The following is a 130,068-nucleotide window of genomic DNA, read 5'->3' on the forward strand; positions in this document are numbered from 1 at the left end:
CTCCTTCAAAAAACAATAATGTCTTACCTGGTTCCCGTAACTCCATATAATATTGCGGATTGGTGGCATACTTGTCGACTTCGTTCCTGCAACCACCGGCAGAATAACCCTTGATCCATTTGCCTTTGATTTTAGATAGAAACCAACTAAAATGAGAAAAAACATTACTGAGAAAATTTACCCATAATGGAATAATGTCACCCACAATGCAATAAATTACCCACAATACAATTATTTACCCACGATGCAATAATATCACTCATAAGGCAACAGTCTTCACCCACAATGTATTAATAAAAAGCATATTGCAAAGGCGATGCATAAGTTTTTTACAGATATGCGACAGAAAAATGTATGTGGGCTTTTCATTTTCGGAGGAGACTAGCTAGAATTGAACAAAAAATTTAAATCAAAGTATATTACTGGCGTGAAATGCACCGATGTAATTCTACGTATTGCTTATTAGTGATCGCCCGTATCTTTCCTCAGATATGTCTTCTTTACCACTTTACCCGTAGAGAAATGGCGGGCACGGGATTGGAGCATCATTTTTTGAGTCACAATGTCAACACTATTAGGTCGCAGGGATTCTCAAACTTTTTGTGTACTGCAGTCCGTGAGAGGGTTAAATATTATTTACGGAGTCCAACAATAAATTTATTAAATGAAAATTATAAATATGGACTTCTAGATAATGTCATATATGAGTTACCACCTTGTTGCCACATTTCTACGCTACCGTTTACAAAGTTCAATATTGCTGTTATTGCTATTTGGGACAATAACAAAATTAGCCAAGTCAGTATTTTAATAAGTAAACGAATAGCTCACGGAGCCGCGTGCATCCGTATAGAGCACTTTGAGAACATGTGTTCTACGCCAGGGATACGCAACTATTTTTATCGAAGGTCCGCAAACAAAACTTCAAAATTATTTGGGTCCGGTCTTTCCAGAAATGATATTTCGGCATCCTTAAACGAGCACTTCCTCGACCGACTAATGATTAGTAGCAAATTAAAATTGTTTATTATGGTGTTATATTTCTTTTCGTATATATTCAAAACTATGAAAGTCATTTTATAATAGGAAATTCAAAAAGTGGGGCTAATGATCCAAAATAAATAGTTAGGTGCGGTCCAAATCCAATACTCGAAAGGTCCGGATTCGGACCGCGGTCCGCCAGTTGAGTAGCCCTGTTCTACGCCATATGAAACTCTATTAACCCCAGAAAGTAAATCTGATGCACTATTAAAAGTAACGAATAATGAGCTTTATTTCCATTTGTAATTTTTCGTTTAGAAATCTATATAAAAACCGAATTTCAAAATTGCCAATTTTATACGAATTATTGTCGAATTATACGGATATAGCAGTGCGTTCTACTAATAAGAAAGATGACGTAGTATAGCGACACCTAGGCCCGGGTCGTGTGGGCCGTTGATCAACGTTCCCTCTAATAGTTTGCTTAGTTGCGCGGAATAAAAGTTAACGTGAGCTCAAAAAAAAAAGGTCTGCGCGGAAAATTTAGAAAAAATAGAAAACAACACAACATTTTAAACATTGTAGTACTTGTTGTGCGTGGCAGAACGAAAGTACTGCGCGGGGATTTTCGGCCATCTGCGCGGTCGCGTAGCTGCGCAGCTTAGAGGGAACGTTGCCGTTGATTGGTCGCCCGATTTGATTTTTTGGGCGTATAGAGCTAGACACTTGGAATTCTTGGATGACGCGCACTTCGACGACCGACCCAAGCAAGCTGCTACCTCAATCAAATCTCGACGAGTTAAGTTATATTACCGTTTTGTATTGATTTTAACACTGTCGTTTTTAGCTTAAGATTATATCACACAACCTAGCAATCTACTCGTTATTATTATACAATGTGGAACAGACAATTAAAAGAAAGCCAGGTGCTCCCGAAGTATGTGAACCAAGAACGTAGTATGTGTACCAGGTTCAAATACTACGGGAGTCACTTGGCTAGTCCCCGAATTCGTAATGGAACTAAAATAATGAAAATTGGAATAAAATTATGGCCTAGCCCTAACCTGGTACACATACTACGTTCCGGTGTCTGCCATCTTGGTTCACATACATCGGGAGTACCGAAAGTCCAGTCTCGAAACAGGGAAATACTACGTACCCTACACTGGCACACTTCTAAAGTACAGAATATAGGCAAAGATACATATTAAAATACAAGAAAGCACGCATAGTGCACTAACAACAGATTACTAGAGGAGTCTCTAACCTGTCTCCGGTAGCAGCACCATCGCTGTCAAAATCCGGTCCCATCGTGCAGATTGTACAGTCAGCGAAATACTTTTTGAAATCGTAGAAATCCATCAACCATTCTCCATTGTCCTTGTCTGCATATCCGATCCGGTCTTTTGTGACTCGGTCCACCTCATCCCATAGATAAGACCTGGATAGAATTAAGTGTTGAAATGTAAAACAATATTCGAAACTTTTTTGACGCTTCAGAAGTATGTGTACCAATAGGGAGGTAACTTATTTTGTTCGCCTACTTTACATCAAGTTGTGTATAAAAAGAATTAAACTCTTGGGCAGGGCGTATATTCACTTGTCTAACACAAAAGTCCCTGAACTTGTAATAGAACTAAAATAGGGGAAAACGGAAAAAATTGTGCTCTAGTCCTAACCTGGTACACATACTACGAGAGTACAGGAATATGTTTGATTTATTTGAAAATACACAATGCAGCATACCCATCACTCCAGGCTTGGTTCCATTCCACATCGTTTCCCCAAGGATTGCGAATTCTCACCAACTTGACTTTTTTTCCTCGGAACGGAATCTAGAAAGAAAAAAAATAGAGGAATATTATCTATGGTGCAACTTACTGCCTGAATTGCATGGTAATAATACAAGAGATAACCAGAAATAAATAAATAAACTGAAAACCCGAAATCAAACGACATCTCTACATATACGAAATCAGGAGGGTCTGTGTGGCCATATCCGACCCACCCTCTCCACACCCCAATTTTTCTGGGAATTGCAATCAATCAATCAATCATTTATTTGTCGTCACAAAAACATCAAATGCGCAAAAAATTATCACAGGAAATAAATATGATAATAATGATATTTGTGCGACAGGAGTCGCGAGGGACCTTATTACGTCTTCAAGAAGCGACACCTAAAGCGCTGTTACTGGTTCAGTGTAAAAAAAATAACTACATTTGCTACAAACATTGACTATGCAACAGTCGTTATGGTGAACATATTTTGAATTATTGAAAAAATTCGCAGCAAACGCAACTTCACTAAAATCATATAATAATAGAAGAAAAGAAGAAAAACAACCCAAGTATAAGTTTATAAAAAAGGCATATTTGCAATTTTGCGGCATTTGCAGTGAGACATGAATTTTTACATCTTATTGAATATGATTTACTGAAAACTGACTTCTTCTGGGAGACAAATTTACAACCTAGAGTCGCCGAAGTATGGCCGAGATTACCATGGCAACCAATTGAGTCGTAATTTCGATCTCTGGTCTGCAGAACACTACGAAGAAACTCGCGGAACAGCAGTATTCCGCGGAACACAGTTTGAGAAACGCTGTTCTAATCGATTCGCTATCGGAGCTCCCGAAGTATGTGCACCAAGATGGCGCACAACCTGAACAAAATATGTGTACCAGGTTAAGGTTGTCAGGTCGTGCGCCATCTTGGTGCACATACTTCGGGAGCGCCTCGCTATCACACTATTACTTCACATAAAAAAATATGGTCACATTTACCCTTGTCGCTCCTGTGATGGTGTAGGCATGAGCGCTGACGAGTCCCCTGGAATCCTCACGCTCGGCGGAGCCTTTGATAGAGCAGCATGCAAATGAGTTGTTCTGGAATGCCCTGAAAGATATAGAAAACGTTTGAGATATAAAATCAAATGGTTCGATTCAGATTGGATGGCGTCGAATGTGTCCGTATAATAGAGAATGAATGTGGCATTCAATCATGTTATATTCTAGCTAGGCGTACTCGAACTTGTGGTGACTTGAGGAGGCTGAATATTATATACGGAACTCCACAATGAATGACCCCCCTTTTTAGTATGCGAACCAAGATGACAGACACCGGACTATAATATGTGTACCAGGTTAGGGTTAAGTCATAATTTTATTCCAATTTTCCCTATTTTAGTTCTATTACGAGTCAGGGGAGCAGCCAAGTGACTCCCGTAGTATTTGTACTTGAAATTATTGCCTAATCTTTCCTGGTACACATACTACGTTCCGTTGTCCGCCATCTTGGTTCACATACTACGGGAGCACCCAATGAATTTATAAGAGTAAAAAACACATTGTTGTTCATTGGAACTTATAGATTTGATAGATAGAACTTATAGATATATAGACTTATAGATCGTATTTGAACTACCGACTTGTTGCCACATTTCCACACTACTATTGTCGAATGCCGTTATTGCTTTTTCGGACAGTTACAAAATTAACCAAGTCAGTATTTTAATAAGTGAACGAATAACTCGCGGAGCCCCACTGCTTTAGGCCATCGCATTGCTCATTTCCATTGATTTGTCAAAATACACTGGACCTACTTGACTAAGCTTCTGAATAAATGTCCAGGTGTTTTATCTCCCAAATCAAACGATACAGCCATTCCTCCAGTTAGGTCTTCAAGTCCGTCTTGACTAAATCCGCCTTCAATCGCCTCGTAAGAACCATGAAGTCTGTAAAAAAAGAAAATTATACAATTATACTCAGGCTGAGGTGCCGGAATAGATTTACAAATACAACTGACTACAAACTTCAAGCCAATCGAAAAAATGAATGGCTCTTCAAAAATGTATGTGCCAATATGGAGGTAACTAATTTTGTTTGTCTTCTTTACATCAAGTTGTATAAAGGAACTGAAACCTAAAGGCAGGGTGTATATTCACTTGGCTAACACAGAAATTCCCCGAACTCGTAATAGAACTAAAATAAAGAAAATCGGAATAAAATTATGGTCTAACCCTAGCCTAGTACACACACTACGGGAGTACCAAATGAATACAGTTTGACCAAAAATTTCGACTCTCACTCAACTCCAACTCGGAAATAGCGCGCAACATTGCTTTGAAAAAATTTTTAGACAATGAAAATGTCTGTTTTGGAGTAAAATTTCAAGAAAAAATTCATCTCCTACTTGTCAACCGTGGCAAGATAAGTGGTGAATAGGCTAAGTACAAGTGGGACAAGTGTGGCACGACATTTTAAAAGAAATTCTGATCAAATACTTACTTTGCATAAGCCTTCTCTAGCAACGACAGCCAAAACTCGTCTTTCGAGCTTGACCTGCCAAACGCCAGTCGGTTCTGAATTACTGGTAAACGATCGTCAACTATGACCTCAACCCAGGAACCAAATCTCCAAAACCGGAAGTGAAACATTCCTACGTAATCGTCGCCAGTCATCGCTTGGTTAGTTGGTACGACCTGAAAGACAAAGAAGATTTTGTAATTTTTTGGTGTGCGCGATGGCCGTGTTACCTATGTTTGCATTGTCTATCCACTGTGTGGTATGCGCAGAAGAAATTAAATCCTATGGCGTAAAGCAGGGGTGGCCAACACTGGTGTCACGTGAATTTAAATTTACTCCAAGTACTATACATATACTATAAAATTAAATAGAACATAAACAATACAAAGTTTTAAATTCATTATAAGATGCGCCCCCAGAACAGAGCTTATTGGCAGCAGTGGAATTTTGTGTATGCGTGTATGTAGTTATCTGTCTATTCAGCATTCATTGGTTTATGGTTAACAACTTTATTACCGAACAGTCGATCGCGACCGAAAAAGGGTTGGCCACCCCTGGGTAACGGTCCCAAACTTCCTCAAGGAAAAAAATCAATGAACATTTATAATAAATACAATATGTAATATATTCAATCCTATATTAGTTATGTTCAACACAATTCTGTTGATTTTCGGGGCACACTTAGCAAATCCTATTTGGGAACGGATGTAGCGAGTACATAAGGATAGTTACTGTGCGTTTCAATATTTTCAACTCATATTGTTAACAGTGCATGTTATTTGCCTGAAACAAGGTCGTTGCTCTAATTCGTTTCCTTTATGACATATTTCCCTCGCTCAGTGTTGCTCGTATTCATCGTTTTTTTGTTAGTTAGAAATTTGGTTTCATCACATATACTTGCGTTAAGGTTTTAAGTGTTTTCCGTTATCTGTTATTTGGGTGACCGTACATTGGAACCCATGTGTATATCCGCGGGTTCAATCTATATGCGGGCGCTAAAATCCATAGGTTAGGGTTAGTATGGGTTCAAATATCCGCAAAACAAAAAAAATTCCAAAATATATGCAGGTGCAATTGTCGTGGGTTCAAATGTACGGGAACCGGTATTTGGATTCGATTGTGCATATTTACAACATACGAACATTTGGCGTTACACGCAGATAGGACCAAATATTTCCTATAGCATATAATGTATGTATAAAAAGGTTACGCCACGCCTTACCGAGGGCATTTTAAATTGAGCGAACAATACTGAATAAGAAATATTGTAACTTCTCACTTATCGCTGATTTAGATTCAGATCCAGATATTTTATTTCTATCAAGCAAGAATCAATACAAAAATTATTGGCAATCATAAAAAAATGTAATTATACACATAGGAAATTAATACAAATGAGAGATTCATGGCAATTGATGAAGGGTCGCGAAAGACTGTGACAGTCAGCGGGTCAGCGACACCTGTTGGCTGAAGTTTTAGAGGGAATGACGATAAAATTATACGAATTTAATCACTCAAAATTAGAAGAAAAACAAATCACAAAATATCACCAGAGTAATAGTAAACCCGTCCTCATGGTATTCAACTGTGCGTTCATGAATCGTAACAGAAAATGCCTATTAATATGAATAAGCAAAAATAGGATGAAGCTCGTTGTCGGTAGCGACCCAAGCTCGTGGTTATAGCCTACTGAGGCATGTTGGATGGAAATCGTAAGAACTATTTTATTATATGGAATATTATATATTTTATTACCACGCAAAACCGCTTGTTGAATGACCTAGTTGTGGCGGTATAAATAACTGCTCGGCTGAAACCTTGTTCCTGGTGAAGATGCAAGTAAAACATCTTTCGCGATAGCTAGCTTAGCGCTTACAACGAAATTTGTTAGCAATACCAGAAAAGATTCTTTCAAAAAAATAGTGTCTGTTGTCCAAAGCCTTCTTTCAGGCGAGAGACACTTACCCTGTGCATATACTTGGGTTTCCTAGAAATCGCCGCAACAGACGAAAGCCACCAGCAGTTGCCCAGGGATCCTTGTATGATGTCATCGCTGGTTATGCCGTCTTTGAGGAGATGAGGATTCTCTGTCAAGTCCTAAAAGTGAAAGAATAATGAGTTATTTTGGGTGAGTTGAATAGAGTTGCCATTTTTATTTCGAGAGAGCAGAACACTAGACAGTGTACTATTAAGTCTTTCGCGGTGGGGCAATAAAAGATTTTCATATTAGGCTCACGGTTTGGCGCCTCGGTGATTTGGCACATCGTGTTAGGAATACGCTCGCCACGTCATCTCTGATCACCATGAGTGAGCTATCAGGTTCGAATCCCGTGAAATGTGCGAGAGAATTGCTGGACTCCTCGCCACCGTAACCGGTGGTCAATTACGGCTTTTCCACCATCAAGTCAAACTAATAACTGACTAACTAAGCCCATACCCGACTTGGACTGGTAACAGGACAAAAGGCCAAGGTTCGCCATATGATTGAGCCGTCTTATCGGCTTTCCTTTCTCCCCGGGATAAATATATGAAACCTATCTTATGCTATTTTATCCCGATGAGAGAAAAGCTGATAGGTGCGTATAAAGTGTGTAGATCAGTAGATGGGATATAAAATTTATTCTAGGAAAAAGAAAATTAGGTTTAAATACACGAGGAAAAAAAGTGGGGAGAGACGAAATGCGGTTTCGTGGTTACCATATTTATGCCGACCAAGCATAATCAATTACTATTCGATTACTACTTGACAAAATTTTTTAATGTGACGTGGCATACCACGAATATATGACGTCATATAAACACAGAAAAGTTACGTAATACTACATTTACAGAAGTAGGGGGCATGAAATTTAAAAAATAAAATTACGCCACTAGTGTTAACGGTATCAATGTCTCACTTACATAAGGCCTTTTCCATTCAGTTATTCTTTTCCATTTTGACGATCCTCGTTGGCTGAAATACAACGATTCTTTTTCAGCGGGAAAATTCGTGTCGCGGAAGACATATTGCTTTCCTTCGTCTCGACTCTTTTTCAGTATTGTGTCGCGGAACTCTTCGTAGTTCTGCACAAATATAATTTTTTGTTAATCCGGGCGCAAATAAAATGGTTTATTTATCACACAAAACGACGGGTTCCTCTGAAATATGCGTACCAAGATGGCGGACACCGGAATGTAGTATGTGTATCAGGTTAGGGTTAGGGCATAATTTTATTGCATTTTCTCTATTTTAGTTATATTACGAGTTCGGGGACTAGCCAAGTGATTTGTGCCCAAAAGTAGGGCCTACGTTCAAGTGTCCGCCATCTTGGTACGCATACTTCAGGAGAACCCAACGACGTCAACGACCCAACGTTTAATATCTCTAGTTGTGAAGCGAAAGCGTGATAATTTTGGCAGGCTACATACATATTTTAAAAACCTGATTTTTTCCCCACCCAGTATCTCGCTGCGTCTAAGTGAAACTTGTACAGCGACCCGACCGCAGTGCAATACACTATAACAGGGCTACTCAACTATTTTAACCGAAGATCCACATACAAAACTTCAAAATTATTTGGGTCCGATGTTTCCTGAAATTATATTTCGGCAACCGTAAACGCGCACTTCCTCGACCGGATAATGATACATGATAATCAAGATTGTTTATCCTTCATTTCACATATATTCAAAACAATAGAGGTCATTTTGTAAAATGAAACTTTAAATGTGGGGCTAATGATTCAAAATGAAGAATTAGGTGCGGTCCGAATCAAATACTCAAAAGGTCCGGATTCGGACCACGGTCCGCCAGTTGAGTAGCCCTGCACTATAATATACCTGGGAATAAACAAATAGAGCAGTGATTCTTAACCAGGAGTCCGTGGCCCTCAAAGTGGGTCACAAAGCAGTTAGAGGGAGGCCACAAAGCCAAGCGCAAAACTTAATTTACTTCTCACTTCACAAGAAAATTGCTCGTTCTTCCTAGTTACATTTTTTGATAAGATTATTTAATGGGGTGTTTCCATTTGTTGAGCGTGAATTATTTGAACATAATGGGATTTGGAATCCATCAAATAAAATAACACTACAAATACCACGGGAATGATAAACAGCGTGCTAAAGGTGCTCCCGAAGTATGTGAACCAAGATGACGCACAACCTGAACATAGTATGTGTACCAGGTTAGGGTTATCAGGTTGTGCGCCATCTTGATGCACATACTTCGGGAGATCCGAGCTAAAACCCCCCCGAACGGTAGGCACGAGCCATAACTATTGACGATCAGTTTGAGCCCAGCATTGTACCCCCCCCCCCCCCTCCAACTGTTAGGTGGTCTTCTTTGGCGGCAACGGGCCCCCGGTTAGCAATCGCCAGACTAGAGCCTCCGCTACAAACTTATCGTGGTCACTCCCATCTTGAATTTATCGTCATCTAAGGGTTGATCCAAGTTTTCAATGATATTAGGGTCCGTTCTTTCCTCTGGCGGAGGTGGCGCCACAACCGGTTTTTCGTGAAAATCAAGCCCGCCATCTGGTATTGGCTCTTCCGGTTCCGGTCTCGGCCGGGGTCGTGGGGCAGGTCTGACGTCATCCTCTTCGGAAGAACTAATATTACCCATAATGCAATCTAGTATAATCTAGTATAATATGGAACTGAAAAATTAAAAAGGATATTTGAATTTACAACTTTGCTGAGAAAGTATGCATCGAAGTATTGTAACTGCTACGCAAACATGATTAGATCTAATGCTTTAATTCTGACATGAGCAAACTACGGCTCGCGGGTCAAATCAGGACCGTTGCGTAATTCAATCTGGCCGGCCTGATGCTGCCACAGCCAAACAAAAAATTTTAGTTTTGGCACGAGACTTATCGTTTTCTACTTTTGTGACGCTGTATATAAAATTTTGTTTATAAAATGTAACTTCTTACGTCACAAACCTTCCCACTCCTGCTCTAACTGCTAGCTACCTGCACTATATATACCTCTATACACAGACATAAAAGTACTGCTTGTTCTAAGTGCAACTTAGAATTAGATAGTGTTCCGGAAACATCAAACGAAGCCGATTAGAGTTGTAACATATGTTTAATGTGCTATGTCCGGAAATCGTCTAACGTTATTACTCTGTGTATGGTTACCAGTTTACCGTGGTCACAATGGAGTGATGAATTGGATACGGGTGGCGACTCGAGAAAACTAAATTTTAACCACAAAAACTTTGTCCCGTAGAAAACGACATAAACTGCCTATTAAGAATGCTTTGTCTTTTTGACGCTTTTTCAGTTTCTGTCGAAAATTTCGATTTCCTCCATTGGACGTCTGAAATTCCCGTCCCGAAAAATTTGAAATTATTGCTTCGGCTCTGACTCCAGACTGCGCCTTCGCAGCTCCTGTACACAATGCTAACTACCGTCAGCTATTAAGCCATCTCTCTATGCTTCCGTTTCACCGTGGTCGCAATGGTGCGATGACTTAGGTCTACTCTACTTCCCATTTTATGATATACCAAATAGCCCAACATAATCACTCTGTGTCCTGGTTTCCGGTTTACCGAAACCACGCAACCTTTTTTCTAATTGACCACGCCTCTATGTAATGTAACAGTACCATCTGCTACTAAGCCATCTACCTCTATGTTTACGTGCTTTATATATATACAAAGACATAAAAGCACCGCTCACCGTAAGTGACCTCGTATATCAATTTAGATAGTGTTCATAAAACATAAATCGATGCCGATTGGTTGTAACGAATGTTTACTGTGCTATGTCTGGAAGCAGCCTAGCGTAATTACTCTGCGCCACGGTTACCGGTTTACCGTGTGCGCAATGGTTCATTAAATTGAATCAACTTTAGTTCCCAACCACAAGAAATCGCAAGCGCCGACATACGGTAATTACTCAGTATTCTGATTATCGGGTTACCGTACTCACAACATCAGAGGAACAGGAACATCAGTCGATTCCGATTGAAGTCGTACCGTATGTTTACTGTGCTATGTCCGGAAGTCGTCCAACGTAATTACTCTGTGTCTGGTTACCGTTTTACCGTGCCCAGTAAATTAATCGGGTTAACTTCAACTCACAACTAAAACAAATTGCCAATATAAATACTCTGTGCTCTGGATACCGTTTTACCGTGGTCGCAATGGTGTGACGACTTAGGTCAACTCGAGTTCCCATTTTATAATATACCAAATCGCCTAACATAATTACTCTGTTCCCTGATTACCGGTTTATCGTGGTTCTCAATGGTGTAATAAATTGGTTTGATTTCGAATACCACCATTGAAAGACTGGAATGTCGACCCCGACAAATTCGCAATTCCTATCGTACTTCGGCTCTGAACTCGACTCCATACCCCTGCATTTAAACAAATCAGTCCTTTCCCTGGTTATTGTTTACCGCGCCAGAAATAGTGTTTTAAAGTGGGTTCGAGTTATCTATTGAGAGTGCTTAATCAAGTTAATATATTCTGGTTTTCGTCGGGAATTTTGACCTTGAATTCCACCATTAGAAATCGAAAATTCCTATTATACTTTGGCTACAATTTCAGACTTCACATCCTTACATATAACGCTACCATCTGGTTCTGAGTCGTCGTTCTATGTTCACGTACTATATATATCCCTACATAAACATAAAAGTACCGCTCTCCATGAATGCGTATATCAATTTAGATAGTGTTCCGAGGACATCAATCGATGCCGAATAGTTGTAACGTATGTTTACTGTGCTATGTCCGGAAGTCGTCTAACGTAATTACTCTGTGTTTGGTTACCGGATTACCGTGGTGTAAAAAATTTAAGAAAACCTAATTTTGACCTACGCGAGCCTTTGTCAATAATTGAGTATTGAGAATGCTTTGCCAGTCAAGGCCTTTTTTCTGACTTCAAACCCCACATTCTTGGACGTTCCAGAAGTGTGTGTACCAATATGGAGGCAACTAATTTTGTTGGTCTACTTTACATCAAGTTGTGTAAAGGGACTGAAACAATGGACAAGGGGTATATTCACTTGGCTAACACAGACAGTCCCCGAACTCGTAATTGAACTAAAATAAGGAAAATCGGAACAAAATTATGGCCCAACCCTAACCTGTTACACAGATTACGGAGGTACCCACCCTCGTGTGTAACGCTACCACTCCACTGCTAGTAAGCCATTGCTCTCTGATTGCGTGCTATAGCCTACCTATATATAGCCATTTATATTGAATATAAAATTACCGTTACTCCGAACAACACAATCCTTGCATGAAAAGACTAATTAATTTTATTTTACTAGGGCTAGTACCTTTACGATATATTTCACGCGTATCTCCTTTTAATTACCACTTGTCGGTGTTAACACTTTTATGTACCATTTCATATTAATTTAATGACCCCTATCGCCGAAATTTATTTGAAATCTCAAACGAAGTGAATTAACTAAATATTAAATACCTAGAAGTATAATGAACTGCTTAAAGCGAAGGCTGAACAATGTCAATATATGCCTCACTAATGAGTACAAACCTTTCATTCGTGCTAAGTGTTATTAGTGCGCTCGCCACCGCGCACCTCTGATTACCCTGCGTGGGTCCTAGGTTCGAATCCCTTTAAAATAACTATATGCCAGAGGATTGCTGGACTCCTGGCCGCCATAGGATGATTAACGTAGACGCTGGTCGGTTACAGCTTCCTCTACCATCAAAGTCATGCATCTGAAAGGGGGAATAAATAAGGAAGTCCTATCCTATCCAGTTTGTCGCACGATCCCTTGTCACATCTCTTGGCTATTATTAAGTGTAGGCTGCGTCGCGTTGCAAGAATTCCGTCGTGCTATCGTGCCAAGAAATGTTCAATAAGTAATAGGCCTGCATGGACTGAGGTAATATTTTCAATGTCTATAAAACGCTTTTAACACAAGTGCATCGTTCTATTTACGACATTCTATATCCTTGCAATAGAAAGCAATTAATTTAATTGCCACCTGTTGATTTTAAAACTTTTATGTTTTGTTCCGAAAACGCATTTGATGGCCACGATCGGCCGACTTTCATCTGACCTAAAGACGGAGAGTTGGTGGATATCCTAAAGCTTTCCGGGAAACTTCTATAGCGAGAGTACATTGCTGAGATTAAGGGGCGTACCCCCCCCCCCCCCCCCCTCCCTTTCAAAATTGCTGGCTACGCTCCTGCGAGAGTATACTAACAAAAACATTTTTCCGTGGCATTTCGGCATATACAGTTCAACTACTTTGAATAGCAATACATGCAAAATTGGTAAAAAGTTCTGCAAACGAAAACTATTTAAAACTAGATCTAAACGCCAAAGGTAACGATCATAGTATTGTAACCTGGCCTGAGGTAAACATAACAAACATATCACGAATGTAGCGGCGGGGCGATGACAGAATATAACCGAGTTCTATCTGACGCTAGACCAGGGCTGTGCAAAATTTATTGTCGGCGGGCCATGTAGCCAACTCCAGTCATCTATTCTAGCTGGACCACACACAAAAACTAGCGGGGAAGGCAATAGAAGATGATGCGGCTATCGCTTAGTCTTGCAGTAGTAAAGGTACTGGACAAAATGGCGCAAGATTTAACGCAACGACAAAAGCAAAAATCATATGTATTCCTATCCACTTGAGCGCCTTTTCAAACATAAAATGTCCAGTTAGAATTTCATGCTTAATGGGGAAACACCTGAGTGTTTACAAATGACCACACTGACTAAAGGCACGACCCTGAACTTGACTGAAGCGGTGAAGATAGCGGTAATAGTGTCGTAACCGAGCCCGAGGTAAACAAATCAAAGCACATATATCACAAATGTAGTGGTGGGGCGATAACAGGCTAAAATTTGTTTTAAACTTACACTGAAGCCAGCAAATATCAGCTAACACGAAGCGCGAAATGTTCTCATTCCTGCAATTAGCAAATTAATTCCTACCCGTAGCCGTTAGCACGTCCCTTTGCGAGTTACGACCACTTCAGAATCAAATTCAAATGAAAGTGGCCTCTTATACCTTTCTAAACTTCAAGTGTGTTCTAAAAACAAAACGATATCGATTTCTTTTGGTTTCAATATCTTGCTCGTATAAATTACGTCAGGGCTACTCAACTAGCGGCCGCCGTCCGAATCCGGGCATTTCGGGTATTCGATTCGGACCGCACCTAATGCTTTATTTTGGATCATTAGCCCCTCTTTTGAAGTTTCCCTTCATAAAATTACTTTTATAGATTTAAATATATACCAAAAGAACTATAACGCCATAAAAAACAATCTTGATTAGCTAATAATCATTAGTCGGCCGACGAAGTGCGTAAGTGCGTTTGTTTCGGCTCCACAATAGCAATAGCGGGCGAAAAAAATATCTGATAGATAGATAGACAGGATTTACATATTTATCCCGGGGGAGAGGAAAGCCGATAAGACGGCTTATCCATATGGCGAACCACGGCCTTTCGTCCGGTTACCATTCCAAGTCGGGTATGGGATTAGTTTTTTACTGTATTTTTTTTTTTTTTCGGAAGCATGGACTGACTTGGTGGTGGAGGAAGCCGTAACCGACCAGCGGTTACGTGAACCACCCAACGACGGCGAGGAGTCCAGCAATCCTCTCGCACATAACCATCCCTGCATGGGATTCGAACCTGCGAACCCACGCAGAGTAATTAGAGGTGCGGTGGCGAGCGTATTCCTAACGCTTAGCCCGTTGAGCCACACCGCCGCGCCGCACACTGATGAAAACAGGCAAAGAATGGGTAATATCCTGGGATATTTTTACATAGCCCCAGCCACTGATGTTAAAATGTGAAATTTGAGAAAAAGAAACGGCGCCATGTTTTAACATAACAAATTAGTAATCATGTTGGTTGGTTTAGGAATGATTTGAAAATTTGAATTTCCAGCGCCGTATTCCTAACCTTAACCCGAACTGGATAATTAATAATTTTCCTATTTTGCGCGTTGGCGGGGGTGTTTTTTGGGCGGGGGCTTTGTACAAAATATTCCTATCTTAACATAGAGGAAATCAAGATAAACAGATCACAAAAGTAACGGGTAAGATAACAGGACCAAAAACTCTATGTTAGAATATAAATACAACGCGAGACCAAATTTTTCAAGACACTGAAACCGGTACTCTCGTGTGTGTATCAGGTTAGGGTTAGGACATAATTTTATTCCGATTTTCCTTATTTTAGTTCTATTACGAGTTCGGTGACTGTCTGTGTTAGTCAAGTAAACAATCCCCTGTCCATAGGCTTCAGTCCCTTTACACAACTTGATGTAAAGTAGGCGAACAAAATTAGTTACCTCCAAATTGATACACATACTGAACCTGAAACCCGCGATTACCAGATAGCGCGAGGCGCAACCTCGTTATTACAATTAACAAATTGATTACGTCCTTCAGGCGTTTGTCCCTCGCGATTCACGGCCACTTCAGAATCAAATTTCAAACGAAAGTGGTCCCTTTAGCTCTTTCTAAACTTCAAGTGTGTTCTAAAAACAGAGCGACATCGATTTTATTGTTTCAATCTCTCGCCCGTATAGATTGCCTCATCCATTATGGCCCAGGGGTCGGCAACCTACGGCCCGCGCGCTGGATCCGGCCCGCGGAGTAATATAATCCGGCCCGCGACGCTTCACTGAATTATGATAGCAAAACAGCTGTTTTGACGATTATATTCTTTACGTAACAGATTTATTTGTGATTTATTGTGAGACATGTGTAGACTAAACTATATTATAATCTAACAAGTATAATATTCACAATAACTCGTTTGACGAGCAAATAATTTTATTATAATTAGACAAATGACAAGTAAACGCAGAAAAGTTGATGCTGTGCGTGAGTGTTGACGGAACGTAGGATATAAGGCGTCAGACAATTTGCCAGTACTAGCAAATATTAGAGATAGATGCAAAATCTTCTTTTCATCTAAAAATTAATTCGCCTCGTAGGCGAAACAAGTTTCCAACGAAAGTGGCCTCTCAAGGTTTTCTAAACTCCAAGTGTATTCTGAAAACAAAACAATATCTTGCCCGTATGGATTACGTCATCCATTACGCGATCAATAAATTGAGGGAACGTAAGATACTCAGCGTCAGACAATTACCAAGACATAAAAAAAAACTATCGGACCAAACCAAGCGTACGCGGAATAATACAATAGGATCATAAATTTGCTGTGACATCATTTGCTTTGGCACCAGTGCTGGAAAATATCAAAGCGAGATTCAAATTATCTTTCCAAACTTCAAGTGTGTTCCAAAAACAAAGCGACATCGCTTTTCTTTGTTTTAATATCTCGCCCGTATAGATTGCGCCATCCATTACGCAATCATTAAATTGAGAGAATGTGAGATACTCGCCGTCAGACAATTACATCTATCATCTATCTAACACTGATCCTCTAATCAGGGAAGCAACCTAGACATAAAAACGTATCGGACCTAACCAAACGCACGCAGAATCATACAATAGGATCATAATTTTGCTCTGACATCGATTGCTTTGGCACTAGTTCTTGCAAATATCAAAGCGATTGGAGACCCCTTCAGAATCAAATTTCAAACGAAATTGGCTTCTCTCATGGCTTTCTAAACTCCAAGTGTATTCTAAAAACAAAACTTTATCGATTTTCTCTTTGTTGCGATGCCCCGTCTGTACAAATTACGTCATCGATTGCGCGATCGTTAAATTGACGGAACGTAAGATATGACGCACCAGACAGTTACGCTAAAAAATCAGTAAAAATTGATAGAAAGATAAACAACGTGACAAAACGAAATAAAATAGAAGCCAGATAACAGGATATTACCTATTTTTATGACATTATTGCCGGCAAATGTCAACACAAGACGAAAACACCTTATTGCAATAATCACAATCAACAAACTAGAGCTGCGTGCAGCTTTAACAGGCTTCCCGCGTAAAAAAAAAATTGCAAAATTTGCATTTTATTGCTAGCTGAGAACTTCTGCACATTTGAGGTGAATTTCAAGTTTGTAGGACCAATTTGAAAAAATAATAATAATAAATAAATAATAATAATAATAAAACACAGGAATACAATAGGTTCCCTGCTGACAAGCACCGGGAAGCCTAATTAATCCCGACCCGTTGGCGTTAGCACGTCCCTCGCGATTCAAGGCCACTTCAGGATCAAATTCAAACGAAATTGGCTTCCTATACCTTCATAAGCTTCAAGTGAATCCTAAAAACAGAGCGATATTGATTTTCTTTGTTGCGATACCCCGTCTGTACAGATTACGCCATCGAATGCGCGAGCGGTAAATAGACGTAACGTAAGATATGACGCGCTTACGATGAACGTAAGATAGTATTTGCCAGTGCAGGCAAATATCAAAGCGAGATGCAAAACCCTCGTTGCAACTAACAAATTAATTTCGTCTTCCAGGCGTTAGCCCGTTCCTTTGCGAGTCGCGACCACTTCAGCAACAAATTCAAACAAGTGATTTCATATGCAATTATAAACTCTAGGGATAGTATTTATCTGACGAAAACAAACAAAAACTGCGTAATATTCTGTCATTGCGTCACCACTGTAGTTACGATATAGGATAATTTAAGCTAGGTGATTTCCCGCATTCTCTCTACATCTTATCAGATAATTCATAGTAAGATAAACAACATAAAAAAGATTGAAATAAAATAAAAGCCAGACACGATATTACCAATTTTGAAGACATTATTGCCGAAAACCACTTATTGCAAAAATTTCGGACAACCAATTTTCTCGGCCCGTGGGCGTTAATACGTCCCATTGCGTCCCATTGCACTTCAGAATCAAATTTCAAACGAAAGTGACATCTTATGGCTTTCTAAACTCCAATTGTTTTATAAAAAAATAAGGGATGCGGAATTCTCTTCTTTGCGATATATTTTCCGCATAAATTACGTCATCGATGACGCCATGGTGAAATAGAACGGAACGTAATATAAGCTGCGACAGACATTTACTAAATTATTTTCGCTCTATAATCGGCATAACGGGCGACAAATTATCTGAAGAAAACAAACAAAGACTAGATAATATCCTGTCATTTCGCAACCACTAAAAGTTATGCTATAGAATAAGTTAGATAAGGTTATGTTCCACATTCTCTGCACATCTTATCAGATAATTGAATCGATAGTAAGATAAACAACATAGAAAAATCAAAATAAAATAGAAGCTGATAAGCGCATATTACCAATTTTCAAGACGTTATTGCCGGCAAATATCAAAACAAGACGAAAACTCCTCATTGCAATAATTACAGTCAAGTAAGTTAGTAAGTGTAAGTAAGTGTTTATTTCGATTTTCCAATACAACAAAACAATACATGGCAAAACAAATAAATGTACGGAAAATCAGGAAAGTCAACAAATAATCCCGACCCATTGCGTTAACACGTCCTTTTACGGCCTCATCAAAACCAAATTTAAACGAAAGTGGCCTCTTCTGCCGTTCTAAACTTCAAGTGCAAGCGATATCGATTCTCTTGTTGCAATGTTTCGTCCGCATAGGTTACGTCATCGATTACGCGATATCATCAATAGACGGAACGTATGATACGCTGCACCAGGCAATTACGCTTATTTATTTTCACTCAATAATCAGCATAACGGGCGACAAACTATCTGATAAGAACAAACAAAAACTGGTAATATCTTGTCATTGCGTCACCACTAAAAGTTAGGGTAGGTGATTTCCTACATTCCCTTAACATCTCATCAGATAATTGATAGTAAGATAAACAACATAAAAAAGAACGAAATAAAATAGAAGCCAGATAATCGGATTTTATTGCCGAAAATATCAACACGAGACGAAGACCCCTTATTAAAATAATTGCAACTAACAAATAATCCTGTAGGCGTTATCAAGTCCCTTTACGATTTAAGACCACTTCAAAATCAAATTTCAGACGAAATTGACTTCTCGTACCTTACTAAACTTCAAGTGTATTCTAAAAACAGAGCGATAACGATTTTCTTTGTTGCGATTCCCCGTCTGTACAGATTACGTCATCGATTGCGCGATCGTTAAACTGACGGAACATAAGATATGACGCAACAGACGGTTACGCTAAAAAAATCAGTTAAAATTGATAGGAAGATGAACAACGTAAAAAACGAAATAAAATAGAAGATAACAGGGTATTAACTACTTTTTTAAGAAATATTGCTGGCAAATATCAACACGAGACGAAAGCCCCTTATTCCAATAATTACAAAATATAATTATAACAAATTAATCCCGACCCATATACGTTAGTAGGCCTCTTCACGGCTTCATCAAAATCGAATTCCAAACGAAAGTGGCCTCTTCAGCCGTTCTGAACTCCAAGTGCAAGCGATATCGATTCTTTTTGTCGCGATGTTTCGTCCGCATAGGTTACGTCATCGATTACGCGGTAGTGAATAGACGAAACATATGACACGCTGCACCAGGCAATTGCGTTTATTAAATTTCACTACATCATCAGCCAAAAAGGCGAAATAAATAATCATTCTTAATAATTCTAATAAAAGTTAAAGGTGCCACTGAGATTGTACATTGAGCCTTGCTTCCGCCTGAAAATCCGATATTGACGAATCGTAACGATATATCCTACGACACGCATCTACTTTACGTTACAGAATAAATTCTAATTCATAAATAATTTAAGAAGTCTTATCCAAAGCGTCACTTCTAGACAAAACAACAGCTGTAAAGCCTTCCATATTTAAACTGCTAACCTTGACTCAATTCAGTCTCAAAGAAGCGGGAGTATAGGACTCGTGCCAAAATAAATATTAATTGACAGAGGAGTAAAGAGAGTAAAAGTATAATATGCTGCGACCTGTGGTGGTATTCATTTTTTTTTGTCAACCGGTTTCATCACAAAAGTCATATTTTTCAGACGGTTTTGTTACAAAAAGTCATTGACAGTAACCAGTAATGCTAACCGGTTCGCTGATCTCATAAAATTCTGTGAGATGGCTCTATAGAACCGGTGCGAACTAGCTGAATCCCACTACTGGCTACGACCTAGTTCAAAGTGAACTCGTGTAAATATGAAAACGAAAATGCTTGCGGATGAGTCACAGCGTTTAATTTTGATTACACTATGGTGTAGACCAGACATGGGCAAAGTATGGCCCAAAGTATCCGGCCCGTTGGGTGATTCAATCTGGCCCGCCTGATGCTGCCACAACCAAGCTGAAACCAAATTTAGATGTTTTAACTGAAAATAGCTCATGGAATTTGTTGAGGTTGCGATTAAATTTACTTTTGGCACGAGGTTTATTGTTTTCCGCGGTTGCTTTTGTAACACTGTAAATATTGTTCATAAAATTTAAATTTTTACGTCACACTTACATGGCCCGCCAGTCTAGGTGGGCAAGATTTTTGGCCCCCGGTCTAAAAACCTTGCCCACCCCTGGTGTAGATTGTGATGTAGAGCGCGATCATAATAAAAAATTAGGTTTGCGCTAGTGGTGGGTAGAGTCGTGGGCTTCTACTCCGGATTATGGACAATCCGGACTCCGGATTCCGGTTTTAAATAATTTTGACTCCAAAATGATTTTGACTTCTTGATATATCACTTAAAGTCTGAAACTTAGACAAATTCAAAATAAGCGGCGGATTTGATCTCAATACATGTCTTAATTGCCACATTGGATAGGATTTGCATATTTATTCCGGGAAGAAGAAACCGATAAGATGTTTTAATTAGCGAACCACGTCCCCTCGCCCGGTTACCAGTCAACACCGGGTATGTGAATAGTTAGCCATTTTTTTTTTTTTTAGATGCACGGTATGGGGAGCCGCGATCGACCAGCGGCCTAAGGCGGCGGGGAGTCCAGCAATCCTCTCGCACATAATCATCCCCGCATTAGAAACAAACCTACGCAGGGTAATCACAGTTGCGGTGGCGAGCGTATTCCTAACGCTTTGCTCCATGCGCCACACCGCCGAGCCGGCATAGTATATTGCAAAATGCATAATGGAAATAATATACGCGTTTACGCTTCCCCTACAGAAATATTCCCCCAAAAATGGCGATGGGGACTTTCATATTTGTCATGGGATAAACAAGAGAATGAAAGTTTCGATTTCCTGGTTTACACTGAGTGCGTGTGACCTTGTTCTTGACAAAAAGTCTTAATAATATAAAGACGTCAGCTATTATACGCAAATATGCACTTGAACGGAACTTATATAAACATCACATATATTGGCATTTGTTCGTGACCACAATTAACGCCCCGACTGTTTCGCGGTAACACTTCTACTCTATATAAAACCAACCACAGAATTTCTAAAAGTATAAAAATCATTCTACGAAAATCGCTTTTGTTAGAAATATTTGGAAATTGAGAAAAAAAATCCGTATTCCTTTTAAATTAGATATTTTCGTTGTAAACTCATAGCTCGATGCCACACAACTAATAATTATCTTTCCTCTATGCCAGCGGTTCCCAAACCGCAGTCCGCGGGCCAATCACAGCCCGCGTATTGATTTGATATGGCCGCTGAATTTTATATTTTTTCTTTTTTACGTTCTAGATCCCGCCAATTTTTACGTCAGTATCACAGTTTAAGCACATGTATATTCCTAACAATTCAATCATACCAGTATTTTAGTTATACCGGTGCTGGCATTGGTTCCTTGGGGGGCCAAATATCCTGGCCCGCAAATATCCTCCCGCTTCTAATTTTGGTCTCCGGTCAATCAACTTTGGGAACTACTGCAGTCTGGTGCACCCGTATAATGCAAGGTTGCTATTCTGATTGATACAGAAGTCTTGCTACACTAACAAATAATCTTAGATTCGTGTAATGTTAGAATGCTATGACAAGAAAAAATATACCTAATACATAGATTCAAGTTTCAAATTATTGTTTATGTAAACTGAATTCAAGGATGTAGTAGCAAAACAAGAATGCAATTGACATTTCCGGATATAACATACCTTATCAAGATACTATGAAAAACAAGTAACAATAACTACAATTTCTAAGTGCTTCACGATTCTAGCTCTGACATGTGCAAACTACGGCCCGCGAAGCAGGAGTAAAGATGACTTTTCTATGTATTCAAGATTCGTGCCGCAGACAAATTTATCTACGTAACTGAGATACATACAACGCAAGAATGTAGTAGCAAGAATGCAAATGCTTACTCGAAAGTGTCTCACTTTTCTTACCGCAAGAATTCAATGGACATAACAGCGATAAAACACACCTGAATCATTGCACGAGCAAAACCTCGATAAAACCAACATTGAACGAAATCTTTTGTTATCATACTATTAATAAACAAGTAACATTAACTACAATTCCTAAGTGATCAAAGACTCACTAGCGAAAATGTATTTCCGAAGCCTAAGATTCACATAATACAAGGAAGATATAGCAAGCTGGCTGTTGTGATTCAATAATCTTGCTACTCTCTAACAATTCTTGTATTACTAAAGAACGTACAGTAAACAACTTATCCTTCATCCATGATTGTGCGCTGGTAACCTGGTGGAGTGGGAGTAAAGATGACTATTCTGGGTATTTAAGATTCGTGCTACAGGCTACCTACACACCGACACAAATTTATTTATGTAATATGACATACTTTATCAACTGAATCATTGAACGAGCAAAACCTCGATAAAACAAACATCGAACGAAAGCTTTTGTTATCATACTGTTAATAAACAAGTAACATTAACTACAAATTATAAGATATTCTACAGTCTTACTGCACCCAGAATGAAGATATTCTAAGTCAATGGTTCGTCATTCATGAATGTTCGCTCAAAACACGACTATAAAATTGCAATTGAAGATCTGTTTTTTTTGATAAATAGACAAATATTGGAATAGCCTAAAAAACTCTTTTGTGGCCAAAATTCAACAAAAATGAGATTGCGGCCGTTTTATTTCATATACAAAGTTATGTTTGCTTTTAGACCATTATATCAAACGGTCATCATTCCATTTATAATCGGAAACTATTTTACATTCTGAATAATCGAAATTTCATTTATATAGGCTCACTTACGGTGAATTATTTTCCGGGTTTCCTTTCCGGGTTCGTGATTAAGTTGCTGACCAATCCTTCAACTATATATAGGTGACGTTGACAGGAATATTAATTAAAGGGCGGGTCATGAAATTTCTAATTGTCGAGTTTGACCGTAACAACTAGCGGACCGGGCCGGTGCCCGAAAACGAGGGTTTCCAAGACTTTTTTGGGTCTAAAAAGCGTTTCAATTGCTGTGAATGACACAAAACATATTTTTTTCCACATTTTAAAATTTTTTCGTTACAATGATAGATGTTCCGACGCGGAACCGCCAAATGGTGCGCAACTTTTAATTTTGATGAAGTCATTCTACACAAAAAACGATCCCTTAGAGCAGGGGTCGGCAACCTTTCGTCGCTCGCGGGCCAAAATTAAGGGTTGCAACTTGCAAGTCATTGGCGGGCCGCACATATTTCTAGAAAGTTGAAAACCGAACGGATGATAAAAATCAAGCAGTGATACATCTCTCGAATATAATATACTTTTATTTCTTCATTGCATTGCATTCCTATACAGAAATATTTAAAATAAATAATAACCTTACAGAAAAATACAATCTTCAACCACTGATAATTTTAAAGCAATTGGTCCAATGCTTGATGAGGAAAAACGATTTTTTCATAAGAACAAGTAGAATAATAACAACTACATAATAACAAAATGATCCATATGTCCACGACATGTCGAATATAAAACGGCCAACAATTTTTGAAACCCCATATCACAACTGAAGCCGCCATAGCAAATTCTTACAGCGTTCCACTGAGGAAGTAAACGGGCGTGCGAAAGACGGAACCTTATGCCAAATCAAAAAATGATCTCGATCATTTTAGAGACTAACAACCGTTTATATATAGTTCATATTAGAGCTGACGTGCGAAGCAACCCATTATAAAATGTGGCAACGTATATTTTATTCCAAAAATATAGAAACGGAAGACGCTTCGCCAGCTGGAGAAGTAATTGTCTTGTTGGCGGTGAGGTATATTCAAATGGCATTTGAATACTATTTATTGAACTCTTTTGTGGAATATCGTGATGTCTTAAGCGTAATCGGCATTTTTATCCATAAAAATGAGCAAAAAATATTGAGGGGGCCAAGGACGTGAATGTACCTAATAATCTTAAATATTAGAAAATGAAGTTTTGACATTTATTTGGAATAGGCCATTCAGGTGGCAGTCAGGAATACCCATTTCCCCCTTTTTGAATATTCCAGTATGTAAAAACGTACTTGCCATTTTAGCTCAGAAACTCTCTCTCTTAGATTAAAAAATAACTCATAATACAGTGCTACATACGTAGAAAAACATGAATTTGAAATCAAAAATACTGCGGAAACTGCTTCCTCAGAGACTTACTCGAAGAGATAGCAAGAAAACTTTAATTTAAAGTATGGGAACATATATTTTCTTCAAAAAAAAAAACAGGGAAATAAAGTACGCCTATACCAGCTGGCAAAGTAATTGCGTATATGAGTGGGAATATTCAAAAGCAATTACAAAATATATGTTTAACATCTCTTCCTGAATATTATAAAATACTGAAGTAACTACTTATACGGAGCATTATTCAAAGAGATAGCGAGAATACTTGAATATAATAGATGAGAACGCACTTATTATTCTAAAAATCAGGATATTAAGGACGATATTCCACCTGTCAAAATACCTGTCTTATATTTGGGTGGGTAATGTTTAAATAGCAATTAGGGGGACTGTCTATTAGCCCCTCACCCTAAATATTATAATATTTATACCCTATACGCGTCATTGCTATTATCATCTATAAACGCTCTCGGTGGACACACCTAAACTTGTAATTACCTTCCACGTGCGTGTAGAAAACATGAAGTTGAACCAACAATATTCTCGAGAATGTATAAATTTAATATATGGGAACGCACTCACTATTCAGAGAATCAGGAAACTAAGAACGCCACGTCAGCTGTCAAATAGTGTTAGTTGTATGGGGATATTCATATGGTGGTTGGGAAGTATATACTGTATATTAAGAACTTCTTCCTAAATACAGTGCTATCTGACATTTTTCATCTATTTTCACTCATAAACGCTGACTGTTGGGACAAATATCTCGTAATTTATTTTTTCGGCTTTCTATTGATAGCGAAACATGGGCTCACATCAAAAATATGGCAGGGCTGGTTGTGCAGAGCCTTACTCAGAGAGTACATGTGTAAAACATCTCATTTAAAGTATGAGGACGTATATTTCATTCTTAAAATAAGGAAATGAGATGGGTTACGACAGCTGGAAAAGTAATTGCCTAATCACTCCTCTTCACAAATATTTTGAAGTTGCAATTTGCCACTCCATTCATAAATTTACTCTGTGGACAGCAATAGTAAGTCTAAGATCCCCGATACACGCTGCGCGTCGATAAATGAAAATCAGAATCAAATCCATTGTGGGAATATATGTACAGGACATACATTTTGACACATTCATACAAGTTTACTTAAAGCAAGGACCCGTCATGACCTTCTACTGCGAGTGGAAAGGGTACTGATATAAAGCAATTTGGCGGCATTTAAAGTAACACATAAATTTATACGCCTTTACCAACACTATTTTGCTCTATTCTTGAACGATTTACTGAAAACTGACTTTTCCTGGCTTGCTATCAATAATCCTTTCACCAAATAAACCAAACGAGATAGATGCGCGCTTGTATTCCTTGGATAACTTCGACAGCGAAGTAAGTATGTAGAGAGATTCTGATATTGTTTGATAACAGTGGCTACTTGCTCGGAGCAGAATGCATTAGTGAGCGTCGTATTACAACATTATACAGAAAAATACTCTCACCAATTTTGGACTGGCTACGCTCTTGGCATTATGCGAACAATACAATTGCTAATATAATCATTTGTGCAGTAACTACACTGACATACTGACTTTAAATACTGTTAAAGTAGACAACGGCGAGTCTCAAAGATTCAAACGCAGCAATTATAGCTTGTCTAACGGCTTGAGAGTAACGCTATAAGCCACCTCATAAAATACATTTTTCACTCTTTTTCCTTCAATGAAGTCGGACCGCACTATGCGATTCAACCAGTGCAAACAACCTATTGTGGTAATACATGTACGGGCATACATTTCGACTTATACAAGTTTACCTATAACAAGGTATAAACCACCTCATAAAAAAATACAATTTGGATCTTTCTCCTTCGATAAATTCGAACCACAGCCGCACTATGCTTTCCAGCCAAAGCAAACAACCACGTTGTCCGCGATCCTTCATTTCTGTCACCGAAAGAATATCATCCTACACTTCTTTAATGTTTTTGCCGGCTATACTCGCCGTGCTTTATTTGTTTAATTACTAACTCAAATATTTACCACGACTCTATCTCTAGAGTAATTGCAGGGGCGTTGCCAGAATTAACAGCGACGATATGGCTCGAAGAATAGACATTGACAAGATAATATATGGGCTTGTAGTAAATGTGCACCTAATACCTTTACTATGAATGATTCGCTCGGAACATGGCTCTGGAAAAGCAGTCACCAATAGTAAGAAGATGTTATTTCCTACGTAAACTTTTCATCGATTGATGACTGCCCAAATTCAAAAGCAAAAATGTACCTATAATGACATATTTAGTCCCAGCGCGACGAAAACAGACCGTCTGGCCTATTCAACATCATGCTTAATCAACGCAGTCCATATTCTGGCAAGAAGTTGCTATATTTTTGATACCACTCCTTGGCAACCAGCGGGGAATTAACGCCAATTAGTTAATTCCATAAAGGTCAGAAACGAATATCTGGTCAGCTATTCTCATACCATAGAAATAACATAGATCACCCATAACATAGACTAGTAATTTGAAGAGGAACCGTGGTTCGCTAAGTCCTTGAAATGTCTAATAGCTTTCCTCTCCCAGAATTGAATAACAAAATCCTATCTAATGTCTTTGGTATCTTAAACTGAGAGCAATGAGTTTTAGACATATAACCACCTTTCACCCTCGTCAAATATTAACTCCGCCATTGTTTTAGTCCAGGGTCTCTTGCTAAAAGCCTGGCCAAATATGCATTAGTAAGAACAACATATACTCTGGTCTAGACGTCTGAAAAATTGGTTTTCGTCCAGCAAAAATCCTGAAACGGGGCAAAATCGAAATCTAACAAAGCGTCGGTCCAGTGTGTTCCCCATTAGCCCGACCAAACAGGGAGGGATTCGTAAAATCCTGGCCAAATATGCATTAGCAAAACAAAAAAAACATCTGCACTGGTCTAGACGTCTGGGTAGTAGATAGCCAAAAAGTCAATGGCAAAGAAAAATGTTTTTCACCCAACAAAAACCCTGAAACGGAGCTAAATCTAAATCTGAAAAACAAAGCGTCGTTTCGGGGTGTTACATGTTAGCACGACCAGGCAATGAGGGATTCGAGTATGGTGCAGAATCTACATTGCAGATGACCTTCTGACATCCTATAGCATGCGTTTATCCTTTTTTTTTTATCATTTATATATCTACCTTATGCTGATTATAAAGTCAAAATAATCTTACTTACTAAATCAGTGGCTAACAAACTGACATACCCGTCTTTCATCCTCGTCAAATATTAACCCCACAATTATTTCTGCCCAGGGTCGCTCGCTAAAAGCCTGGCCAAGTATGCATTAACATATACTCTAGTCTAGACGTCTAGGTAAGTAGATAGCCAACAAGACAATGGCAAAGAAAAAAGGGTTTCGCCCAACAAAAATTACGAAACGGGGCAAAATCGAAATCTGACAAAGCGTGGTCCGGGTTGTTAGCCATTAGCACGATCAGACAGAGATTCGGGTATGATGTAGTTCACATCCTTAATATTTCTCCGTGTTTTATCATTTCTGTACCGATTTTATACTGATTATGGACTTACTTACTTATCGCACCTTGCTTCAAATCTGTTGGTTGCACTGACTTTTTCACTGAAGAGAACTATTCCAAATACTACTCGTCATACTGGATCTTTTGCGAAAAGCCGCCAGAAAAAACCCGCCAACGCTTAAATTAGGAAAATTAGTAATTATACAGGTAAGGTTAGTAATGCAGATTGCGCTGAAAATTCAAATTTTTAAATCATTCCTAACCCCAACTGTATAACGAGAATATCGGTCAGAGACTGAAGACTTATCGATCGAAAATTAGGGGATCCCCAAAACAGCGCTCTTACTTCATAGTGACACCTTGTGTCCCATCACTAATTAATTAATAACTCGCTAATTATACGACATAATAGGCCCAAAATCAATAGGCTTCTGTTCCGAGATAAGATGAATGCACATGCAAAATCTGGAGCAGATTCATTCGCTTTCGTGAGATATCGCGTGCATCTAACAGGCAGATAGACAAATACCTATCAACATACTTACCGATTAAAATCGATAAGTAATTACTAATTTGGTATTTCAAAACGTGGCGGGTATGTTTCCCAAAACTCGAATTGGGGAGTGGGCTTTGTACAAAAGATCGGGGAAAGAACGAGTAAACGACAAGCTACCGCAATTCGTATTATATGCTCTTACACAGCACTAGTCAACAACACAATGAACCATCCCTTACAAACTATAGGCCACTGAGAAAGTAGATACGAACCATCTCTGTACAAAAGATTCGTCATATTTTCCAATATCGAAAGAAACAAACCTTTTCATTCATACTTCCACAACGAAAAGGACGAGCTGACATGAATGAAAATCCCTAAGGATTTCCGAACGCTTTATACACACACACGATACAATGAGGACGTTTAAAATTTTCACGCTGAGTTCGATATACAGTCTGAACTATACAGTCCAAATTTGAGGTTGATTATTTTGGGATAAAAGAATGGCTATTTTGGTAGGCACAATTCAGAAATACTCAAGCCATTACATGGCATCACACAGAACAAGGCTCTATTACATTTTAAAAAGACCAGAATATTTCCCAATTCCATATTGCCTGCCTGATAAGGTGGTGGGCATAGGATTCAAAATCGAAATTTTTAAAAATCGTACTTTATTGAATTTCGGATTAAACGAGGTTAAAACGAACCTAAAGAAGCTAGACCCCGCTATTATATAACACAGCATTATCGCTAAAATATTCTGTTCTTTTAACTGCTACTTGCACTTTAAGATGTAACACCATCTTGTCCAGCTTTCTAATATCGGATATCTAACCGGATGAGAGTTAGTGTCCTGCTAAGCTTAGGCCATTGTGTTGTCATATTGTAACCACGTAGGCGTAAAATCCCCATTGTTACGACAAGCGTGCTTAGGTTGCCACTTTTGCTAAATAGTCAACGTGAGGACGACAAGAAACTGCTTAGGTTAGGAGTTAAATTCGTTCGAAAGTAAAAGGGATTTTTGGAATTTTCAAACTGCTTCAACTGCAGTACTGAGCTGAATAAGTTCGTTAGTTCAAATTTCTTGTCAACTGCTTTTTATTAGCATCTCTCTCGCTCTTAGTGTGTCGGCATTTGCTTGCAATTTTTCTGTCGGTTTAATTTCGTTTCTTAGCCGAGGGGTCACAAATTTGATTCGAGTAATCTCGCCTGAAAAGTAGTTTCCTACATTTCAATGGCCGCCCTGGCCAGGGATGAGTGTTCTTGACTTTTTAAGTGAGAGTGCGTGGCCTTTGGTCGATTTATTTTGAAAAAGATGTATATAGTACAAAGTAACCAAGGTAAATGATTTTAAAGATCATTCAAGCAGACAACCAAATGCATACATACAACACAACTAAAACAATATAACGTACTTCACCTGAAACGGAACTGTTGGCCGAGCGTTCTGCTGACTGGCCGCTACTCAATGCATAAGATATCGAAATGAAAGTCACTATCATATGTCAATTGATGACAGATTTACAGGGTGTCCATAAAGTCTATAATATGGTTTCAATAAATTCCATTTGCAATTTAAAAAAAATTAGGACTTTATGAACACCCTATATAACCAGATCAATTAACTATTGGGCAAAATAGGCACGTGCTTAGGGCACCACAGAAATTTCCATAGACAATTTTTTAATGGTGCCTCGGTGTTTATTAAAACAATTCGAGTGGTCAGTCGAAGAAATCGAAATAAAAGTCACATTATATATCAATTGATGAAATATTTATAACGGTACAAGCTAACAGCTCGTCGAAAGCATATTCTTAAGGCATCATGCGTAGGCCTATATGTGGAACCGATTCATTACAAGGTGACCTTTAACCCCTTGCTATAAGCCAGGGGTGGGCAAGGTTTCCGGACCGCGGGACAAAAATTTTGCCCATCTGGACATGAGGATTTACGGTGTTACAAAAGTGGGAAACGATAAGCCTCATGCTCACAACTCAATCCGATCGCAATCCAAACAAATTCCTTGAGCTCATTTTTGCTAAAACATCAAATTTGTTTTAGTTTGGTTGTGACAGTATCAGGCGGGCCAGATTAAATCACCCAACGGGCCGGATTTGGCCCGCGGGCCATAGTTTGCCCATGCTATAAGCAAAGCTAAGTAATTACTGGTGCGTCAGAAGCTGCTTTCAAAGAAGTAGAAATTTCCGATTCGTCATTGTTTGCCGAATTTTGGTCATGATATCATTGCCGGAATGGCGAGCATGGGAATTTGCATCCGAGATTTCAAATTTTGTGACGCTAACGTATAGTAAGGTCAGGCGCACTAAATACAATTAACTAGTAGTGAGTGCATCTAGCTCAGGGCTACTCAACTGGCGGACCGCGGTCCGAATCCGGACCTTTCGGGTATTCGATTCGGACCGCACCTAGTTCTTTATTTTGGATCATTAGCCCCACTTTTAAAGTTTTCTTTTATAAAATCACTTTTATAGATTTAAATATATATACGAAAAGAACTATAACGCCATAATAAACAATCTTGATTAGCTAATAATCATTAGTCGGCCGAGGAAGTGCGTGTTTAACTATGCCGAAATATAATTTCTGGAAAGACCGGACCCAAATATTTTTGAAGTTTTGTATGCGGACCTTCGGTAAAAATAGTTGAGTAGCCCTGATCTAGCCCGATTTCGAAGTTGTATGAATCAGGGGATTTGAAAATTTAAGCCAACCTCTCCCCTGACTTATGTCTTGAATATGACAATATTGAAACATCGTCTTAAACTTTGCATTCTAAAACAACAACTGTCTGCACGAATTAAGTCATACTTGAATTTACACAAATGAAACTGTGTCGCTGAGAGTTTCTGCAGCAATTTTGCACATTATTTCCGGTACACGATGCTCTCGTGACCTTGTCTTGAAGGTCAACGATTACGTTGCGCGACCCTGTCTTGGAGGTCAACAATTCCCTAGTATAAACATAGTATGTGTACCAGTCCAGGGTTAGCAGGTTGTGCGCCATTTTGGTACGAATACTACAGGAGCGCCAATTACCGAACTGATGGTTTCTTTGATTTTACAGCAATTAAGATGATATAACAGGGTAGTACGCAGTATCATATGTAAGTAAAATGATGCCCATGGCGAAAGAAATGAGCCCAACTGATTGTTGACTGACAATTTTCAAGGACTGTTGTTGAATTGAGTTGAGATACTTGAACGTTAACATTTGAGTAAAAATACGAGTTTCACTTTTAAATTATTTCATTGAACATTTTACGATTAAAACTGTTTCCCATTTTGCGCTCAATTCAAACGACGCCCATGGCTGCTATACCCGAGATACGCCGTAAAACCACGACCCATCAAGCGTGAACAGTCAGAACAATACCTTTCTAACGAAAAGGGTACAAATCCTTCATTTTTAGCTCCATTAGCTAAGACAAGTTGTGCTTGTCTTACTATAAATAGGCTAATAACCACACGACATAATTGCCTGTATAGCATTTGAAACAATGGCAATGGCTTCATCGCTTGCTTTTTAATCGCGCATTTTTACTATCAGTATTCCGCGTAGCAACAACTCGCTACCTCATGTGCCTGTACCTACATTCAAAACGCGTATCGTTGGTTATTCAGCAATCATACATTACTTAATCATTGCAATGATGAAATGCGTTTCCGTAAACATCAAAAACGCCATCTTAACTATATCTTTTACCTTCCTATAAATTACACATGTTTTACTATGAATAAGTTAATTGGTAACAATTCCTAGCTTCACTTCGTATGTATAGGCTTTTAGAGCGTCGTCGAAGCTTATCTTACAAATTATGCATTTACTTAATCATCGCCACGATGAAATGTGTTTCCGTAAACATCAAAAACGCCATCTTAATTATATCGTTTACCTTCTACCAATTACACATGTTTTACTATGAATAAGTAAGTTAATTGGTAACAATTAAAGGCTATACTTTGTATGTATACAAGTTGTGCATGTCTTACTATAAATAAGGTTATGACCCCACGCTATACTTGCCTGCATAAGAAATTCGAAAAAAACAGGGTGGTCGCTAGAAAAGCAAAAAATTTGAAAGTCAAATCAGATCACGAATAAAATGATTAGGTATAGATTGAATTGGAACGATATCCCACAAGTTACTTTAAAACGCTACATAGCTTCTATGAGTGGAATATAACATAAGCCTTTAAAAAACTTTGTAGAAGTTATACTTTGTAAAATGCATAGCTGTTTGACAAATTTCCCGTTTTTCTAGCGACCCTTCGTTGTATATTGCTTGTTTCATAGTCATGCATGTTTTACCATAAGCACCATGTAACCAAGTATTCGCTATACTTCATATGTATAAACGTCGGCACAGCTCAATTAGTTATGCGTCTTACTATGAATAAGAATATTAACTATCACTTGCTACACGTCGTATGCCCATATAGACATTCAAAACGTTGGGTGATATGGCTTGCTTTTCACCGAATGTAAATTTACTTATTATGAATAAACATTTACCTGGTAACAAGCACATTCCATACTTCATATGCCCTAGTTATATCGTCTATTGATCTGTTCGTTATACAATCATCTCATACGACATTCTTCAAGTCTGATAGCGATCGCTCGTCACCGCCATAAGTACATATTATGTGGCAATAAACCTTTGCCTAACTTAGCCGCACAAAACCATGAATATATTGCCACGAGAATTACTAACAATATCGGTCAATTACTAAATCAGTCTGTCAGTGCTATTGGAAGTAGACATATATATAAGTACAGAACGTAACAATGCCGTCATTATATTTTTTATTCGGTATACACTCATATAGCATTCTTCTTACTGATAGCGCATGTTTTACTAAAGAACACATCGCCATTCGTACACATTATGTGGCACTAAACCATTTGCCTCACTAGCCCTTACAAAGTCTAGAATATGAAGATACGAGACTTACTAACAATATTGAAACAGGCTTATTCAGTATACACTCCTATAGCATTCTTCTTACTGATAACGCATGTTTCACTTAAGAAGGCACAGTCTTACGCAGTGGTGGGATTCAAATTTTTTGTCAGCCGGTTTCTTCACAAAAGTCATATTTTTCAGCCGGTTCTGTTACGAGCAGAACATTGACAGTAACCATTAATGCTAACCGGTTCGCTGATGTCATAAAATTCCGTGAGACGGTTTTATAGAACCGATGCGAACCGCCTGAATCCCACCGCAGTGTATATGTACATATTATGTGGCACTAAACCAACTAGTCTTTACAAAGCCCAAAGTACTGCTACGATGCTAATAATATTGTAAACATACAAACAGACGTTGCCTGTCGAGTTGTTCGGCAATTTCTATCGCAAGACTTCAGTAACGAAGCGTTGCGGTTTTCATATTTGGGATCTGGTTTATTGATCGAACGCTGTTAAAAATGAGAAGTGAATAGAATGGAATTTCAAAGTTTTGTATAATTTTTTACAGTGATGAATTCTGAAGGAAAGGATAGAGTTAGGATTGAATATACCAATATGGAGGTAACTAATTTTGTTCGTCTACTTTACATCGAGTTGTGTAAAGGGGCGGAAACCTATGGGCAGGGAGTATATTCACTTGGCCAACACAGACAGTCTCCGAACTCGTAATGGAACTAAAATGAGGAACATCGGAATAAAATTATGGCTTAACCCAAACCTGGTACACATACTACGAGAGTACCCATAACATTTAATGAAAAACGTTATGATTTTTATGAGGATGGGAACGCCCTAAACTAGACTCTCGTCGTTTCATATATATGCAGGTCGGATTACGATACCAGCACTTACCCAGTGTTCAGACAAGGGGCAGTGTTTCACCACACGGTGTCATAAGTAAAGCGATTCTATCCATGAGAGTATTCAGGATCTCAACCAAATAGTCATTAAAATAAAACGTGATGTCATTTGACAAAAAGTGACGTCATAACATAAAAATGTGAAATCATTAATACCGTGAACCAGGAAACATATCCAAATCCACCCGTACTTGGGAGGAACCGAAGCTGACTACCGAGCCGCGATACCTAAGGTTCTAATATCTAATTAAAAAGATCGGGAAGTCTAGTTTCGGGACTGCTGTTTTTTGTCGAGAATATAGTTTTTATATTGTATTGAAAATTTGGGTCAGAATTTAGATACTTATACGGTGTCGGTGACATACTTGGCTATTTTCATAACGCTTTGAAACACCACCATCTTATCTAAATATCACTCAGCAATACGTGATAAAAAAATGCGCGTGCAGGTTTCTAAAATATCACGACAAGAAATATCGAGTAATTTACAAGCCGCTGCATTCCGCACTTTATGTACTTACACTATTCAACAACCTACTTAACAAGCATTCCTTATTGACCCTAGATCACTAAGATGTAGTTGCCAACCTTGGGCATTATTTTGATAATAAATGAAGCACAACCGGTGTAATTTTTAATTTATTATCAACATGAGTTGACCTGGTGGCAATCATGCACTTGGGCATTATTATCAGCCCTCTCTTGGGGCCTACTCACGCTAGAACAGTGGTTCTCAGCCTTTTTAATCTCGTGGCGCACTTTCGTTGCACAAAAAATGCTGTGACCCATTAAAACTACTTTTAGCAAAGATAGTAATTTTCACTACAATAATTAAAATAAAAATTACCATTCATTAGCAAAAAACAGCATTATCATACATTCCTAATACAATCTAATTTATCAATAAGTCTAGCGATTTTTGATAGATTTGTGGCCCGCCTGGAAATGATTCTGAGGGCCATGGCCCACTGGTTGAAAACCTGTGCGCTAGAACGTCTTAATTCCTAACTAAGTAACGTAATCGAATACATGCATGTGCCAATATATCTGGCCTACTTTCATATTCCCTCAGGGCGTAATTACACGCGGTAAATATAATTTAATTGCCGTTCTTTCATTTAGGAATGTCGAGTAGGGACGCCTTACATTTACGAGCAAGGGCGGTCATTAACACTGTTGCAAAAAGCGAAAATATTAATATATTTCGAGGTAATTGTAAAAAAGGGTAACCCACCAAAGATCTCTGGCCCTAACTTCAGACTCCGTGCCCGCAGTTATGCTCATGGCGTACTAACCTGGGTAAACAAGGCCAGGAAGGTTCCGGATGGCCAATATTTTACCGAGTATATCGGTCGGAGACCGAAGACTTATCGATCGAAACTGCGGTTTCGATTCATGACTCTATAGTGACACCGCGTGTCCCATCACTAATTAATTAATAACTCGCTAATTATACGACATAATTCGCCCAAAATCAATAGACTTCTGGTCCAAGATATGAAGAATGCACATGTATCACGCGTGCATCTAACAGACAGACAGACATACAGGCAGACAGACAAATACCTATCAACATACTTACCGATCTAAATATCGATAAGTAAAAGAATAGCTCGTGGAGTCCATGGGTTTCTGTAATGGAGTCCTGGGGCTTCATATGGAGAACTCCGAGAACCTACGGTCTATGGCACTATCTGGACAGTGAATGCCACTAAACTCAAAATTGGAACCTCACCATATATCTTACTATATAGAAATTATTGCTGATTCTTAAATGCTACCTCGACAGTAACCAGACATTTATCGCTTGCTCCTGGTACTCGACACTCGAGTAATTTCAAGAGCCCTCAACAAATGCTAATTTGTTACTGCTTGCTCTAGGCTCGGCAATGTGGCGCTTCGTGTCAATCGTTAGGAAAACCCGTACGCTCGCCACCGCGCCTCTGATTTCCTGCTTGCGTAGGTTCGAATCCCACGGGAGATAATTATATGTAAAAAGGATTGCTGGACTTCTCTTCCACGTAGTGTGGTTCACGTAATCTCTTGTCGGTTACGGCTTCATACACCATCAAGTCCATGCATCTGAAATCAAATAACTGGCTTATTAATCCTATACTGACATGGACTGGTAACCGGACGAGAGGCCATGGTTTGTCATATCATTAAGCCGTCTTAACGGCTTTCCTCTCCCCGGAATTCCTATCATGAAAAAATATAGTCCTCGTGTTTCTGGTATATTTTCTCATGTGCTTCACCACCTTCACTCAAAAAAAGCCTATAAACGAGCACATATGAAGCTTCTATTCATTCAATAATACATTTCAATATCAGGTGATATTTTAATAATTTTTACATAATTATGTCGTCACACTGCAAAAGTAAAAATTTGCTAAAAAAAAAACTAGAAACCTAAAATACCCAAAAAAGCAAAATTGCTAGTCGAGAACAATGAACGAAAAAATATTGATTTGTGACGTCATAATACTGCGATAAAGTTTCTGAAAGTAGCAGAAATTTTTTCGAATTTTATCGTAAAAATGAATTGTAATAAGGATGGATGCGCACATTGGCGGAATTGTGATTCCATAAGTCAGAAGCATTGCACGAAAAGTTGGAAGAATTTGGTGAGATTGTGGAGAGCCCAGAAGCTGTGTGATGTCGTGATTGTGGTGCAGGGTAAGGAGAGAGATTTTATTCACAAAGCGTCCTATATATTCATTCGATTGGGACTCTGGACCTGACATGATCAAACTGCGGCCCGCGAGCCAAGTTCAGTCTGTTTGATAATTCAATCTGGCCCGCCTAATGCTGCCACAACCAAATTTTGATGTTTTAGCTATAAAAATAGGTCAAGGAATTTGTTGAGATTGCAATTGAAACTTAGTTTCAGCACGAGTTTCCACTTTCGCTTTTTTAACACTGTAAATATTTTTTATAAAATGAAACTATTTATGCCACACTTACATGACCTGCCAGTCTAGACGGGGAAAATTGTTGGCCCCTGCTTAAAATCCGTGCCTATCTCTGCACTAGATCAGAGGTACACTGTTTCTGTGACTCATGGAACCCTACGTGACTCGTAACATACATGTCTTTGAATGCATTTATTTTCTTATTGGGCACGTTTAGTGGCCATAACGATCGTTTCAAAATTTTGTTGTTATTGTTATCTGTCTCCGTCTGGTTGTGGTTAAAGATAAAAAATTTTTTCCAGAAGGCTATTACTTTTCTTTCCCGCTATGACGTCATCAAAATTATTGCCACTGGGTGGCGCTACGTGTCCATATATTTGAGCATAGCTCTCTTGTTTGTTATGGCACCATCGACTTTCAGTAGGACATTCTGTGTTTGAGGAATTATAGTCTTTCCAACATTTGTAACTGGGATTTGTTACGAATATATAAGTGCGGAAGTGTAACATAAAATGTATCAACGCCTCTTGGCAAACCTTTTCCTTTCGTTACAGATTGACATTTCTGCCTTTTAGTTACGTTTCAAGCAGAAACGCATAGATTAACGTACACGTTTTTGAATGGCTCGGGGTCAGCGACGGCCGTAATTTTTCACAAATTTGCAATTACACAACTGTGAATTTCTCTACTTGAAACCTGTATTCCTTTTCAGACAAACGATTCCCGTGTCATGGTATCGTTCCAGCATCTACAAGTCCGTTCTTCAGGAACGCTTTTCTCCGAAAAAGCAAAATGTCGGCCACTGACTCCATGCTTTGTGAGAAAGAAGTGATTGTAGATTTCATGACGAAAGAGATTTTTTCTCAGGTTCGATTAATCTGTTTCAATTTTATCGCGTCTGAATTTGCGTTGAAATGCCATTTTTTATTTCATACTGCATGTGTCAGATTTAGGCACACAGATGTTCCATGTCATACGCGTTTATTGTAAAACGGTTGACTGTAAATAAAATGAAATGATCAATAAACAATCACAAGATGAGGGCCGAACGAAAATGCATAACCAGAGAGTTAATAGAAAATAAACTTAAATTTGATAACGCTCCAAAGGCCTAAATCGACAAGAAACTGACAGGTAACGTGAACGATCACGTTATTAGAATATAATAGCAACTAAATTTAGAAAGCAGTTATGAAATGAAAGCAGAATGAAATATAAAAATACATGAACAATTAAAGCAATAAATGACGACGATGGTCATATGGGGCCCCGGTTACGATACCCTCACCACAGTTCTACCTAACGAGACCAAATGCCAGCCACACGCTAAGTCAGTAAGGCGGATAATGCGAAACCACACCACTAACATCATAACAAGATTAAACAAGAACGTCCTACGACGCGTAAAGTCGAGATGCAAGAGCCACGCGTGACACGTCGGATGCAGTAAAGCCCGCGAAACTCGCGTCAAAACAGAAAAGCAATTATCGATAAAAATTAGCCGGTCGGAACACAAGGAAGAACAGCGTTCAAAATATAATCAACTGAAAAGAAACTTCTATCGCCGACTGCATGTACAAAAAGTTTTCTCTGTATAGTGGAAAATAAACTAGGCTACTAATTACTGATATACTAGACTGTGGCAACCTTCCTGCACGGCGGACTGGTAAATCCATATCCATGGCCTGCTAACGGCAAGCACGGGCACAAATAAACATGGGGTAGAATTTCAGGTGCTCCCGAAGTATTCGTACCAAGGTGTCGCACAACCTGATCATAGTATGTGTACCAGGTTGGGGTTATTCAGGTTGTGCATCATCTTGGTACGAATACTTAAGGAGCGCCGAATTTTCTAAACCCCGAGTTACGAGTTGATTCACTGAATTATCCAATGATCCAGCGATTAGTTTACCACACTACTCTGTATCATACAGTTTGAGTTGTTGGGAAATTTCTTTTGCATTTATGTGTTATCCGTTTTGGAAATGGCCTATTTTGTCAAAATCAACGTAGGCCAAAAACATGAAATATGACAATTTCAAACTCTAGCAGCATGTCTTTCCAATTAAGAGGGCGAGATTTTCTTATTGATAATTATTATAGTATATACACTCTGCATCTTACGCAAAGCTATAGCGGGGAAAGTGGAAAATAAGCTGACAACTTACTCGAATGTATACTATCGGAGCTACGGTGTGGCTCAACGGGCTAAGCGTTAGGAATACGCTCGCCACCGCACCTCTAATTACTCTGCGCGGGTTCGCAGGTTCGAATCCCATGCAGGGATGTTTATGTGCGAGAGGATTGCTGGACTCCTCACCGTCGTTGGGTGGTTCACGTAACCGCTGGTCGATTACGGCTTCCTCCACCACCAAGTCCATGCCTCCGAAAACAAACAATATAACTAATCCCATACCCGACTTGGAATGGTAACCGGACGAGAGGCCGAGGTTCGCCATATCGATAAGCCGTCTTATCGGTTTTCCTCTCCCCCGGGATAAATATGTAAATCCTAATCTTGATTCCAATGTTCCTAAGCAAATCACCAATTTCATTTAGATGACTCGGGTCATCACGAGCCTTTGATAAATAACCAACTCTCGTCAAGTCATTTACTCGTGTCTACCTAAAATTGTCAATAAGAATATAAAATAAAATAAAATAAAATAAAAAAGAATATAAAAGCATCCGCAGTATCGAAAGAAATAACAAAATTGTTACCAATCTTATTCAGCCAGCAATGAGGACATTGAGCTTATTGTGTCGCAACGAGATACGTCAAATTTGAAATCGGTCTATCGCTGACCTATATATACAACACAACGGCCCTTCAATAAAATAGCCGTACCCAAAGCGTATATATATTATAAGCGAGGCAACGCTCAGACAATGGACGCCATCTTGTGCCTATTGTTCTCGGCAATTTAACACGGCGCCTTATGAAAAGTTCCAACACAATTATTGGAACATACCTATTATTTTCACTAATATTTGAGGTAGAAAAATTTTGAAGTTTGCGTTTTGAAGTAGAATCTTAGCCGTACATGCTTATATCGTTTCATGTTGGCCAAATTACATTTATAGTACATTAAATTGTCTTTGAAGACAAGTATACCGGTTCCGAGTTGCTTCCGAAGTAAATTGGCCATTCTGATCGTCATAATTAACCATTTGACAATGGCGTTCCTTATGACGTCACAGATGAAAAGTTGTATTTATTCGTCGAAATTACCGGCCGAGCCAACTTTGCCTCAATGGCCGTTTCTATTTTCTGGTTAACATTTTTCGTCTGCCAAGCTCCATAATGCCCTACTGCTCAGCTCCAAGCTGCGCTAGAAGAACAAATGACATTGTAGGATTGTTGCGGAGACATTTTACAGCCTCAAATTGGCGTATCACTATAAAATCTTTGAAAAAATGACCAAAAATGGTTCTACGCTGTGTTTGTGGTCAAATTTAACGCATTAGATAGTTTTTTATTCCTGATTCCTTTATATATTTAGATAGCATATATCTTAAAGTTCAAAATCCACCCTTCGGTTTCATTCTAGCCCTTATAACAGCGGACTTATTCGATTCGGTACAACAACACGACAAAATTTTTCCATAAGACCCCATTGTTTCGCGTTTCCCAAATATGGCACAAGATGGCGTCCATGAACTTGTTTAACATTAGGCAAGTTGGTTGCCGGCCGTTGGCCGTACCATACCTTTAAATCAGTCTGGCCCTCAGATAGCACTTTTATGAAACGAATTTCATATTACGGTATTGAATTGATTTCATTGAGAATGGTCGACTTTCATGTCTCAAAAGTAACCAGCTCAAAAGGTCCAAATTTATAGCTCGAACAAATATACAAAGTGACGCTATGGAAGCATTTGTTCCGCTCTTGCCAAAACTTCGAATAAGGTTCAAAACATTAGACCGGGGGTGCAAATATTTTTTGGCATTTAAGACGTCATAACCGCGTATTTGACCCATGCGAGGCGCAGTCTGCCCAATTATGAAGTATGTAGGACTACTTGGAAGTATAATATTCGCATTTCAAACAGATTTTTCTTTTCGGTGAACCTATTCTTGAGCAGATATATTGCAGCAAGTTGCATAATGGTTGCACAATTTTGAAAAAAATTTCCCCATCTTCTTGTTCCCAAAAGTATAAAAAAATGTAAAATATTTTAATGAATTTATTCTAAAAAAGTTTGACAAGCATAGCCGCCAAATCCTGTATTTTGAGTTGTTTTTTTGGGGCTCCCGAAGTATGCGAACCAAGATGGCGGACATCGGAATGTAATATGTGTACTAGGTTAGGGTTAGGCCATAATTTTAGGTATAAATACTACGGGAGGCTCTTGGCTAGTCTTCGAACTGATAATAGGACTAAAATAAGGAAAATTGGAATAAAATTATCGCCTAACCCTAAACCATGTTACGTTCCGATGTCCGCCATCTTGGTTCGCATACTTCGGGAGCACCGTTTTTTTTATAGGATTTTGTATGTGGACGGCCGCATTATTTTTTAACGACGGCCGCAGGTTGTGCATCGTTGCATTAGACATAGCAATACTATATGTACAATTTTGCCCTGAGACCAGGGGCGCAGCAAGAAATTTTCAAAGGAGGTTTTTATTAGTCTTGTGTGTCTAAAAAGCATTTAAGCTGCGGAAAATTGCTATCTATGATATAGAAAAAAGATTTTATTTTTTTTTACATTTCAAAAGGGGGGGGGGGGGGGGGGGGGTAGACCCGCAAAACCATCCCCCTGGCTACGCCACTGCCTGAGACGTAGAATTAGGGCAAAAAACGATGCGATACTCTCCTATCGGGCGATTTATTCTTGAGATGTTGTCCTGAAATATAAAAAACAAGAGAGCTGTGCTCAAATATATGAACACGTAGAGCCACATAATTTTGATGACGTCATAGCGGGAAAATAGTGATAGCCTCCAGGAGACATTTTTTATCTTTAACCACTGAAAATTTCAAAACAATTGGCCCAGTAAACAAAGAGGAAAGTGATTTCTTCAAAACATGTCAAAGAACGACAAGACTAACAACGAGAATATCGGTCGGAGACCGAAGACTTATCGATAGAAAGTTAGGGGATCCCCAAAACAGCGCTCTTACTCTACAGTGACACCTTGTGTCCCATCACTAATTAATTGGTAACACGCTAATTATATATGAAATAAATCGCCCAAAATCAATAGGCTTCTGGTACGAGATATGATGAATGCACATGCAAAATCTGCAGCAGATCCAATCTGCTTTCGTGAGATATCGCGTGCATCTAACAGACATACAGACAGACAAATACCTATCAACATACTTACCGATTAAAATCGATACGTAACAACAAAACGATCGCTATGTCCATTACGTGTCCAAAAACACGTTTGGATACTCTCAATTCAGGCGTTAGGCTTCGGAAAATTACACATGCCGGTGCCTCCACATTAAATGGCGATGAAATTTTGGCACTCCAGAAGTATGTGCACCAAGATGGCTCACAACCTGAAGTAGTATATGTGCCAAGTTAGGGTTCAGGCTGTGCGCCATCTTGGTAAACATACTCCGGCAACACCGAAAATTTTTTTTCACAGGTCCTGAACTTCATGTACACAGCCGATGTCGACGTTAAATCAGACAGGGTGAGATCCCTAATCCTGGCGGCGGCAAAACTTGAGATGCAGGGAATGGTGAACGCAATCATGAGAAATATACTAGATTGGGAGATTGAGCAGGAAAACCTCGGTAAAAAAACACAACAGAGTGGATCGTTTTGCTTATTGTTAATGAGAATTTTCAGTGTATAAATATGAAAGAAGCCGCTAGGAGGCCATTACTTTTATTGGACACGAAATGGACCAATAAGTCATTTTGTTATTTTGTTGTTGATGATCATTATGTTGTCAGAATTCCATTCTTTTTGTGGAAAAATAGCTTTTCTCATTAACTACTGTACAATTGCTTTGAATTTTCATTGGTTAAATATGGTATTTTTCGCTAGAAGGCTATTTTATTTATTTTAAAACTTCCTGTGGGCTTTATGAGATTTGTTCTTTGTTTGCGATTACGTCCTCAAAAATAGCGCACCTCGTGGGGATTACGTTAGTCATGAAGTTTGCGGTACGTTTTGGATTTCGTGTCCACATATTCGAGCATCGCTCTCTTACAAATACAAATGTTTGTGCAGAATAAATTTAAAATGAATTTAAAAATAATGGATTTAACCTGTGGCTGCTTTTTTAGAGTCGGGTGTGGTAACTCTGCAAAAATAGCAGCTTATACTTGTAACCATAGTATTAAAATTGCAGTTTTTTGTAATCAATTAATGTCTCAATATTAGGCTGCAAAAGCCTATTTAAAATAAATTTAAAGATGTTTCTCTTAACCCAGATGCTCACCAAGATGCTCACTAATTATACGACATAATTCATTCAAAATCAATAGGCTTCTGGTCCGTGATATGATGAATGCACATGCTAATTTGGAGCAGATTCAACCTCGCCTTCTTGAGATATCGCGTTCATCTATTCTAATGACAAACAAACAAACATATAGACAGACAACTACCTATCAACATACTTACCGATCTTAAGATCGATAAGTAATAAACTTTGAGCAAACGTTCAGCATATCGTATATAGAAATAAGGATGCGTGGAAAAATTGTCGTTTTGCATATGGTTTTCTAGCAAAATTTACCAGCCCATAAAAAGCAATTGATAATTATAGCATTCATATTGGAGGATTTCTGAAATATTACCACGTACAATCAAAATTCTATTGACGGCCGGACATAAATTATTCAATGCAGCAATGGAAATAGATCCAGGCTTGTGAAACTCATGAACTTGTCAGAACTCATCAAACTATGGGCACGCCCTCTCGCCACGCCTTCTTTGGGCTCGAAAAGCCATTATCACGCCACATTCTGCTTCGTTGATTTTTTTTATAATCAATGACTACTCCTTGCTTAAATAAATGAAAGTGAACCTATCTATGTATTATGTTGACCTTTCAATATATTTAGGCAAGGCTATCGAAAAGCACACCATGCATCACAAGAAATCTCCAGCCGGTGCCGCTTGTCGAAGATTGGGGCCAGGAGATGCCGGCGATTCAGAATCGGACATAATGGTAAGCATTAGTAGTGCTGGGTAGATATCTAAGCTTGTCCATGGGAATGGGATTCCCATGGGATAGCACAACTTTGTATTTCCCATGGGACACGAAAACCGTATGATTTTTGGGGAAATGATGGTGAACATTTCATTATGGACTTCTTATTCATATATTTTAGCATATCTCTCTTCTCATCTATAAAGAGCAAAATACATTCAGCCTTAACAATATACTTCGTGAAGGGGCTGATGGACACACGTATAACAGTTATGAATATAAAGTTAACGAAGTCCGTAAATTTTGTTGTTTTGTATGTCTTTCCGTACACGTAGTCCTATTTAGTAGACGCTAAACCTAAATTTAACTATTTTTATTGAATTGTATTTCAATGGGAATCCCATGGGATGGGACAGAAAAAATGTCCCGTGGACAAGCCTGTAGATATCTTAAAACCCCATGTCGGGGAAACGGGTCATCCGAGTCTCGAGTGAATCATTGAGTTGAGTCTCACTGGCGTCATTCTTTTAGATCAGTGTTTCCCAACCCGAGTCCGCGGTCTCAAATGGATCCGCAGAGCGTTCGAATGAGTCCGCGACGACCAAATTGAAAAGTTATGAAGTAGTATATTTAATGTAGGTCACTAACCTTTTCAGTATCGCGAAATTCATTGCGGGGCAAAAACGTTTTTACCAGGCTTAAAGTACCAGCCAAGTTACGATTTACGTTAGTATTTACATAAAACATGAAGGGCAAGTTTATTCACATAATAATAATCGAGTCAATAATTACCGATTACTGTGGGCTGGGCAAAATATTCGAACAGCAAACTATTAGAATACCTGGTAACATGTGAATTGGACACAGCACATCAATCGCGCTGAATCAAACAATTGGATTGCACAACGGACTCGCAGATTTCTGACAAAAACACGAGTTTACACGTACTTTTCGCTTCCGTTAAAATTGAGTGTTATATTTGTGTTTTTTATCTATTTGCTTCCTGTAACATCATTGCTACATTTTTAAATGATCATATTGTGCGCCAATATCGCATGAATTCCACATATTTTCAGTGGGCCATTTGGTAAAATTCGAATCACCAATACAAATAACAAAAATGTAACATTTCAAAATTTTTCGAGCGGATATATATTAATTTGAATATAAAATACCATTAGGTGAGTTCTATCAGATTTCAATGGATACGCAGTAACAACATTTCGGAGGATTTGTTTCAAAGCAAGAAAAAACATAGACTCGATAGAAATTGTTTATTGCTCCTTCACACAGAGTTCGGTTTTACAGTTAACGCACGTTGAGTCCGCAAAGATTTTCCCTGGTGTAAAAATAGTCCGCGACCAAAAAAGGTTGGGAAACACTGTTTTAGATCATGAGTATGCAACCTTCAATACAGGAGGGCCAGACACGAATAACTGGGTGAAACCGCAGTCGAACCTTTTTCTAACATGGGCTTTCTAGCAGTTGCAGACGCAAAAATATTGGATATTGATCTTGCAGCAAGCGTTGTTCGTTTCGCACAAGGTAGCTGTTATGGCATTGTAAACGCACGCATTAGATTAAACAAAATCAAAAACTCGTTTCGCGCGCAAAACAACATTAAAAATTGACACATTTTCTTTGGGGGCCGTTGCACACCCCTGTTTTAGAAGGTTCAAGGGGGCTCCCGAAGTATGCGAACCAAGATGGCGGACATCGGATATGTGTACTAGGTTAGGGTTAGGCCATAATTTTAGCTATAAATACTACGAGAGGCTCTTGGCTAGTCTTCGAACTGATAATAGGACTAAAATAAGGAAAATTGGAAAAAAATTATCGCCTAACCCTAACCTGTTACCCATGTTACGATCCGATGTCGGCCATTTTGGTTCGCATACTTCGGGAGCACCGATTCAAGTCCCCTTGCGTATTTGATAACGGCACAGACCTCCCCAAAATTGATCCTCGGGAGAATTTTAATTGATATTAGAGTCAGAGCCAGTTTTAGGGAAGATATTTCGACATTTTATTTACGATTAGTAATAAAACATTTCAAATATTTGTATTATTATTGTTTAACTCAAATTGTACGAAAGCCAGACTGCAAGTTGTGCGTGACACTAGTTATTTATTTATCAAATTTTTAACAAAATAGGGAAACAGGAATTTTATGTAAAGTGAGAAGAGAATAAAGGTATTTCAGCCCGAATTTTGCTTTCTTTCTGAATTAACTTTTCCCAGAATTATATTAAAGTTTGGCTGACCATTGCCATGTTTATACAATTGACCGTAATTTGTTCATTTTTAAAATACTAATATCTCTCAAACTAAATTTCAGGACGCGCCTATACCAGGCAAAGGGCTTCAATATCCGAGTGAAAAGTTAACGGTTTGCGGGCTGATGGATGAGTTGAGATTACAGGGAGATCTGGCAACCCTGGCTTTTGCTCAAACCTTTGCAGCAAGGAACTTCTCAAAGATCAGTTCAACGCAAGCATTCTTGTGAGACAATTTTTTGAAAAGCATTCCGTAGAAATTTGCTAAAGTTCTTGTTTCTTGTTTGTGAACTAGCTATTGTGTTTGTTATAACCGTGTTGGCTCCGAAGGTTAGGTTTCTTGGTTTTAAGCCCAGGGCAGTAGTTCTAAACCGCCCGTAAAAACCGCCCGCACCCGCAAGGTGGGCCACCACGCAGTCAGCGGGGAACCATAATAATAGGCCCAAAACTGGTTTAAAAAAAAACTGTTTTTTCCCGTGATTCCCTTTCCCTCAAGAAAAATTCTCCGCTCTTCTTAGTTTTATTGCTTGATAAAATTATTTCTCTTTAAATGAATTGTTTGAAAATAATCGAATTTGGAGTCTACCAATCAAAATAACACTATAAATACCACTGGAATGTTAAACAGTCTATACCAGGGGTGGGCAAGGCAATTTTGCCCACCTAGACTGGCGGGCCATGTAAGTGTGACGTAAAAAGGTAAATTTTATGAACAATATTTACAGCGTTACGAAGCAAAGGTGGAAAACAATATGCTTCGTGCCAAAACTAAATTCAACTGCAATCTCAACAAATTTCTTGAGCTATTTTTAGCTAAAACATCGAAATTTGATTTCAGTTTATTTGTGGCAGCATTATGCGGGCCAGATTGAATTTCCCAACGGGCCGGATTTGGCCCGCGAGTCGTACTTTGCCCATGTCTGGTCTATACCATGGCACGGATATCGAGTAAAAATCCCTAAACACTTCCGAATCGAGTCACTCACTTCATTCAGATCAGGGCTACTGAATTGGGCTATCGCGGAATGGCTTCTCCGTGTAAAAAAAAATTCTTCGTTCAGATCGGCTTCAGTCCACACAGTCGCCTCTCTTCTTGAAGACGACAGACTTAACATGGAAGAGTTCTTGGTTTTCCAGGCTCTTAGTCGATGGCTTGAGGCAGAACAAATGCATTTGGTTCACGGGCCATATTTGCTGTCAAAGGTAAAAAAGTAAATTTTTATTGTTGCGTGACTTTGTCAAAGTTTGAGGCAGAACTAATGTATTATGTTCACGTATTCGCTGTCAATGATGAAAAAGTAAATTTTCATTGTTGCGTGACTTTCTCAAAGTTGAAGGCAGAAAAGAGCATTTAGTTCACGGGCCTTATTTGCTGTCTAAGGTAAGAAGGTAAATTGTTATTGTTGCGTGACTTTGTCAAAGTTTGAGGCAGAAAAAATGCATTTAGTTCACGTGCCTTATTTGCTTTTTAAGGTAAGAAAGTAAATTGTTATTGTTGCGTGACTTTGTCAAAGTTAGAGGCAGAACAAATGCATTTAGTTCACGTGCCTTATTTGCTGTTTAAGGTAAGAAAGTAAATTGTTATTGTTGCGTGACTTTGTCAAAGTTTGAGGCAGAACAAATGCATTTAGTTCACGTGCGTTATTCGCTGTCAAAGGTGAGGAAGTAAATTGTTATTGTTGCGTGACTTTGTCAAAGTTTGAGGCAGAACAAATGCATTTAGTTCAAGGGCCTTATTTGCTGTCCAAGGTGTAGAAGTAAATTCTCTATGTTGCGAGATTTTGTCAATGATAGAGGCAGAACAAATGCGTTTAGTTCGCGGGCTTTATTTGCTGTCAAAAGTGAGGGATTGTAAATTTAGGTCCCTGTTATAGGCGTGGCGTCGCAATTTGACATGTTTTTACTAGAGTCATATTTATAAAATCCTTGTAGTCGGGAATTGAAATTTTACATCCTCCAAAATAAGAGTTGGAATTTCAGATTTTAATGTAAGTACTCCCACAGAAACTCATAAAATTAAGTCAACTAATCGTAGTTCAAAAACTTCGGACCTGCGATCCGAGTCGACATTTATTAAAACTCGGAATCATAGGTTATCATATTAAACAACGCATTTGCGGTCTTTCATCGCAAACAAGGCTTTGTAAAAGCGCCACTAACATGTGTCTTCTTTTCAAAATTTTTGTAAGTCTTGTGTCCCGATATTAAATTCCATGTTTTGATGTTTATTCTAATTAATTGGAGCACGTTCATATGACATTCGGTACAATTCTGTTGATATTTACCTGTAATTTCAATGACACCGCGGTGGCCACATCAGGTATGTGACCATTACTTTTTTGTTAAATACTCTAATTCACCTACAACTGCTAGCACCCACCGAGAAAAACCCACTGATACTAATTTTTTTGTTTCGAAAATACGAGCGCAATATTCCACCCAAAACCCTTTAGCTTTTAATATTAAAAGAGCACACTTTTATATGACATTCGATATAATTATTCTAACATTTGGTTGAAATTTTACCGGCATTGCAGTCACCATATTGATCATGTGACTTTCGTCTCTATATATTTGAGCATTATCCTCTAAATCTGACATGGGAAAAATACGGTCCGCGTGCCAAATCGGGCCCGATGGATAATTCAATCTGGCCCGCCTGGTGCTGCCACAGCCTAGCTAAATTGTGATGTTTTACCTAGAAAATAGCTCAACGAATATGTTGTGATTGCGGTTAAATTCAGTTTTGACACGAGGCTTATTTATTTTTCCACTTTTGCTTTTGTAACACTGTAAATAAAATTCTGTTCGTAAAATGTAACTTTCTACGTCAAACTTACATGGCCCGTCATTCTAAGTGGGCACAATTTTTGTCCCTGGTCCAAAAACCATGCCCACCTCTGCTCTAAATCGTCTCGTTCTACCTAGATTCGCCTGCAACTACTAACACCCACCGAGCTCGCCGATCACGTTGAAACGAAAGATTATCTGATGCGGAAGAAGAAATCCCGCGTTCTGATTTTAGAAGCTTTTCGATTCCATTGTCTGAAACGATCAGCTGAAATGAACGGAATTGACCCTCCACCTCCGAGAGGCCAAAGAAAGCGAGTCGGGGTCTTAAGGTCAGTGTTGGGACATAGCGTAGCCCATGCATTTTATCTAGCATTATTCAGAGCAAAAGGCACAATTATGCGTCGTATTACGTCGTCCCCCCAACTTTGGGCTGAATACCCACTTAGTTGAGGAGGCCTCCCCTAACTGATGTGGGGCCCTGTGTAAAGCAAATTACCTGGGGCATGGTCTGAGTAAACATACGGACAATTAACTTGTTATTTCTTAATAGAAAATAGATTCATTTTTACAGGTAACTGCTTTTCAACTGATTACACAATTGAGATTAATGTAACTTTTCTTTGCGAGTCTGTAGTGTACAGAATAAATATACATATGAATATAATGGCTCGGCGGTGTGGCCCATCTTGCTAAGCGGTATAAATACGCTCGCCACCGCATCTCTGATTACCCTTCGTGGGTTCGCAGGTTCGAATCCCATGCGAGGATGATCATGTGCGGGTGAATTGCTGAACTCCTCGTCTCCGTAGGGTGGTTCACGTAACCGCTGTTTGGTTACGGCTTCCTCTACCATTAAGTACATGCTTCCGAAACCAAATAACTGGCTAATTAATCCCATACCCGACCTGGACTGGTAACCGGACGAGAGACCGTGGTTCGCCATATGTTTAAGTCGTCTTATCGGCTTTTCTCTCCCCCGGGACAAATATGTAAATCCTATCCTATCCAATGCGCCCGATTTGGGTTAAGATACGGATAGTAACTTGATCCAAAATGAATTACATTTCCACACATTACATAATCACATTTTATTGCCTCTTAACTAAGTACACAATTAAGATCAAAGTAATTTCTCTTTGCGAGTGTACACTATAAACACATGATTATAGTTTATAGCAGCGAAATTTAATGCTCTTTCTCTAAAATCAGTGTGGGATGGCGGGGCGCATAGGTTGTGGAGGGCTAAGGTCGGCCCGGGGAGGGGAGACTCGAAGACATTGAATCAAGTCGTTATTTATTATAGACTAAGCGTGACGAGTCATCTAAATGCAGTGATTCGGACTCGAGTCGACTCCAGGATAGGGTGAACCGTGATTCGACTTCTCGTAAATGACTCGTTTCTTGCAGTCCAGGAATCTCTACCTACAAACTCAGCTAAAGCGATTTATAATCTCTTTTTTCGCTTGTCAAATCAGGCCAGATGATTCCGACGCCGATGATTGGACAGTTGGTGAGGATGGGCAACTATATAAAGACGAAGCGTCTCCATACTGCCCCGTGCGGCCTTGTTCGTGTTGCCCTAACTATATACTGGCATCAGGAGGTGAAAAATATTCTTTTGCAAGATTCCGTTTCCAAACGTGCTGTCATTTATAGTCAAAAACGTTTAATTTAGAGCCCAAAAGGCTAGGGTTGTGTAATCGGAATTTGCACCCGACTCCAACATAACAAAAAGCAACTCCGACTCCAAAAATCTCGGCTCCAACTTCAGTCTGGATTTTTTTTTTTCTACACAATCTTCAACCATTGAAAATTTCAAATCAATTGGTTCGGTAGTTAATGACAAAAGCGATTTTTTTCACAATATGAAAAGCAATACTAACAAGGCGATCAACATCAACATAATGACAAAACAGTCCATATGTCCATTTCGTGTCCTAAAACGGGATTGGTTGTTAGTAGCCTACCTCTCTCTGAAAATCGAAACGTGTCTCATAGCAGGCATTGACACAAAATCGAAAATCGGAACACTGTAAATAAATTTCTGTTCATAAAATATAACTTTGTACGTCACACTTACATGGCCCGCCAGTCCAAGTGGACAAATTTTCGGCTCCTGTGCAAACACCTTGCCCACCCCTGTGCTAAAGACTTTATTCGAAAAATCTGCGATATGCTTGTAGTAATATTTTCTCAACATCAAATATTTTTTTGCAAACAGGTATCGACACAAAATCGAAAAGTGCTTCGGATGGCGTCTACAAATACGAGGAGCGAGAGAACAGTTGGTCCAGGTTTGCTCGGCTGCAACAACCAAGGAACCACCACGCAGCTGTATATTGTAAAGGATATTTATATATTCTAGGTAACGTACCCTTTGCTGCATAAAAATCAACGCTGGTTGCTGTAGTACAGCGTTTCCCAAACTGTGTTCCACGGAACACTAGTGTTCCGCGAGTGTCTTCGAAGTGTTCCGTGGATAAGGAATCAAAAATACGTCTAAAATGGTCGCCATGGGGATTTAAGGAACGTGAATTGTCGCCTAACTGACCGTTCAATATTGCAACGAAAATATCGGTCGGAGGCCGAAGACTTATCGATCTTAGATCGGTAATTAACTCGCTAATTATACGACATAATTAACCCAAAATCTATAGGCTTCTGGTCCGAGGTAAGATGCATGCACATGCAAAATTTGGAGCAGATTCAACCACGCGTTCGTGAGATATCGCGTTCATCTAACAGACAAACATACAAACAGACAGACAGACAAACAGACAAATACCTATCAACATACTTACCGATCTTAAGATCGATAAGTAACTAGGGTGGGGTAGTGGCATTTTGTTAACCGTCGGCCTAGCTTTTTGACTTTTAAGTTCGTCATCAGGTTTACAACAATCCTTTTGGTTTTGCTATAGGCAAACAGGTAGGTGTATAGAATAAAGACAAAAGGTCAACTCTTCTTCCTCCATCTCTGCCTGGTTTTACTTTGAAATTCTGAAAAAAATCACTCATTTCCGCTAAATTCTATTCAGTAGATAGCCTATCTTCATTAGATGTAACATTAGAGGCAAACACTACGTAATGGAAAGTAAACGACATAGAATGGTAAAATGAATGGATTGATTCATATACACAACATATGAATTAAGAAACAATAAAACATTTGTATATAATAAATGCAATATGTAAAATATTCAATCCTATTCAGGTATGTTTAACACAATGTTATTAGTTTTCGCGGCGCATTTGGCAACCTGCCGCGAGAACCCATTGGGAACCGCTACATTACCCCGTTTTTCTTTATAAATTTGACTCTTACATTCTTTGGTGTTCCGCGAGGCGAGATAAAAAGCGTACGTGTTCCGTGGCCGAAAAAGTTTGGGAAACGCCGCCGTAGTATATAAGTATTTTTTAAAGGCGTTTACTTTCACTTCTAACGAGGCTTTATACACGCAGTTACAGACTAAGTAAGGTTATAGTATGTTTCCCAGATTTTCATTCCAGGGAGGAGTGGGTGGTCCAAATTTCGCTATTGTTTGAAATTTTAGCGGTATAGAGGAGGATGCGTGTGTGAAGGTTGTCATGAGATTTGGAGCCGAGGTCTTCAAAGTGTGACACAAACTTAGTTATGTCCAACAGTCGAAACACTCATTAAAACTGTAATTTCCGAAGAAAAAAAAAACTAAATAGTCATTATTCTGACAAATCATTGACAACAGAAATTTAAAGAAAGACGCCAAAGATTTGGGTTTTTTCGTAATTCGGAAGTGTAAAGAAAATCCGTTTTATTTCATCACTTTAGGCCAGTGGTTCTCAACCTTTTTTCTTTCGTGGCCCATTTTCGTTGCCCAAAAAATCTCGTGGCCCATTAACTTTTTATTGCAAGGTAGAAAATACAACAAAAATCAAAATCTTTCTGCGAAAATGGACGCTTTCCCATTTATCAATTAGAATAAAAATGACCATTCAGTAGCAGAAAACAGCATCATCAATCGTTGGTACTACAATTAAAATTAAAGATAGCGATACGAATAAAACTATCAATTTTTAATAGTTCTGTGGCCCACCTCAAAATCTGTCCATGGCCCAGCAGTGGGCCATGGCCCACTGGTTGAGAACCAGTGCTTTAGGCTATCTATTCTCGCGATAGACGCAGACACATTCCTCTGCTCCTTCAGTAATTTATTGTTTCACCATACCAAAGTACACTTTATGAATAAACAATACAAAAAACAAGCAAAATAGTACTTCAGTGCAAAGGGAGCTGCGAAACACCATTACTTGTTACAGAGCAGCGACACACGTGATTTAAGTCTATAACCGATTGGCCAAGCGGGCCAGATCCGTCACATTCTAATCAGAAGTTGAAAAACAAAGTTAGGTCCAGTGCTTATACCGTCATCGCAAAATAGTTCGATTTAGAACAGTGGTTTCCAAAAGGTGGGGTGTAGACGATTTTTTGAGGGGCATGGAGCTAATTAAAAATATTTGTTGGATTTGATCTTCCCGCCTTATTTTGGATATTTACATTTCTTTAATTCTGGGTTTTTACGTTTCATACACGTAATTCCATTGTGTTTCTTGGATAAAACACACTTTCGCCTTACTATCTGTTATTACTTATCGATCTTAAGATCGGTAAGCATGTTGATAAGTATTTGTCTGTTTGTTTGTTTGTTTGTCTGTTAGATACACGCGATATCTAACAAAAGCGAGGTTGCTCCAAATTTTACATGTGCATTCATCATAGTTCGGAACATGAGCCTATCGATTTTGGATGGATTATGTCGTATAATTAGCGAGTTATTAATTAATTAGTGATGAAACACACGGTGTCACTATGGAGTAAGACCACTGTTTTGGGGGATCTCCTAACCTCCGATCGATAAGTCTTCGGTTTCCAACCGAATTCTAGTTTGTAGCTTATTATCAGCTAGTTATTGGACACGAAGTGGACATAACGATCGTTTCAAAATTTTGTTGTTATTGTTATTTGTCTCCGTCTCCATTTTTAAAAAATTGCTTTTCTCTTCGAATACCGGACCAATTGCTTTGAAATTTTCAGTGGTTGAAGATAAAATTTTTCTCCAGAAGGCTATTACTTTTTTTTCTCGCTATGACGTCATCAAAATTATTGCCATTGGGTGACGCTACGTGTCCATATATTTGAGCATAGCTCTCTTGTTTTTTAAGAGTGGCGCGAGACTTGATAAATTTTAGAAAGAGGGCGCTGCTTCAAAAGTTTAGACAACCACTGATTTAGAATATCTTGAATCAACTCACATGTATTTCAACTTTTCTTCGCCACTAATCACTCTTTTTTATTTGCCAGGCGGATCAGACCCATCTCTGACCGGCCCAGGAGCTGAAGTATGTCCTGTTGCCAGTTGTTACAGACTCGGCCTTGAATCGTTGAAATGGAGTAAGATTGATTCTATGTCAACGCCAAGGATGTCACTCCAGGTAAATGCAGTAGCTATGGTAACGTGACGTCATAGGGCATTATTCTTGTTATTGTGAGGGCCATTCTGCATGACTAATAAAAGTCACACAAAGTCAAAATATCTAACCCCTTTGTTTTAACCTCCTCGTGTTGGTTCAACCTGCTTCAGAAGTAAATTTGATTTTCTATGCCTGCGCCCCCTGATGCGTAATGAATGTTATTATGCTCTCACTACAGAAACCATAGTTTTAGTGGTTATGCATAAAAAACGAACAATGTTGAGGCAATATCTGAAGTTATAAAGTACTCATCGCAATCATTTTTATATATCTACAATTCTGTATTAAAATTCATTCTTACAAAGCCTTTTTCGCCGCGTGAATCATTTCAGATAATAGATATGCAACGTAGAAGTGAAATAATAAAGAAAATAAATTTATTTTTAAAACATAAAACCGGTGATCCACTAAAATAGACCGTAATAAATATTTTAATATAGCCTACTACAGCAGGGCTACCCAACTGGCGAACCTCAGTCCGAGTCCGTGATCTTCAATTCAAACCGCAATCTATTCTTGATTGAGTAGTTGGTTATTCAAAGATTGCTCAATTTTCTATAACCGTGGAGATAGCAGTTTTATTTGCCAACAAAATTGTAGAATAGCAACAGTATGCCTACTGTAGGGCTACTTGACTGGCGGTCCAAATCCCGACCTTCGATTATTCAATTCGGACCGCATTTGCTTCTTGTATTGAAAGCATTAGCATTGTTTTTATTTTCTAGTTCAGTGGTTCTTAATCTTTGTGAGCCTGCCGAACCCCTGCGCTATTCTGCAAGCTCCCGCCGAACCCCATTGAACTAAACGGTTGAAATTAGAAGCCAAACCGTAACGTTATAAAGCGGAAGCTAATTCTTGCAAGGTTATAGAATATGAACATTGTGATGAAACCTTAGATATCAATAACCATGTGGGAATAACCATTGTTTTGTCACAATGGCGTTGGCGGCAGAATGAGCAGATGGTTTTTGTTGTATAAGTTATGCGGGTGAACCGGCGAAAACTGATAAAAAATAACTTTGAAAATCCGAAAGATGATAATATACCCCATAAACGTTGGTAGTTCAAGCAATTTGTTCTCAAACTTTAAACTGCGCTGAAATGCGAATAAAATCGTTTGCCAATTGTTTTATTTTACAGAAATAGAGATAGGATTAATTCGGCGCCATATCGAGGTTGTCCTGAATGGATCATAATAATTTCGGATAAAGCTCGGCGATAAACTATTCCTTGTCGCAAATTTATCACCTAGTGAAATTCAAACACGCTATGATTTTGCATTCATTCATGTACAATTACTGCCTATCTTCGATTTATCCGTAAAATTGGGTTAAATTTTATTAGTACGGTAGAATATGAATAAGGGTAACACCAATTAATTGTTCCATTCAATTGTTCAAGTCATTAGTAATTAGTCATCATGAACTATAGTTATTTTTGCATAATTAGTATGCAGGGTGATAAAAAAGTCTCATAATATGCAACTGTTTCAGAGCACCTTCGTCGAACCCCTGGAACAGCTCCACCGAACCCCAGGGGTTCGATCGAACCCAGTTTAAGAACCACTGTTCTAGTTGGTATCGGTACTAAGAAGCGAGTATTTATTTTTGTTAAACGATGCTTTTGAAGTTTCGTTTGCATAATAGAATATATTTTCTGGGGTGCTCCAGAAGTGTGTGTACCAATATGGAAGTAACTATTTTTTTCTGCCTACTTTACGTCAAGTTGTGTAAAGGGACTGAAACCTATGGGCAGGGGGTATATTCACAGACAGTCCTGGCCTAACCTGGTACACACACACTACGGGAGTACCATTTCTGGAATGACAGGATCCCAGATTTTTTATGTTTCGTATACGAATGTGTGGTGAAATTAGTTGAGTAGCCCTGTACTATAGCACGTGATGTTAAATGAACTTGATTTAGTAATATACACACTTTGATATTACAGGCTATTCACAAAGACGGTTACATCTACGCTATCGGCGGACAAGATCACAAACAACGGATATTACGAGATATTGAGCGTTATTCTATCGATTCTGGAGTCTGGGAGTTTGCCGGGACTTTGTCCAGCGTACGAGCCGGCATTGCTGTTTCTGTACATAAGGGGAAAATGTGGGTCGCTGGAGGTTATTGTCATAAAAGTGGTGCAGTATTGGACACCGTGGAAACGTTTGATGAAGAATTTGGAAGGTGAGAGGCAACTAGAATGGCATAGGAACTTAGTTCATGTCTGATTTTTTATATGTACTCTGGAATGTTTGATTCGAGACTTTTGTATATAAGTTTGCTCGGTGCAATGCCCCAAACGCTCAACTGAAGCTAGTGTCGAACTAAAAAAGGAAATATAACAACCCGACATAAAAAAAACACAGATCAGAAAACTACTGGTGAGCAATAACGTTATAGTGCCAGGCGCTATGTTACATTACTGCACCCATCTAGTCTAATCTGAGGAAAACATACCCGAAAAAATCAGACTGTTTGTCGGCACTCAAATCTATTCTTATCTAACCTCAACAAATACTGTCGCATTTTCGTCTCAGTTGGCAACCTGCTACACCACTTCGATTTCCAAGATGTTTTGCGAATCTACTCGACTCCCATAACCAAATGTTCGTCATCGGCGGAGCATGGCTCGACTCAGAAATGGATTGTGGAAGTTTCAGTAGTGTTTATGACGTAGACAAGTATAATGACGACACAAACATCTGGGAAGGGCTTACGTCGCTAAGAGTGGGAAGGCACGACGCTGGATACGCGGTTTTAGGTTTGTGTTTTAATTAAAGTTGGCTAACGCAAAGGTCGCTTTTCCGCTAATAACGGTTCCATACCACAATTCCATGAGCTTGTTTTAAACCTAAAGTATAGGTTTTGTTTGTTTTCCTGGCGTTCTCAACATACTTTTATCCAAGGTATCGCTTTCATGCTTACTATGAAGTAAAAATATATCTAAATAGCAAAAAACACAGCATAGGCACAAGAATATCAGACGGTGAGTCGAGCATGAACATGTCTCGGGTTCGCACCCGTTCAGGTATAGCGAGTACTGAGAGCAGCAACCCCATGAGAAAGAGGAACTAACCAGTACTTTCGAAATCAGAATCGTCGCCCACAAGAAATCTCAGTTGTTGCTCCAGGTCGCCAACTTGCGGACACGCGGAAAATGTCACCATCCGATTTCCTTGGAAAAAATTTCTGATAATTGCATCACTTTGCGCGACATTTTCACGTGTTTTTGAAAATTACTTTTGACTATTAATTATCAAAAATGGGTTTTATATCTTCGTATGACAATGATTTTAATACAAAGTCATTAAAATCACCAATATCGCGATAAGCGATGGAGTACGACATTGTTGTAACCATGGTTACACTGTTCATGAGCGTTTGGTGTGTGGCCTCGTTTTGAGAGCAAGTTTTGCCGTTTTGAGTTTGTGCAAGTTATCAGAGAATTATGTCTAAAAGCTCAAACGGGGTGCCCAGGCAGTGCTTGCCGAGAGAAGTTTTAAAATGGATCCAAAGTTTAGATTTGTCCTATTCAGTTCGTAACGCCAGGCGAGATTTTGCCAACGGATTTCTCGTCGCTGAGATATTTTCATGGTATTACCCTCAAGATATACAAATGCATTCGTACGATAACGGAATATCTCTGCCTACAAAGTTGGGAAACTGGTCTCAATTGGAGCGATTTTTCTCAAAAAAGAAGCTTGATATACCAAAAGAAATGATAGATGGAACAATACATTGCAAACCAGGGGCAGCAGAGCTTTTAGTGCAGACGATCTACTCCTCACTCACGAATAGGGTTGTGAGGACGCTTGAGAGCGAACCGCCAGTTGATTTTACAGATGGAAATTATCAAATGAAACTACCGTTGCACGCTAGATCAACCGCGTCCCATTCGATAAAAAATAATTTGAAGATTACAGAATTCATGACCGAGCCAAATATTATCACAAACAAAGAAAAAGCACATACGATTATCGAAAACCATCTCAAACGGCGAACACTAGAGCGCGTCGAAGATCCAGCGAGGTTCAATATTAAACCAACTTTAGGTGAAATGGCAGAGAGATATTGTCCTCCAAATAACTCGGACAACAACCCACCAATCCCATTTCCTTCTGGCTATAGTGAAAGAGATTCAAAACCAGGTTCGAGGCATACTATTGACACTAGAGGCAGTGTTCACTTTAAAGAAGTCCAAGTTCGACAAGTGGACAAGTCTTCGCAACCGTCCGTCTACCCTGGATCATATCAGACTGCTCAAGCTGTTTAGCAAACTTTATTTTGAATGATTTTCAATTTTACCCCTCTTGTCCCCCCACTTGTTAAATTTATTGACATTATGAAACTTGAAAATGGTTCTACATTTTCTGTTTCCATACCCATCACACTACATTTTAACACATCAATGGCAGACATTTAAATTACAGTGTTTTGATGCTGCCCAACTGATTCTTTAGAATGCTTTCATTTTTATACTAGTACAAGCCAATGGGGCGTGGCTAGTTAAGAATAATTGATGCTTCACTTTTTTTAGGACTAGTTCACAAAACGCCGTCAAGTACTTCGAAGTTGCGTGGCATAACCCATTTCTAACCCCCACCTGCCTATGTCATTCGGAAATTATGTCACTACAGCGTCACAGTGACGAAAAAAAGACCGTCAAAGTATACAGATTTTCGTTTAAAACGCGCAGACAATCACCCGAAATCAAGCAAGCTATTTCACTTGTTTTCTCGTCATAACGATCCCGATATTAGAAAAACTGCTGGCGTCAGCAATATCGATATCGTCGACAGGGAATGCTATTTCGGGCGATCGTAGCTTTTATTTTGGCAAGCCTTATGACGTGATTGTGACGTAATCTTTGGATGATGTAGTCAGGTGGGGGTTAGGAATAACATATGCAAAAATGTTTGTGTCACGCCAACTAGAAGTACTTGACGGCGCTTATTGAACATGGGTCTTTTTTCCCAATATTTTCAATTATTATGACCATGGTGTGTTATATTTTTTTTCTAGCCTACTTCAGGCCGATTCTTTCAATATAATGCAACGGAGCATAATACAGCATTGGATTGGATTGATTGTTTAGATATAAAATTCATCCGACTGGCCATACCTCATTTATTTTCAGTAATGAGTCAATTCATTATTTTAAGTGTTAATTTTATGAAAATCGTGTAGTAAGATACTATATTATTGAATCTTTTTAAAATTGCAGAATAGCGTCACTTGAATTACAGTGTTTTAATTCTGTCAATCTTACAGTGTTGTTTTCCTCCCATTGTATCAAAATCAAATTTTCTATGGTTAGATAAAAACTTAATAATTTTGAATTATTTCGTTTTATTTAAAAAATCATCAAACAATTTCCTCTCTATGTATCTGAAACAAATAACTGGTTCACTATTCCCAAATCCTACATGGTCTGGTATCTGGATAAAAAGTTGTCGTTTCCATACGATAAGGCCATCTTATTGACCTTGCTCGTGGCAAATATGAAGAATAGGATTCACATATTTTATCTTGGTGGAAAAAGGAATCCAATAATGCGGCTTAATCCTAAAGTGAAGATTCCATCCCAATTTAAAATGCATGGTTAAACAGTAATTGAAAGTCAATATCAGCGTTTCCACAGCGTAGTGACTTTGTTGTGTATATTTTGAATTACGCAAATTTGTCTGCCAAAGTACAATACGTATCAGATACTTGCAAATACTATGTAATATGGTCATTTACTTATAATGTGTTCTTCACTTGGAACTCCTTTTATCAGTACTCTACCAGTTTTACTTGAGAGATCAGAATCTTTCTTTGAACAAACTGATATACAGGGTGTCCATAAAGTCCCTTTACAATTTTAATTTTGTTATGAAGCCAGTTTTCAATATATCTTAACCAGGTTTGTTGTATTTTAATCAGTAATTGTTCAAGTATTTTTACTTCATCTAATACATCTGTGAGGGCCAAAGCAATATATGGTATCGATAAATTCCCTTTTCATTTTTAAGAAATTTTGAGACTTTATGGACACCTGATATAACTGTTGGTATGTCAGTGAGTACTCTTCACATTTATAATTATACGAACCTTAAAACATGTATAGAAACTACCCAATTCCAACATGCACTGTATTATTTTTAATCGCATTTTTTGAGACATGCTCTTCCATTATAAATAATAATGATCTGTAATTATATATTTTTGCACAATAACATAAGCCTATCAATCGTAAATATATATCATGGCAACAAAGATGTCGTCCAGAATCCAAACTTTTGCTCGGACATTGTCTGGGGACTGTCAACTGCTACAAAAATCAATCGTACGGAACAATTTATGTGCAATAAGCATGAATCACTGCCAAAATGTTACGATTAGAAGACATTTTTTGACGCTGAATTCACTTTGCAATGGAAATTTAATGAAAATTGATTCAATTTCTAATGGATTTACCAACAGTGGACTTATACCTGATATTCGGAATATCGGGGCGCTGAAATTTTCAACAAAAACCCCAGAAATTGAGTCAAATATTTCTAATGAAGACTCAAAAAATTCTAACACTGCCACTTTAGGACAGACAGTAAAATCAGGAAAATATGGTTTAGCTTTTACGTGCACTGTCTGTAAGACACGCACAGGGAAACATATCTCGAAGAAAGCCTACCATCATGGTGTAGTTATAGTACGCTGTCCCGGCTGCGATAATAACCATATTATAGCGGACAACTTGGGCTGGTTTAGTGACTTAAACGGAATGAAAAATATTGAAGAAATCATGGCTGACAAAGGAGAAAAAGTAACGAAGATTGTGACATCAGAAAATGATGTCATCATTGAACCTGATGATGTCACAATTGGACGCAAAAAAGAGGGTGATGAAACTTGAAATAAAAGTAATAAAACATTTTTGTTTGTTTTCAAATTGACACAAATAACTAGGGTGGGAGTAGCCTCCAAAGCAAATGGTGGTTATAGCTTTGACATGGGCAAAGTATGGCCCGCGGGCTATCTGGCTCGGTTGGTAATTCAATCCGGCCCGCCTGATGCTGCCACAACCAAACTTTGAGATTGCGATTAAATTTAGTTTGGGCACGAGGCTTATTGTTTTCCACTATTGCTTTTGTAACACTGTAAATATTGTTCATAAAATGTAACTTTTTACGTCACACTGACATGGCCCGCCAGTTTTGGTGGGGCGAAACTTTTGGTCCCCGGTCCAAAAAGCTTGCCCACCCCTGTTACTGCTTTTACTCAACATAATCAGCTCAATATTACGTTGACGTTTGGAAATTTGTTCTCAATTTGAGTTATTGAAAGTTGACTTTCAGACTGTTGTAGACTGTTGTAGTGAGAAGCTAATAAATCGCTGGGTAGAAAATTCGATATCTAGAGGATTTCATTTCTTTCAGAATTTCTTCAAAGCGAGAGACGCTTGTTCTGTTGCCTTCTTCAGAGTGAAAAGTGTGTTGAAAATGCTCGCATCTTATTTTTTTTTTTACCTTCCAGGTCCACGGCTCTACATCATAGGAGGGAAACACTGCGATGACGGGTCCATCAATAACCTGGACACTGTGGAATGTTTCGATATTGAGAAGGAAGACTGGATAGACGGCGTAACGTCTCTACCTCTGCCATTGCTTGGACCTGCCATTACTTTCACAACATGAAAACTAATAAAATTTTGGAAAATGTGTGAAATATATTCTGTGTTAATGAGACTGGAGTGGTAGAAAAGTAGTGATTAAAAATGCATATTGTTAAAATCTATTTAGTTACGGAATGGTTGTGCAATCTGGGAAAAAAATTGCAGTCTAAGACACAGGTTTCGCTGACTGTTAGTTGATGGTGATTTTATTCTATGGGTGTGCAGGTGATCCTTGGGAGAAGTGCCCATTTTGAATGCGAATGAGGGTGTGTGTGAGTAATTCTTTTGAGTTGCAAAACATATACCTGAGTCCAATTTATTATCTATGCCTATGAGGTTACAATGCCCTGACAGCTAACTTGTGCGAAGCGAACGCATGTCATAAGATCAATTACCAAAATTTCTGTGCCTGCAACTACTAGAATGCCCATATTACTAAATAAACTTACGGCCCACGGTTTCACCCAGTTATTTGTATCTGGCTTTTCTGTATTGAAAGTTGCACCCAGGTCTAAGGCATTCAGAGAACAATCTGTCAAGAAATATTAAACTCTGGCTCCCAACTTAAAGAAAATCGAATCATAATCACAAAATCTTTGGCTCATACAAGCTTTGTTACTTATCGATTTTAATCGGTAAGTATGTTGATAGGTATTTGTCTGTTAGATGCACGCGATATCTCACGAAAGCGAGATTGAATCTGCTCCAGATTTTGCATGTGCATTCATCATGTCGGACCAAAAGCCTATTGATTTTGGATGAATTATGTCGTATAATTAGCGAGTTATTAATTAATTAGTGATCTAGATTTTTGTAAAGCGAGAGAATTTTGAGATCCGCCGAGTGTGTATGTGCGATGCGCAAGTTACAAGAGCGGATGAATCGAAACTGCAGTTTCTGTTTGGAGGGATCCCCTAACTCTCGATCGATAAGTCTTCGGTTTCCAACCGATATTCTCGTTTAAATCTTTATTTAAAATGCTTAGTCAGTCTTTAAGCAGGGGTTCTCAAACTTTTCAAGCTGTGCCCTCTTTTTAGAATTTGTCTTATCTCGCGCCCCACCTTAAAAATAACAGATAGTAAGGCAGAAGTATAAAAACATGGGTACTCCCGAAGTATGCGCATCAAGATGTCGCATAACCTGAACCCTAACCTCGTACACAACCTGAGTTCAGGTTCTGCGCCATCTTGGTGCGCATACTTCAGGAGGTCCAAATTATGTATATATACAAAACAAGGCGGGCAAAATTAAATCTTACCAATTTTTTTATTTAATATTAGCTTCACGCCCCACTTTTGGTGGCTCGTCCCACCGTTTTGAGAACCACTGGTCCAAATGTTTAACCATATGTTTGAAGTTTTGACTTTTTGGACACGAAGTGGACATAACGATCGTTTCAATATCATGTTGTTCTTGTTCTTTGACACGTTTTTAAAAAGTCGCTTTTCTCTTCGAATACTGGACCAATTGCTTTGAAAATTTTTCTCCAGAAGGCTATTACTTTTTTTTCGCTATGACGTCATCAAAATTATTGCCATTGGGTGGCGCTACGTGTCCATATATTTGAGCATAGCTCTCTTGTTATTTGTATCATCAAAAGTCTGAAAATACATTTGAAAAATTCAAAATTACTCCTGGGTTAAAATAAGACTCTAGATGCATATCCTAGAGAAGGGTTTCCCAAACTGGGTCGCGGGCTGGTCCGTTATGAAAAGTGTCTAAAACATAGAAATATATCATATAATCTTATCGAATTGCCGTTAGCCAGTAATTACTGTTAGCATGTATTGATTCAGACCTTAAAGAGTTTTATTTCGTCAAAGGAAGCATTATCCTTCCTCGTTGGTTAGCCACAGAAATTGATACGACGCGGGATGGGGGTCCTTCTAAAAATCAGATTCACAAACAGGGTCCACGGCTCAACAAGTTTGGGAAACCCTGTCCTAGAGTATAGAGCAGGGGTTCCCAGGCTTTTTTCAGGACGACCCCAAAGACAACTTTCAAGTGTCCAGTGCGAACCCAGGTCAATATATATATTCTGAAGCTTCTTTCTTTAAAGTAGGATAGGATTAACATATTTATCCCGGGGGAGAAGAAAGCCGATAAGACGGCTTATCCATATGGCGAACCACGGCCTCTCGTCCGGTTATCATTCCAAGTCGGGTGTTGGATTAGTTTTACTGTATTGTTTGTTTTCGGAAGCATGGACTTGGTGGTGGAGGAAGCCGTAACCGACCAGCGGTTACGTGAACCACCCAACGACCGCAAGGAGTCCAGCAATTCTCTCGCACATAATCATTCCTGCATGGGATTCGAACCTGCGAACCCACGCAGAGTAATTAGAGGTGCGGTGGCGAGCGTATTCCTAACGCTTAGCCCGTTGAGCCACACCGCCGCGCCAGTAAGTAAAGTATTTAGTAAATTAAGCTAAAACCAAACAGTGATGTCACAATAATCACCTACATTTCGGCCTGTTTTAGAGTAAGCCATGGTACAAACTGCTAAATTTAACATGGTTTGTCAAATCTTAGATGTTTTGTACATCCATCCTCTACCATAACTCAGCGACCCCATGACCTGTTTGCGACCCTACCCCTGCATCACTCCGACCCAATTTGGGGTCGCAACCCCTGGTTTGGGAACCCCTTTTATGGAGTAAAAATAATATAAACAAGGTCCGCCTGCCTAGCAGAAGAAAGAAAACCAACAGAAACTTGAAACATTTATTCCCATATCTGCATAAATACTAATAATTTCTTACGGCTAAGTAATACGAAAATGCAAGAATAAAAAGAAGCAATGTTGCTGAAATCAGCAGTTGTAAGTAGGGACATTCATATGATTTAGAAAGAAGCAATGCAAAGGCATCACAGGCTGTCGTCATGGCTACTTAGATTGTTGGTGCACAGTCATTTATTTGCTGTTGAAACGCAAGATTACTGGGCATACAAGATACATGCTTTGGCGTATTTATTGTTTTTTTTAAATAGCATATACAGTTCGACTTTTTAAAGGCAAATTGGTAAAATATAAGACAACCAATCATAGAAATTTTTTGAAGAATGATTGAATATTATGAGGTGAATGATATGAATTGATAACATTCTTGAAAGGTTTTGGAAACCTACTTTCTGAAAGGAGGTATAACAGTGGTTCTCAAACTCTATTCCACTCACTACTCTAATCACTGCTGTAGCAGGTATCAAAATAACCATATTGAACTATCGCATCACGTTGGTTGGATTTGCACTAAATAGCATTTTAGTTCAGCATCTCGGTATAAAATTTATAAAACAACTTGCATCTAAAAATTGATTCCACAACAATCATTACAAAGTACAACAAAACAATATAACATCAACTTAAAACCACACTTGTAAAAGATTGAAAATGAGGCCCCAAATTGCATAAAAAGAGAGTAATCTTTTGTTGATGGAAAGATCAAAAATTCTTCAAAATAAGGGCATTAGTTCAAGGTCATCCTTGTCTAGTCCAAGGTCAAAAAGATCGGTTTTCATTTGCACTAAATAGCATTTCAGTTCAACATCCAAGTATAAAATTCATAAAAAAAAAGTTAACACTTTACACTACACAATACAACACAAAACCATATAACATCAAACTAAAACGTCACTTGTAAAGGTTGAAACACCACAAAGATAAATTAGGCCCTAAATTGCATAAAAGGAGAGTAACCTTCAGTTTATAAAAAGTTCAAAAATTCTTTCAAGGTCACTGAAATATTCAAGGTCATTCTTGTCTAGTTCAAGGTCACCGTGACTATTCCAAGGTCACTAAAATATCAGATATATTTTTTTGTTTAGTTCAAGATTGCTTTCTTGCTCCAAACATTGTTAGTGGACACCCAAGGTCATTTCATTCAGCTCAAGGTCACTGGAATTCATAGCCTACTGCGATTCCAACTCCCTCAGTGCTGTTCGGTCTGTAGGTGATCTGGTACAATGCTGTTGGAACATTCACTGGAACAAAAAAATAAAGAATTGAAGTAATATATATATATAAGTCAAATCCTAGCCTGTGGCTGTACTTAATGCACTAATGTAATATTGCTGGAAAAATCTATTCTTTCCGCATGTCTCGGCGATTGGGGCATGGTGCTAAAAGTAAGAATGCGCTCGCCCCCTCTGATTCGCTCTCCTCTACATCTAAAAATCCTATTCTCACCATCAGTGAGTGGAGTAGGCTATCTTGGTAAAATGGCACTCATAGCAAAGCTGAAAAATGCGGCCCCTTAATAGAAGTAGACGATTTATAATGACTGTTATCTCCGTTTTTGCAGCCCTGTCCAACTAGTGTCCATGGCTGCCACACCCCAGATATGCAACTGCTGACCATTTCCAGGCCAGGCTTGTCCAGACTACCGTATTTGCTCGTTTTGTAGCCCGGGCCCATATTTTTTTCAACCAACTCACTAACCGGGCCCTTATTCAAGCACGGGCACTTGTTATTTTTAAGTAAAATTATACACAAAAATTACGATATCTTTGAAGACAAATATTTGCTGACATTAATCCTTTTTCCATGTCAATTTATTCACGCCAAACGCACGTTGAAACGACGCACTTGGGCGTTTGAGAACCACGGTGTTACGTAATCAATGCTATCTGTTATGTACTTGGACGCCTAAGGTGTGAGTGTTATCTACCAGCGCTTGAAATTCAACAGCGTTGTGACAAAAGCGCTTCTTATTTCCCATTGTTCTCTACCAATGAAAAATCAGCTTTTACATCGGGCGGGTATTCAAGCACAGGCCCTTATTTATTTTTATGTTCTGTTCACACGGGCGGCTATTCAAACGGGCCCTTGATCAAGATCGGGCGTTAAAATGAGCATATATGGTATTTGTTAGAAAAACTTGGGATTTTTTATACAAATTTTGCTCAAAATGGAAATATTACTGATACTGATAGACTAAGAGTTATGTATAAATAGTCTCCTTTTTGTGACTGAAATCGCAATAGATAGCGTTTAATATGGCCTTGAAAAAGATTGAACTCAGAACAAAGTTACAAACAGTGCCACCTTGTCTAGAGCTACTGGGAAAAGAGGATTAGAGCGTGTTTGTTAAATTTCATTTGACGAGAGACTAAAGCAGTTCATCAAGTCAATACAATGAGGAAAGCAGATTTGATTTATAGCCCACTTGACCAAATATCAAAGAAATCTTAGTAACAATCAGAGATCAATTTCCTATATTTCTGAGTGAATGCTCTTATCCTCGCTTGGAGCAAAACTTCTTGTCGTAAAACATGAATGAAAGTTGCAAGTTTGCTCAAAGCAGGGCTTTGAGACCCCAAATGAAATCAAAGTACAGATAGAACCACCCATGATTCGAAATGATAGGATAGGATAGGATTCACATATTTATCCCGGGGGAGAGGAAAGCCAATAAGACGGCTTATCCATATGGCGAACCACGGCCTCTCGTCCGGTTACCATTCCAAGTCGGGTATGGGATTAGTTATATTGTTTGTTTTCGGAGGCATGGACTTGGTGGCGGAGGAAGCCGTACCGACCAGCGGTTACATGAACCACCCACCCAGCTATTCTCTTGATAAGGATGATAAGTGATACTCACATATTTGTCCTTCTTCTAAAACGAATCGCACTTTACTACATTTCTCCTGACACATTCGAATGGGGTTAAGAATAAACTCAAATCTTCCTGATACCTGGGCAATCCAGATCCCCATGTCATCTTGTCTTGGTCGAAGCTGAAAAAATATAAACAATTTATGATGATACAACAAGCGACATGGAATCTTAGAGAGAGAGAGAGAGAGATTTATTGCCACAAAAACAAAATCAACACTAATATAAACATAATACAATAACGAAAATATTCCACAGTAATTGATTATTGCTTTGTGCGGGTCGCTGTGCAAGACCAAAACTCTTAGACAATTCACAATAGACCCCTCCAGGGTTGTATAAATTTTGAGAAAATCAAATTCTGGTGAATGCAAAATATTCTTAATAATAGACTGTTAAGATGGCTAAACCTAATGCTTCTGGATTTCGGTAGAAAATATTGACTTCTTGGCGCTCCAGAAGTGTGTGTACCAATATGGAGGTAATTAGTTTTGTTCGCATACTTTACACCAAGTTGTGTGAAGGGACTGAAACCTATGGGCAGGGGGTATATTCACTTGGCTAACACAGGCAGTCCCCGAACTCTTGATAGAACTAAAATAAGGAAAATCGGAATAAAATTATGGCCTAACCCTAGCCTGGTACACATTGTACAAGAGTGAAGGCTTCTTTCATAAGTATTTGTTCCATCACCATTAAAAGCTGGACCAATGGAGCAGTGACTTATTGTTGAATATATAATAGCTACCAGAAATTTCAGTGGCTCCAGATCCTAAATCTTTTACGACATTTTCTAATACTTCATATCGACACCTCAAAACCAAACAGTGCTTAGCTCTACATTTTGGTCTATTTGCCTTATCTCTAGGTGCTCTAGATCAGGGGTTCTCAAACTTTTGGTGTTGCGGAGCCCTTGAAAAGTTGACTATCATTCACGGAGCCCCAAAATAAATGTTAAAATTGTTACTTTCCGATTAATATTCCTGAGTAAGTTAAAAGTACTGGTCGAATCTTTTCCTTTTTGACATTTCGGAAGACTTGAAAGGCCACTAATAATGTGCGCGATTGCATTTTGTTAGAATCGCCGATTGTTTTCGTCAGCATGGCGGGTTTTTAAACATCTTTACGTCGGTGTTTATTCTCCCTAAATCAAAAATTTCCTTCGGCATATATATACATGTATTGTTCTACAATGACGACGATAATTGCTTATTTGTTCTCGTGGGGAATTATGAGTTCAATGTGAAAAACATGTTACCGTATTATAGTCATCTGCGACGAAATGCTAAAAATAATAATTATTAAAGAGGTAAATCCGCAGCTCAAATTTCTTGATTGAAAAACGGCATTCTGAAATATTAAAACTTGAAATGGAAAATCACACTATAAGTTTGGTTTCAGCAGACTCACGTCAGATTAAAAACGCTTTTATAGGCATTGTAAATCACAAAATTTGATGTTTTGTTAGTTTTTTTTGGTTATTCATCGTAGTAACTGCGAAATTGAAACACAGTCAATTGTACGCATGGTGTACCTTTTTTCATTCTGAAACTACCAACGGAGCCGCATACAATAAAATAAATTTCAATCATTCGTATTTTGCCCAGATCTTGTGATTTTTCAAACGGCGATCTTATCTTGCTTAAAAATAATCTCGAGTGCGAAAGAACACATCAAGTTTGACAAATCGCAAAAATACGATTCCAATTTATTCATAGTTGGCAGTTTATCACGTATTTTATGTTATTTTAGAATAGTATTCTTTCCTTTTAGGAATCCTAATAGTAATTTCGAATGAAACGTGAGTAAAGTTGAGCAGAATTAAATTATTACGACAAGACACTTTAAATACTCGCATCGGTCATGCAATGAATATTTTACGCAACAGAAATCTCGTTATCCGTTTTTTTTTCAATTGCTAAATGATGTTGCGCGGAAATTTCCGATTTCAATTTTGAACCCTTTCAAGAAACCTGACTGCGCTCCAGCTCATAAATAACGTCATTTTTAATTCCGCATCTTTACCATATTTCAAGGCTATATTATTGTCAAATTTTATAAAAGCTGTTCTTGCTTCTTTGAACAGTTACAAAATTGGCCAGTATTTTGAAAAGTAATCGAATAGCTCGCGGAGCCCTTGGGTTCCTCTCCCGGAGCCCTGGGGCTCCGTACGGAGCACTTTGAGAACCTATGCTCTAGATCTCAAGACAGCTATGGACATAACCCTGCTTTTTTTAGGGCATTTGAGAACTAAACAGAGCTGTGTCTACTATAGTGGACTTAGCTCTGGATAACTGCCTTGTAAGTTGGGGCTAAGTCCGTTTTTTGGACATAGCTCCTCTCAAAAAATATAATACAAAGCGCTAAGTCCATACCAGCCTCTATAATAACATAATAAAGGGGCCCTAAGTCCAATAAAATTGTTTCTGGTCCAGAAAATTGAGAGCCAAAAAGGGTTAAGTCAAAAAAAAAACCCGCCAAAAAAAATTGGGGCGGAGCACAAATTTTTTCATACCATCTAAATATGGCCTTCATTGTAACTTTGGTGGACCATAAAAACTAGACATCCTCGATGTAAGGTATTAGAGAAATAAAAAAAAGAAACAAAAAAAAAACGTTTTTTGCGTTTTTCTCAAAACTAGAAAAATGGACTTAGCCCAATTTGGATTTCATGCGTCGATATAAGTAGTGAAAAATATAATTTTAATTTAATTTCAAGGTATTAAGTTAAACTCTAGAACTTGGAACCATTAAATAAATCATGGTTCATGTTTCATGGTGGTGGAACATCAGGAATTAGGGCCAGAGATGGGATCTAGGTTCGAATGAAATGCACTTACAAAAAGTCCTTTCAATCCTTCTGTAGCATTCTGTCTTGCCATCATCAAATAACTGAGCCCTCTGATTGGTTCACACATACTTGGCAGAAAATATGGCTTTGTGTAGTAATAATGCAGTGCTTTGTAACTGTTTGGACCGATATTAGACCTGGTTTAAAAAGAGGAAAATGTTAGACAGCCCTGTTAAAAGAGAAGTGACCGCACTGTGAAATAGTGTAACTTAAGGATAAGATTTACATATTTATCCCGGGGGAGAGGAAAACCGATAAGACGGCTTATCCATATGGCGAACCACGGCCTCTCGTCCGGTTACCGTTCCAAGTCGGGTATGGGATCAGTTTTTTACTGTATTGTTTGTTTTTTTCGGAAGCATGGACTTGGTGGTGGAGGAAGCCGTAACCGACCAGCGGTTACGTGAACCACCCAACAACGGCGAGGAGTCCAGCAATCCTCTCGCACATAACCATCCCCGCATGGGATTCGAACCTGCGAACCCACGCAGAGTAATTAGAGGTGCGGTGGCGAGCGTATTCCTAACGCTTAGCCCGTTGAGCCACACCGCCGCGCCCCTTCAATATTTCACTGCTCGATAACCAACTGTGGTTCCGGCGATTCCATTTCCCAGTAAAACACTGTAATTATCATTTTCTCATGTTTTGTGCTGCGTGATATTTTACTTGTTGAAAAAATTAAACTTGACCTTGGGCACAATATGGTTGTATGGTATCAGACTATCACTGTGTATTCTGTATTTTTGTTGTTAGTGAGATTGTTGGAGAAGCACGGCGCGGCGGTGTGGCTCAACGGGCTAAGCGCTAGGAATACGCTCGCCACCGCACCTCTAACTACTCTGCGTGGGTTCGCAGGTTCGAATCCCATGCAGGGATGGTTATGTGCGTGAGGATTGCTGGACTCCTCGCCGTCGTTGGGTGGTTCACGTAACCGCTGGTCGGTTACGGCTTCCTCCACCACCAAGTCCATGCTTCCGAAAACAAACAATACAGTAAAATCTAATCCCATACCCGACTTGGAATGGTAACCGGACGAGAGGCCGAGGTTCGCCATATGGATAAGCCGTCTTATCGGCTTTCCTCTCCCCCGGGATAAATATGTATAATCCTAATCTAAGCACACACATATGTATGATATGGGAAAGGTTACACAGCCAATTAAGAAAACCTCATGCTTAGAATCTACTAAAGCCAAATTAACGCATTTTTTGTGGTCTAGCAAAGTAAATGCCATAACTTCTCAAAATAACACCAAACAATTATGAGATGTGAAGCTTATATGGATTTTTTAAAAGTCTGTCTGGCACCGAATGAAATTATTGACAGACTCATGTAGTTAAAATGAAGACCATCAGCGTAAATTAATTTACGCAGTATATCCCATGCCAAAGAGGGTATAGCGTTCAGTCAGTCAGTAGTTTATTTTTCACCAAAATGAAAATGCACTCACAGTGAACATAAACTTAAAAAAAGTTGAAAATGACATTTCAGCGTTCCATGCGAGATGTACTTTTATTTGAAAAAATAATGAAAATTTGGTCTGTATTTTATCACATTTTTGTTTGGCATTATTTAAGCACTTGCTTCGTTAGACCTCTTTTTTTGTGTATTTACCCTTAACAGGACTTTGTCAAGTAAACACTGATACATCAAAACTTATTAGTTTTAAAACCAATGACATTTTTCTGCTCTGATCAGCCTTTTTATTAGACATCTCCCATCTTAAATCTGAATAAGAATCTGTACTAACAGTCAGTGATATGTAAGAAGCTAACATACGTGGAAGGATTAGAATCTACATAGGCGGCCATTGTGTATCCAATTTACTATACCGTGGATGAGGTGGTGGACTCAAGATTTACTTACCATTGAGCAGTGAAATTAGGGTATCTCCCCTCCTTCGCCTCATTGTAAACCCATTTCGCGAAAGCAGTGACATTTCCCACGGTTTTTGGAAGGCCTTTTGTTGTTCTGAAATGATTTGTCTGTTTCTCTTCCGTTACTTTCATTGTTCGTTCATCAGTAGCATATAACTGGAAAAATGAAAGATTTTTAGTGTTATTAATAACACCGCACGGGTATATTGCAGTAGAGATGTACCGATACCACTTTTGTCGCCGATACCGATACCGATCCGATACCAGCTAAAAACGCCGATACCGATACGCCGATACTACAAAAAGGCCGATATTACCGATATTCCGATACCGATACTATGTAATTATTACTTAATTAGGTATGCTGTGTAGGGCAGACGGGTTAAAACAATGGTCTTTAAGCGTTGTTCATAGTACACATTATTTCAGATCGAAAAAAAAGATATATATATATCACATAATATGAAATTAATGTTTGGTATCCATATGCTGTAACTGATTAAGATACATTGTACAGTAACGCTAGTAATCTCGGTGTTCAATTAGAAAACTCATAAGCCGGGATGTCCAATTTGAATTTAATGTTAATATCGCGAGCTTCGAATATCGTTATTCGTGTTTAAAAGAATATCGAATATCACCCACACATTCTAGCGCCGCCGTCCTACGTTCAAATTAAAAGCATTTTACAAATATTTAATTTAGTGGCTAATCGTAATCGTCGAAGCAATAAGTCAAGGCCAACATGGAAGAATATCAATCAGCACCGACAAAAAGAAGGCCCACCGATAACCGTTGAGGATGTTTTTTTACTTCACTATTTTATAATATTTTACAATTTAATCATATATCATATATATATCATATATTATATATCATATATTTTGAGACAGTCTAGGGCTAGGCGGTCAAGTCAATATATCTATAAAGAAATCGTGTAGTTAAGCAGAATTAAAATTAATACCTGTGTAGTGGGATAATTGTGTCGGAATTTAGTTTATCGATGTCGACGGACTAAATGACACTCGTACTTGACGACAAACAGTCAGAATTTATACCCGCGCCAAAAGTCCATGTGCCGTTAATAAGGAAGGACCCCAATTCCACTGTATGATTTAAAACTGGGCGCCTAGTTGCTTTTTGTTATGTGCTGTGTTGATATATTTCTTCATAAAAACCATGTAATATTAAAAATGTCAATATAAAAATTTGACAGCGGAAATAGCCAAATTAGTTGAGCTAGTTTAGCTGATAAATAGCTAAAAACACGTGAATCCTATTCTCTCGCAGGGGTGGGGACATGTATGGCTCATAGCTCACGATCTCTCCAGACAAAAATAAATTAAAAAGTAGTATTCCAACTTATCTTTTAAAACATTCTGGACCATATCAAAAAGGTAAATATATCGGTAATATCGGCCTTAATCTAACCGATACCGATACATGGCCGATACCGAAAAAATGGCCGATATTGCCGATACCGATACCGATACATCGGTACATCTCTATATTGCAGTGGTTCCGAATTTATTGATTTTTGACCCTTTCGAAAGCTTTTAGCACTCATGGCCCCTTGTTTGTCATTGCAGTAGTATTTATGAATGGACGTTATTTTTATTGGTAGATTTCTGTGAAATAACTTTATCAAGCAATGAAACTAGGAACAGGGAGTAACCAAACAAGAGGCCTTGGTTCGCCATATAATTAAGTCGTCTTAGCCTACAGCTTTCCTGGGGCACAGCGGTGTGGCTCAACGGGCTAAGCGTTAGGAATACGCTCGCCACCGCACCTCTAATTACTCTGCGTGGGTTCGCAGGTTCGATTCTCATGCAGGGATGATTATTTGCGAGAGGATTGCTGGACTCCTCGCCGTCGTTGGGTGGTTCACGTAACCGCTGGTCGGTTACGGCTTCCTCCACCATCAAGTCCATGCTTCCGAAAACAAAACAATATAACTAATCCCATACCCGACTTGGAATGGTAACCGGACGAGAGACCGTGGTTCGCCATATGGATAAGCCGTCTTATCGGCTTTCCTCTCTCTCAGGATAAATATGTAAATCCTAAAATCCTGGGATAAATATGTAAATCATATTCTATGTTTTAAAAACACACAACATAATCAAACCTCTATGAAAGTGTCCAAAGTAACTTTTTCCGTTGTTGCTCTCCAGTCAGTCATTGCATCAGACACGATCACAGGCTGCATGGAATAAATCTTCTCGGCTATGGGGTCTGTATCTGTTACATTTGTTATCGGAGTCAGTTCCGTGATGCATTTCTGGAAGATAATTGCCTTTATGAGTACCTCAAGGTCACTTGTACAAGGTCACTCTCACTTCTTAGTGTGACTTTGCTCATAGATAGGTCAGTCTCCTTTACTTTGAAGTGAATGCCTATAGTGCCTTGATCTTTATTCAAAGGTAGATAGATTGTTAATTTTAAAACTCCATATCACACACAAAATTGGAGAATTCTGGAAAGCACACACATGAAAAAGTAACTAAAAACAAAAACCTAGTTAAACAAGAATGGCCCAGAAATAAACAAACAAAAATACAAATGCATTGAACTTTCTGGCTGTTATACTTTTAAAACACATATGCTAATAATGACTAATTCAATCTGATACAGTATATGCCTTAATTTAAATGTCTTAAAAGGATGGAAATATAAAAATCAATTTTCAATCTGAGGAAGTAGAAGTTAACCATGAGTCCAATAAAATGCAAGGCAAGCCTCCCTTGCTCTGGACTAACTAATTCTCCTAAAGAAATTACTTATTGGATCTCCGCTTTTAGGAGACCCTTATTATCAGTCGTTCTGTCTGTCCGTGTATCTGTCTGTCTGTTTAGATGTAGCGTCTTAACGGCTGGACCAATCTGGATGGAATTTTTCACATGGGTTTTCCTGCCACCCTAGTAATGTGCGTTTTATGGAAAGTCTGGATGAAGGTTTCGTTTCCATGGAAACAACGAAAAACGCGCCGATCGTTATAAAATTTCAATTTTTTTCACAATTTATCGCCGTTTTCTCGCCAACCAAGTCGAAAACTAAAATTCCAAGAATGCTACCTTCTGCATGGCAAAATACTCTTTCCTTTAAGTTATCTTTGGTCTCGATACTCCATAAACTGGAGGAGCCTTAGAGATTTTAGTGAAGATTATTTTTTAATTTTCAACCACAATATACCAGTCACGCGAGTAGGACTACGAAACGCGCAGCGTTCAAAATCAACTGGCGTTTTTATTAGTGTCTCCTATTATTCGTTAGTAAACTGAAATGATGCGGGCCTCAAGCAATGGCGGAGATCCAATTGGGCGTGAACTGAAATGATGCGGGCCTCAAGCAATGGCGGAGATTAAATTGGGCGCCTACCGGCTTGTACTATTATTATGGCTACTAACCCAATACTCACCAAACAGTTTTCTTCAGTGAATTCCTCTTGTGGTGGATCGTAATACGGGTTCTCGAGGATGCACTCAGACAGGAACGGCCAGGTCCAATCATAGTATGGAAGGATCTAGGAAAAATAAGAATAGAAGAATTGATAACTATCAGTAGAGATTATGCGAGACTAACTCCTTATCCTTTCACAATGCTTTTGAGCCAGTGGACCTGTATGCGTATAATGCAAGGATGCTGTAGCAGGAATAAACATGACCATACTATGCAATTAACACAAATGTACAACCATAGTGTCCGTGTTTATGTAGTGTATATTCAGATGTTATCCCAATTCTCAATACTCAGACCCAACAAGACGGCATTCAATAAGGGCTAAGCATACAACCATAAAACATAATATATAAATAACATAAACACGGACAATACGATTCGTGACACTTGTCACATACTTGGTGTGATACAGATGAGACACATTATAGACGAAAGAAATTGTAATCGATAAGAGCTCAGTTATTTTAAATTTATATTTCATACTTACTGCAACCATAAACTTCTTTGTCACAACTCTAATTGCATAGCTTGTTGGTTCACAGTAATTCAATCCAACCATAGCAATTGTAGCAAGAAGAACGTAGAGTCCAATTCTAGTTGCTTTCTTAACTCTTCCCCTGAAAGGAAAATAAGATTTATTAATATATGATGCTCATCCGCACTTTTCACTTCAAACCAGGCCCTATTGAACAGCGTTTCACAAACTTTTTGGGCCTCTGATCCTATTTTAGAATCTTATTTTTGACGAACTCCAGCAGATCCCAGTTTGGGAAACCCAGCGATAGAAGATGCCACTCATATCTAATCACATGCGAGGAAATGCCTTCATTTCGATAAGTATTTCGGTAGTTAAGGTAATTTTTATTTTTTTTAATTTTATAAATTATGTGGGTCTCCATAAATATTAGTCAACTTGTATACGACTCGTTAACACCAAAAGTTGGGGAACCCCTGACCTATTATATATGGATATATATACCGGACCTATGACTCCCTCTCAATAACAAGATCATCCTTACCAAAAAAAATGAAACCATTAACAATACCCCCCCCCTCCCCCTAAAAAAAAGCATAAACCATCACCTTTTCTCAGCTTTAAGCATTGGTTTTGCTACTTCTTTGATCTTTTCTGGTTTGTACCCGGCATCAGTGCAGGCTTTATGAAGCCTTCGAATCTCCTGGTCCAGAAGTTTAAGTTTTTCCTTCATTGGCAAAGTCTTTGCTCCCGTCAGAGCGTCCATGGTTGACTTTGTTTCGGTCATGACTAGTTTTTATAGTAATATTCTAATGCTGATCGAATTAAAAAAAAAAAATAGTAGGATATCCTTATAAGATTTTTCATATTTATCATGGAGGGAGAAAGGGTGATGAGACGATTAAAACATGAAGAAATGAAAATGTCAGATGGGAGTTACTTAACTGCCGTAAAATTATTATAATTGGGCTCGGGTATAGTCTTTGCAACAAAAAAGAATTGAATCACACATTCAAGATTAATTCGTGGGCTGCACATTATTCAAAATTGACACTTCACGAGTCGCACAATTTTCCCTTGTGCGCCGCATTTGGCCCACGCGCCATCGGAGGCGCACCCCTGGTTTAAGTTTTTGCTTGTCTAGAGCCTTGTTCAAAGTTGAATTGTTCCAATGACTGAATGAAAACACCATCTCACATTAAGATTGTAGTGCATTGGGTAAGCAATGCCAAACCAAAAAATAATTAAAACCATTTGTTTTAGTACCTGCCTGCCCGAGGCCATGTTCAGAGTAACAATATTAAGACCTCTCTCATAAACAATTCCAATTTTTCCCAGAACAGCATCACCTTGCATCTTGCTCAAAGCCTTGTTTGGAGGGCGCCACAGGTAACTATTGGCTGATTAGGGTTTCCCAAACGATTAAAATGGCCGACTATTTCCTTGTCTGGCTGGACTGGTAATCAGACAAGAAGCCTTATGATTGAGCTGTCGCAAGTCCATGCATAGCTGGTTAACTAATCCCATACCCGGCATGGACTGGTAACCAGATGAAAGGCCGTGGTTCACCATATGATTAAGCCGTCTTAATGGCTTCTGTCTCCCTCGGACTAAATATGTAAATTCTATCCCATTGGCACCCTTTATTCTTCCCGTCAATATACTATACTGTACTAAAATATCTTTTCACGTTTTGTGAACCCTTTTCGCCTTTCCCTATCAACAGCCAATAGAAACGCGTTTCAATATTCATAACGCAACATTCGAAACGTGCTTCGCAATGACTCATTTTGATATCTCAATAAACACGGACAGAGATGGACCGTAGTTAGGCGCAAGTTTTATGTATGGTTCAACTATGGCCGTGCGTTCAAAAACACACAATAGTCTCAAGAGGGAAGTCTTAAATTGCCATATGGCTGATAAAACGTGCAACATGAGCATGCTTCATTGCATATGGGAACTCGGCACGTACGCAAAATAACCGTTCGGGGCTTTTTTATAGAATAATGCTTAAATATATGGACAATATGTTTTTTTATGGCCAGCATTGTTTTGGCAAAAGGTTAAATGAATTATATCGATGTCATAAAAAATCGCAAAATTCAGGTGAAATAAAAAACGTCACGGCGTAGAAATTGCTACTTGTTCTTCCCTGAAAGTAAGACCGGGTCTTATTTCAATTTTCTTTCAAAAAATACCACTACCTATATTTAGGACCTATTTTTGTCGGATGTCTTTTTTTTCATTTATCAAAACAAAATTACAAAGTAAAGAATTACGAGATTTCAAATATACAAAAATCGAGACTAACAGTTGAGGTTGCGTGAAACTAACTACCTTTCCTTGCTCTCTATGCCTTTGCGCAGGTGGATCCGTATGCGTATTACGCAAGGATGCTGTAGCAAGAGTGTAAATGGCTATTCTATTTAATTCAAAAGTCTTGCTGCACACGAACACAAATATATTTCTATAACGTTTCGTCTGACCGAGGTCAGACTTCTTCAGACAAGCATTTTACAACTAACCGATATGTTTAATCGGTATGTTTTTATTAAAAAAAAAAAAAGTTCGCGCTATCGACTACGGTAGGTCTTATTTTCAGGAAACACAGTACAACTTACTATTCTTTGGCGACTATAAACACATACAAGTACGAACAATTTGAAATTAATTGGTCCATTAGTCGCGAAGAGGAGCATTTAAATAAAACGATAACAGCGACAAGTTTAGTCTCCAATTATCCACATCGTGCATTAATTTATTACTTTCGGGTGAGCGCACATGCACCATTTTTTTAACAACACCTTTAAATTTACTTAGGGTTTTGTTCGCTTTTCCGATTCTGTAATCAATTTTATTTATTTTGTTTTTATCAATTATTTTATCGTTTTTTATGTTGATTATGGGGTCAAAATAAACTTATTATCATTCTCCGATACCTTCCGCAATGCTTCGTCTCCCCCAGCATTAACCCAACCTTTGTTTAGATACTATTAGGTGAGTGAACACGTACCACTTCTTTTTGACAATCCCTTCATCTTATATTCTGTAAATCTTATCCAAAGTTTGTTTACTCTCCTGATTTCATAATCAGTTTTTATTTATTCATTTTTATCAATCATTTTATCGTCTTTTATGTTGACTATGGGGTCAAAATAAACTTATTATTCCGCTATGCTTCGCCTGCCCCCAGCATTAACTCTAGCCTTTAGATACTATAAGCACGATCCGATAAGCAACGCATTGCTTTCACGCTACGCAAGCCTACCTTCCGCTACCCGCATGTCGACCCTGTTAAATAATTTAAGCGCTCAGCCAGCCGTGTAATATTACTATTAAGTACGCGCGTCAAAATAAACCAGAATTTTGTGGTACGTGTATCCATCTCAAGTTAGAATACGATGAATTGCTTTTTCTTGCCGCGTTACACCAAATCTACGGTACGTTTTTTGAATGCGCCGTCACTAATTTTTTAGTCTTTTTCTCCAAGTTTCCAGTTTATTTCAGATTAGGCCAAGCTGGCACGATAGCTAACTTTTAAATCGTTCATTCGATCAACTGGGTGGAAAATGTCTGCTCCGAAAAAGGCTAAAGACAAGTGGAATCACTTCAAGCGGCCTAAATTTCCAGTGATTCTATTATTAGGATTTTAATATGATAGATAATATTTTATAAATATGCCGGGGAAACTAAAGTGAAGAAGACGTTCTAATCATGTGTCGAACCAAGACTTCTCGTTCGATTGTCAGTCCAGTTTGGCTATTTCCGCAGTTATTTACATATTTACTTGTTTAAATCAAAATTTCTTTCTAGACTTCGATTTTGCTTCTAATTTATGATATAAGAAAATTATTAAAATTTAATAAACATAAGCGAATAATAGGCAATTTTTATGAAATTCAAAATGGTCTGAAATTACTTAGATCGCAGTTATATGGAATATAAAAGTATTTTAGCGATCCCGTTTTGCAAATACGTGTTCCCAGCGACAGAATGACTGTGTGAAAAGCTTTGTTCGTAACAAAAGTGCGAAACATTACCGCAGAATTTTGTTTGTAATCTCAGATCTCGCCTGGCTGCCTGGGATCGTATATATATAAAGAATTCGATGAATCTCCTTTTCCAAGTAACTCGTAGCGGTAGTGTGGCCTGTGAAAGCGGTGTTCTGATTTAAAATTACGAATTAAATGCTGACTGCTCAACGGTATCTATCCAGATTCTTGGTCTTAGCCAGTATAAACACCATATAAAATATCATCGATAAATACCTTCTCAATTTCTCGTCCAATATTTTGGTAAACTTTATATAACGAAATATAGATATAGAATTAAATATAGAAACGAAAACTTCATAAAAAGTCAGCGCGTAATTTATTTTAACCGATAAAAATTTAAATTAAAACGGCAATAAACGCAAATGAAAAGCGTTATTCTGAGCGAATCCCATTGCTTCGTTAAAGATTTCTACCTTTAAGCTAAGCACGCGTCCTTACAACATAATACACTCTATCGGGTGTATCCCACTCATCTTAGTAACACAATGGCTGGTAAACCGATACACAGACTTATTTCCTTCCGCATTTCCGCAAGTCAATGCACTTAAACGAGAATTTATGGTCCTCTACCGCCACTTGGAGACTGAACATTATTAAACAAGAGAGCTATGCTTAAATATATGGACACATAGCGCCACCCAGTGGCAATAATTTTGATGACGTCATGGCGAGAGAAAAAAGTAATACCCTTCTGGAGAAAAATGTTATCTTTAACCACTGAAAATATCAAAGCAATTGGTCCAGTATTCGAAGAGAAAAGCGATTTTTTAAAAATGGAGACGGAGACAAATAACAATAACAATAACAACAAAATTTTGAAACGATCGTTATGGCCACTAAACGTGTCCAATAAATTACTGAAATGTGATGCTGGCTTAGTTACGTCTAACGCTTTAACCGCTAGGCCAGAGTAGAATTTTTGAACTTGTAGCGACAAGAAAATTGAGGTCAGAATTTCGACAAAAATTCAAAACTTCGCCTCTCCTTCTCGAAATTTGAAAAATAGCATACATTTCCTTTTTTCGTAACTCGAAACGCTTTTCAGACCGTCAACCCGGACCAAATGGCGTATCTATGGTGTAGCAGCCATGGCTCGTGCCATGGGCGCCGTTTGGACAGGGGCGCAAAAATGGCGAAATATTTCAATTGTACAATGTTTCAATCAAATATTTCCAAATCGGAAATAATTGAAACTCGTATTTTTACGTAAATATTAACGTACAAGTATCTCAATTCAATAACAGTCGTCAAAAACTGTTAGTCAATGATCAAAGGGGCGCATTTTCAAACTTTGCCATGGGCGCCATTTTACCTAGATACGCCACTGCCCGGACCCGCTACCTGTCACGGTCTAACCCTTGGGTGGGCAACCTTTTTCGGCTCGCGTACCAAAATCGGTTAAAGTTAACGACAAAATTCTTCCGCGTGCCGACAAAAATTAAAAACAATTCTGTGCTACTTCAACGCGAAAATACACAATAATAAACCTTTTAACACGTACAGACAGATTCACTATTCGGAAAAATATCAGTCTTACAAATAGATTTGGTTACTTTTTTTATTCTATATCAGTGAGACTTCTGCTGCTGCATTACCGCTGATAGAGATTTTACATTGGGTTTGTATTTTGTAACTTTCAAAGAAATACACGAACTACTGGTTTCATCCTTCAGGCTAATACTATTATGAGACTTAATAAAGTTCATAACTGAGAACAGAGATTCACTAGCATTTGTAGATGAAAACATGGAGAGTAATGCAGTTACCCAGTTTTTAAGACACGGAAAATTTTGGGGGGTCGCATCCAAACAAGCATTAGTTCGTTTTCTGCACTTCTCTCTTGTATTCCCTTCTCCAATCGCTTATATTTCTTTCGAAATCAATTTATAACAGTGAGTTATCAAGTAACTCTAACCAACATAACTCTACAACTTTATAAACGAGAATATCGGTCGGAGACCGAAGACTTATCGATCTTAGATCGGTAATTAGTTAATAACTCGCTAATTATACGACATAATTAACCCAAATACTATAGGCTTCTAGACGTGAGATATCGCGGTCATCTAACAGACAGACATACACACATACAGACAAATACCTATCAATATACTTATCGATCTTAAGATCGATAAGTAATCAAGCAGAAATGAACAAAAAGCGTGGCACAGACGAACTACGAGCTTACGTAAGAATGTAGCCAAATGAATGCTGCGGTCATCTCGACAAAATTGCTCTATGTTCACTCATTACTTATCGATTTTAATTGGTAAGTATGTTGATAGGTATTTGTCTGTCTGTTTGTTTGTCTCTCTGTCTGTTAGATGCACGCGATATCTTACGAAAGCGAGATTGAATCTGCTCCAGATTTTGCATGTGCATTCATCATATGTCGGACCAGAAGCATATTGATTTTGGATGAATTATGTCGTAAAATTAGCGAGTTATTAATTAATTAATGATGGGACACAAGGTGTCACTATGGAGTAAGAGCGCTGTTTTGGGGGATCCCCTAACTTTCGATCGGTAAGTCTTCGGTTCTCTGACCAATATTCTCGTTTGTCACATCATAATATATTTCTTTGTAGCCATATGAGAGGACAAAAATAGTTTAAATAAATAACGGATCATTAACAAACGATAATGAATAGACGAACACCGAGTTAAACAGATACTTAAGAGTATTGAAACTTTCTGAAGCCTCGCTCGCGTGCTGTATAAATGGGCTCGCGTGCCAAGTTCGGCACGCGTGCCAGGGGTTGCCCACCCCTGGACTAACCCAATGGTATTCAAAAGATAAGACGCAGTGAGACAACGTTTTGAAGTAGGTGTGAAGCTAATTACAAATAAAATTCTTGTTAGATTTGATCTTGCTTTCCTTATTTTTGATATTTACCTTTTAAACTTCATTTAATTCATTGTTTACATTCCATCCACTTATTTCCAACGTGTTTTTTGAGTAAAACATACTCTCGCCTTACTATCTATTATTTGCAGCTTATTGTTAGCTAGTTATTTTTGATGTGGGGTGCGAGACTCTAAAATGGGTGCGCGGCTTAAAAGTTTGAGAACCACTGGTCTAACTTGAGAATTTCGGATCCCCCTCCTCTGAAAATTCCCCTACCCCCCTGTTCTCAAATGTTGAAAGTGCTGAGGCAACTAAACTTTTTTGACTTTTTGTGGAAGATTTTGACTTCTTTTATCTCTATGGAAAGAAAAGATTGAAAGGCTCGACGGTGTGGCGCATCGTGCTAAGCGCTCGCCACCGCATCTCTGATTACCCTGCGTAGGCGTGCTAAGCGCTCGCGTAGGTTCGAATCCCAAGTGGGGTTGATTACGTGCGAAAGGATTGCTAGACTCCTCGCCGCCGTAGCGTGGTTCTAGTAACCGCTGGTCGATTATGGCACTTCTGCCATCAAGTTCATGCACATCCGAAAACAAATAATCAGCTAACTAAACCCATACCCGACATGAACTGGTAACCGGACGAGAGGCCGTGGTTCGCCATATAATTAAGCCCCATGCTATCCTAAAATCATACTCCGACCAATTAAAAATTTCGGATTCGACTCTGGCAAGTTTAAAAACCTATCTCTAATATTTGACATTAAATAACTTTAAACCAACTACACGTATTGATACACTTACTACCCTGAGTAGTCTATTGATTCGAGTACTAATCGTCGTCTTCAATGCCCTCGGGACCTATAGAACATCGCGATGGATTATCCTAAATTAAAGGGGTTTTGTCTAGCTGGCAAAAATCAATTTGCAATGAGTCCAAAATTTTTATTAAGAGATGAAAAACATTTTACATTCGGATACAGCTTTATTGGATTTTTTGTTTAAACATGTTTTTGGAATTAAGGAAGCGATGCTCAAATATATGGACACGAACGCAAAAACTAGGCGGTAGTTTATCTTACAGTAGCATAAACTTTAAAAAAATTCTGACGTGTAGCGACGAAAAAGGTCGAAGAACCGCTACAAATATTTGTATTAATTTTCAGGAGGTCATTATCTGAAATTTCGAAGTGAAAACGATGTTGTTTTCCTGTTGGTATTTTTCTTCTTGTTATAAAGAAATTGCTTTACTTTATAAAGTTTATATGTACTGGTTCAAATGCTTTGAAATTTGCGGTGGTTGAAAATTGCTGTAGTCGCTGGAAGGTTATTTGCCTTTATTTATTTCAAATATTTCTGTGGGTTCTGGGGGATTTTCACTATTATGACTATACGCGCCCAAGTATCGCAATCGTTCTGGTTAAAAACTATAGTAGGCAAAGCGTTGAGTGGGTATGATGCTGGACATGCCCCGATATCTTAATCCGACGTAGCTACGGTTTACGCACCATCAAATGCACCGGAATAAATATATAAATCCTATCCTGCATGCGGACTCACGACTTCGCAGTTCGTTTACATGATAGAATTGTTTCTTTTCATACATGTCCATTTTTTGAATAGTTCACATTTATTTCGAAGCAGAGATAAAAAAAACTAAAAATTGCATCGTTTTCCGTGACGTAATTGCATGTAAATAAAACATATTATGACGTTTGATAATTTGTATATAACGTAACAAATACTCATTATGATCGTATAATAATATAATATCACACAAAAATGAACAAAAACACATATGTGTATTTGACTGAAAATGTTACAGCTACTGCATGATAAATAAACATTACAGAATATGAGCACATATTCTGGGACACAAAAAGGGGTACTCATGTAAGATGTGAACCAAGATGACGGACACCGGAACGTAGTATGTGTACCAAGTTAGGCCATATTTTCAGAAACAAATACTACGGGAGTTACTTGGCTAGTCCCCAAATTCATAATATAACTATAATAAGGGAAATTGGAATAAAGCTATGGCCTAACCCTAATCTGGTACACATGCTACGTTCCGGTGTCCGCCATCTTGATTCACATAACACATGAGTACCAGAAAATTCTTGTTAGTGATCTTATGGCATGCGTTGTTCGCTTCGCAAAAGATAGCTGTTAAGGCATTGTAACGTCACAGGTATAGATGATGAATGGAGGCTTTGCAGCGCACGTACCAGATAGGCACTTCTCCGCGGGCCGCTCAATTTTCCCTAGTGGGCCGTATTTGGCCCGCGGGCCTCAGGTTGCACACCCGTCCTTTGGGTCAGAGATAGTGTTGCTCCAAATACTGCACAACAAACTTAATATTGCATAATGAAGCCCTCAAGTTTATCAGTTGTAGTGCTTGAAGTACCACGGCATTGAACGATGACATATTTCGTTCTCAGTAGCGTTATACATCATGAAGTCAACGTATTGTTTGATTGGTTGTCCGACGTCTATGGTTATATTCGTGAAAATCGTTTCCCGTTTGGTTGACACGCGTTTGTATCTGTAAAGTAGGGTCATAAATGAGGTCGGAAGTGTTTCGTTTAATGGCTTTTGAAAAATGGTTTAGTCAGGTCAAAACGGGCAAATAGGAATGTGCTTAGACCACCAAGAAAAAGAGGGGACCACATAAATTTCAATAGAGCGAAGCCACCCCAAATTATGTTGGGGGGGGGGGGGGTAATGACGTAAAACTATGCTTACTCGTGCATTTTGATCTGAACAAGGCTAAATAAAAGTAGGCCCTGATATCTAACAATATCTTAAAGCAGATGTTTTAAACTCGCGGCCCGCGGGCCAATTGCGACCCGCAGGACGATAGTTTGTGGCCCCTACCTTTGTATTAAAGTTTAATGTTAGTGTGGCCAGGTCACTTAGCTCAGTTCGCCTGATTAATACATTTAATATAAGTGTTCGAATTTTGATGTCACAATCACTAACGCTTAGATTTATATTGATACATTGTAACCATGTTTTCCATGTGTTGAGACATCACTGTCCATCGGCTGAATGATTGATTGAACAAAAATAAAGTAAGAAAAGATTTGAACTTTTTAATCTAAGCTTTTATTATGAAAAACCTGATGCGTGCCAGACCCACCCAGACTATGCCTCTTGGGTAAATGGAGTTTGAGACACCCCCCCCCCCCCCTCTTTTACAATATAAATGAACTTCACGGCTCTTTACACGCCTCAGGGAATATTCATGGGGCTCCTGTAGTATGTGAACCAAGATCGCGGACACCGGAATACAGTATGTGTACCAGATTAGGGTTAGGCCATAATCTTTTTCCAATTTCCCTATTTTAGTTCTATCACGAGCTCGAGGACTAATCAAGAGCTTCCCGTAGTATTTTGGCCTGAAATAATGGCCTAACCCTAACCTGGTACACATACTACATTCCGGTGTCCGCCACCTTGGTTCACATACTACGGGGGTACCATATTCACAGTGCCTTTGCTTCGCATTTAGGATTTTGCAATATGCTTTGTGCACAATATGCGAATAAAAGACTTGTTAAATAAGAAATTAGTCTCACCTTAGGGTGTTTAATCCCTCGTATTTCATCCGCGAGATGGCGTGAGCCATCAATGCAAAATGCCCTTTATTTTCTGCATTCGATTTTTCAGTTTGATGGAGAATCATATGATATGAACAATTCTTTCCGTGGGGATTATGGAGGCGGTAGCCTGAATTGTTGAATGTACTTTATTAAAAAATAATTTATAAAATTTCAATTTAAAGAGTTGGTACAAATAATAAAATGGCGCTCTCGTAGTATGTGCACCAAGATGGCGCACAACCTGAACTCTAACCGGGTGCACATACTATGTGCAGTAGGAAAAGCAAGAGCAATAAAAAAAAGATGAATCCAATGAAATGAAAAATTAAAAAAAAACGACGATGGTCGATGGCCTAACCTTAACCTGGTACACATACTATGTTCCGGTATCTGCCATCTTGGTTCATATACTACGACAGCGCCCACTTTAAACATGTTTGTTAACATCGGTGCGTTTTCATAGTTTGGGTTTTTGTAGGTTGAATGGTTGGAGCAGCTTTCGGCAACTCCAAACAAGGAAATAGGAGTACTCCCAAAGCATGTGAACTAAGATGGTGGACACCGGGACGTAGTATGTGTACCAGGTTAGGGTTAGGCCATAATTTCATTCCAATTTTCCTTATTTTAGTTATATTACAAGTTCGGGGACTAGTCAAGTAACTTCCGCAGTATTTGTACCTGAAATTATGGCCTAGTCGTTCCGGTGTCCGCCATCTTGGTTCACATGATTTGGGAGTACCGAAATAGGTGCATCCTTTGAGCTGTATTATCTGGTTTCAACTCCTACGGCTAAACATAAAACCAGTCCTAAGTGAAGCAAACCTCACCCTTATTCCATAAGCGTATGAACAGGTCATCATCTTCACCGCCCCAACCCCAGTAAATGTTCGAGAAACCGTTAGTGGACATGAATTGTGATGTTGTAACCATGGCAACTCCTCCAAAGTAGTGAACATTTTCGCTCCTTGGGACTGAAACAAATATTGAAAAAACAAGAGATGAATGATTGGGTCTAGTGTTGGCATCAATTTTTTTACATATGTCATTACTAATCCTCATTTGACTTACGTCACAGTGGCGTAACAAGGACCCTCAAACCATACGGATAACCGTCCAAAACGCGCAGAAGATCATCCGAAATCAGGCAGGTTATTTCTCTCGTTTTCTCGTCGTAACAATCCCGATATGAGAGAGATGCTCTCTTCGGGAAGCTCTATGACGTAATTGTGATGCCGTAGTGACGCGATTTTGGACGACGTATTCAGGGGGGAGTTAGGAATAACATACGCAAACCTGGTTATGACACGCCAACTAAAGATGCTTGTGGTACTAAACTAAACTGGACCCTGATAATTATGTTTTCGACGCGCAAAGGTAACTGCGAATGATAAAACGCCTCATGTAAAAATAATTTGTAGAAATTAATTTTATTTACAGACAAATATTAGGTGACCCCGGGTTGCAATAAATCATGACTGCAGTTTCGAATTCCAAGGAAATAAAATTTTGATGAAAACAAAACGCAAGCATTTCTTCAAACCGTTAAACGTTGACCGGTAAGGACGCTCAAATCAACCTAATGCTTTAGAGTAGGGAATGTGCAATTGTCAATACCGAAGGGCCATTTACAAATAACTGGACGAAACGAAAGGTCATTCAAAACATGACGAAATCCCATCCCGGCTCCACATCTCTGAATGAAACTCCCTATTAAATTTTTTGCATGATTGTCTAAGAGAGCGAAAGAGGCGCCGCGACGCACGCATTGCCTTAATTCCTTAGCCCTAAATATTTTCAAATTTTAAAAGGCATTTTTTTCCTGTGAATATTGTCGCGAGTTTTTTCTTTGATAATTTGGCGCCGCACGAAAAAAAAGTCTAGGAAACGCTGGCGTATATTAACGAGGACTCGCTAAAAACGACTACGGTTTTTGACTCTGGGGCCCATAAAACTTCAAAACTCAAACCTTCAGAGCAGTTGTTCCAAAACTCTTTAAGCCGCGCCTCCTGTTCAGAATTTGTCAAGTATCTCGCGCTCCACTTCAAAAATAACTAGCTAACAATAAGCTACAAAAAATAGATAGTAAGGAACGTATGTTTTATTCAAAAAACATGTTGAAAATAAGTGGATGGAACTTAAATGTCCAAATAAGGCGGGCAAGATCAAATCTCACAAATATTTTTATTTTTAATCAGCTTCACGCCTCCCCAAAAAATTGTTTACGCCCAATTTGTGGGCGCGCCCCACCATTTGAAAACCACTGCTCTGGAGATTTTGACAAAGTTTGGGAAACCCTGATTTAAAAGAAAGTAAATTTTCTACTCACAAGTACTTGGTATACACTTCGGTTGGTAGGTTTTATAACGATGGAAAAATTTGTCAACGTAAATGGACAAACTGCGAGGATTGTCAACACTTGGGCACCAGTACAGACATTCATCGTTCTCCAGAAGCATATCGACATCATGAAAAACATAGCAATCATATTTTCGATCTGTAAAAATAAATGGACCAATTAGAAGCACGGATTTAATAAATTGGCCAATCGTATGTAATCTGCAAAATGAACGAACCAATTAGAAGCACGGATTAAACAAATTGGCCATCACAGTCGTTGTATTTGATGGGTAATAATGAACACTTATATTCACGTCCGTACATGTTGTTCACGTCGTCTGTAGTTTGGCGATGAAACGTTTCCTACTTTTTACCACGATATACCGAGACAAGGCATAAAGATTGTGACTCACTTACCCTTGTTCGCCTCCAGAAATCCAGCATTCAGTAGTTTAGCCTTGTTGAACAGATGCTCCCCGCTCTGCCACATAATGTATACAGTATAATCCAATTGCTGCCGCTGCCATATTGGGTGCATATGCGCTAAGAGTACTCTGAGCTGATGCATGCGCCCGCGCAAGGGAATGATAATAGCAAGTTTGAATCGTGGACGACAGTGCTTTGGAGCGTATCTCCCACCGATAGACAATTCTGGGTTGTCTATAGAAATTTTTTCTAATGTCGGTGGTGAAAAATCCAAATAATACGGCCTTTTAAGATTGCCTTTTAGTCCGGAAGGTTTTTCTGGACAAAGCGGCAAGTCATACTTTTCCAATTCGTTGGATATATCATCGAAGTATGAAGTAAAATTGTCCAGTGAGAAAACTTTCGTGTCATCGTTTTCAGTTCGATTGAAGAAATCGAAAATGAAATCTTCTTTCGATTTAAAACTGTTTATGAGCGAATAAATATGATCTTGATTCCTCTTAACTGTTTTATACGTCACAATGAAAAATGACGTTATAATGAAACCTAATAATATTTTCTTCCTTCTGTTTAAGAGGTATGAAGCAAGCTTTGTGGATAAAAGCATTTTTAAATAAAATTTAGATTATTAATTTATTTGTAAACTATCTTGAAATTAAAAAAAAAAAAGATAAAATAATAGGCGAGCTTCCACCAAAAGCGCATTGAAATAAGAGAGCGATACTCAAATATATGGACACGAAAGCCAAAACCAAGTAGTACGGGTATGCATTCTGTCACAGTAGACTACCGGTACCGCATTCTTTACGACTTCGCTTGCTATAATACTAAAAATGCGAATCTGTATTTTCATCCCACTTTTTGCCTATGCTTTGTATCTATCCTAAATCAGAGCATATCACTACCGTGTTTCCCCGAAAATAAGACCTATCCTGAACTTTAAATGTGAATTTAAGATAAGCCCTCCTCTTGAAATAAGACCTAGTCGATAGCGCGAAATCTCTTCTACATGTTTTAAATGATTAATTGGTATTCCTGAAGTATGCGCACCAAGAAGTCGCATAACCTGAACCCTAACCTGGTACACAACCTGTGTTCAGGTTGTGCGCCATCTTGGTACGCATACTTCAGGAGGTCCGATTAATCTAATACGTGTGAGTGAGAAAAAGCTAATTTTGTTATTTTTCAAATAAAAATACCCTGTCATATTTTCGGGGAACACACGGTATCATCGAATCCTAGTTGTACTATGATCTACAGATTTGTTTACGTTGTCTTCCATAAAGTGATTATGACACAACAATAATGAGGCTGTCACGTGCAGCGTAAATATGCTTGTGAGGTTTTCTTTGTATGAGACTGCTGTATTGTTACCGGTAGCTGTGTATTTACATCGCGCTGCATCTTACTGTATAGTCTACTGACTGTAATGAATGTCATTCGTCCGGCTGATAAATATTTGGATCAAGGTCATTATGAATGTATAACACAGGCCTAATACTGGCAACAGTAAAACTTGACATAGTGTCAGAAATTAGATGTTGATGAAGGCAATCCTGGATACTCGTAGGACAACGACTTCAAAGCATCGCCGTAAATTTGAAGTTATCGCGCGGGCCCTAAGAGTAACGGAGGGAGCTGACTTCGATGACCGCGTGGTCGTATCGCTCCCTTCAGTCTATACCGGAAAACATGTTTTCGTGGCTTTATTTTTCTATTGTTGTGGGCTGTTTTGTTCTGGTTGACAAAATAAAATCCCCTTTCTCTGGTTTGGCGAAGGTTGCGTTTATCCAACCTCATCCAGATAGCCTTGATAAAAAAGCTTGCGGAAATCCATCACAGACATGGGACAAGTGGAATCGAAAATTACGATTTTACATAAAAGTTTATGGTATATCGAAGAAACATGCCTAATCCTCACAACAATAAATCTCAACAGTTACCTGTGAGCAGTAGTGGGATTCAGCCGGTTCTATAGAACCGTCTCACGGAATTTTATGCGATCAGCGAACCGGTTAGCATTACTGAAAAAAACATGACATTTTGTAACAGAACCGTCTGAAAAATATGACATTTGTGTGATGGAACCGGCTGACAAAAAATTTAAATCCTGCCACTGCCTGCGAGCACTTGCCGTATTTTACGGACCACAAAGTATTATAAAGCGAAACGGTTTTTAAAGCAATACTGGTATTGGTTTTAAGTGTAGACGATACCTGAAGTAGCCGGTATTGGTTTTAAGTGTAGGCAATACCTGAACCAAACATTGATCGATTTAAAAAAATGCTTATGGCCAAATACCGGTAATTTAGCCGGTAGCCGGTATTGGTTTTAAGTGTAGGCAATACCTGATCCAAACATTGATCGATTTAAAAAAATGCTTATGGCCAAATACCGGTAATTTAGTTGATCTCGCTAGTACTAACTAAAACACATACAGATTAAACAGAAGCACTCATTCTGCGCAAAAAACTTCACCTGTAGGCTAAAGTACAACCTAATGTCTAATGCAGTATGGACTAGCTAGTTTTGCGTAAGAACCCTCGGGCAACAACACTAACATATGCGTCAGTCTGTTACGTGTACAGCATTTGACGTAGATTTAGAAGGCATATAAAGCTCAGAATAGAGTGTACCGGTGTATTGAACTTGTTTACTTTCTACGGATTCGTATGGGTCAGGTCAGTTGGCACAAGAATGCTTGAACGAGATCGCATTATAAAGATAAATAGGAATAACATAATGAACAGAATATCCCCCCCCCCCCCCCGCTATTTTCAACATTATTTTTGAATGGACTTTTGCGGCATTCGCAGTAAGGACATCAATTCTTACGCATTTTCCAACACCATTTCATTCTATTCTTATGCGATTTACTAAAAAATGACTTTTCCTGACTTTCTATCAATAATCCTTTCACTAAGTGAATCAACCGAGCTATGAAAATGCGCACTTGTATCCCTTGGATAGTCTGTTGATTCGTTAAGATATTGTTAGACATCACTGGCCCGATATTTCTTTCAAATATTGAGTTTTAATTTAATTCACCAGAGAATTGATTTGGCACGCTTGTCTTTATATCTGAGCATTGCTCTCTTATTGGACACGGAGTGGACCTATGGATTGTTTTGCTATTAGGTTGTTGGTATTTTTCTTCTTGTTGTTATGAAAAAAAAAATGTTTATCTCCTAACTAATGGACCAATTGCTTTGAAATTTACAGTGAATAATGATTGTATTTTTCGCAGAAGGCTATTACTTTTATTTATTCTCGAATTTTCTATGAACCCTAAGAGATCTGATATTTCATAAAATTTCGGTAATATTTTTTGTTACGAAGCCTCGTATGCATGACACCCCGTGTTTCCCGCACAGCTTTTATCTGCTTGAATACATAAATGGTCTAATATTCATTTCAAAATAATTCACAGTAATTTCATGGCTAGTACAAGATACATTGAAAATTGCTCAATATCGTCATAAAATGTATAATTCTTTTATAACCAATATGATATAACATGAGTCGAAAGGAGTGCATATGGAAATGTTATTGCATATGCTCAAAAATACGCATATCCGAAAACAAGAGAGCTACGCCCAAATATATGGACACGTCTGTTCGCAGTACAGTACGGTATACCGTACCGTCAGATCACAGTCTACAAATATATTCACACCAAGCGAAGCAGTACAGTTGGACTTAAAATGGCGTCCGATGTCCGCAGAACGTTCAGTGACGTCATAGCAAACAAAAATAATCTCACAGAGCTAACAGAAATATTTGAAATGTCCACTAAACGTGTCCAAAAATACATATATGTTTGGAAAACTTCCATTTTGTATGCGTTGCTACAAAATACCATTCATCCATCTGAAATGGAAAGCAGGTTAACATACCTGACATAGACTGGTAACCGGACAGGGCCCGTGGTTTGCATATGATTAGGCTTACTATACGTCCCGCGTCTTTCAGAGTCTTGTCCCGCCGAGTCGGCCAAAAGTCCCGCTTTAGCGTTGAGCCATCCAGCATAGTACACGAACATGTTCTTGTTACTGTTGTTTTGTGTAGCGCAGCGCTGGCCTATACTTACTGAAGGTGAATGCGTTTGTTTCCCGCTAACATTGTTAGAAAACGTATCGCATGTAAAACCAATACTAATTAGTCTGAATTCGAATTATTTGTATCGGTATCGTTAACGTCAATTTCTTTCTATTTTCTCGAACTGAACCCGATATTTGGACAGAGAATATGCGCATGAATTCTCGATGACAATATGGTCAATGAAGACAGCCGGGATAGCTTTAATAACGATTCTCTCAATAACAATGTTGGACAGGTCCTTCCACAACCAGAGTTTGTTTATCTACCGCATCCATCCTTCCAAATAAATGAGTTCTGGTCTCATTCCCCTGACGCATGGTTCACATCAACCGAAGCAGTCTTCCGTATAGTAGGGATCGATGGTGATATTTACAAATGTAATTATGTAGTTCGATGCTTGAATGACCGCCAATTAGAGAATATTCGCTCCCGCCTACCAGGCGGGCATAATCCTAGGTGTTATTCACTCTTGCGGAAACTTCTGATCAATACTTTCTCCGTATCACTCAGAGATCGCATATCCGATATACTCAATGGTCGATTTCATAAACCGTCCGAGATTTTAGTGAAGCTTCGCGGTGAATTTTGTCTAGATAATTTCACAAACTGTAGCCAAAACATTTTAAAGGAAATGTTCTTCCAGAAATTGCCATCATATATTGCTGTTGTCCTTGCTGGCCATCCGGATGATAACGTAGATGAATTGGCTGATATGGCCGATGTTAATTCCCCCACATTCGAAACGTTACAATCATCCTTGACCAGCTGTATGCCGCCAACGGTACACCTATACCATGGTATGGCCAACGAGCTGTGTTATTTGCATTGGATAACGATATCAAATATGACTGCCATTTCAAATAGCTCGTGTTTCTTAACCGATATTAGGAGCTGATTTTTTGTCACAACATAATCTTGTGGTTGACTTACGCAACTCGCGTCTCTTCGATCTTAATTCAAATACCTATATATATGACAAGAAGTCCTTTGGAAAATCAATAGCAGCCAACTTCATCTCACCGAGATACCAGTGCCACTAAGCCAATTTGTTGAAAGAATTCCGCCCCGCCCCTCTTACGCCAAAAAAGCTTATTGAATCAGAAGACATAGTTCCTTCCAACTCTCCTTATTCGTCTCCGATCACAGTTGTACCAAAAGAGGATAGCAGTGAGGTCCGAATACAGACGATTAATGACATATGGCCAATTCCTCACATGCGCAATTTTACCAATGAATTACACTTGCCACTATTTCAGCAAATGTGACCTTTTGAAAGCATATCATCAAATACCTCTCCATCGATCTGATAGGAAGAAAGCTGCCTTCATCTGCCCTGAAGGATTGTTTGAAGCAGTAACTTTACCATTTGGTCTGTGCAATGCCTGTTCATCATTTTCTCGTTTTCTGTCGGAAGTAACTTCCGGTTTGAAAAATATATTCGTATTCCTCGACGACATATTAATTGCAAACGAAACTAAAGGACAACATCGCCAAGCACCAAGGCAACTTTTCTTACGCCTACGGAAATACGGACAAGTCTTGCATGTTGATAAATGTGAGTTCGGCAAACACGAGCTCGATTTTTTAGGCCATCACGTGACACCGTAGGGTATCTATCCACTATCTTCAAAAGTTGAAGCAATCAACAAGTTTCCTTCACCAAATACTTCGAAAGAACTCCGATCGTTTTTTTCGGTCTAGTATGTTACTACCACCGCTTTGTCAAGAACTGCGCGGCCATATTAAAACCACTGCATGATCTAGCCTCACAGTGTAAGAATAAACGACATTCACTCAAATGGACTCCAGAAACACTGCAATCATTCGAAAAGATTAAATCAGAACTAGCATCTGAAATAATGCTTGTCCATCCGAATCATACTGCAACTCTTTCTTCATTGATCGACGCCAGCCAAGTGACAATGGGTGCCGTCCTTCAACAATGTGTTGGCGGCGAATGGTCACCAAAAACATTGAGCAATGGGTTCGTGAATGCGCTCAATGCCAGCGTTTAAAAGGGCAACGTCATACACGTACCGAGATGACAAATATCAATGCGATAGATTCAACACTGTCAACGTTGCTATATTAGGTCCACTCGGATTGAGCAGAGGCTACAACTACATTCTGATGTGTGTAGATCGTTTCTCACGTTGGTTAGAATGCATCCCATTGTCTGATATTTCCGCTGAAAGTGTTGCCAATGGATTTGTCTTTGGCTGGGTATCACGATTTGGAGCACCAAAGAGGATCATCACAGATTGTGGGGAACAATTCAAATGCAAGCTTTGGTCGGATATAATGAATTTTCTTGGCTCCGACCATTCTATAACTTTTCCTCACTCGCCACATATGAATAGTTTAGTGGAACGCGCAAATCGTACGCTTAAAAATGACCTTCGCGTTATGGAGAATCCTGAAGACTAATATGACAATTTAGGATTTGTATTGCTCGGCATTAGGAGTGTCATCAAAGAAGATTTAGGTTAGTCCTCGGAAGAAATTCTGTACGGGACACATCTTCGGCTTCCCGGTGAGCTCGTAGACCCTCGTCCAAATCAAACTACAATCGAACCGTATAATTATGAAAACAAGATGCGCAGATTTTTCAACAAACTACATAGCGTGCCTACTCGACAGCAGCCGCCTAACCAAGTTTATATTCCTAAAGAACTCAATAATGCAACACATGTCTACATTCGTGTCGATTCCACAAGAAGAGGACTTCTGCTCGTCTACACTGGACCACACAGGGTAATTTCAAGGTCCAATAAGTATTTTACGATCGAATGCAAAGGAAATACTTACGTCGTATCAACCGACCGCGTGAAACCAGCATTTCTTCATTTTTGTGACGTCGAAACCACAACTGTCAAACTTCACATTTCTCCGTTGAAACCGCAGTCAAATCCTGATAGCGAACTAAGAGAAAACTCCCCCACTTTTAACGCGCCAACACAAAACCACCTTACTCGACATGGACGGATAATTCGCCCACCATAGCAATTAGACGATTTTATTCTAGCGCCTATTTTTGAAATAAACATTTAGGTTAAAAGCGTAACTTTTTACTTTCTTGTGTATATATATTGCACCATTAAAGCGTAACACCACATCATATGATCTATTTAATCGCCGCAATCATTTTTTTCTCACTTTCACGTATTTTATCAGCTTCTCCCATCGGTTGTTTTTGTCTAATGATTTAATACGTCTGTCAGCCCAAAATTCTGTCACTATCTTATTGAATTTATCACCGTTTGCTATTCTCACTTCACCTATCTCAGAATTTTTGAATACCATGCGACTCTTTCCATGTCAGCACCCTAAAATGCTTTAAGACATAATCGAGTAAAGTATTATTTGTCGTGTTTTCATTTTTGACAGCCCCTGTATTGTCCCTATAAAGCGGGTATTCCTGGGCATATTTCATATTATATATGTTGCTGTTTCTTTACTTTTATCAATTTTCCACTGTTCAATTCTTTATATCGTTTGGGTTTCAATAATTTTTCCTACTGCTTTAATTAACACCTGTGCTGTTTCTGTTTCCGGCTGCGATAATTTCATGATTAATGAGAATATTTTGTTGTTCAGCTGTGTTATGTTTGCACTTTCAATTTTAAATTACCAGCAGTCATATCTCTTATCTCCACGTCAATCAAGTGCAATGGTGAAATTCGGCATATCAAGTTAATTGGATTTCATCGTTAATTTCACCATTTCACTGTCTACTCACTAACTATTCATTCGTATTTTTAATGTTTATTTATTTACTTCACCGCATGCATAGAATATTACATATAATCATATTTTCGCAAATCTCACCTCCTATGTATTGTTGTTGACAATTATTACGTCATACACTGACGACAACAAGGTTTTGCTGCTATGTATATAATTGTACTATACATTGCTATAATCATCGGCTATTACTTAACTGTAAATCAATGGCTTTTTATTTGTTTAATTGTCGTCACACCTGTACCCACTTCTAACTAACAATAATTTATTGTAATATTTCACTTCCATTTCATATTCATCTTTTCTGTGTTGCCCTTTGTTCACGTATCCGTTCACGAAGCTTTTACAAAGTGGGGGGAACTCATATAGCGACCCCTAGGCTCAGGTCACATGACCTGTGACGCGCTGCCATGTTTTGGATTCTGTTTTGATAGATAATTTAACGCACTCTATTTTGTGCTTTTATAACGTCGCTATTTCAATACAACAAATACCTTGCACTTTTACCTAGGGTCCTAGAGACTTGAAAGCGGACAGAAATAAGGAAGCGCAGTCTCGGCATGCCACGACAATAATAGCAACGAACCCTGCACTACGAGTTTTGCTTAATTCCTGGATCGTAGTCGTATATTCTGTCGTGTACATGTTTCTACCAGACATTGGCATGATAAAATCAATTTGTTTATGTCAGTCCAGCAAAATAAATTTAGATGTGGCAGAGGAAATGACGTCCATGCCTATAAAAACGAAGACCTGGCTGGCTAACTAATACCACATCCACTGACTGACTACCGGACTAAACCCGTGGTTCGTCACGTGTTTAAGCCGTCTTATCGGTTTTCCTTTCCCCCGGGATAAATATGTAAATCCTATCCTAATTGTTGTTGTTGCAAAGGAAAAATGGCGGGAAATGCAAAACGATCATAAAAATTGCTTCCAACTACATAATCAGACAATGGATGATTCAAATTTCAGTTTCTGAATTGAGCGTCTTTGCTTTTACTTTTCTACAGTTAAATATAGCATTGGGAAATGACTCAAAAAAAAACGCAGACTATTCGACTTACGCGCGGCGTAGAAAGTTCGAAATCAGCGAAATGCAAAACCACGAAACTGCTCTCAAATAGGCCGAGTCGAGGTTCATTTTGACCTATATCATGTTTGTCGTTTCATTGACTTGTCGAACTTGGCACTAAAAAAAATTTTGCATGCCGTCCTATCGGTTTCTTTTTCTCGTTTAATCTTAAATATTTCCAGCACAACAGAAATTCTGATCAATCATGGAAATTAGGGGAATCAGTAATGGACTGATAAGAGGTTTTTCCCGGGTCAAAGATCATTAGAAATTGATTGATTTACAGATTGTTTCCATGAGAAGGTTAACATCTTTTCCAGAACGAAAATTCTTGAAATGAGACACGGAAAGCCCGATTTAAATGTAAAATGAGATCTAAAATCTTAATTTTATATTTTGCAGAGTTTTATGGCATATATACGGGTTTAATTGGCAGCCATTTCTAAAGTCACATTCAAATTGCCTGTGAGGGCCAAACCTGTACAATAAGACTAGATTATTGTCTTGTTTCGATCGAGTGCGGGAGCCAATATTTAACTAATGGGCGATCCGGATGTATTCGCACCAAGATGACGCATATCCTGAACCGTAACTTGGACACATACTATGTTCAGGTTGTGCGCCATTTTGATACATATACCTCGGGAGCACCAACTCATGACATTGTGAAAGTCCTCACGAGTTTCACAGGAGCTGTAGCTTTGGAAATCACGCGAAACAAGACAATACATATCATTTCAGTCACGTTGCATAAGGCGTACATAAAATTCCTATTTACATGTTGATATAATGCAAAACAATAATGCAACTGGTTTTCTTTGCAAGATGGGTGACTCATTATCACTTTTTTCAGCCAAGCAAAATAATTTCAATGTGACAGAGAAAATGACGTAAATGGTTGCTACGCGATGAAGGGTTCAGGATTGAACAGCGATAAAATGCGCAGTAACAGATTATTTGTAAGGCTTGAGGTATGAGGAATAGCAGTTATAAATTGAATAGGGACAGGAATGTGTAAATCTGGCAGCTATGATGTAAAGAAGTTCCAGTAAAAGATAGTCGAGGTAGTTGTCAGGTCTGCAGTGTATGATTTATATTTGTGGTTCGTTCATGTTAGTTTGTTGGATCATGCGTAATTCAAGCAACACAGCATTTCAGTCACGTTGCTAGTGCGTGCATAAAATTTACATTCAAATGTCGATAAAATGAAAAACAATAATGCACCTGGTTTTCTTCGCATGATGGGTGATTCATTATCACTTTTTGCCGCCAAGCAAAATGAATTTCAATGTGACAGAGGAAATGACGTAAATGATTGTTGATACGCTAAGACGGGTTCAGGATTAAACAGTGATAAAATGCGCAGCAAGATATTATTTGATAAGACTTGAGGTATGAGGACTAGCAGGAGTAGCAAATCTCAATTTAGACAGCTAATTATGGCGGCACCGAACATATAAAAGCCTTGAATATTTTTACAGATATTCACTTTATAACTAAGCCTTTAGTCATCAAGCCTTTCTAGAAGTGAACATGGACTTCGTCAAAATTATTTTATTCATCTCTCTCATCTATGGATTATATGCGAAGCAAAAACTACCCGGTAAAATTTGTTTCGATGAAATCACTGTTAGATTTTGTAACACTGAATTGCATGCCTGGCTTCTGATACCAAGAATGCTACAATACCGGAGATTCCTAAATCATTATAAAAATATCACTCTCTATCAGTATTGCAATTGGCGCAAGATGTCGTTCTATTCAACTTCACGTTTTTTTTTTGACAGCTGGAGCCTGCGTTTCCAAGATCGTGAATGGGAAACTGGTACAAGTTGGGGACTGCGAGGTGAAATTAAAGTTGTTATTTTTTAATCTAGCATTTTCACACTTCGACTCCAAACAAGACTTTGGGCAAGCAGGCAACGATCTCTCTAATTAGCAGCATCTAGAACACAAAAAGAAAAAACATAAACTGTTAAACTATTTCACTCAAGTTCGGCGGGCCATTTTAAATTGTTACGCGGGTAGTAATTAGCCTGCCGGCCGATCTGGGAACCACTGTTCAAGAAACGCTAATGTTTTAACTGACTGGAAGTTTTATTTTCTGAATCGCGTAAACAATTTTAAATCCGACGTGTGCATGCATGTTACGCAACTAATAAAATCTGATACAACTTACGTGTTATAATTACTCTACTAAACATTTGCGTTTTTAATTTATTTCATAGAAAAACGATGGATCCGGTGAGTTCTTCCTACTCTATGATATGTTTTGGGTTCACAAATAATTACCCTGTACTAAACGATTCGTAATTACGCACGGGTCCAAAATAACCTGTCCAATAGTAACAGTTTTCAAATAAAACTTTTAATTCCGAATCAGGCTCTTATTTGGTGAAACGCCGCTTCCTAACATTTTTCTGGCATTGCATTTCAATTGCCTGTTATTTTCAATCCTGTAAAAAGTTTAGCGAAACTCATTCACAACAATTTTTGTGACTAATATTTGTTATCAGGATAGATAAATTCTAGATCTGGACTTTGCTAAAAAGAAATTTAACAACGCTTTTATATGCTGTTGTCATATTATGGTTAGTTAAAGTTATTTAATGTCATACGAGAAAAAATACCATGGCAAGACTGATTAAAACGTCTTTTCTTACTCACAAATAAATCAATTTCTTACAGATATCGTCAGACTGATCAAGAAGAGTCGTGATGAGAAGATAAAGGCTGAAAGTAATTTATATTTGTGTTTTATGATTTGACTATAAAATATGCCACGGCCGCCAAGCGCTAAAAATGGATGTCGCGTGGGTTTAAAAATAGATTTAATTTACCTAATATTACAAGTATTGGACTCCTGGTCGTCGCTGCGTGATTAACCCCACCACTAGTCGGTTACGACTCCGTCCACCACCATACATCTGAACAATCTGTTCCGCCGTTCTTAGTTCGTCTTATCGGCTTTTCTCACCCTAGAATTAATAGAATTCAGGAAGAAGTTGAATTGAACTAAAAAACCGACTTTTGATTCTATGACGTCATTTCTGAAGGTGTCATTTTTTAAAATTAAATATTCAATTACTACAATAATGTTTTCAGATAAGTGTGACGTAACATATAAGAAAAAATGCTACCGAGCAGTTGTGTATGATGTGGACAACGTTACCTTCAACGATGCCAAAGCAATCTGCAAATCAAAGAACGGAAAACCCGCGAATATTTACGATCTCAAGCATTACCAGCTGCTGCTCCCTTATCTACGTTCAGTGATTCCTGCTGGTCGGACATGGATGTGGTTCTGGACTGGGATGGAGTATAAGGTCAGTTGATGGATCACAATCTCAGCAGAGTTTGATTCTTTTTTGTAAACTTCATCTTGGGTACAATTTACCAAAAGCGGTTTATTATTAAAAGTTTCAAATGATGGGCAGGTAAACGATGCCTTATTGTTAATTTGGGCGATTAATAAAAATTAAAAATATTAAACATGATTTTCAAGATATTATGACGTCATATCCGAGTCGTCCGATCGCGTTTTTTTTTAAATTCCAAATATTTTAGCATTTTTAATGCATTAATTTCTGCTTTTTACCCATTTATGTAACGTTCCACCCCATACGTCTATTCTGACCACCTTTACTATGGAGCCTATTACTACACGCAAATATTTTCACAATATGTCAGTCGCATTAACATTTCAAGCAACAGATTTAAAAACTGTTTATTCAATTGTTACAGAACAATCAGCTTTTGCTGTTTGGTGGAAAACCCATCACTATAGCAACAGAAGTGTTGCATCCTTATTATCCGAGATCCTATGCATCGTTGACAAATGTTGCTGTTGGTATCAATAAAGATCCTGAGGATGCACGTCAGGGAATGTTAAATTATTTACCATCCTTGTCAATCCACGGTGTCATCTGTGAAATATAAAACCAGATCAAAACCTGACAGAACTTCGTTGGTGGATTAAATGATAAAAAAGACAAAAACAGTTAAATGACTGTTGTTATGTATATAGATTTTAAATTTTTGTTTGCTTTTCTATGGCCGTTGTTCTAAATGTTCTAATTATAATAGGTCCATGTCTGATTATGCAAAACCTATAAGCTGCCCATAAATGATCTGATCTTAAATACTTCTTCAATTTGACTAAATCGCATATTTTTACAAAGTCTGTTTTCCAAGCCTTAAAACCTGATTTTATTTATGAAAGAAGACTAAATTACATGTTTATGAAAGTTAAATTACTGATATTTTTACTTGTGCATTTTTATTTCACACTGAAGTCGGCCTGTGATTATGATTAGACAAAGGCCACACAAGTATGCTTGTCTTAATAGATGAAACTTGCTTTTACTTATTATTACTTACTTTCAGTGGCAGAATTCAAAAATCTTAGAACGGGTTCTCTTTTACATCGATCTCGCTAACAACGGGTTCTCTCATTTTAGAGATACATGCTGAACTAAATCATGAAAAAAAAAACAAGAACGGTTTGCAAAAGACCCCTTGAATCCTGCCATTGCTTACTTATCCATTGTTCCTCTACTATTATTCTATTATTAACCGTATAACCCATGCCTTGAATTGGTCGCCTTGTCTATTGAAAACTTTTGCTCCATGTGATTTCTGTATATAACCAAACATGATAATAAATATTGATTCGATCAGTTTTGGTTTCTTTGTTATTGTTCTGAACCAGTGAGTCAGTTATTGGAAAAGCACATGATACGGGATATCTGGAAAAAGCTTTGAATCTACCCTCGTTCACAGATTACACGTAAAACAATTTATCGAGATTCTCTTCCTAAACCTACTATCTAATATGACCACACACGGTACTGGTAACCGGACGAGAGGCCGCGGTCCGTCATTTTATTAGGGCTGCAAAATACAAACAGCCAAATAGAACACGCTTTCGTCGCCTACAACCATAACACTTTGAATGCACCCGATCTCCGAAGTTAACTTTAGTGTGGAAAACAGAGCTTTATGCAGGATATATGACGAGATATTATTTTTGGAAAGACTGTACTCTTTGCAGTTCAGCACTTCCTTCTCACTTTGGTAAGCCTTCGATAAGCAGGGTGGCTGATTTATTAATCTTGAACGAAGGACTAGAAAAATATAGCTTATATAGTACACTTTTATGTTTTGAACATAATTCGAGGTTTCGGCAACTTTTTTGTATCTACATCCTGTGTGTTGCCATATTTTGTACCATGGTAGAGTTTAAAACAAAATATCCATCTTTAAGCAAGCTATCAACTTAGCCACCCAATCATTTCCTGCACACCATAAGTTAAATTACATCAATGCTGCTATCTCTGTGTTTGTGCATATACGGTAAAACAACAACAGTTAAAAACACCGTAACAGTAAACAACAATTAACAAAGTAAAGTGTAGGGCGTGTATAAAGTCCTAAAATAGAGGAGGGAATTCATCGATACCATATATAGTTTTGGCTCTCACAGATGTAGTAAATGAAGTAAAATTACTTAAAACAATTACTGATTAAAAAGCAACAAACCATGTTAAGATATAATGAGAACTTACCGCATAACTCAAGAACTGACTTCATGGTGTCAATGAAAAAACTTTATGGACACCCTATATATTGTTAGATATAAATGGTTGCTTGAACAGAATGCTTTATAACAAGCATGTTTGAAACTTTCCTGAAGTTCGGTTCTAACTATTTATCTTGTGTGTAGTCAATCCTGGTCTTATATCCTATGGACACGACTTCATTGCTGCTTTCCTCCCTGGACTCTGTGTTAAAATAAAAATTTATTAATCATGCGAATCCCACTTTACAAGAGAAGATTTATTGGTTCTCCTCCTGCTGCAAAATCCAGTCCAATATTTCACCATTCTACCCATTCCACGGTGTCATCTGGGAAATATAAAACCAGATCAAAACCTGACAGAACTTTGTTGACGGATTTGATGATAAAAAAGACAAAACTTAAATAACTGTTGTTATCTATATAGATTTTCATTAACATTTTTGTTCGCTTTTCTATGGCCGATGTCTTAAATGTTCTAGTTATCATAGACCAATGTCTGAATATGCACAACTTATAAGAAGCGCATAAATTATCCGATCTTTAATTTCCTCGCCAATTTTATTTAATCGCCTAATTTATCCAAAGTCCCCTTTCCAGCTATTAAATCCTGATGTTATTTATAAGAGATGATTAAATTACGTGTTCATAAAAGTTAAATGACTGATATTTTTATTTGTATATTTATTTCACAATGAAGTCGGCCTGTGATTATGATTAGACAATGGCCGCACAAGTATGTTCGTCTGTATAAATGAAAATTGCTTCACTTACTTTCAGTGGCGGGATTGAACGAGTTCTCGTATGATCGAACTTGCTAACAACGGGTTTCCTCATTTCAGAGAAACATGCTGAACTAAACTAATAATGAAACAAGAATGTTTGCGAGAGCCCCTTGAATCGAGCCCTTCATAACGATATCTGGGTAATGCGTTGGACTTGACTAGTTTGGCTTGTAGGTTGAAATCTTGGGTTCGAATCATATACACACTAGTTCATTCAGGCTGTAATAAATCCACTCATGTCTTCTATTGCAGTGGTTCCCAAAATTGATTGACCGGGGGCCGAAATTGGGAGCGGAAGGATGTTTGCGGGCCAAGAGGGCGAGGGCGCCCGCAAGGGGCGATACCGGTACGATTGAATTGTTACGACATTTTTAAACTGTGACAATGATTTTGGTGGTATGTAGAACGTAAAAATTATTGGAGGTTTGTGGCGATCGAAGAACACATGACGGATGGCGATGGTAGACAGTTAAATAAGCTTCAATGAAGACAGTGACGATTAAAGATTTTGGCGCATAGTCAGACAGTCACTTTTTATAAATTACTTGCCCTTATTCTGAAATTAGACCAGATATCGATAACACAACAAATATTGAGCAAATGCTACATATATATTAAGATTGTCAGAAGCAAAAGAGAATAATAAAATACAATCTTGTCTTCTGATAAAATCAAAGCATTGAAGAAAAATCATGAATTCATAGATTAGATTAATTGATGAATGCTAGCATAGACATATAGAATCGGTTGCAAAAATGATCATGACTAGGCTAACCATATATATGAAGCAGAATGCAATGAGAGTGCGAATTAGACAAACCATGGTTTGATTCCAAGGCCTAGTACTATTCGACTCATATGAATAATAGTATTGAAATCATTGGGAAACGTGCATTTTTTCGACATTTCAAATAATTTAGCAACATTACAGCCAATGTTAGACGTCAAATTGTCGTATTAATTAATTAGTTATAGTTATATACAGTATATATAGCATTCTCACTGAACCAGTGAAGTGAGCCACCAATCAGTGATAAAATGGACTGCCTCTAATAACAAATGGAACAAATATAGATATTTGAACAGTTATTATGGACTCTCATACTGCATAGCCGGAACAAACAAGCCTACCGGGCGGAACAGCTTTTCAAAATCGAGACTGTCCAGGATATCCAGGGGAGTATGGTTATTCTGATCATGACAAAGCTGTAGTTATGGTTGAAAATACTTTTGCAAGACTACATTTTTCTTCCGGCTAAGGATGTTCTCAAACAAAATTCTTAGCAAGTTAGCTGCTCATATCTGCTTGTCAGTCAGTCAGGTCTTCACAATCTCACCGCGATTCAATGCTCGTTCAACATCGTTTTATCTGTTATTGTCTCAGTTTGTTCGAGCTTCGTCCTTGATTTATTCAACTTGTACATCCTATAGGAATCTCTGGAATGTTATCACAGTTAAAAATGTTGTTCGTCTTTTCTGGTATTTTCTCTACTTTTTCGGTCTTCGTCCGTGATTTAACCAACTTGAACATTGCATGAGAATCTCTGTAACAAAATTATAATTGAAAACGTGACTTAGCGATTGAAGGATGCGGTTGCTCACCAAATTATAGTTACTGCTTTGTTCAAGACCGGGCTAAATAACATAAATATAGACAGACTTGAGTAATTGCCCGAGGGAAATTAGAGTTTTTTTGTAGTTTTGTAATTTGGTGCCAATAAATTAATATTTTTTACCATATTAGGGCCAACACAAGTTTAAATGTTTGCAGATCTTTTGTATGCGTTCAATTCGTCTCTTGGCAGAATGCTTTTGACAAACGCACCATCAACATTATACATACTCATCTGTGTTCCCAAGGACAAATGTTTCGCTGTCCACTGATAATATACTGACGTCATACTCATCAATAGATGGCCACGTCTTCTCCATGTCAATCATCTTCCACGAGTTTGCTTTAATATCGAAGCCTTGTTATCCTCTTTTGTCTGGATAGAAAGAATACAAATTTAATTCGTATGTTTTGAACGATGATTGGTTTGATTCATTATCCCCCAAGAAGAGTTCATTATTACTTGCGAGCACACGCTGGGTAGTCATAGGTGCGATGGCGAGCGTTATTCTAACGCTCAGCCGTTATGCCACAGAGCCGAGCCGAAAGGTATGACGCATACACTTCATGTCCAAAGTTATCAAATTTTTGCATTATATATAGTTTTCTTCTAAACAGCCACGCTTGCTTTCGCAACTCCTCTCAGCATCTGACAACAAACTTCCCACTTATCCAATCTTGGGTTGAATCTTTCAACAAGAAGTATATATATGCCTTAGTTGGCTGTCACTTCCTCCGATACAATAAAAGTGATCTGGATGGAATAGGTGTTTGAGTCAGCTCCGAGAAAATCAACATTGTCGACAAAATTATTAACGAGAGCAGGCATTCAGTAAATGTCTATTAGTAACGCTTAAAATGGATAATGATTTTTGACATTTTGTACAAAATTCCCACTGCGATTTTCAACATTGTTTGGTCGAAATTCTGACAACAGCAAATTCAAAATTTCAAGTTTTATACATTTTTTCGCTAAATGTTGAGGTGAATTGCTCATTTTCTATTGAAGTTATATTTTTAAAATGCAATATTGTTATGTAACTCTCTTCATATGAGTTTATATTGTGTGTGACAAGTCAGGGAACTAGACTAGATAGATTTTTTTGTGTTGTGAGTACCCATTGCATTAAAAAAATCATTTACAACTACATGCCTTTCAAGTATTTGATATTCAATTCGAAAAAATTATCTGATTCTGAAATCATTAAGTATTTGAAAAAAGCCAGCCCTAGTACGTACCTTTGACTGCATCCAACGAAGGCGATATTCTCCCAATTATCTTTTCCCATTGATTAACAGCTGGATCATATCTACAATCGTCAAGCCCCGCAGTCCACCACAAACGTATAATAAGCCTGGAATAGTAAGATGAAGGGTAAAAGTTAGCTCAGGGAAACTGTTCGTTATTGGACACGAAATGAACTTGTTCAGTCAGTTAATTTCTGAAATATTAAGAATCTCTCACGTTTTACTCGTGTAAAAACGGATATGCGACTTATATTCAAATACAAACGTAATAGTAAATCATCTTATTTGATATTACATACTTCGAATCACCGCCATCTTGTTTTTTATCAGTCAAAAGTCGGGCTAAATCCCTCAATATTTTATGAAAGCCATCTTTTTAAACGAAGTTCTGACATACGAATCTTATTTTTCGAGTGAGTTGTGGATGAAACATGTTTCTTATTTTATGTGAACATTCAGCAAACCGACAAAGTAATGAATTCTATGTTTTCAATAGTTACATATCTTCCGAGTCTTCAAGATTCGATTGGAAAAAAATATTTGATTCTATTCTAAAGTCATCAGGTATTCGAAAATGTCCAGCCCTACACACAAGTAAAGTTCTTTCCTACCTGAGTTCAACTCGGCAGCCGAAGGATGCCAATAGTAATTATCACTCAAATCTGCAACTCTTGTCTACTTCGAAGCCAAATCTGAGTATTTAAGTCGCACAACCTGTCTCGTGTGGAACAAAGCGTAAAAGTGATCTTCGATCAAAACTGTTGTGAATGTATTTTCGTCTTCATAGATTTGTGCATCTCCTGAATTGGTAGGGTTTAGATAATTTCAGGTTTAATCAATAAAAGATGAAAACCGGTAATACGAATTCATCATACACTGCGCCAGCAAGGACGTATATTATCAGATCCAGATACGATCCTTCACCCCGAATACAACACACAAGGTTCGCGAAACGGGTTTTTAAATTAATGCTTATTTATTTAACTTAATTTGGTACGTGCGAGTAATTCCAATTCTTTACGTTGCGAAGCGTATACCTGAGTCCAAATCATTACCTATGCCTATGACGTCATGATGCCCTAACAGCTAGCTTGTGCAAACAACACATGTCATAAGATCAATAACCATTTGTGTTAGTGTGCAGCAGGACTCTTGAATTGCATATCAACATTTTTGTGCCTGCAGTTTCACCCAGTTATTTCTATCTGGTCCTCGTGTATTAAAGGTTGCACATCCCTGGTTTAAAGTGTTTACATGTAATGAAATCTGAGGCAAACACTAATAAACTGGCGCGACATGAGGCCTGAATTCGAGATTTTAAATCTATGATGTCGCATTTGGTTGTGTTGTGTAACCGATAGGGCAGTTATAAAATGCGAAATTATTTCTTGCAAAGTTCCCATATCAAAGTAGTTCAAATTTACTAAAAGGGGAAAATTCACAGCAATCTGAAGTTTATTCGTCAGCCTCCAATACCTCTAACTCAGGGGTCGGGAACCTTTTTGGTCAAGAGAGCCATAAAAGGTACATATTTTCAACTGCATTTCTGTGCGAGCCATATGGCATTTCTTCACTTAATCAGGCCTGGAATTGTTACTCAAAAGTCAACACATACAATGTCAAACTACATTTAATGTGACTACATGATGCTGCATGTTATCGCTGCTCACATGCATTACAAGTTGAAATCTATAGTACTCATCACCCTTCTTTTGTTTCGGCATCTCTGTAGTATTTTTAAAACTAGCTTTGCTAGTCCGATCTGAATATGACAAATACTGTAACTCAGTGGTTCCCAAACTTTTTCGAGTTGGCCCACTATTTATTACCACAGCTTATGGCGACCTTTTAACCTAATTTATTTTATTTTTACTTCATAACTTTATTTTATTTTTATTTTTTATGACATAACACAGAACACAGCAATGGCTAATCATCGCAAAACTACCGTGTTTCCTTGAATCTTCCCTTTCCTCCTCGATAAGACCTTATAGCATATATGACTAGTAAATGAATGTGATGTCACCGTATACTACTAATTTGTAGATTGTCTCTGAATTGTAAGTCACCCGTTCACCCTTCAGCTTCAATGCCCACGTTAATGAAGATGCGTTAAAAATCTCTATATGTTTTTCTATTCGTAGATTTCCACAACACACAGAATACAAATCTTAAAACATTTATCCAGACTTGCTTCCAATGGTTTACATCCACACTAGCTTAACATTGAAAGATATAGATTCGTATTTATACGTCGATCATAAATCTAATTAAATGCTGTAAACGTGAGCTCGTGATTCACGTTATAAACAGAAACTCCTATTATCTCAATAAGGGTAATTATGTACATCGTACGGATGGGAACTTAGATATAATTATTTCAATCAGTGCCAAAGGTCTTGAGAATATAAATTTTAATTTGATAAGACTGGGTGGAACATGTTATGTTCTTAAAACTGGTGTAATTTGATTCCTACGAAAATCTTTGTTCGAATTTTGGGAAAAATTAACTTTGTTTTGATGATTTCAACATGAAATGGGGTACATTTGAGGGTTAGTTGCTATATTATCTGATATCTCCCCCTCCAGATAATTGGAAATTTAAGATTTGGCACCTCTAATAAATTGAAAATATATAGAAAAATACAATACACAATGCTAAAATTAATGATATAGGTCAAAAAATGTATTTACATGTATATGATCTACAATGAGACAAGACATTGAAGTAAAGAAGAATTTATAGAAAGGGTAAAGGTTGTAACGTAGAAGTAAAGAAGGATGGCGTATTTTTATTTTAAAAATTTTGGTTTGGACAGTTAAAACATATTTTCAATTTAATGTATTTCGCTAAGTTAAAATACTTATACTCGCTTTATCGCATTGTTACGATTTTGTAGACCTAGTTGGTCAATACTCGTATATGCTTGTCCCATGTCGGGAAGAAAAAACGCATTTTCAAGATTATGCCATCTCAGGGCTTTTTTGAAAAAAATAACGCTTTTGGATACAATTTTTATTAAACGAGCTTATCATTTTACCGTTCTATATGACGGCTTTGTAAATAATTTAAATGTAGGCCAATGTAAAGTAAAAACGGAAAATGTGAAGTTACAAAATCACAGCTAAGGTGTCGTTGTCTTTAGATGCGTCCCACTTTGAAGTCACAAAAATATGGCAACCCTACATATGATTAAGCGGTCTTATTACCTTTCCTTTCTCCCGGAATGAATATAGAAATTATATCTTAGAATTTGATGTTACTGATAACATATGGACACAACTCTTTGATGTTTTTAGGTCATAAAGCTCGAAATACCACGGCATCTGGCGATAGCATGTTGAATGGTCAGAAACATTTTCATTTTGACCGGAAAAGGGGGGATCTGCTTGTTTGAAACACAACAAAGTACTGTTTTGCTGATTCAACTTATAGGAACACTTTTATATGGCATTCGATCTTCGTGCTGATATATCTGAGCATCGTTTGTTTTATCCTTCACAGAGCTTTTTTTTTATCATGCATTAAGGCTCTTCAATCGCGAAACAAAGGATCACTTATAGTGCTTGAAGTACCACGGCATCGATGACATTTCGTCGTCAATAACGTTGTGCATCATGAAGTTTATTTTATTTCGTTGGGTCATTTTAAAATACTATTTGACTTTCGTGTCCGTGTATTTGAAAACGCTTTTTTATTGTCCTCTGGCTTAGAGATAAAGCTGGACCTTATCTTGCATGAAGACCTTTATATCGTATAATAAGGAACACCAGTTTTTCAGTTGGAGTGCTGGAAGTCCCATGGCATCGAACGATGACATAGTTCGTCGTCAGTAACGTTGTACATCATGAAATCAACGTATTGTTTGATTGGTTGTCCGACGTCTATGGTTATATTCGTAAAAAGCGGTTCCCGTTTGGTTGACAAGCGTTTGTATCTGCAAAGTAGGATTATAAAAAGGTCGAATGTTTATATTTAAATAAAAGTTTAATCTGAAAAATTACAAATAATATTCTGTTTTTGAAGCAATATTCACCAAAGTATTTCAATAAAAGAGATCTTTAAAAGCCAAGAACGTATATTCTCCTCATTTTCTCAGTTTTTTTCGTCCTTTTCGTCAAAACCCTCGGAAGCGTTCAACTGTGTTGCGTGCAACTGTTAACTCATAACTTCAAAACAAGCCGGTAGGCGCCCAGGATCTCCGCTGAAACATGAGGCGACCGCGCTTCAGTAAACCATTACCATCCACGCAAATCTGCGCCTACGACGACAGCGTATTGCAGTGATCGGGATCCGAAACTACCAGTTCATTTTGAACGCTGCGCGTCTCGTCGGTATCTTTTTCAGGGGCGGTATACTGCAGCTAATAATTAATCATGTTCACTAAATGTCCTAAGTCCCCAGTTGATGGATTAACGAGATGGAAAATGGCTTGTTCGGAAGAGTATTTACTTCTGCGTATGGGAGGGTAGCAATCTCGTTATTCTAATTTTCGAGGAAGTTCACGAGATAATGACGACAAAATGTGAAAAATCTAGAAATTTTTTCAACGATCAGCGTGTTTTTCGCTGATACCATGGAAACGAAACAGCAATCCAAACTTTCGGTGAAACGCACATTACTAGGGTAACAGGATAACCCACCCAATTTCAATCAGATGGGCCCAGCAGTTCAGACGCTACAGCTAAAGCTGCTAAACAGACAGAACAACTGAGAATAAGAGTCTAGACTTAGAGTGTTGAATATTTATGTACGGGGGGATTGCTGGACACAGAGTGGTTCAGGCTTCCTCCACCATCAAGTCCATATTTCTGAAAACAAACAACTGGCTAACTAATCCCATACCCGTCCTGGACTAAGAACCAGACGAGAGGCCGTGGTTTGCAATATGATAACCGTCTCGTCAGATTTCCTCCTCCTCGGAATAAATATGTAAATCCTATCCTATTTTGTCAACGGGGTTGGAGTTGATACCGTTGGTTTCAATTCGGGGCTGGGTCCCAGCTTCCAAGCGTAACGTACTTATCAATGTATTTTATGGCACTTCACGCCCTTGGCAATATGCACAGTGAACCTGCTTTAAACGAAGGTTTAAAATGAGCTTGGCACAAATTAGTTAAAAACAACGTCCTTCAGTTAGTTAGAGTACTCGGCTCACCTTAAGGTGTTTAATCCTTCGTATTTCATCCGCGTAATGGCGTGAGTCATCAATGCAAAATGTCCTTTATTTTCTGCATTTGATTTTTCTTTTTTGTGTCGAATCATATGATATGAACAACTTTTCCCGTAAGGATTATGAAGCTGATATCCTTAATGGTAAATGCTATATAAACAAGGGAGAAATATATGCACACGAAAACCAAAACGAAGTAGTATCAAATGGCTCGGCGGAGTGGGACGTCGTGCTAAGCGTTAGGACTACGCTCGCCAACGCACCTCTAATTACCCTGCGTGGGTCTGCAAATTTGAATTCCTTGCGAGGTTAATATAGTGCAAGTAGATTGATGAACTCCTCGTCACCGTAGGTCGGTTACGGCTTCCTCCACCATTAAGTCCATGCATCTAAAATCAAGTAACTGGCTAAGTGATCCCATACCCGACATGGTTAACCGGGCAAGCGGCCGTGGTTCGACATATGATAAAGCTGTTATATCGGCTTTCTTTTACTCCGGGATAAATATGTAAATCCTATCAACCGGTAGTCTGACCATCAGATCACGGAGATGTGATCACGGCAGGACAAAAACAATTTTTAGACAATGAAACGTTCAAATCAATAATTCATGTTGTCGAAGATATGATAAGATTTAAGAAGAAGAAGTAATGAAAAATTCAAAACTTATCAAAATAAAAATATAAAAGTTCGAGAAGTTATCCACTAAAGTAAGAGAGTGCCAATTTTGAGTGGTGTTCTGTCCGCGAAACGAGTTTTTGATCTAGTACGTTTTAGTAATTCATTTGCGTTACAAACCGTTTACCTGAGCTCGTGCGACCGAACAATGCATGTCATAGAATCAATAACCAAAATTTTCGTGCCTGCAACTACTAGAGATCTTATGTTAAAAAAAGTGCGGCCCGCGGTTTCACACAGTTATTTCTATCTGGCCCGATTGTATCAAAGATTGCATATCCTTGCACTAAACGAAAGAAAGATGAAGTTAATGAGACTAGAAAGCATCAATTAGAGGAAGAACTTTTTATTCAAACTGGAGACTGGAGGTAGTAGGTCGTTATATTCTATGCAACCAGAAGAAAAGTTCGTCAAATGGTTATGCTGTCTTATCAACTTCCCTCTTCCACGAGATAAGCATGAAAAGCATTTCTAAATAAAGTAAACTCACCCTGATTCCATAAGCGTAAGTACAAGTCGTTATCTTCACCGCCCCAACCCCAGTAAATGTTCGAGAAACCGTTGGCGGACATAAATTGTGATTTTGTAACCATGACCACACCTCCGAAGTATGGTACAGTTTGAGTCCGCCGGACTGAAACATATATTGAAATTAATATAAGAATAAATATGTAGAGAGGATTGTAGGCCTACTGGATTTCTCAAATTTGGACTAGATCAGCGGGCATTTTCGATATCGCATATTTTTTTTTAAAATGTCGAATACTTGGAAGATATTCAATTGTATTTAACTTTTTATTGCGATGGGTTCTCCAGGCACTTATATTACTGAAACATATAAACCATTACTCGTACATTTTGTTCGTTCAAAAAGTCTGAACCACTTATTTTACACCCCTTCTTAAAAGCAACCAAAAATAGTTTGTTTGAGGAAGTAGAATTTGTACTCACTATTACTCGGTCTACATTTCAGGGTGTAGGATTTATAACGATAGAAGAATTTGTCAACGTAAACCGACAAACTGCGAGGGTTGTCTTCAGTTGGGCACCAGTACAGACATTCATCGTTCTCCAGAAGCATATCGACATCATGGAAAACATAGCAATCGTATTTTCGATCTGTGAAACAATGGACCAATTAAAAGCACGGATTCAACAAACTGACCAATCGTTGTAATCGTATTTGACCATTAAAAATGAATGAAAACCAATCAGACACGTGGATTTAACATTTCAGCTAATCATCGTTGTTCAATATTACGGAAACGCAGCACACATATTTTCGATCTGTTGAAAATGAATCAACCAATTAAAAGCGTGGATTTAATATTGTAGCCAATCATAAAATAGGAAGTTTGAAATCAATTTTGTTTTTAATGTATCCCCCTTCAAATATATATTTACTAAGAGTTCCGCTATGAATCAACAGGGAAGGGAGGGGATTTAACCTGCAAAAAATGTGACCATAGATTCGCTTGTTCATCGTGGCATGATTAGAATTTTAGTGCTACATACTTTGGTCCGAACACAGCTATGTCGAAGGCCATTTCGACTCCAAAGGATTTCAAAATGTATACCGACGCATACGTTCAATGACGTTAATGCCGTTGTTATTCAAAATACCTAGTGCTAAAGTCCTGAAAGGAAACAATGGCCATCGGATGTATATATGAATTTTAGATTTTGTATTATGATGCCAAGATTTTGCATTCTGACGTCAGATTATTGTACGAATTCTGGGATTTGGTTAAGAGTGCGTTTTCTTTGTTCTATTCGTCGAAAGGCTATTTATTGGTCCTTAATAATAAATCCTATAAAATCAAAGCCGAATGAACCTTAGATGATCATGATTATGACGTATCGATTATGAAGTCAGTTTTTGTATTATGACATCACGTTTTCTATATTTTTACCACCTCGTTGAAATGTTTTGTTCCAAAATGTTAATTTACCTTTACTCGCTTCCAGAAATCCAGCATTCATTATTTTGGCCTTGTTGAACAGATGTTCCCCGCTCTGCCACATAACGTATACAGTATAATCCAATTGCTGTCCCTGCCATATTGGGTGCATATGCGCTAAGAGTACTTGAAGCTGGCGTATGCGTCCGCGTAAAGGAATGATAATAGCGAGTTTGTATCGTGGACGACAATGCTTTGGAGTGTATCTCCCACCGATTGACAACCTTGGATTATCTATAGAAATTTTCTCGAATGGCGGTGGGGTTAAATCCAAATAATCCTGCCTTCGCAAATTGCCTTTTAGTCCGGGAGGTTTTTGTGGGCACAGTGGTAAATCATACTCTTCCAATTTGTCGGGATTATCATCCAAAAATAAAGTGAAATTATCCAGTGAGAAAACTTTTGTGTCCGCGTTTTCAGTTTGATTAAAGAAATCAAAAATAAAATCTTCTTTTGATTTAAAACTGTTTATGAGCGAATGAATATGATCCCTATTTCCTTTAATTGTTTTATACGTCACAATAAAAAATGACGCAATAATGAAACCCCATAGTATCTTTTTCATTCTCTTTATGTATGAAGCAAGGTGTAGAGGCATTTTTTTTATATTAAAATTAGGATTATCGATTATTTTAAAAATATCTTGATTTAAAAAAGATAAAAATATCGGTTGGTTTTACAACAGCGCGAACTTTATTGCGTTTTGGACGACATTCGTATACGTTGACGGGCCTTGTTTTGTCACTGTGACGTTGTATGTAGTGATGTAATATTTGGATGACGTAATCAGATGTGGGTTGGAAATGACATAGGCGAAAATGGGTATTCCACGCCGACTAGAAGTACTTGGCGGCGATTAGTGCACTAGCCCCCAATAAAATTATAAGTTTATTTCGGATTTCGAAGGCCGTTGCTAAAATACCAGCGAAATTGCAATGTACCGGTCTTTATCTGAAGACAAATATCGTCCGAGGAAGTCTGACCTTGGTCAGATGAAACGTCACGAAAATAATAAAGGGTCCATAAAGTCTCACAAAAAAAAATTGAAATTGCAAAGGGAATTCATCGATACCATATATTATTTTGGCCCTCACGGATGTATTAAATGAAGTAAAAATACTTGAACAATTACTGATTAAAAAACAACAAACCTGGTTAAGATGTAATGGGAACTGACCTCATAACCAAATTGACTTTATAGACACCCTGTATATTGTCAGCCGGTTCCTTCACAAAAGTCATATTTTTCAGCCGGTTCTGTTACAAACAGAACATTCACAGTAACCAGTAATGCTAACCGGTTCGCTGATCTCATAAAATTCCGTGAGACGGTTCGAAAGAACTGGTGCGAACCGACTGAATCCCACAACTGACTGCAACCAAAAACTTGATCCTGTTAATCTGCGGTTCATATCATTCGGGCGTACAATAGCATCAGGGGCGTAGGCGGGTGGTTATGGGGGTCAGACACCCCTCCACCTTTTAAAATGTCAAACAATAAAAGCATCTTTCTGTATCATACATAGCATTTTTTCGTAGCTTGAAACGTTTTTTAGACCCTCAAAACTCATGAAAACACATGTTTTCCGGCGTTCGGCCGGACTCGCTAGCTGTTCAATCCCCCCCCCCCACCCCTTTTGAAAATTTCTGGCTACGCCCCTGAATAGCATACTACATCCATAACCCCCACACAAAAAAAATAATGGCAATCTTGTCGTTCGGCGCACTTCACCCGAAAGTCAAACTCCTACTTTAGCAGCCTAGCGTATTCATCGCATCCGCCCTTAGGCAACAGCGCGAACGAATGGCTTAGTTAGTCTGTTTTGTTTTCATTATTTAGCGTGGATTAAGAAAGCCAATCAAACTGTAAAAAGTTGCAGAAAATTTCATTGCATTCTATAGTCGTTCAAATAAGCTACATGGATTTCTTGCTATTATAGTATAGCGAGACCTAGGTCCGGGTCGCGTCGTTAGTTGATCGGTCGAGTGACGCCTTGACGCGCATCTGAACTGCAACAAAAAGCTTCTGCCTCAAACTAAGTTCAGTTATATTCTTTTTATCGCTATTTTTATATTGTTTTAATTGAGGAATACATTACACAACCAAGATTTAAACATTTTAAATAAAAACTTGGAAGCCCAGTCTGGGCACGCGTTAAGTCATAATACTGCAACGCACTCTACACTAGGGGTGTGCAAACTACGGCCCTCAAGAAAAAATTGTGCTACCCGCGGAGAAGAGCCAATTTTGAAAGATGTCGACCCGAAAAACGAGTTTTTAATTCAATTTGGTACATGCGAGTAATTCCAATGCCTTTGGGTTGCGAAGCCTATACCTGAGTCCAATTTATCATCTATGTCAGTGGTAGGCAACCTACATCCCGCGGGCCGGATCCAGCCCGCGGAGCAATATAATCCGGCCCGCGACGCTTCACTGAATTATAGCTGTTTTGTCGATTATATTTTTTACGCAAAAGAATTTACGTTAACACTAAAATATATTATAACGTAACAAGTATATAATTAACAATTACTCGTTTGATGCCCCTATAATTTAATTATAATTTAGACAAATGGCAACAAAACGCAGAAAAGTTGATGCTAAGTGCAAATGGTTCAATGGCGCAAAAAATATTCAAATGGTCAGTCTCCGCGCTCTGCTTAAAATTTAACTTCTGATCTGTGTGATAAAATGTGATTCATCAGTCATCCATTCCATTTTTACCTTTCTAAAAATGTGTGCGGCCCGCCAATAACTTGCAACCTTTAATTTTGGCCCGCGAGCGACAAAAGGTTGCCGACCACTGATCTATGTCTATGACGTTACAATGCCTTACTAACTAGCTTGTGCAAACATGTCACTAGGGCTGGGCATTTTCGAATACCTGATGATTTCAGAATCGAATCGAATATTTTTTTCGAATCGAATCTCGGATACTGGGAGATATATAATTGTATGTAACTTTCTTCTTGTATTGGGTTCTCCAGACACATAAATTACTGGAAACGTAAAATACATCACTCAGACAAATTGATTGCTGAGCGTTCACGCACAATAAAAAACTTGTTTTCGTCAATAACTCACTACAGAAAAGAGTCATATATATGTCAGAATTGCGTTGAAAAATTATGGCTTCAATAAGAAGAATTGAGAAATTTAGCTCGACAATTGGCAGAAAAGACAAAAAACAAGATGGCGGCGATTCGAAATTTCGCTCTGAACCGATTCGAATAATTTACTATTCGATTCGAAATGCCCAGCCCTACATGTCACATGCGCATGTCACAAGATCAATAACCAATATTTTTGTGCCTGCAACCACCAGAAAGCCTATCTTAAATAAAGGTACGGCCCACGGTTTCACCCTTCTGTATTAAAGCTTGCGCACCCCCGCCCTACACCATATAGTGGCGAATGATGGAACGGAAATTATCAGCCTCTGTTTTCCAACATCTTTATATTTTTATATATTGTCTCTAGTCCACATTTTAATGATGCTATAACCAAACGAGTCAACAGCACCGATGGCCTGCTGCGGCCTTGCATACTAACCTACATAAAAGAATGACTAAATTGGTCATTCTGTTGATATACAATACACATGGTATTGCTTGCGACTTTTTTTATGTTATCACGAAGCAATAAAATTATTCTATTCTCTCTCCGTTTAATTGTTGTACGTGCCGTTCACACAACCACAAGTTTTTTTTTTCAGTAATTAGATGGCCTGGAGTGAATAGTCGTTAGCTTTCTCAAAAACAAGTCTATAATCAGATTAATGACGCTGTTCGTTTGTTGGAAACGATGCTTAACTTGCCGTTCAATTAAAGTGTCAATTGCAACCTACTCAAGTAAACAAACATGAATTGAGCCATTAAATAGCTCTCTTTTATATGGGTCATTCTGCCTATATAGAAAACAAATATTTTATCGTAATAGCATTCACACAAATACAGACCCACTGCCTTATCGGAGTGTGCCAGTAAAAGGTTAGGCAATGCCAAATGGAAGAAAATAGCATTTTATATATAGAATGCTTGTTCAGTTCCTTGTATGGGACAAATTTGTGAATGCGTACCATAAAAATCAGTACTCAGTGTGAAAACGCACTGTAGTAGGGAAATCACCTAATAATTGAATTATTATTTAAAAAGCAGTTTTTAATTGTCGTTAAAAATTTTGAAAGAACTTTAATGCTTTTGCAGTAGCTACATATATTGCCCGAGTGTAAGTCAAGTCAACTTTATTTTTTCCAACCAGAAAGAAAGTCAGTTTTGCACAAAATACGGAGAAAAAAGATAGCTAGAATAAAGATGATGATGACATGGAAAATATCAGCTTCTCCGTTCAAACTCCTTTATATTTTTCTATATTGTCTCTAGTCCACATTTGAATGGTACTATAACCAACTTTCTCTCAGTGGCGCAAACAAACGAGTCAAGAGCACAGGTGGCCTGATGCGGTCTTGCATACTACTGACCTACACAAAAGAATAATTAAATTGGCCATTCTGTTGCTATACAATCTATCTGTAGGTTCAGGGTGTTTTGTGAAAAATCTTCTTTCTCCGGGCCCAAGGGTGTAGTCGACCCTAAATTGTTTTTAATATAATGACGTAATACGACGATTACACGTGCTTTTTGCACCAAACACGGCTACATAAAGGCAGTCATATATCTTAAGCCTTACTTCGCTGTCGAAGCTATACAAGCGCGCATTATCATCACAATTGGTTCATTTGGTGTTTTAGATATCAGCCGTATATTAATAAGAAAGCTTGAAGATGTCACAAAACGAAAACTAGGGACTGAAAACAGACTTTTTTTAGATGAATGGCAGCGTTTTTATTTCTTTATTGAAAAGAATCAAACTCCAGCGATTTGTCTTCATTGCCAACAAAATATTTCAGTTCTGAAGCAACACAACATTATGCGCCATTATGATCAGTTGACGCGCGTATTTCAAAATTTAATTCATTGTTTTTAATTCATACAAAAGTAAAACAAACATGTTCAAAAAAATTTGAAATGAAAGTGAATCTACGTTGTTGGCCAGTTATAGTGTAGCCCGCAACATTGCTAAAAAAAAATCGCCCGTTTGTTGAGGGGCAATTTTCGCGCTAACGTATGCTGCAATTTTTGGAAGTCGTTTCTCCTGATATAAAAAGTTAATTTTCCAGCATCAGGCTTTCTAACAACACAACTATGAACCCTAACAAATCAAAACTTTGGCCGAGACTGACAGACAATCTCCTAAATGCGTTATTGGAAACGTCAGTGTACATAACGATCGTTTCAATATTATGTTGTTGTTCTTGTTAGTAGTATTCTTCTCTTTCGTCATGATGAAATCGCTTTTCTCTCCGAATACTGGACCAATTGCTTTGAAATTTTCAGTGGTTAAAAATTGATTTTTTTGCCAGAAGACCATTACTTTTCCTTGTTTCAAAAATTTCTGCGGACTTCAAGAGATTCTTTTTTATGTGTCAGAATAAAAAATAGCGCCACCTTGTGACGTGTCCATATATTTGAGCACAGCTCTCTTGTTTGGAACACAATGTAATGAATTAGAGCCACGTTTTGAACATCTGATCAGTGGCGTATCTACGTAAAATGGCGCCCATGACAAAGTCTAAAAATGCGCCCCCTTGATAGCTGTTTGACAATTTATATTGACTATTATCCAATTGAGATACTTGTACGTTATTATTTTTTTCTGATTGATTATGATATTCCTCTTTATCTTCATAATACGATCTCGTTCAAGCATCGTTGACACATAAGATTAAGAAGTAGAAAGTAAACAAGGCCTGGAGTTTAGTACACAATTCACAGTACTGAGCTTTATATGCCGTCTAAATCTACGCCAAATGCTGTGGACATAACAGACTTGTGTTAGTGTTGTTGCCCGAGGGTTCTTACGCATAACTAGCTAGTCTATACTGCATTAGACATTAGGTTGTACTTTAGCCTACAGGTGAAGTTTTTTGCGCAGAATGAGTGCTTCTGTTTAATCCGTATGTATGTTAGTTAGTACTAGCGCGATCAACTAAATTACAGTATTTTGCAACCAAACAGTCAGTAAATACACAGCTACCGGTAACAATACAGTCTCATACAAAGAAAACATCACAAGGATATTCACGCTGCACGTGACAGCTCTTCATCATTGTTGTGTCATAATCACTTTATGGAAGACAACGTAAACAAGTCTGTGGATCATAATACAACTAGGATTCAATGATACTGTGTTTTCCTACTTATTTTTGGGATGTCTTTTATTTTCATTAATCAAAAACAAAATTACCTTTTCCTCTTCCAAACGTTTTAGATCAAACATTTGAAACGTTTAAGAGAATTTCTTGCTATTGACTAGATCATAGGTTCTCAAAGTGCTCCGTACGGAGCCCCAGGGCTCCGCGAGAGAAACCCAGGGGCTCCGCGAACTCTTCAAAATACTGACTCAAAATTTTGTAACTGTTCAAAGAAGCAATAACAGCATTGATAAAATATGACAACAATATAGCCTCGAAATATGGTAAAGAGGCGGAAATAAAAAATGACATTATTTATAAGCGGGAGCGCAACCAGGATTCTTAAGAGGCAGGTGGTTCAAAATTGGAATCGGAAATTTCCGCGCAACATTCTTCGCGATTAAAAAAAACGGATAACGAGATTTCTGTTGCGTAAAATATTCAATCCATGACCGATGCGAGCATTTAACGTGTCTCGTTGTTATCATGTAATTGTGCTCATCGTTACTCACGTTTGGTTCGAAATTACTATTAGGATTACTAAAATGAAAATACTATTCTAAAATAACATAAAATATGTGATAAACTGCCAACTATAAATTAATTGGAGTCGTATTTTTGCGATCTTGGGATTTGTCAAACTTGATTTGTTCTTTTGCACTTGAGATTATTTTTAAGCAAGATATCGCCGTTTAAAAAATCACAATATTTGGGCAAAATACGAACAATTGAAATTTATTTTATTGCATTCGGCTCTGCCGGTAGTTTCAGAATGAAAAAAGGTACATCGCGGATCGCGCTCACAATTGACTGTGTTTCGATTTCGCAGTTACTACGATGAAAACCTAACATAACACCAAATTTTATGATATACAATGTCTATAAAAGCGTTTTCAATCTGAGGAGAGTCTGCTGAAAACGAAACGTGTGATCTTCCATTTTAAGTTTCAGTTTTAATATTTTAGAAGGCGTTTTTCAATTAAGAAATTTGAGTTGCGGATTTACCTCTTTATTAATTATTATTTTTAGCCTTTCATCGCCGATGACTAAAATATGGTAACATGTTTTTCACATTAAACTCATACTTCCCCACGAGAACAAAAAGCAATTAACGTCGTCATTGTGTAACAATACATGTATATGCCGAGGGAAATTTTTGATTTAGGGAGAATAAACACCGGCGTAAAGATGTTTAAAGGTTCAAAAACACGCCATGCTGACGAAAAAAATCGGCGATTGTAACAAAATGATATCGCGCACGTTATTAGCGGCCTTTTAAGTCTTTCAATGTCAAAAGGGAAAAGATTCGCCCCCTAATTTATCAATATGTTGGTCAAGTGTCAAATATACAGCTTTAGTATATCGTCACGCTAATAACCGAATTGCGTAAGTCATTTTTAGCAGATTTGAGAAAAACGTAAAAAACTTCCTAATGATATTGTTATGCCATTGAGAGTCAATAATTTGCCATGGTTCAATTTTTCGATCGTAGCCGAATTTACGTTAATTTGTATGACGCAGTTAAGTGACGTCATAATGGCGCACTGTGACTTAGCCAGGAATGTGTCTATGACTTGGGGACATACGCAATTTTGCAACTTTACTATATGCACCAGTCCTGAAAACTAAACATTTCAAAAACGAATGTAATTCTTAGTATTTACAATGCCTAATCCCCAAAATAGCTAATCAGTTTCAATTACATTATTTTTCATGTTTAAAAATATATATTTCATCAATATAACACGTTCTGCACACCCATCGAAATAAGACTAAGATTAAATATAAAGAATAAAACAGCAATGCACCCAATATAAAAGCCAACAAAGGTGAATTGGACTCGGACAGTGAATATCGCAAGTGCACGTCTTCTTATACTGTAGTACTAATTCAAATTAATACGCGCTAAGCTAGAATCCGAGATGCAAAAACTCGAAAATGCCTCGCCGAGGTTATTTTGCCTTTGTGACGTCACAATACTTCTGCGGTAACAATGATAATTCATTATGACGAAACAATTGCACAAATGTGCATGTCATACTAAATCTCTATTTTTATTGGTTTCGAAATTCTTAAAATAAAATCTGAGTTAACAGACAGGTGTGCAGCATTACATAAATACCTCTTTTATAAAAAACTCAAGATCGCCAAAAATGACTTACGCAAATCGGTTATTAGCGTGACGATATATAATTTATGTTTGAAATTTAAATTCAATATGACTTGTGTTAACCCTATTAAAAAGGGTTCAGCATTTAAAATAAGTAAAGTACTTTTAACTTGCTCAGGAATATTAATCTGAAAGTAACAATTTTAACATTTATTTTGGGGCTCCGCGAATAATATTCAACTTTCCAAGGGCTCCGCAACACGAAAAGTTTGAGAACCCCTGGACTAGATCACAAATATTTCGCGCTTTTGACTAGGTCTTGTTTCAAGGGGTAGGGCTTATATTAAAATCACTTTTGAAATTCAGGATAGGTCTTATTTTTGGGGTAACACGGTGGATGATATGCTCTCAGGATAGATGCAAGGCAAAGACAAAAATTGGAATGAAGCATACGGATTTGCTTTTATATTATTATAGCAGACGAAGTCGTAAAGACGGCGGTACCGGTAGTCTACTGTGACAGAATGCATACCCGTACTACTTCGTTTTGGCACCCTTGTCTATATATTTGAGTATCACTCTCCTTTTGGGTCTAGTATAGTTTAGTACCACAAGTACTTCCGGTGGGCGTAGCCTAACGAATTTTACATATGTTATTCTTAACCCCCACTTGACTATGTCATTCAAAAATTACGTCACTACGTCGTCACAATAAGGTCATAGATCTTGCCAAAGTATAACCAGGATCCCCCGAAACAGCATCTGCACCGTCGATAACAAACTCACTAACGCCAGCGGTCTCTCTCATATCAGGATCGTCGCGACGAGAAAACGAGAGAAATAGTTTGCTCGATTTCGGGTGATTGTCTGTGCGCTTTGGCCGACCATTCATACTATTTGGAGGTCTTTATTACGCCACAGTGACGTGAATTTTTGGTGACGTAGTAGGTGGGGGTTAGGAATGACATATGTAAACTATAACAGACCTCTCTTTTTTTCGCTTTTGGTGGAAGATCGCTTATATTTTCATCTTCTTTCTAATTCAAGATAGTTTTCAAATAAATTAATAATCTAAATTTTAATTGAAAATGCCTCTGCCCACAAGGCTGAATTTTGCTTCATACGTCATAATGAGAAAGAAGAAGATAACATTAGGTTTCATTATAACATCATTTTTCATTGTGACGTATAAAACAACTAAAGGGAATCAAGATCATATTTATTCGCTCATAAACAGTTTTAAATCAAAAGAAGATTTTATTTTTGATTTCTTCAATCGAACTGAAAACGATGACCCAAACGTTTTCTCACTGGACAATTTTACTTCATACTTCGATGATATATCCAACGAATTGGAAAAGTACAACTTGCCGCTTTGTCCAAAAAAACCTCCCGGACTAAAAGGCGATCTCAAAAGGCCGGCTTACTTGGATTCTGTACTATCGACATACGAAAAAATTTCTATAGATAATCCGAGGTTGTCAATCGGTGGGAAATACGCTCCAAAACACTGTCGTCCACGATTCAAACTTGCTATTATCATTCCTTTACGCGGGCGCATACGCCAGCTCCGAGTACTCTTAGCGCATATGCACCCAATATGGCAACGACAGCAATTGGATTATACTGTGTACGTTATGTGGCAGAGCGGGAAACATCTGTTCAACAAGGCTAAAATAATGAATGCTGGATTTCTGGAGGCGAGTAAAGGTGAACTGACAATTTTGCGGCAAACATTCCAACAAGGCGGTAAAAATGTAGAAAATGTGATGTCATAATACAAAAACTAACTTCATAATCGATACGTCATAATTACAAAATTCATTCGGCTTTGATTTTATAGGATATACTATTAAGGACCAATACCCTTTTGACGAATAGAACAAAGGAAACGCACTCTTAACTAAATTCCAGATATTGTACAATAATCTGACGTCAGAATGCCAAATCTTGGCATTATAATACAAAATCTAAACGTCATATATATATATTCGAAAGCCATTGTTTCCTTTGAGGTCTTTAGTCTAGCCCCGACACATAAAATCCAGTTATTTTAAATAACAACAGCCGAAGGCAATAACGTCATTAGACGAAACTGATGCGTCGTTGTACATTTCAAAAGCCCTTGAAATACAAATGGCCCTCCTAGAGCTGTGTTCGGAACAAAGTATGTAGAATAAATACCACAGTGAACACGCGAATCTATGGTCACATTTTTGTAGGTTAACCCCCCTCCCTTTCTTGTGGATTCATAGCGGAACTCTTAGAAAAATATATATTTGAAGGGGAATACAATAAAAACAAAACTGATTTCAAACTTCCTGTTTTATGATTGGCTACAATGTCAAATGCACGCTTTCAATTGGTTAATTCATTTTCAACAGATCGAAAATATGAGTGCTGCGTTTAGGTAGTATGGGAAACGGTGATTGGTCGAAATGTTAAATCCACGTTTCTGATTGGTTTATTCATTTCTAATGATCGAATACGATTGGTCAGTTTGTTAAATCCGTGCTTTTAATTGGTATCACAGATCGAAAATATGATTGCTATGTTTTCCATGATGTCGATATGCTTCTGGAAAACGATGAATGTCTGTACTGGTGCCCAACTGAAGACAATCCTCGCAGTTTGTCGGTTTACGTTGACAAATTTTCCTATCGTTTTATATCCTACAGAATGAAATGCAGACCGAGTACTTGTGAGTAGAAAATCTTACTTTCTCAAACAATTTGAAAATAATTTTTGATTGCTCTTAGTAAGGGATGTAAAACAGGTGGTTCAGACTTTTTGAACGAACAAAATGAACGAGTGATGGATTATATGTTTCAGTAATATACGTGCCTGGAATAACCATCACAATGAAAAGTCAATCAGTAGTTTATTTTATCACCACATTGAAAATACACATTTTACGTACAAAATCAGAAGAGAAAATAAATGAAAAGTTGCATTCCGTAGTGGAAGGAGTCGCGATAAACCAGTATCCAAGATTCGATTCGAAGAAAATATTCGATTCTAAAATCAATAGGTATTCGAAAATGCCCGCTAACCTAGTGGGAATTTTCACTGGTGGCCCTCAAGGGATGTTGGGGTAGCGTGGTCCTTCTTTGAGAAATCCAGTACAATCGTAACGTTGCATGGTCAGAGTTTTCTACATATTCGGTCTCTTATTATTTTCAATATCTGTTCAGTCCCGCGGACTCAAGATGTCCAATTGTTCGGAGGAGTAGTCATGGTTACAAAATCACAATTCATGTCCGCTAACGGTTTTTCGAACATTTACTGGGGTTGGGGCGGCGAAGATGACGACTTGTACTTTCGCTTATGGAATCATAGTGAGTTTGCTTTATTTAGAAATTGTTTTCATGCTTATCTCGTGGAAGAGGGAAGTTGATAAAACTGCTTAATCATATGGCGAACTACGCCCTCACGTCCGCTTCACCATGTCGGGTATAGGACCAGATAGCCAGTTATTTGATTTTAGATGCATGGGCTTGATGATAGAGGAGCCGTAACCGATCAGCAGTTTACCCTACGGTGGCGAAGAGTCCAGCAATCCCATCGCACAATATTAACCCCGCATGGAATTCAAATTTGCGGACCCACGCTGGGTAATTAGAGGTGCGTTGACAAGCGTATTCCTAACGCTTAGCACGATGCGCCACACCGCCAATATGGTACTGTAAAATATTTGATACTACTTTGTTTTGGTTCTCGTGTCCATATATTATACCATTGCTCCGTGTTTGTATAGCATTTACCATTCAGGATATCAAGTTCATAATCCTTATGGGGAAAGTTGTTCATATCATATGCTTCAACACGAAACAGAAAATTCAAATGCAGAAAATAAAGGGCATTTTGCATTGATGACTCACGCCATCTCGCGGATGAAATACGAAGGATTAAACACCTTAAGGTGAGCCTAGTACTCAAAACCAACGAAAGACGTAGTTTTTAGCTAATTTGTTTTAATTTTAAACCTCCGCTGGAAAGCAAGTTTACTGTGCACATTCCCAAGGGCGTAAAATGCATTGATAAGTACGTTGTGCTTGAAAGCTGGGCCCAACATCGAGTTGAAACCAACTCCAACCCCGTTGACAAATATTGCAACTTTGATTTTAAATCCAAACTCCGGCTGCGAGACTTATTGTGTTATGAGTTATTGTGGCACTTTCACTACAAACATGTATAAGTATGCGAGAAAATAAGGCTCTAGATCAGTGATTTTCAACCTTTTTCAGTTCGCGGACCGGTAAAATTTAAAAACTAAATTTGCGGACCGGAGGACCTTCAAAATTAATCAAAAATGTCATGAATACAAAACATAATCAAAAGAAATACTACAAAATTAGGCGGTGCAAAAAGAGAAGTCAAATTTAAGAAGAAATTTGCTGCTGAGGAAGTCAGATTTTGGTCAGACGAAACGTTACAGAAATATATTTGTGTCAGTGTGCAGCAGGAATTGCCAGCATTCCCGTTATATATGTCTACTTCTGAGAAGGCTCTGACAAACATCTTCTTGAATTACTCGGGATAGTTGTACTGATAAGATACCGATCTATTATTCAGACATAGTGCATTTGTATTGGATCTCCGCTCCAGAAGACCCTTTTTCTTAGTTGTTCTGTCTGTTTAGCTGTAGCGTCTGAACTAATGGGCCGATGTGGATGAAATTTCTCACGTGGGTTATCCTGTCACTCTAGTAATGTGTATTTCAAAATAAGTCCCAGTGTTAATATTCGAAATGAAATTGAAATAAGACCTTGTCTCCTTTCCCGGAAAACTCGATATGAATTAACAATCACACACAGAACAGTTAAACGCCTCCGAAGTTACGTCATTTCGAAGATTTTGACGAACAAGACAAAACTTGAAAAAAAAAAAATACATATATTTCTGGCTTTTTTTTATTGAAATACCTAGGTCTGGGGTCGGCAACCTTTTGTCGCTCACGGGCCAAAATTAAGGGTTGCAAGCCATTGACGAGCCGCACATATTTTTAGGAAGTTGAAGACCGAACGGATGATACTTTTTATAATAAAAATCTAACAGTGATACATCATAAAATATGGATTTATTTCTTCATCGCATTGCATCCATTTTCATTTAAAATCCAAATTCCATTTAAATATTTTTGGCGCCATTGAACCCTTTGCAATCAGCATCAACTTTTCTGCGTTTTGTGGCCATTTGTCTAATTATAATTAAATTATAGGCTCATTAAACGAGTAATTGTGAATCATATACATGTTAGGTTATAATATCTACACGTGTCTCATAATAAATTCTGTTACGTGAAGAATATAATCAGCAAAACAGCTGTTTTGTTACTATAATTCAGTGAAGCGTCGCGGGCCGGATTAT

General features: G+C 38.2%; 8 protein-coding genes and 1 long non-coding RNA gene across 13 annotated transcripts in view; 4 read left to right on the forward strand and 5 right to left on the reverse strand.

Moving 5' to 3' along the window:
- Nucleotides 1-9,922, reverse strand: part of LOC120330992 (calpain-A-like) — an 18,663-nt gene extending 8,741 nt beyond the window's left edge. The window contains exons 1-9 of the mRNA XM_078110672.1: nucleotides 9,669-9,922; nucleotides 8,190-8,350; nucleotides 7,254-7,385; nucleotides 5,271-5,464; nucleotides 4,586-4,717; nucleotides 3,768-3,879; nucleotides 2,728-2,816; nucleotides 2,249-2,422; nucleotides 28-146 (exon numbers count right to left, since the gene is read on the reverse strand). Coding sequence (XP_077966798.1) covers nucleotides 28-146; nucleotides 2,249-2,422; nucleotides 2,728-2,816; nucleotides 3,768-3,879; nucleotides 4,586-4,717; nucleotides 5,271-5,464; nucleotides 7,254-7,385; nucleotides 8,190-8,350; nucleotides 9,669-9,888 — 1,333 coding nt within the window. The 5' untranslated portion in view covers nucleotides 9,889-9,922. The remainder of the gene's footprint in view (nucleotides 1-27; nucleotides 147-2,248; nucleotides 2,423-2,727; nucleotides 2,817-3,767; nucleotides 3,880-4,585; nucleotides 4,718-5,270; nucleotides 5,465-7,253; nucleotides 7,386-8,189; nucleotides 8,351-9,668) is intronic.
- Nucleotides 9,923-36,981: 27,059 nt separating this feature from the next.
- LOC120331008 (kelch-like protein 26) lies at nucleotides 36,982-62,904 on the forward strand. Of its 2 annotated transcripts, none has more exons than XM_078110891.1 (13): nucleotides 36,982-37,227; nucleotides 38,176-38,291; nucleotides 43,068-43,218; nucleotides 44,500-44,606; nucleotides 46,927-47,090; nucleotides 47,926-48,067; nucleotides 49,793-49,986; nucleotides 51,133-51,260; nucleotides 51,879-52,022; nucleotides 54,996-55,126; nucleotides 57,116-57,360; nucleotides 57,714-57,937; nucleotides 62,692-62,904. In XM_078110891.1, exons 1-13 carry the CDS (start codon nucleotides 37,089-37,091, stop codon nucleotides 62,850-62,852), a joined length of 2,046 nt encoding a protein of 681 aa, XP_077967017.1. In that variant the 5' UTR covers nucleotides 36,982-37,088; the 3' UTR covers nucleotides 62,853-62,904. The 2 variants fall into 2 exon arrangements, with proteins under 2 accessions (XP_077967017.1, XP_077967016.1); XM_078110890.1 differs by having other exon boundaries at nucleotides 36,985-37,227; nucleotides 38,176-38,330; nucleotides 62,692-62,903.
- Nucleotides 58,226-61,400, forward strand: LOC120342848 (spermatogenesis-associated protein 4-like). The gene has a single exon (XM_039411834.2). It carries the CDS (start codon nucleotides 58,625-58,627, stop codon nucleotides 59,447-59,449), a length of 825 nt encoding a protein of 274 aa, XP_039267768.1. The 5' UTR covers nucleotides 58,226-58,624; the 3' UTR covers nucleotides 59,450-61,400.
- Nucleotides 62,905-65,539: 2,635 nt separating the features above from the next.
- LOC120331037 (uncharacterized) lies at nucleotides 65,540-77,920 on the reverse strand. Its single transcript, XM_039398059.2, has 8 exons — nucleotides 77,714-77,920; nucleotides 77,118-77,247; nucleotides 76,590-76,694; nucleotides 75,300-75,452; nucleotides 73,161-73,327; nucleotides 71,284-71,431; nucleotides 68,430-68,565; nucleotides 65,540-66,810 (listed from the first exon to the last, which is right to left on the reverse strand). Exons 1-8 carry the CDS (start codon nucleotides 77,890-77,892, stop codon nucleotides 66,722-66,724), a joined length of 1,107 nt encoding a protein of 368 aa, XP_039253993.2. The 5' UTR covers nucleotides 77,893-77,920; the 3' UTR covers nucleotides 65,540-66,721.
- Nucleotides 77,921-85,581: 7,661 nt separating this feature from the next.
- LOC120330942 (beta-1,4-galactosyltransferase 2-like) lies at nucleotides 85,582-91,042 on the reverse strand. 2 transcript variants are annotated; one of them, XM_078110819.1, is made up of 5 exons: nucleotides 90,370-91,034; nucleotides 89,942-90,109; nucleotides 88,443-88,586; nucleotides 87,592-87,742; nucleotides 85,582-86,555 (listed from the first exon to the last, which is right to left on the reverse strand). In XM_078110819.1, the coding sequence occupies exons 1-5, from the start codon at nucleotides 90,983-90,985 to the stop codon at nucleotides 86,396-86,398; spliced, it is 1,239 nt and encodes a 412-aa protein (XP_077966945.1). In that variant the 5' UTR covers nucleotides 90,986-91,034; the 3' UTR covers nucleotides 85,582-86,395. The 2 variants fall into 2 exon arrangements, 1 of the variants encoding a protein (XP_077966945.1); XR_013474796.1 differs by having other exon boundaries at nucleotides 86,417-86,555; nucleotides 87,592-87,759; nucleotides 90,370-91,042.
- A 9,735-nt stretch (nucleotides 91,043-100,777) lies between these two features.
- On the forward strand, nucleotides 100,778-102,817 carry LOC120330966 (uncharacterized). Its single transcript, XM_078110463.1, has 5 exons — nucleotides 100,778-100,901; nucleotides 101,086-101,144; nucleotides 101,527-101,542; nucleotides 101,987-102,037; nucleotides 102,404-102,817. Exons 1-5 carry the CDS (start codon nucleotides 100,832-100,834, stop codon nucleotides 102,631-102,633), a joined length of 426 nt encoding a protein of 141 aa, XP_077966589.1. The 5' UTR covers nucleotides 100,778-100,831; the 3' UTR covers nucleotides 102,634-102,817.
- A 4,092-nt stretch (nucleotides 102,818-106,909) lies between these two features.
- On the reverse strand, nucleotides 106,910-111,412 carry LOC144420978 (uncharacterized). 2 transcript variants are annotated; one of them, XR_013474832.1, is made up of 6 exons: nucleotides 110,395-111,412; nucleotides 109,133-109,321; nucleotides 108,513-108,628; nucleotides 107,866-108,027; nucleotides 107,505-107,649; nucleotides 106,910-107,205 (listed from the first exon to the last, which is right to left on the reverse strand). It is a non-coding gene; the product is annotated as an uncharacterized LOC144420978 (long non-coding RNA). The 2 variants fall into 2 exon arrangements; XR_013474831.1 differs by lacking the exon at nucleotides 110,395-111,412 and having other exon boundaries at nucleotides 109,133-110,181.
- A 97-nt stretch (nucleotides 111,413-111,509) lies between these two features.
- On the reverse strand, nucleotides 111,510-116,956 carry LOC120330957 (beta-1,4-galactosyltransferase 2-like). The gene is made up of 5 exons (XM_078110508.1): nucleotides 116,326-116,956; nucleotides 115,325-115,492; nucleotides 114,864-115,007; nucleotides 113,681-113,831; nucleotides 111,510-112,459 (listed from the first exon to the last, which is right to left on the reverse strand). The coding sequence occupies exons 1-5, from the start codon at nucleotides 116,930-116,932 to the stop codon at nucleotides 112,300-112,302; spliced, it is 1,230 nt and encodes a 409-aa protein (XP_077966634.1). The 5' UTR covers nucleotides 116,933-116,956; the 3' UTR covers nucleotides 111,510-112,299.
- An 8,811-nt stretch (nucleotides 116,957-125,767) lies between these two features.
- The window catches only part of LOC120342359 (beta-1,4-galactosyltransferase 4-like), a 5,279-nt gene continuing 978 nt past the window's right edge, over nucleotides 125,768-130,068 (forward strand). The window contains exons 1-4 of one of the 2 annotated variants that reach the window (XM_078110821.1): nucleotides 125,768-126,408; nucleotides 127,232-127,399; nucleotides 127,893-128,036; nucleotides 128,470-128,620. In XM_078110821.1, the coding sequence (XP_077966947.1) occupies nucleotides 125,787-126,408; nucleotides 127,232-127,399; nucleotides 127,893-128,036; nucleotides 128,470-128,620 (1,085 nt within the window). In that variant the 5' untranslated portion in view covers nucleotides 125,768-125,786. Of the gene's footprint in view, nucleotides 126,409-127,231; nucleotides 127,400-127,892; nucleotides 128,037-128,455; nucleotides 128,621-130,068 lie in introns of both variants that reach the window. The other variant, XM_039411149.2, reaches the window with a different exon arrangement.

Source organism: Styela clava, chromosome 3 (genome assembly GCF_964204865.1).
Source record: "Styela clava chromosome 3, kaStyClav1.hap1.2, whole genome shotgun sequence".
NCBI classification, from domain to species: domain Eukaryota; kingdom Metazoa; phylum Chordata; class Ascidiacea; order Stolidobranchia; family Styelidae; genus Styela; species Styela clava.

What these genes read in the sequence shown, in the direction of transcription:
- LOC120331008 (XM_078110890.1), top strand. Translation starts at nt 37,089, where the DNA reads ATGAATTGTAATAAGGATGGATGCGCACATTGGCGGAATTGTGATTCC. An exon ending in GATTGAGCAGGAAAACCTCG is followed by an intron (nt 43,219 to 44,499) that starts GTAAAAAAACAC and finishes CAATATATTTAG; the next exon opens with GCAAGGCTATCGAAAAGCAC. An exon ending in AAGCGAGTCGGGGTCTTAAG is followed by an intron (nt 49,987 to 51,132) that starts GTCAGTGTTGGG and finishes TTGTCAAATCAG; the next exon opens with GCCAGATGATTCCGACGCCG.
- LOC120342848 (XM_039411834.2), top strand. Translation starts at nt 58,625, where the DNA reads ATGTCTAAAAGCTCAAACGGGGTGCCCAGGCAGTGCTTGCCGAGAGAA.
- LOC120331037 (XM_039398059.2), bottom strand. Translation starts at nt 77,892, where the DNA reads ATGACCGAAACAAAGTCAACCATGGACGCTCTGACGGGAGCAAAGACT. An exon ending in CCTAATTTCACTGCTCAATG is followed by an intron (nt 71,432 to 73,160) that starts GTAAGTAAATCT and finishes TTTTTAAACCAG; the next exon opens with GTCTAATATCGGTCCAAACA. An exon ending in AAGGATTGAAAGGACTTTTT is followed by an intron (nt 68,566 to 71,283) that starts GTAAGTGCATTT and finishes ATATTTTTTCAG; the next exon opens with CTTCGACCAAGACAAGATGA.
- LOC120330942 (XM_078110819.1), bottom strand. Translation starts at nt 90,985, where the DNA reads ATGCTTTTATCCACAAAGCTTGCTTCATACCTCTTAAACAGAAGGAAG. An exon ending in ATTTCTGGAGGCGAACAAGG is followed by an intron (nt 90,110 to 90,369) that starts GTAAGTGAGTCA and finishes TTATTTTTACAG; the next exon opens with ATCGAAAATATGATTGCTAT. An exon ending in GAAGTGTATACCAAGTACTT is followed by an intron (nt 88,587 to 89,941) that starts GTGAGTAGAAAA and finishes TATTTGTTTCAG; the next exon opens with TCCCAAGGAGCGAAAATGTT.
- LOC120330966 (XM_078110463.1), top strand. Translation starts at nt 100,832, where the DNA reads ATGGACTTCGTCAAAATTATTTTATTCATCTCTCTCATCTATGGATTA. An exon ending in TGCGAAGCAAAAACTACCCG is followed by an intron (nt 100,902 to 101,085) that starts GTAAAATTTGTT and finishes TTTTTTTGACAG; the next exon opens with CTGGAGCCTGCGTTTCCAAG. An exon ending in TGAGAAGATAAAGGCTGAAA is followed by an intron (nt 102,038 to 102,403) that starts GTAATTTATATT and finishes TAATGTTTTCAG; the next exon opens with ATAAGTGTGACGTAACATAT.
- LOC120330957 (XM_078110508.1), bottom strand. Translation starts at nt 116,932, where the DNA reads ATGCCTCTACACCTTGCTTCATACATAAAGAGAATGAAAAAGATACTA. An exon ending in GAAATGTAGACCGAGTAATA is followed by an intron (nt 115,008 to 115,324) that starts GTGAGTACAAAT and finishes TATATGTTTCAG; the next exon opens with TCCGGCGGACTCAAACTGTA. An exon ending in CTTACGCTTATGGAATCAGG is followed by an intron (nt 113,832 to 114,863) that starts GTGAGTTTACTT and finishes TTTACCATTAAG; the next exon opens with GATATCAGCTTCATAATCCT.